Source organism: Crocodylus siamensis, chromosome 1, assembly GCF_052110815.1.
Source record: "Crocodylus siamensis isolate JL-2025a chromosome 1, ASM5211081v1, whole genome shotgun sequence".
Lineage (NCBI taxonomy): Eukaryota > Metazoa > Chordata > Crocodylia > Crocodylidae > Crocodylus > Crocodylus siamensis.
Window position 1 is genome coordinate 314,731,255 of NC_143395.1, and position 144,179 is coordinate 314,875,433.

Genomic DNA, 144,179 nt, shown 5'->3' on the forward strand with positions numbered 1-144,179 from the left:
TAGCCTCCCCATGCCCACTGTACTAAGTATAGGGGCTGGAATAAGGAACTGGTTTTGGGGCTGGGATTATGGCTGGAAATCCTTTTTAGGCCACCTCACACCATATCTCTGAGCCTCCAGGGGACTGTCCCAGAGAACTCTGACCAGAGCCTTGCCTGGCCCCAAATCCCAATTGGGCCTTGCCAGGCTGCCAGGTGATAGCCCCCTATGTCCACCGTACTAAGTATATTAAGGGCTCATTAAGGAATTAGTTTTGGGGTTGGGATTACAGCTGGAAATCCTGCTTCAGCCACCCCACAGCATGCCTCTGTGGCACCGGGGGACTTTCAGGGACATTTCTGATCAAAGTCTTGCCTGACCCAAAGCATAGGTTTGTTATGCCAGGCTGCAAACTGGTAGCCCTCCATGCCTGCGTACTCATAAACAGATGGGCCCAAATAAGGAACTGTCTTCTGGGCTTGGATTACAGGTGGAAATCCTTCTTGGGCCACCGCATACCATACCTCTGTGCCAGCAGGGGATTCTCATGGACATCACTGACCAGGGTATTGCCTGGCCCAAAGCACAGTTTGTTCATGCCAGGCTGCCACCTGATAGCCCCCCATGCCCACTGTACTAAGTAACTGGGCTCAAATAAGGAAATGGCTTTTGGGCAGGGATGATGGCTGGAAATCCTTGCTGGGTCACCCCACACCATGCCTTTATGGCACTGGGGGACTCTCCTGGACATCCCTGACCACAGTCTTGCCCACCCCGAAGCATGGTTTAGCCCTGCCAGGCTGCCAATTTACTCCACAGGCCCATTTGGTACTGACATTGCTACCAATAAGGATCTGCATTTAGGCTGGGATTATGGGGCAAAACCATCTTAGAATCATCCCACAACATGACCCTGTTGCCAAGGGATCCTTCCGAAGATATTTGGGCAGGTCCCTGCTTGACCCGAATCTCGTTTTTTGAGTGTGAGCCTGCCAGTTGACACCCAGCCTGTAAGACTTGTATGTTGCTGTTCCGTCAGGCACTGAACAGCAGAGGCAGGTCCTGTCAGACCAACCTGGTGGCCTTCTATGACTAGGTCACAAGATCCTTGGACGCAGGTGTCACGGTGGACGTGGTCTTTCTGGACTTTAGGAAGGCCTTCGACACTTGTCTCTCACCCTATTCTTGTTAAAAAAATTAGGAGATTGTGGTATTGATGTCTACACAGTCAGATGGGTCATCAGTTGGCTGGAGGGCTGCACCCAGAGAGTGGTGGTGGATGGGTCATTTTCAACCCAACCCATTTTTAGATAAATATTCTCTGCCAGCAAAATGGGGTCTGAAGCTGAAGTGCTCTGGGTCAAGATACAAGGGGGCCATGGGGAGAGCTATTTAACGGTGGGGGCTTACTACAGATCCCCCCCAACCAAGGGAAGGAGCTGGACCGGGAATTTTCGGGCCAGCTTGCAGAGGCCCTTAAGGCAAGGGATGTAGTTGTCATGGGTGACGTCAATTACCTGGACATGTGCTGGGAGGAACAGTCAGCCAGGTTGGACCGTTCCAGGAAGTTCCTAGCCGAGATACAGGACCTCCACTTAATTCAGGAGGTGCACAGTCCCACCAGAGGAAATGCCCTGTTGGACCTGGTCCTGGCCACAGGCGATGACCTGGTACGGGGCCTCCAGGTCCTTGACCACCTGGGTGATAGTGATCATCGCTTGCTGGAATTCACCATCCAGCGCAGGGTGTCAAGGGCCTGCAGCAAGGTGGTAGCCCTAGACTTCAAGAGGGCCAACTTCAACAAGTTGAAGAGATTAGTGGGAGAGGCACTGGGGTTCTCAAGGGCAGGGGAACTCAGTACCCAAGATGAGTGGTCATTCCTTAAGGAGATGATACTCAGGGTCCAAGGGGTGACCATCCCAACAAAAAGCAAGGGGAGCAGGAGTGCCCGAAAGCCCCCCTGGCTCACTAAGGGCGTCCGGGAATGCCTGATTGCCAAAAAGGCGGCGTACACCCGGTGGAAGGGGCGGTGCTATCTCCAAAGAGGAGTCTGCTCTGGCCTGTAGGGGGGCTGTCAGGAAAGCTAAGGTGGACATAGAGCTAGGACTTGCATCCAAAAATCAAAAATAAAAAGTCCTTTTTCAAATATATAGGGAGGATGAAGAAAGCACCGGGAAATGTGGGGCCCCTGCAAGATCCTCTGGGCAATCTGGTTGCGCCAGAGGAGAAAGCAGACCTCTTTAACCAATTCTTCACCTACGTTTTCTTGGGCAGGGACCAGGACTTCCCCACCGTGATGCATGACGGACTTGAGGGGAACACCTCCACACCTCAGGTTGGGGAGGACCGGGTTAGAGAGCTTCTGGAGGGGCTGGACGTGTTCAAATCAATGAGTTCAGATGCTCTCCACCCCAGGGTGTTGAGGGAGCTAGCAGGGCTTATTGCAGGGCCCTTGGCATGGCTTTACAAGTGCTCATGGTGCTTGGGCCAGGTGCCGGATGATTGGAAGGTAGCCAATGTGGTCCCCATCTTTAAAAAAGGGAGGAGGGCGGACCCAGGCAACTATAGGCCCATCAGTCTTACCTCAGTCCTAAGGAAACTCTTTGAAAAGATCATCATGGAGCACGTCTGTGATGCACTGGACTCAGAGATGATGCTCAAAGGCAACCAGCACGGTTTCATTAGGGGCAGGTCATGTCAGACCACCGTGATTGCCTTTTATGATCAGGTCACAAAAGCCTTGGATGCAGGTGTTGCTGTGGATGTAGTCTTTCTGGACTTCAGCAAGGCCTTTGACACCATCTCGCACCCCATCCTCATTAAAAAATTGGGCGACTGTGGCATTGATGTCTACACAGTCAGATGGATTGCAGATTGGCTGAAGGATCGCACTCAGAGGGTGGTGGTGGATGGGTCATATTCGACCTGGGGAGAAGTGGACAGTGGAGTCCCCCAGGGCTCGGTCCTTGGTCCACGCTGTTCAATTTCTTTATCAGCGATTTGAACGATGGGGTGAAAAGCACCCTGTTTAAATTTGCTGATGATACCAAAATTTGGGGTGAGGTGAGCACACTAGTAGGGAGGGAAAGAATACAGCAAGACCTGGATAGGTTACAGGGGTGGGCTAGCAAAAGAGGGATGCGCTTCAACACGGACAAGTGCAGGGTGCTGCACTTGGGCAGCAGTAACCAGCAGCACACTTATAAAATGGGAAACTCCCTTCTTGAGAGCAGGGCGGCAGAAAGGGATCTTAGAGTCATTATTGACTCCAAGAGAAACACGGGCCAACAATGCGAGGTCATGGTTGGCAGGGCTAACCGGACCTTGTCGTGCATCCATAGGTGCATCTCAAGTAGGGCCAAGGAGGTGATCCTCCTCTACGCAACACTGGTCAGGCCACAGCTGGAGTACTGTGTCCAGTTCTGTGTGCCCCACTTCAGGAGGGATGTGGACAACATTGAGAGGGTCCAGAGGAGGGCCACTTGCATGATCTGGGGACAACAGGGCAGACCCTAATGAGAGACTGCGGGACCTGAACCTGTTCAGCCTTCACAACAGAAGGCTGAGGGGGGACGTGGTGACAGTCTATAAACTCACTAGGGGGGACCAGAAGGGTTTGGGAGAGACCTTGTTTCCCCTAGCGCCCCCTGGCATAACAAGGAATAATGGCCACAAGTTGTTGGAGAGTAGGTTTAGATTAGACTTCCGTAAAAACTACTTCACAGTTAGGATGGCTAGGATCTGGAACCAACTTCCAAGGGAGGTGGTGCCGGCTCCTACCCTGGAGGTCTTTAAGAGGAGGCTTGATGCCTACCTAGCTGGGATCATTTGAGCCCAGTTTTTTCTCCTGCCCAGGCAGGGGGTTGGACTTGAAGATCTACAAGGTCCCTTCTGACCCTACTTCTATGATTCTATGAACCTGGATAGTGTCGGGGAACAGGGCCCCAAGGTCACGGTGAGCCAGGGTGGCCATCGGGACGAACAGGCGGGATTTCTGGCATGGAGTTTAGAGATGCAGACACGTAGTAGGTACAAACAAGGTGGGTTTATTTCACTTACACTTTTGTGGAGCATAGGTACGAGGATCTTCGTTTACAGTATGAACGATTACTGACAACAGAGGGGTCTGTTGGCCCACGAGGTTCGCAATGAGCCCTTGCTTTCTACCACTGGAACTAGTCCAGTGATAGGTGCGGCTACCCGTCGCTAGTCCCAGGGCTGGTCAACAGCTCATAAGTGGGAAACAAACAAACGATAACAAAACTGTAATTCGAGGTAACGCGTGACGCCAGTCCAATGATGATGGATGATGAAGAATGGTCAAGGAGATAAGCCGAAGTCGAAGCTGGAGGATGATGTAAGCCGAGATGTCAGGTTAGTGGAGTAGGCCAAGCCGTAGTCGATAAAGGAAACTGAAGTCAGTTCAAAGCCGGGTAGGTATTAGCCGAGTCGTAGTCAAAATCGCAGAGACATAATCAAAATCGGAACCGGAGACAAAGCCAAACAAGTCCGTAACCAGGAGATCAATTAAAGTAATTACGCAGGTAAGTTGCTGTGCAAATTTGGAAAGGGAACTGGGAAACTAGGTCCCAATCTCTCTCCTACTAGCAGTCCCTGCCTAGGCAGCCTCTGCGTTCGGATCAAGCAGCTCTCTCTCTCTCTCTTCGACACACACCAATAACACTCCTAATGCTCACACAACCCATACCAAAGGTGGGGGTCAGGAACCTTTAAAGCTATCCCCAGCCAATCAGGATGCTTGACCGCTAGAATCTTCTGGATGGTGACATCATGGTTTTGTGTGACAGCATGTGCGAGTTCGGCCTCCGTCTTGTTACTAGGCATGCGCAGGGTTGGAAAATAGGTCATGGATGACTGACATCCCTACAGGTCACCCAGGGGCACACGCTGGGCACACTGTGGAACTTTCCATAACTATGAGCTGTCTGCGCATGTCTGGGGACTTAACTCTGGTGTTGCCAGCACTCCTTAAGATTTTGCTCGGACAGATAGATGTGGGCTGTGGGGTCTCCCAGGACTCAGTCCTTGGGCCCGCACTGTTCAACATCTTCATCAGTAAAGCACCTTGTTCAAATTCACGGATGACGCTAAGATGTGGGGAGAAGTGGGCATACTAGAAGGGAGGGACAGGCTGCAAATTGGATCTGGACAGGTTACAGGGGTGGGAGGATAAGAACAAGATGGGATTCAATACTGACAAGTGCAAGGTACTGCACCTGGGGAGAAAGAATCAGCAGCTTACCTACAGGCTGGGGAACTCCCTTCTCGTCAGGACAGAGGCAGAAAAGGATCTTGAAGTCAGTATAGACTCCAAGATGAACATGGGCTGCCAATGTGGGGGATGCTGTCAGGAAGGCTAACCGCACCTTGTCGTGCATCCACAGATGCATCACGAGCAGGTCCAAGGAGGTGATCCTCCCCCTCTATGCGACACTGGTCAGGCCGCAGTTGGAGTACTGTGTCCAGTGCTGGGCACCACACTTCAGGAGGGATGTGGACAACATGGAGAGGGTCCAGAGGAGGGCCACTCGCATGATCCAGGGACAGCAGGGCAGGCCCTACGAGGAGAGGCTATGAGACCTGAACCTGTTCAGCCTCCACAAGAGAAGGCTGAGAGGGGATCTGGTGGCCATCTATAAACTGGCCAAGGGAGACCAGCAGGTAATGGGAGAGTCCCTGTTCCCCCGAGCACTACTGGGAGTAACAAGGAATAACGGCCATAAGTTGACGGAGAATAGATTCAGGCTGGATATCAGGAGGCACTACTTTACTGTCAGGGTGGCTAGGATCTGGAACCAACTTCCTGGCTCCTACTCTGGAGGTCTTCAAATGGAGGCTAGATAGGCACCTTGCTGGGGTCGTTTGACCCCAGCATTCTTTCTTGCCATGGCAGAGGGTTGGACTTAATGATCTGCTCAGGTCCCTTCCAACCATGAAACTATGGAAGAATGGCTGCATGTAAATATAGAGATTTTTTTTTTTTTACTAGCTTTTCAAATTTGCCTCCAGCAGACACCCAGAAACTTGGTAAAGGAACTTAGAAGTGGGTGTTGTAATTTAAAGAAACCTGCTCACTCACTAACAAATGTTAAATTAAAATAAGTTTATTACAGGTTAAAAGGGGAACAATGGTTCTCCCTAAGCAAAACCTTAACTATTAACCTTTAACTGTAGCTCTAAACTGATCACAGTCTTATTCAGTGGCAAACCAACCTGGAGGGCTACCTCTTAGCCCAGCGACTTAGGGAGTGTGACTCAACCACCTGCACTGGCTTAGTACTAAGTTCTGGGTAGGGAGAACCACCCCAGGGGCTCTGTTGCTTTCTGCTGTCGGGGGTCATAGAATTACAAAATCATAGAGAAGTAGAGCTGGAAGGGACCTCCACAGGTCACCTAGTCCAACCCCCCTGCCTGAAGCAGGATCCTCCCTATCCAAACCATCCCATCTAACCATACAACATAGACCTAACACCTGAACCTGCTACAAGTAAATCGGGGGAACTACAGCAGCCACTGTCCTGCTTTTATTAAATGTTATCAATATATGGTCCAAAGATTCCCGGGTACAGGGCCACGCCCTCACTACAAACAAAGGGACACGCCCCCCCCCCAGTCTATATGCCCATCTGACCATGGTAAAATTCCTTCCTGACCCCAAATATGGTGATCCATCTGACCCTGAACAAAAGGCAAGACCCTCCAGCCAGGACCCTCTGACTGTGCTCCTAGCAGAAGGATCAGCACACTCCAGTTCAAGTCCCCAGCCTTAGCTGTAGCAGCACTCAGTGCCTCTGAAGGCTTAAAAACACCCTGACACATGTAGGCATGTATACTTAAATCTTCCCTGACCAACAGCTGTCCAACCTCTTCTCCAGTGATAGAGAGTCCTTAACTTCCTTGGGCATCCATTCATTGCCTCACTACTGTCACAGTGAAGAAGTTTTTCTGCATATCCAATCTAAATTTACTTTGCTGCAACTTCATGCCATTGGTCTGTGTCCTCCTCTCTGCAAAGGTTGCTGCCCTTCCTTCTCCTGGGCTTCTACCATCTATGACAGCCAAAGTAGCAAGGGCCACACAGGCATTGCTTGGGTTCAATGCTAGAAAGTGCTGCTGTGGATGCCACCTCCAGGGATCTCCTAAGCTCCGCTAGGGGTGTCTGTCGCTCCACCAGGGTCTCCACTGCTCCAGTGGGGGTCTTTGCCACTCCGCCACACTGCTGGGGGCCGCCACTGCTCCGCATGGTGCCAGGGTATCTCTGCTGCTCCATGCTGCTGGAGGGTCTCTACCACTTGGCCAGGGAGGGGGGGGTGGTTTCTGCTGCACCTCCAGACCACCAGGGGTCTCTGTTGCTCTATGTCTAGGGTCTCTATGTCACTCCACCATGCCATTATGGGTATCCATCTCTTTTTCTGTCCTGCCAGGTGTTTCTGCTTGTCCTCTTTAGGTTGCCATGGAACCTTAGCTCTTATAGGTCCTACTCCGCATCAGTGGTAGGCTCTGGGATTTTTTCAGCTGTTTTTACTATTTACTCACTTCTCGGCCTCTTGAAGGCTTAGATCATAGTATCATGTAGACCTACTAGAGAGCACTTTATTCAAAAGCACTTTTAATCTGAAGAGTTCATTGAAAACATCCAGGGAGTGTCTGGAATCTTTTCCTTTTGCCCACACCTGTGTTTTTCATCAAACACCGACCTGGGTTTGACCTATGGCCACCCCGACCTGGGTTGAAGAGCCCAGTCAACCCTACCATGGAGTGGATTTTGGTGCCACAATTTTTTGGAAGCATTTACTGCATGAGGGATAAGTCTAATATCCCCCTCTAAGGTGCTCTTCTGCAAAAGGCCATTGGCACCCTATAGGTTGCCAGGTTATTTAACCACCATCCAGCACTTAGCATTAACAGTCACAGGTAGTACCTTCTACGGTAGGTTATGGTAGCAGGCAAACACAACCTGAGCTGCATTAGCACCAGAATAATGTTTTTAATTCCCTGGGAGTGAGACTTTGGTATGTATTTAAGTGTCCTTGTGTATCCTTGCAGATGTCCTATTGTTTCTAAGACATTCATACAGCAGCAATGTGGTTTGGTACACTTTCCTTCTGAAGAGCTTTGGAGAACTCTTCTTCAGTTGTTGGTGTATGTCCACATCCTACCTTATCTAATTCTGAAAGTCTATCATAGTAACACGAGCTCTCAGTCCCACAGTTTGTAGAAATATACAAAATGCTCACTAATAATGTGTTACCGCAACTACTCTGTACCTACAATGACAAAACCTTTGTTTTAGTGAACTCTGATAAATTTGCATGCCTCATGTTTTTTGTTGAACTAATTGGGATTGGTAACATGTTTTAACTAGCACCATACCATCTACTTAAATACATAAGACCTAAAGGCAAGATACTAGAAAGAGATTAAGGGGGCAAGGGAACAGGATACTACCATCTCTGAAAAGCCAGTGAGCGTCATTTGAGAAGGTATGGTTTGGTAATTTTATATATAGGTATGCATATAGTTTTATTTCAGTTTACTTAATATATTCACACCCTTCTTCAAGCATAGGAAGTCTCTGATGATCTGAGACTACAAAGAATAAGAGAAGCTAAAAGTGAGACAAGGATGTCAGTAAGAATGTAATTAGGTAGAAATAAGGAAAACAAAAGGTAAAACAGGGAAAAGAGGAGGAGGGGAAGCAAGGGGGAAAAATGCCAAAGTGAGTAAAGGAGAAAAAGGATGAGGGGGAAAAGAAAAGTGTAAAAAGTTTTACCTAACCTTTTACACTTTTCATTTTCTTCCCCCTCCCCTCCTTTTCTACCCTTTGTCTTCCTAATTTCCACTGTTTTCCTTCTTCACAGACAGCCTCTTTTCTACCTTGAATTACTACCACTGTAGAGTCTTCCCTTACTCACCTTTGGCTTTTTTTCCCCCCCAGCTTCTTTCCCCCTTCCCTGCTTTATCATTTGTTTTCCTAATTGCCAACCAAAAAATGCACCACACTACCCAGATATAATTGAAAGATGTTTTTATCAGGCAGGACACCACAGTTAGCGATGAATGATGTCCCCCAGGTTTACAGATTTGGAAAAATCTGGCCCTGGGAGAGACCCTGGTGGCACAGAGCAAGGTGACCCAACATGTATTTCTACCTGTCATCCCAGCCCAAAATCACGTTCCTTATTCTAGCCCATGTACTTAATACAGTGGGCATGGAGGTCTATCAGCCAGCAGCCTGTCACAACCAAATCTTGCATTGAGCTGGGCAAGGCTCTAGTCAGGCAATGGTGTGGGGTGGCCCAAAAAGGATTTCCAGCCATAAACCCAAGTCCAATATAATTATTCGAGCCAATATAATTAATACAGTGGGCATAGAGGGCTATCAGTTGGCAGCCTGGCATGTACAAATCACACTTTGGGCCAGGCAAAACCATGGCCAGAGATTTCCGGGAGACTCCCCACAGTGCCACAGAGGCATGGTGTGGGGTGGCCCAAGAAAGATTTCTAGCTGTAATTCCAGCCCAAAAGCCAGTTCCTTATTCAAACCCATTTACTCAGTAGTGTGCACGGAGGGCTGTTAGTTGGATGCCTGGCATGCACAAACTGTGCTTTGGGTCAGGCAAGACTCTGGTCAGGGATGTCCAGGAGAGTCCTGCGGTGGCACGGAGGCATGGTGTGGACTGGTCCATATAAACCCAAATCCACATTTTTCCATGATTTAAGTGAAATACCATTTTATATATATATATTAGTGGTCCATATATACAGGGTCTTCATGAAGTCCTTGTGCACTTTTAAACTTTAATAATTTAGCCTATACACAAGGACTTTACTTTTTTTAACCAAAATTGGGGATTTTTTTAAAAGCAGAGAAAACCAGGATCCCTGCTCATCAGACATGTCCAGGAGAGTCCCTCAGTGGCACAGTGGGCAGTTGTCAATTGGCAGTGTGACATACTCAAATCATGCTTTAGGCCAGGCAAGACCCTGGTCAGGGATGTCTGGGAGAGTCCCCTAGTGACAGAGTGTGGCAGGGGTGCCACTTTCGGAGCCTCTCCAGACACATGACTCCGCCCCCCTGTAATGGGCCGCCCACCCGCCTACTCTCGCCTGCCATGCCTTGATCTTATTTATAAATGATGGATAATTGGAATTAGTGGGAGGCTGCCCATTCGTGTGCGCCCCGATGACGGGGGGGCGCTATCTGCGGCTCCTTTTCCTCCCCTGCACCGCAGCCCAAGCCTCGCCGATGGTGCTGGTGTAATCTGCCCTGGGCCATGTTATTATGCCACGGCCCATTGTCTATCTTCGGGGCCCTTTGCCACCTCTTCTCCCTCTCGGAGCTCCTCATCACCCCTTCTCACCCTGAGCTCCTCACTACCCCCTTAACTCCGGGGCTCTTTGTCACCTCTGGGGCCTCTCGCCCCCTCTGGGCTTCCTGCCCTCTCTGGGCCTGTACTGCACTTCCCGCACTTCTTGCTCCCTCTGAGGCCTGTCATGCTTTTCGCGTTTGTGCTGCGCTTCCCACGTTCCCTCGCCCTCTCAGGGCCTATGCCGTGCTTCCCGCGCTGCGATGTGCCTCTTGCACTCGGGGCCCAGGTGGCCTGTAGCCATGCCCGGCCCTCTGACCCTTCCTCTGGGTTGTGCGCCCTACTGGGCAACCGCCCTTGTGGGCTGGGGTCCCAACCCCACACGCCGAGCGCTTCTCCGGTGCTCTCTCGCCGTGCCACCCTGACACCGCTCGCTGTGCTCCTAATGGGCACCAGGAACCCCCAGATTATTGGGGAGCTCCTGTGAGGCCTCCTCACACCCCTACAGCCTCACCCGGTCCTCCGGTATAACTATAACTAAACCATGAGCCAAACGGCTATAACACAAACACAAGAAGCCTCTTGGCTTGTAACCCAAAGTCCTCACTCACTCAGCTCTTCACCAGACCCCATCTCATCATGCGGCCAGTCAGGGCAGCCAGGTTGTAACCCTGGACTCTGTCTGATCAGCTCTCCCGCCGAGCTCCTGTGGCTGCCAGGGGGGAACTAGCTCTGGCCTTGGCCTTCTCTGTTTATAAAGGCCAGGCCCTGCCCCCGGTGGTCAGCTGACCCACTCTGTTACCATGGTAACTCTCACCTGCTGCCCTGCTGAGTGGCAGCTTAGTCCATTCACTACCATTCAGTAGCAGGCACCCTCGTGCCCTGCTATACAGAGGTATATGTGGGGGTGGCTCAAAAAGGATTTGTGTCTGTAATCCCAGCCTATATACTTAGTACAGTGGAAATGGGGGGCTATCAACTGGTAGCCTGGCACAACAAAGCCACACGTTGGGCCGGGCGTGACTCTGGTTAGGGAGCTCCAGCATGGTGGAGTATGGATGGCCCAAAAAGGATTTCCAGCCATAACCCCAGGCCAAAAGTGAGTTCCTTATTTGAGCCCTTTTACTTAATACAGTGGCCAGGGAAGTCTGTCAGCTGGCAGCCTGGCATACACAAATCATGCTTTGGCCCAGGCAGGGATGTTCAGAAGAGTGCCTCAGTGGCACAGAGGCATGGTGTGGGGTGGCCCAAAAAGGATTTGCAGCCATAATCCCAATCCAAAAGCCAGTTCCTTATTCAAGTCCATATAATTAGTACAGTGGGCATGGAGTGGGGAGGGGCTGTCAGTTAGCAGCCTGGCACAGCAAAACCACGCTTTGGGCTGGGTTGGACTGTGCTCAGGTTTCTTTGGGACAGTCCCCTGGTGGCATTGACATGAAGTCTGGGGTGGCCCACAAAGTGTTTTGCCCCATAATCCCCCATCCTTATCTAATCCTCATTTAGGGCTCTGTACTTGATTCAGGATATTATTTTACATGTTAATTAGCAGGGATCCTGGTTTTCTCTGAAAAATAAATCCTCAATTTTCATATTTAAAAAAAGTAATCCAAAATCCACATTTTCCCCATGATTAAAATGAAACACCACTATATACATACCTATATATTAGCGGCGTTTCATTTTAGTCATGGAAAAATATGGATTTTGGATTATTTTTTTTTAATCCGAAAATTGGGGATCTTTATCAGAGAAAACCTGGATCCCTGTTAATTAGTAAATATACATAGCTAATGAAGTTCTCTCTAAACTTAGACTGTGTAATTAATGAATAACAAAGTTTTTACTGGGTATCAATTAACTTTGAAAAAGCAACCGGGAGCTGGGAATAAGGAAACAACTTCAGCCTCATGCCACACTATACTGTTCAGCATTCAACAGCATGGGCTCTTTTTTGTAATTACAGCGCAACAAAGACATCTTGAAAAGCAATGTAAGGGGAGAAAATTGCCAAAAGAACAGTGCTTGGCTTATTTGGTTAGTGGCCAATCTAACTTCATTTTTACTGAGAAAGCCCATATAAAATGAAGTTAATGTAATGCTCTGAAAAGAGACTGGGAGTAAGGAGCCCACAAAGCAGACTGCTTGGGAGTAACGATACAATGCTAGTACAAGCCCATCTTACCTTTGTGTAAAACTAGGGTTATTTTAAGTGATGCTGATGCTGCACTGGGAACTAGACTGAGATCATTTCATAAGTCTGAAAAGCTTTATAGTTTTTTACTTGGGCAATGGCAACCTTAAAATAAAAATGTTAAACAAGATGGCAATGTTTACTTTTTACCCTTCAAGAATATATAGAATAATCATGTTGAAAAATCTTAAATAAAATCTCATGCTTTGAGTATTACATGTTCTTTTCAATGATGTCTCTTTACATAAACTGCTTTGCCCCAATTTGCTTTTGTTTTCATTGTCCCAAATATACAATTCTTGAAAAAAAATTACTGATTGATTTTGCTTATTACATTTACTTTGATTATAAAAGTACAATAATCTGTGCTTATCTTAGTTTACATCTGATCTCACCCAGCGCCACTGTAATACAAGCATATACATCAAATAATCATGAGACTGCCATTTGTACCATGATTTCTATACTTATGTATTCTAGGATTAATAAATCCCCTACTATGTCTAGATTAAAATTAACTTTAGAACAAGACATTTGATATACTAAAGTTAATTTTAATCATTCCCATCATAATCTGTATAGCTCTGATATCCACTGTTCCTCCTGTCACGAAGATTAGACTTCTTCCACATAGATTCCTGATGGAAACCAGCACTAAAAGATCTGCCCAGACGTCCGTGCTGTTTCTTGGAGATATTGTCTTCACTCTCAGATTTGGCAATTACTTGTCCTTGCCTATCTTGTCTAGCATTTCCAAACTGAAAGTTCCAAGGACCAAATCTTTGCCAGTTAAGTCTCTGAAACGCAATGATGCAATGAAGATTTCCTCCTACCTAATAAAAACAAACAAAAAAAGAGGTCTTCATAAAAAGGTGTGCAGAGAAGTTTTTCAACGGTTACTTGTGGTAGCATTACCTATGAAGAACTTTTGAATATCTGTCTAAGAAACCAAAACTACCTCTCTTACCCATTCCGCCCTATTTCAAGTCGCCACGTTTCAAAAGACTCTTCCTAAAAAGCAAATCTTCTCAGCGATGTGGTTCTCCCTTAGAAAACTACACAGACTTGGAACTTTCCATCATATCATATACTACCACCTCTTATATAATGATAGCCAGGCATATCATAGGTTGTGAAAACAGAACTAAACTCCTGTGTTTGGCAACATCTTTAACAGCAGTTATATCACTCAGATGTCTTCACCCGAGCAAGTTAAAGCCTCTCAAGCTATATATTTTTTCCCAGGAAATTTATCTACTGAGAAAACTTTCCTCATCTAACAAACTGACCATAACAAACTTGCCTTCTTTGTCTTTCGATGCTGAAGTCCCCTCTCCAGGTGCCGAATATCCAGGTAGTCTGGATTTTGAGTGTTTAGGTCAGTGACAATATCTGCCCACCTAAGGAAGAAGATTTATTATCAAAAATCTTCTACACCAGTAGAATTCAAGCTACAGATACATAATTTAATTCTATGCTTTTAAATGTGCTCTACAAATTTGCAATTTTAATTGTAATGGCACTATTCTTTTTTCCAAACTACATGTATACAACATTGTCTACATTTACATTACAGTACTTCCTGTATTATTCGTTCCTGTTCTTAGTTACAACCACTCCCTCTCTTAACCTAGCATTTATAGCTGGCTCCTCACAATCCTAAATACACCCTAGTTCTCTCATAGCTTCCACAGCCAATTGGCTTGAGTCCTTCTAGCAGTCAACTCTGCCAATCCAAGACATCCCTTGCCTGCTCAGAGCCTCTCCACAACTCTTAGTTTTTTTTCCCAGTCCAACCAAAAACATCCATTCCTTTAATCTGCAGGATAAAAGGACTAACTTCTTCACTATTAGAGAAGTGATACAATGAAAGACACTGCTCAAGAAAGTTGTGGATTGTCCATCACTAGAGATCACAAGAAGAGGTTGAACTGGCCTTGGTCAGGGATGATGTAGGCACAGCTATGACTGTGTTCTACCATGGGTATTTCCCATATTGCTGGGTTTTCTGGTTGCCACATGAGGCAAAAAGGGAACAGAACCCCAGGGCCACTGGTCGCCCTGCTTTATCCGTGGTAGGTTAGTGTTATGTCTTGTGTTATGTCGAGGTTGACTCTGTAAATAATGGATTTGTATAAAATGGTTTAGATAGGGATGATCCTGCTGGGGAGGAGGGGGCATGGGTAGAAAGGTTGGTCTACTCTAGATGACCTCTCAAGGCCCCTTCCAGCCCTGCTTCTCTAGGGCTCTAATCCCACATTGGAAACCCTCCGATTAATTATTGGTTGAACTGAAACTACAGAATCTTAAGCAATAGGGAGCACGCATATAAGCCAAAACAGTGTAACAGAAGCCATACCCTGGGACTCTTCCCTGTGCTATCTTAAGCCTCTGTCACAGGAGGCTTAAGGCAGAAGCTGAGGAAGCACATGGTTCAGCACATCAGTCACACTCGTGAAAGTGACCTTTTGTGGGGCTTAGTTTTATTAACCTTGAACGACCAGCATTCTTTACTGCTGATAGTCTTGTCACATTGGCCAAAATATTCTAAATATTAGATAGAAGGTCTGACAGATTATGAGTTTAGTTGTAACATTTCTAGTTTAAGTGTGTTCATGTTGTAAAAATGTTCCATGCCTCGGTTCCTTGAGGAAAATTGGGAGGGGCGAAACAGAAATAAGAGTTAAGGGACACTGAAGCTAAAGCTACCTGGCCTATGTGACGGAAGACCCCTCAGACACAGATTAACACTGTGACAAGGTGGTGACACCAAACAGGTCTCCAGGGAAGCTGAGAAAGATAAGTATCCCGATGGAAGGAAGGAACAGCCTAAAAATAGGATCTGGCCTAGAAAATTAAGTTTCTGAAGCAAGTCAGAAGTAGAGAAACAGCTGAGCGAACTGCAGGGTGCTCAGATCTGTGCAGAATGGACTGGAGACAGAGAAACTACTTCACTCTTTGGAGGGGGCAGGATTGTCTTATCGTGTTGGCTTTGTTGCTGCTTGGCACTTAGTGTGTATTCCAATCCCCTTTGAACAGGTAGGGCGCATCCAGATAAGCGTGCACGTGCCTCTTGCCCTGTCTCAAACCCCTTTGAGACGGGACAAAGAGGCACGTGTGGGAATGAGAAAATTAGACCCCTGGATATCCAGGGGTCTAAAAAACCCAAATTTTAAAAGAGGGGAGGAAACCAGAGGCTGGGTCCTCCAGCGAGATGCTCTGGCTGCCAGAGCGTCTCCATGGTTGGCCCCTCGCCCTGGTGCCAAAGCAGCATGCTTCAGCACCAGGACTCCAGAGCCAGTGAGTAAGGGGCTGGGGGGGCTGGAGGAGGGAATTATGGGAGGGACACCTGCCGGCCCCCTCAGCCCCTGCTCCCTGCCCCCCCACCCCAGCATGCTCACTTAAAAAAAACCCAACCAACCAACCAAAAACTCCTGGCACTTACGAGCAGCTCCAGCTGCAGTCAGGATCACTTGGGGCCCCGCCTGCACAACAGGGGGCAGAGGTACTGCCCCAGCAGCCCCAGCCCAGGCCCTCCTGCCCTGTGCTGCCTGGGAGGGCTCTGCCAGGAGGCCCTGGAGGGCCCCCCCTCTGCTCCTGGGATAAGTAGAGGCTTTTTTTTTGGGGGGGGGGGGGGGGGGAGGGAGGGTTAAAGTGCTGGTGCCTACGGTTGGGGAAGCAGCCATCAGGGTCTGGGGGTGCAAGTGCGGGATGGGGCCAGGCACGGCAGCCTTTGGGGGGTTTGGGAATGCGGAGTGTGGGGATGGGTGGGGCAGCCATTGTGGGGGCTGCAGGCAGCTGGCGGATGGGGCCTGGTGGGGCAGCAAACTGGGGGGCTGGGGTGTGGCATATTGGTCTTGTGGGTGGGGGGGGTGGAGGGTAGCCCCTGCGGGGGCCATTTGGCCCCTGTTGGGGAACCATAACTTCTGCGTGGCCATAGCCACCCAACAGCCAGTGCTTTAACACTGCAGATATATCAATAAAACATTGCCCAACTGATCACTGTCTCTCACTCTCTCTTTATAGTGATCTTTTTTTTTTTTTTTTTTAAATTGTGGAGGAACATGGATTTGGCGGTATTTTACACAGTGACTTTGGGGTTTGTTTTTTTTTAAATCAGGAATTTTTCAGTTTTCCGATAGGGAACACCAGAATTCGTGCTAGGGAGGCCAGTGGCAGGGGCCTGCCTGCTCAGAGCTGGCACCTTGGACCCAGCTGGCTGTGGCTGACCTTCTGACCAAATGGGGCCAGGAAGACATGCTTTGACAGTTCAAAGCAGGCCACCACACCCGGAACATCTTCTGGGCAATAGCTGCCCAGGTGGCCAGGCAGGGGGCACACATGGCAGTAGTGCCACACAGAGGCCAACCGTGCACCCATAACCCACTGGCAACTGGCCCAAAAAGGCAGATGCCTCATCCCAGTCTGGCAGGTGGCAGCAGGTCATAGACAGGCAGCAGTCCCCACTGCCAGACTGCTGAAGTGGGTAGAGAGTGCAGGGAACGCTCAGGGCTGCTTCAGCAGTCCAGCTGGCACAAGGGGTAGTGTCCCCAGGTACCAATTTACTGGGCCCCAGAATCTCCTGAGAGTGAGTAGCCCTGAGCTATTTGCCAGGGCAGCTTTTTGTACTGCTGGGGCCAGGACAGGGCAGCTTTTTAAATTGCTGGGGACAGCACAGGTGCTGGCCCCAGGCTCTAGCTCCCCCGGCTGCAGATCCGGGAGGAGCCAGGCAGGGTTATTTTGCCCCAAGTGGCACAATTTGCTCCTCAACAAAGTGCATGTCTGGGGCACACGTGATGGGGCAAAAAGCCCTGGCTCCAATTTGCACCACCTCTAGTTGACCTGCTGCAAGCACACATGCTTGCATGTGTGGCCATGAACATAAAGTCTCCCACTCGGGTGCTGAACCAGAAGGTAGCTCCGTGAAACAGACCCCAAAAGCCAGGATCTCAGTCTAAAGAAGCCAGGACTTCCACCTACTCTGGAAGCCATGCTTGGGCTGGCTTCAGGGGGTACTTGGAGACACCAGACAAGGTAAGTCTGACCCTCTCTCATTTAAAAAGGAAAAAATACACCCCTTCCCAGGAGCTGACCAGAGGAGCTCTGAGATAGGAATGGCACAGGTCGCCAGGAAAGAGAGAGGCAAAAAAGAGCAAAGGTCTGGGGCCAGAATATTGCCCATCAAAAAGCCATGCCAAGGCTAGCTTCTAGTGGTCCTACACGAGGGAGAGACCAGGGAAGGCGTCTTATGGAGAAGTTCTGATGCAGAGCTTTCACTTAAAAGTATCCTAATCTGTGACAATCCCATAAACAAGCAGGAGCGGGGAAATATTAAGGGAAAACTTTTTGTTGAAAGACATATTCTAAACAAGGATGTAGATTTTCAGGATTTCTGGTCTTTTAGATTAATGTTGTTCTCCCCTTCAGAAACTAAGTCCTGTAGGTCCCATGTCAAGTAAAGCTGAGCAAACTGTTCAATACTTTCCAGACTGTACATCTAACAGACTTCATATTTTCTAAACACAAATCTGTTAAAAGTTCCATACACAACTTGAGTCTTCAACAGTGTCCTTATTTGCCTATTTTATCTTACAATCACACACACACAAACCTCATTCATTAGAAACTCAGGGGACCAAAAAAAGAATGACTTCAAAATAAATGGGTACAAAATAAATGTACTCATAGTAGTTTGTATGTATATATGCAAATGACTGTGGTTTTTATAGACTTAGTTGTGCAGGTGCTAGTTTCAAATAGAATGTTAACAGAAAAACTTAGTTGTATAATCACTGTGTTAGTTTAATCTTTTTATAAGCTACTCTAAATCTCAACATACACATTTTTGAAAAATATTTCTAAGTAAGTTTGTACATAACGCAAGCTATGTAAGATATTAGCTCAAAGCCAAAAAGCCTTGTTATTTAGAATGCAGTTTATGGGGCTGGGGCCCAGCAAAGTCAACAGTGTTTCAAGCCATGGTGACCCCAGACCCCAGTACTGGTCAGTATGCGTGTGTACTCTAGATACTGCCCCCCCCCTCCAAGGATCCATGTGCTAAGCAGCCCTCCACTTGTGACTGTGTTCACAAGTCCTGGGTCCCTCCAAAAATGTATATGCGGACAAGGCATGTGGCTACCTGGTCCAGCTCTACCCTATGGAGGGCAGAGCCACACTGGTCACATGCAATGGGCCAAGAGAGGAAGCAACAGAGCCTCTCATCTACATAAATGGTTTGGTGATGTTTGTTGGACAGGCTGACAAAGAAATAGAAATAACTGGAAATAAGGAAAAAAGGAACTGCTCAGCTGTAGGAATGAAGAGGAAGTTGAAATGTAGTTGATGTATTGGTTCAGTGAGTGAAAGAATCAGCAGTGAGTGGGACAGAACACAGTGGGTACTATGTCTTCTTCAAGTGGGCTGTATTAACCTACCTTTATGGTGGGTTCTCACTGGCATATTTAGTAAGTACAGACCTTGACCTTGTGCTGGGTGCTCTTTATAGTTGGTTCTCATAACTGAGCATACGCTGCTTCTGGCAGCAGTTTAACAATAGATAAAGTATTTAATGAGATTTTCCTGGTTCCAGAAACTATAAAAGGATGTCAAATTTCAAAACAATGAGGCTTTCCTGTTCCAAGGGACCAGAAAAGTACCGTGAATTTCAAAGTACCCATATTTTGAATTGCCTGTATCCTAAAGCATACAAAAAGCTATCCTTTCAGTTGGGGAACAAAAATAGTTTCAAAATATCCAAGAATTCAAAATATCAGGTAGCAAAATTAACAAGGTTTTATTGTGTGCATGCACACACACATTTCTCAAAACATGGCCCTGTGTAAGGATATGTGAGATTTTTTCACTCTCTTTAAATCAAAACTTGTGACAAGTTACAGAGTTGATCACAGAATTGCTAATACAGATGTAATACTATACAAACTCATATCTATCACTAAAATCCCAATTTTTCCGAAGACTTTGAGAACTCTAAATATCAGAAACTCATCATTCTGTTGCCCCTGCCACTGAAAAGGAACAACAACTCTTAAAACATCCAGTTTCTTTTAAGTCAGAATTATCCAATTTCTGAGTGGCTGGAGGCTGCATGACTTCCTGGGCCATAGACCTGGGCCCCCTATTGCACTGTGCAGTCCTTACTGCTGTGCCCCACCACATGCCAGGCTGCACTGATTCGCTGCAGGGGGCCTTGCACACCTGGAGCCTCAGACTCCCTTGGCCCTGTAGGTCACCCAGCCCCCAACTTACTTTTTACAGTGAATGGTAGGGTGTTTTCTACTTGGTTCTCCAATTAAGATCCAATATTCCACTTCTTGCTGTGAAAGATGACCTCTGTTGGGCAGAAGATGTAATCCTAGTAAGACTCGCATGCATTGCAAAGAAAAAGAATATATTAACAATGCTACCGATTTTTAGGATATTCTAAATTTAAAACTGTAGTTTGTCTCTACCACATGAATGGCTGACTACTGAACTATTAAATATTACACTAGCATTAAAAGCAAGCTAAGAGAGATTACCCAAGTCATTTTTTATCACCGTAACAGAAACAAATATGGGGGCAGATTTCTGGTTCAGTCTCTTGCTGAAGTGGTCAACAGGGGTTGAAAATACTATGAAAATGATTACCCTTTTCCTCAGACAAAAAGGGCACCTTTCCCTCCGACTTTCCTTTCACTAAAAGTTGGGTCTGACTGGCTCAAAAAGGGGTTTGTAACGTGACCATAATATAGGGTCTGGTGTGCGATGAAGAGGTAAGATTCCAGAAACCGGAAAAAACCTTCTTCCCCAACACTGCCTTCTAAGTGACCCCAAACTACCTATTTTCCTGCTTGTAAGGCATACATTCCAGCAGAAAGTTATTACTTTCCAATGGCTGTTCAACTGCCGACATTAAACAAACTGGCGGCTTCAGTGAGTCTCTACTAGTCATATTTTTATAGATGTAAACATAAATAAAATGTATAATCAGACTAACATCAAATCAAAAATTCACCAGCAGCCTTCACAAAGAAACCAAATTCTACACTACCTTTTCAGAATCATTCTATCTGTGGCAAAGCTCCAGAAGACTGGTGGACTAGGGAAGCTTGTCCCATCACCTGCCTGTGCAGTATGCATTTTAAAGAGAAGATAAAGTACCTCAGTTTCCAAAATTACTACCCAAAGAACAGGTATTTGATGACATTTATTTGTCACAGCTATGAATGTATTTACTGACAAAATATCCCTCTAAAGTAGGGATATCCCTCTGTTTTCAATTTACAGGTTGGGAACTAAGGCACAGGGTAGATTGACTTACCTAACATCACACAAGAAGTCTGTGGTTGAGCTTGGAACTGAACCCAGGTCTCCCGAGTCCAAGTCCAGCAACCTAAGATCACACAGGAAGTCTGTGGTTTACCTGGAAACTGAACCCAGGCCACCCAAACCCAGTCTAGCAGCTCTTATACTAGTGATGGGATTTTTATAAAAAATTCCACCTCACAACTATAAGGCAAGAATAACTGGACATGAATTGTGGCAGACTACCAAGAGCAGTCCTTTTAAATAATTAGTTGTTCAGTTTCTACCACCTTTACAGATAAGGTCAGTAGAGAACAGAATGGTCTCCTAGTCTGACCTCTAGTCTAGTATGGAATTCAAGGGATTTCTTCAAATTAAATAGTGTTGTTTCGAGGAAAAAGCTGTCAATTTTAATTTAAAAAATGGCAGTGATTGAAAAGTCTACCTCACATCTTGTTATATTGTGCCAAAAGTTGATTTCCCCTTCCTTTTATATGCCTTACTTTTCATTTGGGTTTATCTTGCTTCCAGCCATTCAGTCATAGTATACTTTAGACTGAAGACCCAATAAGCAACATTTTTTTGCCCTTGCAAGATATGTATAGCTCATGTCTTTAACATTTCTTTGATCTAAGTGCAGTAGGCTGAGCTTCCTGAATTTAAATATATAAATATATAAAGCACTTTCTTCAAACCTTTAATCTTGGGTGGCAGTTCTACAAGTCCTCTCCAATTTATCAAGAAAGGCACTGACACCAAAAAGGAGACCATATTCCACTAGAAGTCACACTAACGACAGAAAATATTAACATATAATCTCCCTATGCCACATTCAATTGTTTATATAACCCAGGATTTCAACAGCAGTTTTGGTCGCATGAGAAAACTCATGTTCAATCAATTATCAACTATTACCCACACCACCACTCAAGTTCTTTTCCGAGTTCTCAATCCTCCAAGCATGGCATATATTTTTTGCCCTTAGATGCAGGACTTTGGATTTTAATACTACAAAATACATAGTTTGCTTGGCAGTTTACTAAGTAATCTGGACTGCTCTGCAGCAAGTGGCCTAGCCATCTTTATTTAATACAAAGTTAAGGGGGAAGCAACAGCTGCAAACTACATCAGCAATGGTTTTTCTTTCTTCCAGATCATTAATAAAAAAAGTTGTTAAATACCACTGAGCCAAGAACCAGCACCTGAAAAACCCAAGTAATAAAAAGCCACCCACCTGATATTGATCTTCAGTTACATTAAAGCCTGCCAACCAGCTTCATCCATTTAATGAATACCATGAACATAAGTTAACTAGTCCCAAATTAAAATACTGCACAATAAGAAGCCAAATCCCTTAGAGCACTGGTTATCAACTGGGACTCTATAAGCACCTGGCAGAGGTGCTACAGCACCAGCACCACCACAGAATGAAACTGCCCTGCCTGCTTCTGTTTTCAGGAAGTACACAGGAGACAAACTGTGGCTGCAGCAGAAAAGCATACCAGCCTATATTAAATTATATTGGCAGGCATACCCCATACCCCTTCTGCTTCAGCTATTCCCGGTTCAGCTCAAATGTGCCTCCTGGAGATGTGCAGGACAGTTCTACAAAGCGGCATCAGCAGCAGTCAACTCCAAGCTGGTACCACATACAGAGCCAAAGCAAGAAGGGCTGCAACAGAAACAGTGCACCTGCCTACATAATTTAATATTCGGTAGTGCATGCACCTTTCTACTGCAGCTGCTTCTCAGTTAGAATCCCACGTCACCTGGAAACAGAGGCACACAGGACATTTCCACCTGCCCCGCACATGTTTCCAGGAGACGCCATGAAGTGTCTGACCAGAAAGGGCTGTGGCAAAAATCTGTGCTCCTGCCACAGCTGCTTCCTGATCCAGCTATGCAGAAGGCTTGATGCAGTCCCACCTGGCCGCAGCAGCAGTCACTGCACTCCGGCACCCCATTGGCCAGCCCTCCTCCCATCTCCAAGGCCTCATGTATCATTTTGCCTACCAGGGCCCCTCCCACCCCTACAGCACTACCCATGTGTAAGTGTGCAGACCAGAACCTTGTCCCTGCTGGCCAGATGTCCCCAGCCTATCCCTTACAGCCCCACCACTCAATATTAATAACATATTCATTAATAATAGAATGTTAATGTTTATAATATATATAACAGATATAAAATCATTTCTTTAAATAGGGTGCCACTAAATTCTGAAAAGTCTTGGAGAGGTATATTAACTCTAAACAAGTTGAGAACAACTACCTTAGAGAAACTGAAACCACATGCCAGATTTGTCCAACTATGTCTTTTTGGAAGAGATTAGGAGGATAACATAATTAATGCCAAACTAGAAAACAGATCTTGTAATTAGCTGTATTGGCAGTTCCATTATGTTTTCCAATGTTTTGTTTATCCTTTTTAATAGTAGCACATTAGCTGTTTGAAATTTATGCAGTGTTCTAACAGTTACTAAAAAGCCTAAATTAACTACACATAAAAGCTCTTCAGGCAGCTCATTTAGGATTCCTAGGCGCAAGTTATTCAAACTTGCTGAACTAAAAAAGCCTAGCTTTAGCATCCATTTATATTGTTGAATTACTATTGGAAAAGACCCTCCTGCACTGCAGTTATATTATGCAGCTTTCTCTAAATTACAGAGCAAATATATTCAATACACCTATTATCAATAATTTCTTTAGTAATATCTTTAGTCCTTTTTGTAATGGACTGCTACCACTCTGTGCCTAGTATACTAAAACATTTCTTTATTTTTCTTCACTTCACTGGGAGTATATTTTTCTTCATGCCTATTCACTTCTCTTATCAATCAGAAAAATCGGTATTTATTACCAGGGTTTTCTCTGATAAAAAATCCCCAATTTTTGGATTAAAAAAAGTAACTCCAAATCCACATTTTTCCCCGATTAAAACAAAACCACTATATGGTTGAGTTGAAAGCTTGTAACACCACTATATGGCGTTTCATTTTAGTCAGTCACAGAAAAATATGGATTTTGGTTTACTTTTTTTAATCCAAGAAGTAAGGATTTTTTTTTATATCAGAGAAAACCAGGATCCTTGTTTATTACTATCAACTCCCGTCTTATGGTTGTTTTAAATCACTGCTCCCCACTACGATCACACTCCTCACCTCCACCTTTTTTCTAGATTTGGGGGGGTGGTTTGGGGAGATCTGTGCAAAACAATACTCGGCAAGGTACACATGGCTACAGCACATGTTGCCTGAAACTGGAGCCTGGTCAGCCAGAGCCATGCTCTGCGTGCCTGGCTCACCACCGCTGCAGCCCTGGGAGGCCCCCAGAACCCCAGGTAAAGTTGCTAGAGCCAATCCAGGTGCTGGCTCCAGCCTCCCCTATCCCACCACACACCAGATATGAGCTGAAGCTAGTTATCCACAGAGAAATGCACATTCCTGCTCAAGTGTTTCTACATAGTTTCAAAATATTCTTGCATGTTTCTGTTGAAATTCTCCCAAAGGATTTGTCTTATTTGTATTCACTTGAGCCAAAGTCTATGTAGAAATATGTACTAACATTTACTGGTTTGGGTACTTTTTTGCGTGAACATAAATGCAATCAAGGTATTAACACTTGTTAGCTTACCATTTCCAAAGCACACTGAAATGCAATTTAAGAAAGTGATATTACCTTACAATTAACATTTTGGTAGATGATTCTCAGCAAGCATAATTACCAAATTCTTACCTGTACGCTTTACTAGCTTTTACCGGGGTGGCTTCAAATCCAACAGGACAAAAATAATGATTTTGGCAATGATAGATGTAGGCCATCGATTCATCTTTCAATCCATGTGTTAACTTTGCCAAGGCCCCTGAAGCTACAAAGAAAAGTCTGATCATCCAAAGTGTTTTTGCTCTTGCATTCAGTGTTAAGCAAATGATAATTTACCTGCCAGCCTTTTTTAATTTTTATATCACATAAGCAGCAGCATATTGTATGGTAAAGGTTTGCAATCTGAACATGTAATTGCTGATTTGTGCCTTTCAGATTCTATCCCATACATCAGTGATAGCCTAAAACACTAAATCTGTATCTCTAGAAACAGTGCATAATTGAAACATGTATCATTTGAATGAGAAGTCAGATACAAATAATTCATCTTACAAATAACAACTGACAGAACTAATCAAAACATCTTTAAAAAAAATATCATAAGGTTGACACAATCCAGGAAATCATTCAGAACAGAACTGACAGTAAAACTACAGGCATATCATCTGGTCAGAATTCAGAAGATAAAGACAGTTCAAGCTTTCACCTCAACAATTTGAGGGTTAGCAAGTTCATAATTACTGAAGTATTAATTCACCAAGTTATTAAATAGGTATGATACATATACTGAAAGTATTTCAAGCACTATGATAGTGCTTAATTGATGTAGCTGTGATGGTCCAGAAATTATGCTTGAAGCAAGGATTTCTAAGGGCATCTTTTTATTGAATAGATGAATATTAACCCTACAGCACAGTAGGGATAGAGTTAGAAAAGCTTTCAAATGTAAGACCTCGTTCATGTAACAAGCACTTACTGATCAATTTCTAGCAAGAAAATTGCTTAATTTGATCTCAAGACTAAAAAAATATTTTAGGGGGGGACCAAATATCTAACAAATGCATTCATTTATTATTTTTAAGTTGTAATTTCAGAATTATAACTTTTGCAGAAAGAATACTGAAATGCTAAAATATACTAGAGCAGAACACAGTGTTACAATAAATGTACATATTAGGGATTAGCAAAATAAGATGGAAAGCCAAAGGTCTCTATGCACCTTTGGAACACTGCTTTTTCATAACCGTTACTTGAAATATGTTATTTTGGTAAAGAAGAGAAAGAGCATTAAGGCAGGCAGGAAAAAGAAAAATGTATGTAGTTCAGACTCATTTGGTAGTATTCCTGTACTCTAGGTTGAGAGTTTACTTAATTCTATAAGTTGTTCTTCTGCACTTCCTGTTCTACTGCATTTTACAGCTCTAAGTCTTCCTTATTTATAGATTGTAAAAAGTAGTGTTTTTAGGATTGCTTACTTACCCGTTTCTCCAGCTGTCTTGTTTTTCCCATGAGGTTTATATAGAACATAGGAATATCCTTTTATATGGAAGTGATCATTAATTTGTCTAAACCATCTGAAAAAAAAATTATTTTATGGATTTCAGTAACTAAAGAACTAATCTGCTTCAGTATTTACTGTTTCTTATCAATATTTATAGCATACCATCTTCCACCTTTTTCACTCTTGGCAATTTAGATGTAAGCTCTTTGGAACAAGAGCAGTTCTTTAAGGCTGCTTACAAACATAAAAAAAACCATAACAGTACTTTAGTTTAACTCATTCCCATGATGAGCCCCATGTGTGCCCAGAAGAGGCAGTAACTTAGTTGGACCTGGCTCCCACAACGTCTGTAAAGACTGGGTGCTTTAGTGGGGCTTTTATCTAAAAGCTGATTGAATAAGCTTTTAGATAAAAATGCCAAAAAGCCCCGCTGAAGCACCTGATCTATACAAATGATGAAGAGCTAGGTCAAAGCAACATGCTGCTTTTTTTGGTAAAGTGCATTTTTCTGGTTTCTTTTTTAACATCGCAAGCAGCCTAGGTGTTTATAACGTACCCAGTGTAAGGGTCATCGATCTCAGTTAGGGCTGCTGTGCTATCCAACTACAAATAAATAATAATTCCTCACATTGGAGCATTTTCACCTTAGTCTTGCTTATTCTGATCAACAACATAATGAACAAACAGCTAAATCCACAATGGGACACGGGCACTGCAACATTCAGCACCATTGCATCTAACTTTGGATGCCTGGCTTTTGTAGCAGCATCCACAAACCCAAGACATTTTAGAACAGCAATTCAGAACCCATAAATTAGGAAGCCACCTAAAACAGCAATACAAAATTCTGCAGACAGGATTTTGTCTCAATTCTAACCCCTTCCTCAGGCTCAAGTATCTTTCTCTGGGCTTCAAGGAAAATGCGTCTTGCCTCTGAATGCTGAAGTTCAGTGGTTGAAATTTTTCCATCAACAGCAGCCTACAAGTGATACAGCAGCCCAGTAGCAATGGCACTCAACCAAGATGTGGAAGGCCTAGATCTAACAAAGCCAAATGTCTCCCAGGACAGGGTCCTGACCACCAAGATTCAGGCTTTCTTTGCCCAGGTTGGCTCTTACCCTCCCCTGTATGCAAAATAAGACAGTTTCAAACAACAGGTAATGATTTGTTGGGCAAGAGAGACTCCAAGCATGAACATGACTCTTTAGTCTACAAGTTAGGCCATGTGACAAAAGCCCTGGGTTCCAATCTCTGTACCAAGAATAGTCATATCCTTTAAACTACTATTGGATAAAATACAGAAATAGTCCTTGGAAAAGGAGCCTATCACCAGGCAGTTATGCTATTCACAGAAGGTAGAAGATGTAGGCAAGTACCTTATATTGGGATGAGTACTCTAAACATGCCTACATTTCTGCTGCCTTAAACTGTTCATCTTAAACTGCAAAGACTGAGGTAGCTACAGAGTTAGAAAGTATCTGAGCAATGGTTTTAAAGATTACTGTTTTGGAGTAATGTGTCTAGCATGTGGGGAGGTGCCACTTTGGTGCTTGAGTTCCTTTGCGGCCCTATCTCAAAAAGTTCATGAATTTGCTATGTGTTAACCAGAAAACAGCCATGCAAGATCTCGTTCAATTCCTCAACAAGTCTGTACATAGACCTATCATAGCATCTGAGTCCTTTTATTACTTTTTTTAGTGAATGGACGTGGCAAACTAAAACGAAGGCTGATATGCCTCCTTCAAGAAAGGTGAACCTCTGATAATAAAAATGTTTCCCAGCAGGTTACTATTGCATACATTGGAAAAGTAACAAACTACTTCCTGTCCTTGGAGTGGAAGGACCCGGACAGTGTCAACCTCCTTTACCTGTGGCAAATTAGCTTGTTTAAATTTCTCAGGCATTGTGCCTAGCAGTTATGAGAGAGTTGTTTATCTAAACTTTTCTTAAAAATGAATGAACATGTGTAGACGATGATTTAGATAAGAATGATTCTGCCTTGACTGGGAGTTGGACTCAATGGTTTCCTGAAGCCCCTTCCAGCTCCACTCTTATATAATTCTGCAGGAAATCTTACCTGACTGTGAAGGAAAACAACTTTAATCCCCAATGACTAATGCTAGCAATTTGGTACTATACACAAATGTTAGAACAAAAATATATTTAAAAAAAGTTATTAAAAAAAAAACCCAACTCTGGGTACTATTGCTAAAACCCCTACAGCTTGATCATGAAGAACTCAGAAGCCACAGCTAGCTAAATCATTGCAAGGTTTATAGTCTATCTTATTTACGAGCACATTATTGCCATTTGAGAAATAAAATTCTAGATGTTTAGTTTTAGAAAGCTATTTTTCCATGCATCAGTGCTTCAAAAAATATAAAATGTTACCTCATTAAAGTTGTATTTCCAGTAAAGGGACCAAATCTAATCTCCTCAAATGGAGGTTGAAAGCCCAATATATGCAAAGCCTCTTCTTGAGTAATAGGTGGCAGGCTGAAAAAGGAAACAATAATGAATTATGCTTAAAAGTATTGAGATAATCATTTATATTCCTTGATACAGAAACAGAATAAAGGTGGCTTACTTTCCAGCTCCCAGTGTGCTGTATAAAAAATTCCAGCAAGATACTAAAGACGAAATTCCACAAGAAGTCTTGTACTGTGGTCGGCTAATACAGTACCTAAGGAGACAGTAAATCTTCTTTATTTAAAGATCTGCATCGGGCTGCACTTTCATTTGAGATCATTTATCCTAGTGTCAAGGGCTGTAGGACATGTTTCTCACTTTTTAAAAACAGCATCATCCTTGCATGAATTTTTAAAAAACCTGGCATAAACAAGTCCAGTCTTGCTTTCATTTAGATTTGCACCAGGACTACATCCTACCTTACAATGACTACACATCATCAAGCTGTAAGAAAGTCTGGGTAGATATATGTTAATGACCTGATAAGGATTTTTTTTTTGTCTTAGTATAACAAGGCCTTAAGACGGTCAGTCTGTGGATCAATACTTCCAATACTGCTATCCTTACTAAATTGCATTTTTGGTATTTTACCAATAAAGATGATTTCAGGTCAGTTTCTTTACATTAAGCATGCCACAGAACCAGTTAAGGTTTTATTAGTTCAGTGGTTTTATGTCAATTTAACTTCTTGTTCACAGAAAGTTCATTCACATTTTTATGCAAGTGATAATTTTTTTTCAAATGGCACCCAAAATAGCAAAGAAACATAGAAAGTAAGGATAAATGGTACTGGCATGCAGAAACAAGGCTAGTCAATGTCTGGGCACACTAGTGGTTTTATTTGTTTAATAGTACCCACATTCACCCACAAACTTATTTAAGTAGGAATATCTTAATATAGAGAAAGTTATCTTGAACACCACAAGGGAAATAACCAACATCTTCATGCAGAAAGTATTTTGGTTAGTTCATTGCCTTTGATATGTTAAATGTATCTCAATACATTTCCACCCAACATAAAAAGTATACAGTAAGATTTAAAAGAGGACCTTCAATATTTACAAAGAAATTGGGTACTAGATTAATGCTTTAAAAAAAAAAAAAAAAAAAAAAAAAAAATACTACCATCTCCTGAGGTCTAGCACTTTCCGCTGCTTTACGTCCTCAAACATGGAATAGTGAGAACACTCCTTGTTTTGCTTGCTCTTTTTGTCTGAGGATTTTTTTTTGGTTACTTGTTTCTTCATATTGCCTGAAAAAAAATATTAGAAGTAGCTAAACATTTAATATGCAAGGTACCACTGATCATACCCTTTTAAATTCCTTCTTGTTAGGGAATTCAATGTACTCTTAACGAAGACAATACTATGCACAGTAATGACAATCGCAGATGTTGTCAGGTGTTTATTTAAAGGCACACTGGGATCTAATCTCCAATCTAAACAACTACATCTCCTGCCATACCACACATGAATGACAGGCACACAGTTCTAAGATCTGGAATCAGATCTCAATCACTCCATACTTTTCAGTAAACCTGGGATGGTTTCACTCATGGGAGAATGGTTCCCATTCTGTGCACCCCTCTTGGTCTCCTTGGAGGGATGCATGGGGCAGGAGACAGAGGCAGTGGAGTTCAGGTCCTCAGTCTGGCAGGAAATAGGAGGCAAATACACCTTGAGTCTTTGTAGAGGAATGCTCCCAGCCTAGGGGGAATGTCCTTTCCTTGCAAAGACCTGAGGTAATCCAGATCTCTTCAGGGGAGAGATTCACAGCAGAGTCCCCACAGGGCTGACAGCTTGCCCCTGGGCAGACTACTAAAGCCAGTGCTCTCTCTTCTTCCCTCTTAGTGTGTGCACTGTGAGATACTGCTGGTCCTTACCACCCAAGAGAAGCATACAACAATCAATTAGTGTGTGAGAAGAGAGATGTTCTTGGTTGGGTGACTTAACGTTCTTGCAGAAGAGCCAGAAACCTGTATACACTCTCTTCTAGGAAAAATAGTAATGTCTAGATATGTCTACAGACCTAAGAAAGACAATTTCCCTAATCATTCAAAAACAGTTTCCCTAACCATTTAAGAAGATTAAAAACATATGCACAGTTTCTTCAGGGAAATTTTGACATCCTCGAAGTATAATTGCATTATAAAATTTCATTTTCTTCTTGCCCCTATTCCCACAGGAACTATTCAGCAGTTTTACCAGCGTAGATGCATCAAATTAAAAATGAAGACTAGCAATTTTCCCCTTTGAAAAATAAATCCATTTAGAGCTAACATAGGATTGAAATCTACATTTAAAAGCACCAAAAACGTAAAATCAATAAAGTATAAATAATAAAAACACATACATCGCCCTGATGCACAGAAACACAGTCTGGATTATGCAACTCTTGGCAATATTTACAAAGTTGTGGGAGACAGGTGAGGTACCAGGGGACTAAAAGAGAGCAAACACTGTGCCCCTCTTGAAAAATAGGGGAAAAAAATAGGACCCAGGGAACTATGACCAGTTAGCCTCAGCTCGATACCCAGGAAGTTACTGAAGTATATTATAAGCAAGTCTGTTTGCAAACATCTGAAAGAAGAAAGGCTGATCATAAGCAGTCAGAGTGGATTAATCAAGAACAAATCAAGCCAAACAAACCTAATCTTTCTTCAACAAACTGCTTGGCTTTATGAAAGAAAAGCAGTGGATATAGCATTTCTGGATTTCAAAAAGGCTTTTGACCAAGTCCCACATGATCTTCTCAAATGCAAACTGGAGAACTGTGGACTAGGCAAAACTACCGTAAAGGTGAATAGATAACTAGCTCAAAAGCCTTAAGCAAAGGGTAATTTATGCATTTTATAAATGGATCCAGACCAGAGTGACAGGAGGTTTCAAGTAGAAGCACACAGGGGTCCATCCTGGGCCCAGTGGTGTTCAGCATGTTTATTAATGATTTGGATGCCAGAATTGAGAGCTTCTCAAGCAAAATTTCAGATGACGTTAAACTGGCAAGGATTGTGAGCAGTTAGATGACAGGAATGCAATTCAGAGTGGTGACCAATTGGAAAGCTGGGCTGAAGTAACAGGATTAAGCTTAATAGTGAGAAATGCAAGATGTTCCACCTTGGAAAAAATAATCAAAACACAAAGACAAAAATGGTTGACACCTGGCTGGAAGGCAAAACTACAGAGAAGGGTCTAGGAGTCTTGGTGGATCACAGACTCAATACAACAGACTGCAGCTTTGGGCTGAATCACTGGGTGCATCTACACATGCAATTAGTACACAACAATAAACTCTGTCACAGTTTGTGACAGTCAGCTGCTCCTAGGTACAGCGTTTTTAGGTGTGCCCAGGACCGCAGCTGTTTGAGCCAAGGCAGAGCAGCCTTGAGTTGACAGGGGGGCTGGGGAGTCAGCCCCAGGCTCCAGTGGGCAGTGGAGGGGCAAGCTGGGGCAGAAGCACGCTACAGTGCAGGGTTAGTCAGCAGGCAGCCCCTGCACTGTAACACCCTCATGCCCCAGCCAGCCTTGGTCACTGTCTACACAAGTGTTTTGGCACATTAAATGACTCTGCTGTAAGTTAGTATCTGTCCTGGACAGTACTATCCTATAGCAGAGTTAATTCATTTACTATGCCCTAATATGGGTGTATGTGTAGACAGTGACTTTTTAATGCAGAGCTAATTAGTCAGCTCTGCAATAAAGTACACATGTAGATGCACCAATTAGGTGCAAGACAAGGTGATAGTGCCTCTCTACTCAACACTGGTCAGGTCTCCTTAGGAGTAGCATGCGCAGTTTGGGGCTCCACATCTTAGAAAGGACATGGAAAAAATTAGTGAGGCTCCAGAGGCATGAGACAGAAATGAAAGAGGCTTGGAAGGCAAATCATACAGGGAGGGCTTGAAGGAAACAAACAAACAAGTTCAGCTTGCAGAAGCAGACTTCAACTATGAAAAGGCTGCCATAAGGAGGGAAAACACCTGCTCTCTTGCTGCAGAGTAGGACACGGACCAATGGACAGAATCAACTGGCAGGCTCATAGAAGGCAGCTCCAGCTCTGGCCTTTGCTGCTATGGTGGGGAACAGCGGGTGGAAGCAGCTTCACCCACCCACCTGGCACTAAGGGGCGGCCTGGAATATGGAGTCCAACCCTGTGGTGCTGGGTGGGCATGCAGGGCTGCTTAGCAGAGGCAAGAGCCTTACCCACCTGCCTGGCAGATGGGCTCAGTTTTCCCCCCTCCCACTCTGGCCCCACCAGCTGGGGTCTACACAGTAGGCAGAGGGAAGGGAAGTCAAAAGGTGGGGACATCCCAGCTCTGTAGGGCTGTGAAGACCAGACCCTGGCTTTGGTGCATGGCTCTCAGCCCTATTCCTGCCTGCCAGCATCAGCCAAGACAGGCAGTGCAGAGGGACAGGGGGAGAAGCAGAGAAGATGCTACAGCCCCATACAGGTCCATGCTTCCACTCCCACTGCTGCTCTGGTGTCACCCTCGGTCCAGCTGGGAAGCTCATGTAGGAATGTGGGTACAGGTGAGTATGCAAGTGAGTAACTGTACAAGAGTGCATGTGCACATGCACAACCCTCATCAGGTCACCAAAACTTGTTAAGTGGCTCGCCAGCTCAAGTAATTGCCCACCTTTAGCCTATGCTCTACTAGGGGTATTTCCAGTACTTGTGGGCTTTGCTGGTTACCACACAGGGCCAGAAAGGACTCTCTGCCCCCCAAACCCATCTGCTGCTGAACATGTCAGAGTTTTGTTCTGCACTTTCCTCAGAAACACTAGGTATTGGCGGCAGCCAAGGCTGTGGAATTTAACAAGTGGGCCAAAGCATCTGCTAGAATGTCAACCCAGAGATTTGAGTCCAGAGAAGAGTCTTGCTCCTCCGCTCAGAGTCATACTGATCCCCATACCTGAGGTCAAGAATAGTCATACTGACATAGACTATAGGGGGTTTTGCCTTCGTCCGTTGTCTCTTCCCAAATCTATCATATTTTAACAGCACATAAGCCATTATCCCCCTGCTTTACCTGTGGCAGGTTAGGGTGTTATGTCTTGTGATTATATCAGGGTTGAAGGTGCAGTTTTACTAATAGCTTATACAGTGAATTCTTATAGGATATTTTGTATAAGAATATCCTGCCTCTGGCATGGGGTTGAACTAAATGACCTCTAAAGGTCCCTTACAGCCCTACTTTTCTATGCTGCTATGAGTAAGAAAGATTTTAAATCTTGGATTTTGTTCCCCAAAAGCTTGAAAATCTATACTTCAAGAATAAAATCACTTGTATATAAAGTTTGGATTCATGGGTTCTGCACAGAAGGATCAAGGAAAATAAAAATCATCTTCCATCTTGAAAACATCTGCAGAGACCTTCATGCCAGCATCTGTTCCCCCACACAGAGCCCTTCTACAGCATGCAAGTGGCACACAAGCTCATTATACACCTCACTGCAGGATGTAAATAGCAGAATTGGCTTTGGCCCCTCCATTCTTTAATTGAATTTCACCCAACAAGCATTTTTTTAAAAACATTTTGCAGTAATGTAATGTAATGTATTACCTTCTCTGTTTTTCAGACCTGGAGTCACTCCATTGAACTCTGATTTATCAATTTCCCAGGCCAGTGGAAGTTTTCCAAGACTACTAGACAAACTTTCCAAATTAGCATCTTCTTTGTAGATTATCTCTGAAGCACCAGTTTGAATTCCAATGAAATCAGGTGTACTATTTCCAACATTTAAGGCAGCGCTATCTGGTAGGCAGGCACTAACTGTAGCACTTGGGCTTTTACAAGCAGATGTTACTCGGTTTAAAAAAGCAAAGTCTGAGCAGATGGTATAAAATTTCTCTCGAGTGTGTGTCACAGGACATCCCCATGGATAAAGCCCATCTCCGCTAGGACCCAAGGATGTAGTGGAGGTATCTGAAGTGCAATATGGCTTCACAGCATCATGAAGAGTCATTTCTGGAGATTTTTCTCCAGGTCTGTTTTCATTATTTCCAGGACCATTCTCCCTTTCATCTTCTGCAATGTTAGGCATTGAATGCTACAAAAAGGTTTTATTTGGCTAAGAGGTGTTCAATTTTTAAAAATACAAAAGCAGCCTACATCATTGCCTGCAGATTGCAAGCTACAGATGAGGTGCCTGAAAGCAAGAAGAAAAAGAGTTAGCACTATATATTTCAGTTAGTAATTACATTGTATACAAACTTTAAGCAAAGCTTCTTAATAGTTACAAATTATTAGAACGGCAATACATGTCAAAGTATTTCAGAATGTACACTGATGTAGAACTATGTCCTAATACCTATTTTCAGAACACGATTTTAAGATGTTGTTAAAACTAGCAAATTGCATATTTTGTGCTGACAGAATGCTGAAATCAACTATTTTAAACCTAAAATAAAAAATAGGTTAATTCTCCGTAAAGAAAAAAAATAAACACAGCTAACCACTTCACTTAGCGCTAATTAGCCACCACTCATGATGAGAATCAGGTGTTTTTGTCCTGGGATGGTCCAGAAATTTATATGAAGATAAAGCACAGGGCAATCTGGTCTTGCTTCACCTAATGGAGGTCAGGGTCATACTAATCATGTGTGCCATGCTGAGAGAGGGGGCAACAGAGGGATTCTGGGTGAATTATTTGGGATCCCATTTCATGAAGTTTGCCAGGCATTTAAAGCTGGTGAAGAAACAGGACTCTTTAAGAGGGGAAAAGAAAGGTGCAGCTCAACTCTGGGAGTGAAGTAGTAGTAAAAATGTATGCAATAGAGTGGCTCACCATAAATTCAAGAGACAGCACTGAGGGGGACTGCACTTAATAAGCACTACCACATGTCTAATTCAAATGGGCTGCACTAACCTATCCTTGTGGTAGGCCTTTTGGCTAGGGGCAAGTGAAACTAGAGAGCATCTGAACTCCAAAGCCCTCAGGTCTGGAGCTTGCATGTAGGATGCCTGCTATGGCTTTGGGAGTATCTGAAACCTCAGAGTGATGAGTCTGGGACAGGGGCAGGCAAAATACAGCCCATTATCTGGCGCACTGGTCCCCTAAAAATTTAGAAAATTAATATTTATCTGCCCCTGCCTGTCAAAGATGACAGCAGACAGTGGCAGTAGGACCCAGGGGGAGCCAGTGGCAGGACTAAGCAGCCACAGTAGCAAGTCTGGCCTAGTCCTGCCCCCCTCCCCCAGCTCCAGCCAGAAGCCCATGCCTAGCAGCAGCTTCTGACCTGGGACCCTAGAGCTGTTCCTGACTCCCTGCACCAGATAAAAATTCAGATAAGGAAGTGGGGGGGACCGTGGTCAATTGCCCCAGTCCGCAGGATTGTGCTGGGCCAGCTGCTGCAGTCTTGGCTCTGCAGCCAGGAATCACGTGGTACCGGAATAGATAGTGAGCAGGGGGAGAGCATGGAAATGGCTGCAGAAGGCAGGGAGCCCACACCAGTCTGCCAGGGCCAGCACTGGTGGGACCCAGTGCAGAGTGACAGGAGTGCAGGGCTAGGCCTGCACTGGGCTGGCTCCCCCCTCTCCCTGCTGACACAGCCCTGCCCAGCTCCATAGAGCCCCTGCCAGCCTATGCCCCACCTGACACTGGTCACAGCACAGTGGCATGGGCCCCACACTCCTGCCCAGCTGTCACTGAGCTCCACACACCTGCTCACTGCCACTCTCCCGCCACCTGCCGCAGCCATTAACCTGCTTTCCTGCCTGCAGCTGCCGCCACTCCAGCACCACATGGTTCTCAGCTGCAGTGCCAAGCTGCAGGACACAGCAGGAACTGGCCTGGCCCCACGATTCTTGGCTGGCTCCGTGCAGTGCCAGCCAGGCCAGTCCGATTCCTGCTGCATCCTGTGGTCTCAGCCGTGCAGCTGGGACTTGGTGCCAGAGAGGCGAGCGGGGTGGAGCAGAGAGGAGGAACCCAGAAGCAGCATGAAAAGGGCAGCAGTGGCAGATGGGAGGGGGAAGTGGCTGCAAGTAGCAGCATGGGCCTGTGCTGGTGCCCCACAGCCAGGATTAACAGGAGGGCAGAGCCCAGGCTTGGAGGAGCATTGGCAGGAGCACTGCCCGCTGTGGGGGGGAGGCAGGGCCTGTGGGCAAACCCTCTCCCTCCACACATGCCACAACCCCCCCACAGCCACTCTCCCCCCACACACTCACAGCCCTGCAAAAACCCCATACCCACCCACACATCCGTACACACACCTTCATGCTCCTCTACCCTACTTACACACACCCATATCCCCATGCCTATCCACCCCCCACAAATCCCCGCCACACACACACCTTCCCCAACACACCCACAGCCCCCACAAACCTATACCTACCCCCCATCATATACAAGAGTAAGATTTCATTTTAAGCTATTATACAATCACCTCTACGCACACTACACAAACACATGTAATCAGAACAAAAATATTTTTTGAAATCTAATTAACGTTGTAGTAGATGTTTGATTTTTAGAATACAATTTGGTATTTTTCTGTTTCCGAGACAGCAAAACCCTTTGCTGAAAGCAGTACTTCTGGGGGACCAGGGGAGGGGCTTCTGGTGGCAAAGGTCAGAGGTTAGGAGGTGGGATTTCTGGTCCCAAGATGGCAACCAGAGGGGCAGGGCACCTTGCGGCCATTAATGGCTTGCCAAAACTCGGGAAGCGGCCCTCCACCCAAAATAAATTGTCTGCCCCTGATCTGGGGGTTAGTATGCTTGCAAATGGTAGTGCTACACAAACATGAACAACTGAGATTTGCTCAGTTGAAATTTGGAACTTAATTCAGAACTGATTTGGCCCTGGAAATGAAATTTTATTAAAAAGAAAAAAAGCCAAAAAACTATCACGTTTGCCCAATACAGACATTTAGTTTTCTAGTCATGGTGGGGAAAGTAGTAGGTATGCTGGAGGGTAGAGCTAGGATTCAGTGACCTAGACAAATTAGAGGATTGGGCCAAAAGAAATCTCATAAGTTTCAACAACGGCAAGTGCAAAATCCTACACTTAGGACAGAAAAATCCCATGCACTGCTACAGGACTGGGACCAACTGGCTAAGCAGCAGCTCTGTAGAAAAGGACCTCTTACAGCAGACAATAAGCTGGATACGAGTCAGCAGTGTGCCCATGTTGCCAAGAAGGCTAACAGCATACTAGGTTTCATTAGTAGGAGTGCTGCCAACAGATCAAGGAAATTATTCCCCTCTGTTCTGCACTGGTGAGGCCACATCTGGAATTCTGCGTCCAGTTTTGCGCCCCCCACTACAGAAAGGCTGTGGACAAGTTGGAGAGAGTCCAACGGAGAGCAACAAAAATGGTTAGGGGCCTGAGGCACATAACTTCTGAGGAGAGGCTGAGGGAACTGGATTATTTATTCTTCTGAAGAGAAGACTGAGGGGGATTTGATAGCAGCCTTTAACTAACTGGAGGGTGATTCCAAAGAGGATGGAGCTAAACTGTTCTCAGTGGTGGCAGATGACAGAACAAGAAGCAATGGATTCAAGTTGCAGCAAGGGAAGTTTAGGTTGGATATTAAGAAAAATTCTCACATTAAGAGGGTGGTGAAGCACTGGAACAGGTTACCTAGAAAGATGTGGAATCTCCATCCTTTGAGGTTTTTAAGGCCCAGCTCAACAAAGCCCGGGCCAGAATGATCTAGTATGGGATGGTCCTTCTTTGAGAAGGGGGTTGGATTAAATGACCCCCCTGAGGTCTTTCCCAAACCTAATTTTCTATGATCCTATGCTCAGTGTTGGCTGCATTTAATTAACTTCTTAGTCAGTTTCCACTGCAGAGCACTTGCTGCTTTTGCCAGCAGTTTAATGATATATAATTTACTGAGAATTTTAGTGAGAATCCCTTGTAAGTGAGTATAAAAAGGTACCAACTGAGGGGAGAAGACCTCAAGTATCTGAGTAAATATGGTATTATCATAACAGTAATAATACATTACACTTACACATCTCAAGGTATTTCCCAAATACTAAAGAACAGAAGGGTTATGACTTTAAAAAAGTCCATTTCATTCTTCAAATCATACCTCCTTTTCTAAAAATGAAGATCAATATTTTAGTAAACAGAAGAAAAGAAAAAATCCTGTTTGTATACTGACAGCACTTTATCATCTGCTTTGTTGCTTTCCCCAGTAAACATTAGCTCTCATTTATCATGGAAAGAAAGATCCTGGATATAGTCACTACAGAGTACCTAAGGAACTGGGATTCACAACACTTCATTTTCTTCATAAAAGAATAGAATAAAAGAGAAGACTCAGGGCCAAATGGTACGCTTAGTTGTTTCAAAACAACATAGGAAGGAAAAGTGGTCTTCATTTTGTTTTGCTTTAAGATGGGAAAATGTGCCTGAAAGCTACCAAGTACGGCACACAAAACTCAGGAAAAGATGCTGTAGCCAAGTTGCTTATCAACTAATGTTTTAACAGATCAGAGTTGATGGTTTCCACTGAATCATCTATCCATAGGCACCATGGGCAATGCGCTCTGTCTGGGAAAACAAACAAACCAAAGGGTGAAGCATTAGGCTTGACACTCAGAACAGAGCCCAGGTACACAGACTTCAGACTGAAAGACTTTTTGCAAGTCCTTTCATAGCATCTGATGAAGTCAGCTTCAGCTCAGGAAAGCTCCTTTTATATAGATATAGAGCTCTATACATACATAATTTAAGATACATATAAACTAACCAAAATAGATAGATTCTACAACTGTGTTTCTCAACCTGTGTGTTGCAACCCAAAAGTGGATCGCAAGAATATTTGAAAGGGTCACAAACAATCACAGCAAAACACGGGGAAGCACAGGTTTCTCCTTGCAGGCTGGCAGCCTTCCAGTCTGCAAAGAGCTGCTTGGAGTGATTGGAAGCAGGGGGTACCTGTATCCCAGGTATGTATGCACACACCCATGTGGCCAGCATACAGCCAGAGAAGCTGGTGTGGGAGCAGCCCTGCAGCTGGATGCAGGTAAGTCTATGGGGAATGGGGGGCCTTGGCATGGGGACTAGAGGAGCAGGGAAGGGAGCTCTTTCTGGGTAACGGAGCTGCATGGCCAAGCTGGCAGCATTGGGGCTAATGCACATCTTCACAGGGGCAAGGTGGCTGGAAGACACTGCCAGGGGCGGGGGGCCGTGGCCAGGCCACCTGGTGCGGTGTGGGAACCCTAGCCCAGGAAAAGGGGTGCCACAGGCCTCACCTCCTCCAGCCTGTGCTGGAGCTGGACTCGCTTCACTGCCACCTGTACAAACTGGAGCTACCACAGCCACCATGCTCTGGCCCAGGTGGGAAGGGGGCAGCTGGGGGCCCCCTCTGGCAGAGCAGGGGAGGAGACGGGCTGCAGGTCAGGAGCTAGGGGCACCAGCATGGCCTGGGGGAGGAGGGGTCAGGGGACTGTGGGTCAGGACTAAGGAGCACCAGCAGGGCCAGGAGTGAAGGCCAGTGGCAGAACTGGGGGGCTGCAAGTCAGGAATGAGGGGTGCCAGCAATTTGCACAAGGATGAATGTCACCTGGAAGTAATGAAGGGCCATATGTTGATATTGCTGTTAATATTTTCCTGTTGATGTTGATTTCTGTCTTAACTTTAAAGACCATTGAGCTGCTTTAGCCTGCAGTGCACAACAAGTATTTGGGGCCCAAAATACTTGTGTGTTTTCTACTTAAACTATTTACTGGGTCGGGATGGTCCACAGATGTTTATAATGGGACTTGATACAAATAGGTTGAGAACCACTGTCTTATAAGGAGCAAGTCTAACCTACCCCGCATGTACATCTACTTTGTTATAGTTATATAGAACTCTATATATTAAATAGACACACTTCAAGATGTACAAATCCATGTATAGAATATTTGTAGATGTAAAGATATCTCAAAGTGTGTGCGCATGTGTATGTATACACACAGAGAGGCAAATCTATATCCAACTACTCTGACTAGTTTATAAGGCACAAGTCTGCTCTACCCTGCATTTATATCTACTTTAATATACGTATGTCCAGTCAAGCCAGGCCTTTGGTCTGCTATCTGGTACCATGTAAAGCAGTACTGTCTGTTTCATGGTTGGGCAGTCAGTGCTGGCACCCCCACCTGGGCTAGCATGGTTAAGGGTGTGTGGACACTCGGCAAGACTCAAGACAAGACCTCTCAAAGAGCAGACGACTCTGTGTCAGCCAACAGCCATCCATCCCTGGAGAAGAGATGGGCACTACCAGCTCACTTTGCCTGAAGAATCACCAATGACACACAGCACCTAAGGTGCCCCAATGGTTGCAGAAGCCTTGGGACTGACATGACTAGGTATAAATGTAGGTAGGTAGTTAGCTCTCTAAAATACTTAGGGATATGTTTATATATCTTGCAGTGTACGTATCTACTACATATCTCTTGAAGTGTGTATACGCACCTAAGAGACCTCCCTATACCTGAAGAAGGAAGTTTGTGCCCAAAAGCTTGTAAAGAACAATTTTTCCAACTATTTAGCTGGTCTAATAAAAGAGATCACATTTACCCAAATAACCTTGTCTGTGAGAGACTTACATATATACCAAAGTACATTCTAATATTATAAAAGCTTAAGTCTGTCCATCGGTAACACTTTATTCATGCTCTAACTGGCTGACAGAAACAGCCAATCAGGGTGCTCCAAGTGTGGGGGAGTGCTGCTATGATTCCAAAGGGGGTGAGGGGGGAGGACCAGACAGAGGGTGGGGGAGCGGGGGCCAGCAGAGCTCCCCAGTCCATAGTTATAGAGATATACAAACACGTCAAGGTAGTAAACTGTTGTATCTATAGAGCTCCTGTGCTACACACACAGACTATATAGATATACATCCGTATATCTTGGGGCAGGGGAGGAAGAGATACACATTCTAAGTGCCCATGTACAGAGAGAGAGAGAGAGAGAGGTGGTCACCCCTATAGCTACCTCTATCTCTCTACACAGCTCAGTCTGTAAAGGTGCAACTCTCTCCTGGCTCCTACCCCATTCTGTTCAGCCCCTGAGCCCCGCTGCCTGCCCGGCCTGTGGCCTCTGCTGGCTTCGGCCCACGCGAAGAACCCACACGTGCGGACTCGCGGTGTGGGGGCCGCAGTGCTCCTGCTGCCCGCGCCGTCAGTCGGCCCCAGAGTAAACGCTCAGGGCCGGGCCCGCCAAAGCGTTGTACTGCGCCCCCCCACCGCCGGCGCCGGGCAAGGGGGCTCGCGCTCCGACGGGTCCGCAGAAGAGCCAATCCCCGGCGCGCGGCCGGCACCTACCTGGAGACTGCTGCTCGGCGCGCGCGGGGGACGTCGCGGCCGCGCCGGAAACAGAAAGAGGAGTGCGCCGGTCGCGCGGGGGGGCGTGCTCCGTGCGACTCACCTGCGCTCCCCTCCGCGCCCCCCCGCACGGCTGCCCAGAACGCGCCAACCCGCCCGGAGGGGGGGCAGAGGTGTCGGCAACAGAAGAGGCAGTCGTTACCCGCGCGCGGCAGCTGCGGAGACCTCGGCACCGCCTTCGCTAGTCACTAAGAGCGGCTCCACGATCTCCGGGGGGACCGCGCGGCCGCACCGCAGAGGGCATCGACCTCAGTGTCCGTTCCCCACCCCAACCTCACGCGTAGTTTCGCCCGGCGCTGCCACAAGCGCTTGGAGGCTGGGAAGGGAGGAGCAAGAGAAGTGCCCGCTCAGCCAATGAGCGTGCAGAGAGACGTGGGGGGCGGGATCTAGCAACTCCCAAGGGCTGGAGGCGGGGTTGTGTGGGGCATCGCCCGGGCGCCAGTGAGGAGGGGGAGCGGGCTGATCTCGCCGCATGGAGCCAGCCAGAGGGGCCCTGGCGGGGGGCCAGACTGGCTGTGCTCTGCCCTGTTTTTTCCACTGCAGTTACATCACTGTGTATGTGTGTGTAAGGGAGTGTACACACACACCCCTTCCCTGTGCCTGAAGAAGGGTGTTTGTGCTCCAAAGCTTGCAAAGAACAATTTTTCCAACCATCTAGTTAGCCTAATGAAAGAGATCACATCTACCCAAAAGAACCTGGTCTGCCCAGATAAGTACACAATGTATTTAGCGAGATTTCCTTGTAAGCGATTACAAAACTGTTTTTTTTGTTCTCCCCCTGTGCCAGTTGGGGAGAAAGCGTCATCATAATACCATATTTACTCGGCTATTAAATAACAGTAATAATAGTTTACACTTACAGATCTCAAAGTATTTCCTGAATACTAAGGAATGGAAAGGATATGACTTTAAAAAAACTCCACTTCATTCTTTAAATTGGACCTCCTTTCCTAAAAAAAAGCTACACTTCTATACTTTTTTGTTTACTAAAAACTTGATGCATGTGTATACACACACTCTGTATCTCTCTATATATATGCATATACATTTATATACACACATACAGACCTATATACACGTTTACATACACATACACAAATACATATGTTAGAAATGGAATATTATTAGAAATGCGCAGCTTGCATCTTGCACCTGATAAGAAAGAAATACTGCCAAAGACTCCTTTCTCCCCCTCACCCGCCTTAGCCTTTCTCAAGCTGATTGCAGGAGCTAAAATTCAATTATCTATGGCCTTGAAGTGTGAACTTTTGGCTAACTGTTGTAGTTTTTGAGCATGCTTAATGAGCTGATGCATATTTACCTCTCCGCCCTGCATACTTAAGTAGCTAATTATACTATACATGCGATGTATGTAATGATGTAACTACATGCATGCTTGTATGAAACGGAAGTAGCTGTAAGAGTTCCGGTGTCTGCACACGTGCTCAGGAGAGAGAAGATAAATTCCGCTTGCAAACACAATTAGTGGGTCAGAAGCTGATTTGGGCATCAATGCCCCACTCTGACCTTGTTTGCAAACAAATACATCCTTTTGTGCTGGCTGATGTTTGTGTGTCTGTGATCTTTGCGGGCCTCCAGAGAAACGAACCGCTTTTTGCAACATATCTACATATAATATATATATGTAAAACCCAGTAGTACCTAATGCACTACACCTGGCATCAAGTTTTCCTTAGTGTATAATAATAAAATAAAATTCAAATACATCTTTTTACTATAATAACAACCACAATAATGAACAACAAGCTAAAACTGAAAATTTCACAAGGAAAGAAAAACATTAAAATGGAACATATATACCCATAGACATGGTATTACTCATTGGTAGCAAATAAACTGCTAGCCAACTTCACTGTCCCTGATATTCCTGGTTCAGTAGAATTGGGTTCAAAACACTTGTTCCTTGTTGTGCTTCATGAAAAGATGCTGAAAACTTCCCCTTGTCTTTGTTTTTGAAACCTAGAAGAACTGATGATAGTAGAAGAGAAATGCCACATACCAGCAGCAAATCATAAGTGTGTTGCACAAAAGCAGTTCGTTTCTCTGGAGGCCCGCAAAAATCACAGACACACAAACATCAGCCAGCACAAAAGGATGTATTTGTTTGCAAACAAGGTCAGAGTGGGGCATTGATGCCCAAATCAGCTTCTGACAAACTAATTGTGTTTGCAAGCGGAATTTATCTTCTCTCTCCTGAGCACGTGTGCAGACACCGGAACTCTTACAGCTACTTTCGTTTCATACAAGCATACATGTAGTTACATCATTACATACATCGCATGTATAGTATAATTAGCTACTTAAGTATGCAGGGCGGAGAGGTAAATATGCATCAGCTTATTAAGCATGCTCAAAAACTACAACAGTTCGCCAAAAGTTCACACTTCAAGGCCATAGATAATTGAATTTTAGCTCCTGCAATCAGCTTGAGAAAGACTGAGGCGGGTGAGGGGGGAGAGAGTGTAATCAGCATGAGAAAGACTGAGGTGGGACTGGGGGAGAAAGGAGTCTTTGGCAGTATTTCTTTCTTATCAGGTGCAAGATGCAAGCTACACATTTCTAACAATATTCCATTTCTAACAATATTCCCCCCTCAAGATGCTTTTTGCTCCCCATTTTTATTTAGACAGATTAAGATAATTACGAGGAATTTTTCTGAGTACCATGACTTTTGCTACAGTCTGCCCTTTGAGGGGAACTGTTGCAACTTGCATTCCTTCAACTGTGGTGGTTATCAATCTTATGAAACAGGGAGTAAGGCAAGGAATAAAAATCAATCCAGTCAGAGCACACAGAAATACAAGCCTTACTTTTTTCCACCAAGCTCCTTCAAACAGATTAGACCACCAGTCTTCATCCCATATGTTTTTCCACGTTTGTATTGGTATATGAGCTATTTTCCTAATCTCTTTGGTAATTTCTAAGACTGCTTTTTCGTTATCATTTATTTGGAGGCAACAATTAGAAAGGTTGAACTTTCTACAGACTTTGCCATCCTCTGCGAGTAAATAGTTTAAGGCCATTCGATTTTGGTATATGGCTTTTCTTATCTGAGAACTCTGTCTGGCCAGTAACTCGAGAGCAATGGCAGTTTGGTTAGTAATTATTTCTAAGACTGCCTGCAACCTGATAATTCTATTTAACATGTATATTGGTGTCTGGTATTTTTAACTTTCATTATCAGTTTATGTAGCTGGTCTATAATACTCAATAATTTTTTGAGGGGGCCATTTATCTTTTTTTTCACTTTTGGGAGCCACTCTGTGTCAAACTTACATTAATACTTTTCTTGGTTCTTTTCCAATCATTATACAAAGAGATTTCCAACTTATTTTTAACCTTGGACGGTAGTAAAAAGAAAGCTGGTACAATCACTCCAATGTAGTAGGTTCCTACCCACCCTTGTGGTAGTATTGTATAGGCCCGTCGTCCGCAAATCCAATAATGTCCTTTTAAGGCCCTGTTCTCCCTTCCCAAGGCCAGGGGGTCACGGTTTCACCAGTAAAGAGGGGGATAGTATTTGTTGTTCCTATGCCTTAAAGGGCCAGTGTAATGGTCACTTGGTTTAAACCGACATCTCCATGCGCTATCTTTATCCCTATACTCGCACTCGGTTACCTCATTTGTGTCATTTGAGGTACTCCAAAATTTATTAAACCACGCTATCGTGTCATTCGGGTGCACCCATTGCCAATTATAGAAGTAAGGTATGAATTGCTCACTTCGGGTCTCATTATATGCCTGACATTTTGTAATGTTAGGATCGAAATGTGATAGTCTTGCCCTTTTGGCCTTTTGGAAGCAGGTGTCCTTATCATGCGGGGATGATTGTGGAGTGGATGGTTTACATTTCATCCACGTGGAGTTTGAAAGTTTGATAGCAGTAGAATTCCCTTGACCCACATACCTGCTGCAATTAAGGGCATAACAGGTAGTGCATGTTCGGACCCATTTCAATGTCCATGTACAATGGCTATGTCCCAAACTCTTCCCTGTGCCATTATTACTGATGCAATACTTTCCTAATGTCACTTGGGAAAGATCCCAGCTGTGGTTCTTATCCCATTCTTGACTAGTACTTTTAACATCCGCCTTACTACTCACAGCCACTTTGGGGCCAAAGGAAAAGCCCTCTAAGGCCACCGGCCTCCGGCCTCTTGGAGTCCTCCACAGGCCCAGCAGTTGGTGAGATTGAAGGTATCTGCAATTCTTTCCATCATGTCAACATACAAATTTGCTTCTGGGGGAGCAATTGGGGGAAACAGGGATATAGGGTGGCGGCTAGGGCTGCTTAATCTTGCCTTTTTTACTACATAGATAACAACAAGGTATATTAAGACTCCCGCCATATTCTCCCTCTCTTGAGATCAAATACAGCCTAAACTTTTTCTTTGTTACTTCCTTATTTGATTTTCTGGACTCTGATTAAGCCGTCTCAGGTGCACTTGGAGATCACCAGTAGGTTCACAGCTCCACCTGCTGGCTTCTTGTTAGGAGGATGGCTCAGCTTCCGGAGCGAGCTTGTCCTGGGAACTGATGTCCTCTGACACTCGTGGATGTTGTTTTACATGGGTATGGTGTATCCAACGGTCATGGCCAGCAATCTTTACAGCGGTATAGGTTGTTAGAAGTACCTGGAAAGGGCCACTCCACCTCTCAGTCAAAGGTTTCTTTTTCCACCGCTGCACCAAGACCTAGTCTCCCGGGCGGAAGTCATGTACCGGTACGTCTAAAGGCAGACGTTGAAAGGAGGCTGCATATCTGTGAAGAGAAGACAAGACAGACTGCAAAGCAATAACGTACATGTGAAGCTCACTATTACCTAATTCAAAAGTTACATTTTCTCGCATCCCAGGGGGTAAGACTCGAGGAGGCTTGCCAAACATAATTTCATACGGGGTTAATTTAATGCCCCGTTGGGGAGTGTTTCGAATGCAAGTAAGAGCTAGCGGCAATGCTTCAGGCCACTTAAGGTGTGCTTTAATACAAATCTTGGTGAGTAGAGTTTTTAAGGTCTTATTCATGCGTTCCACTTGTCCTGAACTCTGTGGTCTCCATGGTGTGTGTAGTTTCCAAGTGATCTTGAGAGCTTGTGCGACCTCTTGAACTACTTTTCCCACAAAGTATTGTCCTTGATCCGACTTGATGGATTTGGGCAGAGAATACTGGGGAATGATTTCCTGCAACAGATACTTCACTACTGTAGCTGCAGTGGCAGTCCTGGTGGGCCATGCCTCGACCAAACCGGAGAGCTGGTCTACCATGACAAGTAAAAACTTATGATGTCCGGACCGTGGGAGCTCGGCAAAATCAATCTGCCATGCTTGTCCAGGGTACGCTGCCCAGGGTCTACCTCCCATTGGCACAGGAGGTTTCATTCGAGGGTTTACTTTCTGACATGTGATGCACCTGGTAGCAATACGCTGAGCTTTTACATATAGCCCTGGGGCTACTGCTTGGCGGATCATTAGATCACCCATAGCCAAGCCTCCCATGTGGGTACTTGCATGGAGCTGATGCAGCACCTCCCAGAGCAATGGCCTAGGTATCATGACTTTCCCTCTTGGTACTATCTATCACCCATGGGAGTTCTTTTCTGCGCAAGCCCCCTGTGCAAATTTATTTTTTTCAGGGGAATACTGCAGGACTAGATCCCGGATGTATGGTCATACGGCATGGGACAAGGCCTGCCTGGATACTTCTTCCGCCTCTCCTCCAATAAATGTGGCTTCCTTTGCTGCCTCATCAGCCCTTGCGTTTCCAAGCTTATGCTTTTTCTCAGCAGCCTTCCCATGGGCCTGCACATGAATTACTGCTACCTCTTTAGGCTGGTGGAGTGCATCTAGCAGCTTGATAATCTGAGGGCCATTAGCAATTCTATTCCCAGAAGCTGTAATGAAACCCCTTTCTTTCCACAATAATCCGTGCGCATGAACCGTAGAAAAAGCATAGCGAGAATCAGTATATACATTAACCCGCCGGCCTGTCCCCAACTGTAATGCTCGGGTGAGCGCAGTGAGTTCCGCAGCCTGTGCCGACCATGAGCTCGGCAATGATTCCCTCCATACTACCTTATCCAAGGTTACCACTGCACATCCTGTTCGTCTTTTTCCATCGATGACAGAGCTGGAACCGTCTACGAAGTATTCAGCATCTGGGTCTTCAATTGGGTCCTCAGCAAGATCAGGTCGCACCTGTGTGGTTTGATTCAGGACCTCAAGGCAGTCATGCGTTGGTCTCCCTGGTTCCGGCAGCAAGGTTGCAGGGTTCAAGGCTGTAGTGTGTTTGAAAGTAAGTCCTAGATTAGAGAGCAAAAATATCTCATACCGTGATTGTCTGGAAGGGTTGAGAAACTTTCCTCCCTCAGTCCCTAGAATCTGGGGAACTTCATGTGGGGTGTGTACTTCCATGTCCGCACCCATGACTATCTTCTGGGCTTCTTCGACAACCACTGCTGTGGCTGCCACAGCCCGAAGACAGGCTGGCCACCCGAGCGCAACCGGATCTAGAACCTTTGAGTAATATCCCACGGGTCTCCAAGTTGGGCCTGATGGCTGCGTCAGCACCCCTGATGCAACCCCTCGATTCTCATGAACATACAGTCGATATGGCTTTTTATTATTTGGGATGGCCAGGGCAGGGGGCTGGGTTAATGCTGCTTTAAGCAGATCAAAGGCATGCTGCATTTCTTTAGTCCATTTCCATTCAGTGAGACTCTCCTTAGTCAAGGAGTCATACAGTGGTCTAGCCTTTTCACCATAATCTGGTATCCATAGTCGACAGAACCCAGTTAGCCCTAGGAATGCCCGCAGCTCCTTGGGTGACTTAGGTGAGGTTAGACCTTGGATTGCCTGTATGCGATCCGCACTCAGGGCTCTGACTCCTTTTGAGAGCTTATATCCCAAAAACGTAACTTGAGGCTGACATATTTGGGCTTTCTCTCTAGAGACCTTATATCCTTTTTCCCCTAGGGTGTTTATCAGTGATCTGGTGGCTTCCTCGCAGAGTTGCAAATTTGGGCTTGCAACTAGCAGGTCATCCACATACTGGAGGAGAGTCACTGCGGGGTGTGATCCCTTCCACTCCTCCAAGTCCTTCTGAAGGGCAAGTCCGAAAATACAGGGGGCTGCTATGAATCCTTGTGGGAGAACTGTCCACATGAGCTGGGCTTTATGGAAAGTATCTGGGTCCTCCCATTCAAAAGCAAACAATTTTTGACTCTCTCGGTGAAGGGGAATGGAGAAGAAAGCATCTTTCAAATCTAGCACTGAAAATATTTCAGCTTCTCCCGGTACTTGTGTCAAAATCATGTGTGGTTTCGGGACTACAGGGTGGTCTGAAAGGACCTTCTTATTTACTGCTCGCAGGTCTTGGAACAGTCTGTATGAGACCCCATCTGCCTTCGGCACTCCAAGAATAGGGGTATTATATGGTGAGGACCCTTCCACTAGCCATCTGCACTTCTTGTATTTCTGTATTAACGGCTTGAGTCCAACTCTGGCCGCTCAGCTGAGTGGATACTGCTTTACCCGAACGGGCCCCTCCCCATCCTTGAGTATGATCCTTACCGGGGAGAGCGACTTAGGTCGTGCAGGGGTTCCATCAGCCCATACCGAAGGGTCTACTCCAGTCATGTGATCTTCAGAACTTACTACAGGGCGTCGGTCCTCCAGGAGAGCCATCTGATAGTTCGAGTTCTGCTTGACAGGTAACTGGACCACCATCTAGTCATCTCTGAAAAATATCTCAGCTTGCAGTTTTGTGAGTAGGTCCCGCCCAAGTAGTGCAACCGGGCAACTTGGAGAATATACAAAGGAGTGCTCAAGCAAATGGTCCCCCACTTTGGTGAGGAGTGGCTTACAAATGGGGAATCCCTCAATCCCTTCCACAAGAACATGCTGGTCACTAGCTCTTGCACAGGGGTTTTTTTCTGGAATCATTGAAAATGTAGCCCCAGTATCCACCAAGGCTTCAAAGTTTTTGCCACCAACCCTAATGGTTACCATGGGATCTTCTCGGGCTCCAACCCGAAGGGTAGTGGTCTTAGATCCCTGTCCCCTTCATTCTGTGTCCTCACCCTTTTCCTCTGCCCGCATGAGGTGACCTCTTGGTTCACCCTCTCTCTTCTCCTTCAACTTTGGGCATTCCCTCTTCCAGTGTCCTTTCTCCCTGCAGTAAGCACAAACGTCTGCTCCCACTCTTTCTCCTTTCCATTTCTGTATCTCAGCCTTTCCAGGGTTACCTCCAGTTATAGCAGCTGCCAGCGCTGCCATCTGTCGCTGAGCCTTTTTATCTTCCTTGCGTTCCTGTGCCTGCTCACGATTCCCATATACCTTATATGCAATTTCCACCAGCTCTGAAATCGGTTTCCCAGGACCTCCCTCAGTTTTCTGTAGCTTCTTATGAATATCAGCAGCGGATTGACCAATAAACATAAGATTTACCATGCGTTGATTATCTGGGGCTTCTGGATCTAGGTCCGAAAACCTGCGGAACACCTTGTACAGCCTCCCGAGGAAAGCTGAGGGATCCTCTTCTTTTCCCTGTCTCACTTCATACAATTTAGACAGATTAGTAACCCGAGGCTCTGCCTTCCCCATTGCTTCCACTATAATCCCCTGATACCGTGCACTCAGCTCTCTTCCTTCTGCGGTATGATTATCCCATCTCGGTTCCTCAACAGGGTAGGTATCACGCAAGGTACGACCAGCAGCTCCCTCCGCTTCTACCCTGGCTGCTGCAATGCGCTCTGCTGTCCCCAACACTAATCTCCTCTCCTCCGGGGTCAGGAGGGTTTGGAGCATCATCTGAACATCAGCCCAAGTGGGTCGATGGGTTTGCCCAATGAATCGAAACAAGTTCCTCATCTTTTCAGGGTCTTCACAAAAAGAGGGGCTTTGATTCTTTCAGTTAAATAAATCTAAAGTACTAAATGGGGTGTAGACAAAAGTTGCATTGCCCCCCTCTCCAATAACCTCTCGCATCGGGCAGTTCAGCACCGGCCGTGATTCTACAGTCTTGCGCAAATAATAGCTCTTATTCCCTGATTCAGATGGGGCACTTGGCTGAGGCACAAGCTCTGAATCATTAGGTATGCTTTGGTACGCCGGTGGTGGTTTCCCTGAGGGAGAAAGTGGTGGTGCAGAGGGACTGGATCCTGAGGAGGTGTCTGATTCATCCTCGCTACTTGTTGGGATGACAGGAGAATGAGCCTGGTACTCGGCTAATTCAGGATCCCTCCCCCCCTTATCAGACTCAGGGAGTACAGGCGGTCCTCCTCGAGTCTTTCCTTTAACAACCATCACATGAGACTTTACTAAGCATTTCTTAATCCAAGGTGCCTGATTTTGAACCACTCCCAACCAACAATCTATATAAGGAAATTGATCCCAATGTCCATCCTGCATAACTATTTTATGGATAGCTATCACTTCTTTTACTACAAAGGATCCTTTTGGGGTCCAGTGGACCCCGAATGTTGGCCACTCGAGTTGACAAAACTTAATTAAATCATCTTTTTTCATCTTCACCTCATAATCTACCTGCTTTGTAAACTTGCTAAAGTTCCGTAAAACACAACCCAAAGGAGTACCTGAGTTTTCTACACGGGAGCTACCCGCACCCATATTAATGCCCACAAAAGTGCGCCCAACGCACACCAAATACCAAAAGATCCTAGTCACAGACCGTTCGCAAAAGTACCTCTTACGCACACCAAATACTGGGCCAAAAACCCCCAGTACAAAACCAAATCGAACAAATCTTTGCCCCCGGATCCAGAAACCAAATTGGGCAAGGGAATTCGTATACTCACTCAGGTATCCTAGAGATCTCGATCAGAATGCCGGAATGTGTGTCTGGCGTCCTCAGAAACCAAAAATTTTGCACAGGTAGCCTTTAATCTCCCGGGTACCCCGACTCACGTCTCAAGCCCCCTGGGCGAGCCCAAAAAGGCGGCTCGGTGCACACTCCCCGTGGCGGCACGGTCGATCTTGTCACTGGGTCTCGAGGTGATCCAAAGAACTCCTGGCTGGCTCACCAGATTGTTGCACAAAAGCGGTTCATTTCTCTGGAGGCCTGCAAAAATCACAGACACACAAACATCAGCCAGCACAAAAGGATGTATTTGTTTGCAAACAAGGTCAGAGTGGGGCATTGATGCCCAAATCAGCTTCTGACAAACTAATTGTGTTTGCAAGCGGAATTTATCTTCTCTCTCCTGAGCACGTGTGCAGACACCGGAACTCTTACAGCTACTTCCGTTTCATACAAGCATACATGTAGTTACATCATTACATACATCGCATGTATAGTATAATTAGCTACTTAAGTGTGCAGGGCGGAGAGGTAAATATGCATCAGCTTATTAAGCATGCTCAAAAACTACAACAGTTCGCCAAAAGTTCACACTTCAAGGCCATAGATAATTGAATTTTAGCTCCTGCAATCAGCATGAGAAAGACTGAGGCGGGTGAGGGGGGAGAGAGTGTAATCAGCATGAGAAAGACTGAGGCGGGACTGGGGGAGAAAGGAGTCTTTGGCAGTATTTCTTTCTTATCAGGTGCAAGATGCAAGCTGCACATTTCTAACAATGTTCCATTTCTAACAAGTGGGTCCTTTGGGCTACTATGGTGTTCATGTATTATGATTTATGACAATAAATAAAAAAGGTTCATCTACTATTCTGGGTCTTTGGTACTAGGTAAATAATATGGGAAAAATTGAAGTGTTATGGCTTAAGGTTACAAGGTTTATCACTGAAAATTATGGCAAGTAATTAATATTTATAGCCCCTAGTCTAAAAATCCTTAGCCTGGCAAGCATCAAAACAGCAGAAAAGGGTTCTGCAGTCATAGAACAAATCTTCAAACTTTAGAGGTTTTGGTAGTCCTCTGTAGTAAACTGAGTCCTGTAATGCCAGAAGGCCTAGTCAGGTTTGTAGTTCTGTAGTTGCAAATGGAACCAATTCAACACCAAATACCAGAATTTGCTTTGCCTGCATCCTGGGGAAACATACAGCTTAGACTGGACAGCATCCTCTGAGGCATAATCATATAAAAAGTTTGTGGAGCCTTAGTTGGCTAACAGCCTTGGAAGCAATTAAACAACAATATTTTGCTTCCAAAGCATTTTTCTTTGAGCCAAATTACAAGCATTAGGATAGCTCTAGTTTTGGTTTTGCCAGCCAGAACTAAAATTAGAGTAAATGATTTAAGCTTATTTTAGAAATCTGTCTGGGCACAGATACATGCACAGATAACTGTGCTTGTTTCTGTGGGGAATGAGGGTGCAAGGCTTAATCAGCTCTACCATATCATTGTAACCCTTCCAACAGTTGATGTTTCTTCATGTAAGAGAGAATATTTTATTTGGAATCTATAGACGTAATATAGCCTTTCTAAATAATGTTCTTGCAGTTGAAAGAATTAAGCTTGTGTAGTCTATCAAAATGAAGGCTGGGGGGGATAATAGCATCCTATAAATATATTGAGGGGGCATCACAAAAAAGGAAGAATTACATTATATTGTTGGTACAAGAACAAAGGTTTATAAATTGATGATGTAAACACTTAGGCCGAAAATTAGAAGGTTTCTAATGATCCAGAACAGACTCTCAGTAAAAGCAGTGGGCTTAACTTAACTGTTTTAAGATAGAGCTAAATTTATGAAAGGGATGCAATGTTATAGTCCAGGAGACAACTAACTCAGTGACCCAGGAGGTCCTTTCCAGCCTTATAAAATACTTTTCAAAATTACTTATTGTTTGGCTTTGTACAGACCTATTCACAACAGATCAAACAGAAATACTGTACTTCTCCTATTAATATAAGGACCTCCTTTTTGCTTTTGGGAGCTAATTTAATGTATTATTTTTCTTTTTGATATGAAATTGATAAGCTAAAGACTGAAGATGTAACTATATTTTAGGTATGTATGTCTTTCATAAAGCAACTCCGACTTCAATGGAGTTTCTATAAATACAGGGTGTGTCTACACCAGCTGATAAATGTGCAGTAGACTAATTCTACTGTGTGTCACAGCAAAAGTCATGCTAATGTGCTAATGTGCAATAGAATTAGTCTTCTGCACATTAGTGTCACAAAAAATGTGCATTGGCATTACTGTACAGTAGCACCAGTTACTGCAGATTCAGTTGGTACCAGTTATTATTACAGGTACTAAACTGAAAGCATAGTAATCGTGGTGCATTAATGAACATGTAGACATGCCACAGTTTTTTAAAAACAGAAAAAATGCACAACTGTGCTGTAAAGGTTTCCTTTCAAGCTCTAGGTAATGCACATAGTATAACCCTCTACAGGCATGCTAGGGGCCAATGGCAATAATTGGGGCCAGTTTCAATAAGATGCTTGAAAGACCCTTTCAAAAATAAATAATATACCTGCCTCAAACCCCATCTAAAATCTCATTCTCCCCATCACAAGTTTTAGGAACCTAAATGCAAAATATTTTTTCCAGTTGGTTATTTCTCACTTGTAAGAACACAAGCATTCCCCAGCATATGAAAAAGAATAGCTTTCCTAACAAAAGTGTTGAAGCCAGATAGTTAGAGGAGCATAACAAACCTCTCAGCCTAAATCCTTCCAATGCTATGCATCTCCAGATTCTGGTTAACACACAATCTGCAAACATGTAATGCCCACAAATCCAAATAGGCCTAATGGCAGTTCAATAGACACCAGAATTTCCTCTATTTCAATCAAGTCCCATCTGTAGCTGTGCATTAATTATTAATTAAAGAAGTAACACCAGACTACAAAAAATTCAGAATTTCAGAGCAGAAGATTTGAAAAGAATTCCGTAAATCCACATTTTATTTGGATTCCTCACCTGGTTCCTCTATTTATCAGGTCACTTTCCCCAGACTATATCTTTCACAATTTTCCTTTCCTTTCATTAATCTATTTACATGTGTATTACCAAAAATAGAGCAGAAACCCTAATAGAAAATAATAATATAGATAAATGCTGTAAGGCATGAAAGTTTACGCAAGTTAAACCTATCAGATATACCTTCATTTCCAACTGAGGTGTATATACTTTGAAGTCTGCAGGATGGGTACTGAAAATATGATGGCCTTGGGTAATATGTTGGTTGTTTTGTTAGTCTTAATCTGATCAGGAACGTATTTTATTTGTGATTTTGTTACCAAAAACCAGGTACCACATGGTCTTTTGAGAGACAAGACTTTGGCCTATGATTGGGACTTCTTTGCAAGTGTAGACTCAGAATTCAGAGACAGTTACAATTCCCTTACTGATTACCCCTTTTGTAAATCAAGTCAAGTCAAGATACAGTCACATTTGTCAGTGATCCTCCATTCCCTCTTAGCACGTAAAGAATTACTACCACTCAAGTCAGACAGAGAAGCAAGAGACAGGTCTCCCAGTCTTTTGATTACAACCCAATGCATTAAATAAAGCACTTGTCTCTAAGCCTACCTAGCTACTTAGCAACAGCAGCACAATACAGATTCTCACATATACCAGGGGGAGATAGTAAGGTGGGGGAAGTTGGCATGCAAGCTGGCAGCAGTGTGTCTTGACTTTGTAAAGGTCTTCAGGAAGATTCCCCATTTACACTCAATATTTATATATAGGCTATTTAAATAAATATCCTGATTGGTGTTACTCACATTTCTTTGTTTTACTGAAACTTTCGGAACTGGACTTAACCAGCTTTCCTTTGGACTTGGAAGATGTCAGTTAGCTAGGGTCCGTGTCCCTGAGCAAGTCCAGTTCTGGGAGGGATGACTTCTCGCTTTCCCTCACCATCTAGGAATGCTACTTGCCATGTTTTGTTTCTTTTACTCTGTTGAATAGACCAATCATAATGTACAACTGGTTAACAAAACCAAACATCAGTTACAACAGCTAGAAATTGCTAGAAGTAGCAACACACTTTTCCAAAAAGCAGTTATTCATTCTAGGTCTAATCTAATGTTAAAGGCTTGATAAACAGATTCTCATTCTACATTCCCAGGCTATTGCTTGCGATTTAAATGCAAGCAATAGCCTGATTGTTGGTTAGATACCAGCTTAAGCCCATGTCAGTCATAACTCAGGCTTTTGCTAGGTCCGTAGTCTGCACTAGCCAGTGTGGTCTGTCTTGTCAGTCGCTGACCAGGTTTACAGCCTACAATTGAACAAATCACAAATAAAATACAATATATTTTATGTTACTGTGTCTTAATAGTTGAATCCCTTACGGGTTCAGAACTGAACCAAACAAAGCTGCTATAAAAGACAGGGGGCACATCTACCCTAAACATACATTGGGGAGCTGCCTAATTAACTCTTCAGAAAATATCTCAGTGGCTACACACCCCTCCTATTAGGCTACAGTAAACTAATAGATTCTGCTGCAAATTAGTACTTGTAAATACAAGTACTATCCTGTAACAGAGTTTTTTTAAAGCACAGCGATGCATATGCAGACACTGGTGAAGCTAGCTGAGGCATGAGGGTGCTTCAGTGCTAGCCCCGCACTGGAACACACTTGTGCCCCAGCCAGCCCCTTCACAGCATGCTGGGTTGGGTCGGAGCAGCCCTATGCTGGCAGGCTCTTCCCACTGAACCCCCTGCCAACCGAGGCTGCGCTGACCCAGCTCAACATGCTGTGGTCTTGGGCATACATTCAAACAGGGCACCTGGGAGCAATAAACTCTGATCCAATATGGGCTGGAGGTTATTGCTTTAAATTAATTGCATGTACAAGAGTGCCCAGGTTGCATTAAGGAGTTAAAGGGCTAATACAGAACTCTTTTATTATATCAGTCAGTGTCAGCAAATGTAGAGGGACTCTTTTCAAGACCCAATTAATTATGCATTATTCAGTCACCATGATTTGCTCAAAATGAAGCATCTTCCAGGAAAAATATATCTGTGATAATTAAATTATCATCAGGCTGAAGATCAGTGCATTTAAGGGAGAGTTAAATTAGTTCGAGTTAAATGACTGTATTTAAGAGGGCAGGCAAGGTTCTTTAAGTAGATGTGATATGTTTTCTCAGACCGAGTAGTTAGAAAAAAGTTCTTAGTAAGCTGTTGGGTGCAATCACCCTTCTTCAGGCATAAGTTTAAGAACCTGTATTTAATGTAAGAAATGTATTTAAATCAGGCTGATTAAGGGTTTTTAAACCTGAAAGCTAGCTTAATTTTTTTTCCCAACTATTTAAGTCGGTCTAATAAAATATATTAGATTCTCCCAAAGAACCCTGTCTGCCTATGAATTTAAGAGAGAATTTGGGCACTATGCTTACTTTTGGATTTTTGTAGGCATACTTTGCTATTTTTAAAATGCTTATTCCTGTCATCCGTACTGCCTGAAAGACTCAGAGACTCAGAACAGAAAAGCAGGGAAGCTGGCTATGTACAACATGACAAAAAAAGTTGTGTGTGAGCAAACTTGATGTTACTCATAGGAATTAATGGGTCAAACCTTTTTTAAGGCGGACACGGCCTTCTTAAGCTGCCAGTCAAGCTTTTAGCTGCAATACACAGCAAGTCTCTGCTTCTGGCTCCAGCACTTCGCCCGTGGCCACCCCCTCAACGCTTGTTGAGCTGGGGAGGAGCCGATTGCGGTGATTTCATGTCCCCGGACTACATTTCCCAGCATGACCGCTCGGCCTGGGAAGTGAGACATCATTATTCATTCGGAAGAAGTTTTGTTGGACCAATGAGCCAATCCCCTTCCTTTTCAAACCCGGCTGAAGCTGCACATAGGGTTAACAAGAAGATGCTCCTCCAGCTTCAGGGGTAAAGGCAAAGGAGGCGAGACGGCCACAGAGACAAAGAAATCGGGAGGCGGCAGCAGTGAACTAAGGGAAGTGGCTGCTCCCTTGTGACCTGGTGAAGGGGAAAGTGGAAATATTCAGGCCAGCTGTGGAGCAAACAAGGCAGCGCTCAGCCCGGCCAGATGTGGATCTGACCAGATGTTACCGCAGCCGTAACTGAAGCGCCCCTTGGTTGTTCTTTCTTACAGCTTTCCTCCTCCTCGGCTGCATCCTTTTTCTTTCTTCTCGTTTGGGTTTTTCCTTCCGAAGAAGTCTTGTCAATGTTCAGCATTTGGCTGCTTCGTGGCTTACTTCTTGGAGCAATTCCGGTGCGGAGTGTCTGGGGTGGAGGAAGCCAGCTGAGCCCGGAGAGCAGCTTGATCTGGGGGCCCGGGCTGAGAGCAGATGTTGTCCTCCCCGCTCGGTATTTTTATATTCAGGCTGTGGACACTGCAGGGCGGAGGTAAGCATTGCAGCTTCTCCTCAGAGACTCTGCGTTGTGGGTGTGGGCAGAGACCTGATCAGGGAAAAGGGCACACAGTCTTTACTGCCCAGAGCTGAACACGGATACGGTGCCAATTGCTACAACATCTTAAAGTCTCCTAAGCAATTCGAATGACTGTGCCTGGGTATTCCCCAGGCACCACTCACAAACAGTTAAGCAGATGTGCCACTTTACTCCCAAGGTATGTGCTCTCCAGCGCAGACACAAGTTACAGAAGATGCTCTGCTTTGAAACATCTTCATCTGCCCCCTGTGCAGTGAGTGTTCAGATTTTCCCTTGATCGGCCACTTCTGAAGTGGTCGTTTTTGAAGTGATATGCAATGCCATAGCAAGGTGAGTGGGTGACCACCCCAGGTGCCAAAGCGAAGGGGCACCGATAGGTGCTGCTCAGCCGGGGTGGGGCATAGGAGGGAGCCAGGAGTGGCTTGCTTAGGGGTGGTGCGGGGCTGGGAGAAGGGTGGATCTGTGCGTGGAGCAAGGGCGGGCTCCCGCTGCAGGCTTTGCCCTGGGTGCCAAACTTCATTGCTATGGCACTGCAGCTGCACCCTTGTATTTGGTCATGACTAAAGGCCGTTTTCTGTAGCCAGACTGGGTGCAAATTGTCACTTCTGTCTGCACCCTAAATGTTTGGAAGATCTGAGTCACATCTACTGGATTCCTGTGACAGAAATAAGTTTTCCTACTTTTTCCCTGTTAGCACACACATCTATGCTAAATGCCATTGGTAGTTTGCGTTGCCAGAAGAATTAGCCCTACCCTTTGCTCATACCCATGCCTGCAGATCTTGTATTCCTTGCCATTTAGTTAAGAAAACTGCTTAATTTGTATTTCTTGTAGAAAAGGAAATTACTGGTGTCAGGGCTCCAAATCAAACCTTTTTATTTCATGCATCTCTTTGTTCAGTCAATGTCATTGTTATATGTGTGTCAAATATTCTCATCATTAATTGCAGCAGTCCAGGATACCTGACCATAACAAAGAATCAGTGTTTATGCATGATACAGGAAAGCAAAATATCTTGTAAAAATACAGGAGAGAATTTATTGCAGCAATAAGGGGGTGTACCAATTAACTTCCATGAAGCTGTACTCCTTCCACTGTCATTCAAATAGGTCCATAGATTTTATTTTTTGTTAATGTTCCTTTCTTCCACTGTAAGAGAAACTTACATTAAAAAAAACTACAGTTGGCTTTTCAAAATCTCTGTCCTTCTATCCATTGCTCTAATATGAATTTTATCAGTATGTTAATTTTCACAAGCTTCATAAGGGATACCAAACGGGGAAAGGCAATGGGATACAGAAAAAAATAGAAGCATCTTGGCCCAACCACCTAGTAACCACTTAGCCTGCCTTGTCAAGCTTTTATACAAAGGTAGTTGGTCAGTTTAATTTGTGATCTGACTTATTGCTTTACCTGCTTCTTTCATTGCCATACAAGCCAGCATTCCCCCATACAGCTGAACGCATGCAATCTGGGAAATCATTTGCAAAAAAAAAAAAACGTACAAGAGATTAAATGTATAAAAGAGAAGGGGTGAAGCACTGGAACAGGTTACCTAGGGAGGTGGTGGAATCTCCATCCTTGGAGGTTTTTAAGGCCCATGTCGACAAAGCCCTGGCTGGTCCTGATTTGAGCAGGGGGTTGGACTACGTGACCTCCTGAGGTCCCTTCTAACCCTAACTTTCTATGATTCTGTGATTATGTAAAATGTTAAATAACCCTAATTTGTTCATAAAATCTAAAGCTTAATTCTGAGTTCAAATCAATTAACTGGATCATGACAGGAAAACCCAGTAGAGAAGTCCACTATTTTCCATTCGTGGAGTTTTCACCACTATATTCCATCAAGATACAGGGCGGTTCATTGCCTTTTCCCTCAGGGTAAGATTTTCAGAGACAACAATGAAAGCTGTGCTTAATTCTTGCATATTGGTGGAAGGTAGAAGTTAGATTTCTGTATGCCACTTATTCATTTGAAAAAATCTCCCTCAGTCTTTTAAACCTATCAGTTCTTCAGGACCTGAGGAGATCAGTGTCATTTGTAGAGACTGTGTGCCTAGGTTTTCTATTAATTTCCATGGCAGCACAGTTTCTCAAAGATTTATGCTATTACTTTGTATCATTGTTTCCCTTTCTTATGTAAGAAGGTCTGTAGAATCTTATTCAAGCCAAATAAATGAGGAACCCAAATAAAGTAATTCTACCGGGTTCAATGTTTTCTTATATAGGGATTCCCACAGGGTCACAGGGGTTGTGTCTACACATTCATTAATGTGCATTGAATTTAATACCTCCATTGTGAAGTACTAGTAAAAGGCTCTTTAACCTATTTTAATGTGTACGGGTTTCCCTCGCTTTATGCTGTACATGTTTCTAGAAAATGGCACATAACTCGAATTTGCATAAAGGGAATCCACTTTACAATGTAACAAATAGGGATACGTTCCAAGACTTGAACTGTACTGACCCCCAGACCCACTTCTACAAGACAACAGCACTTGCCAACAGCAGACAGTATACACAAGCACAGAGTGGTGATGAATTTTACCATAATGGGGATGGAAACTACAGAAACATATCACAGATAACAAGTGAGGAGCACAGATCGACACAGGAAATGATATTTTGGTGTGTGTCACTCCCAAAATGCACCACACAAAGCAGCTGACTGTAGGCTTCCACCATATTGATTGCATGAGTGAATTTACCTTGTATATAACAAACTTTTGGTATAAAAAGGGTCATCGCATAAGAGCGAGTTCGCACATACAGAACCCACGTAAAGCAAGGGTAACCTGTATTAGTGAAAGTGCACAGTTTTTTGTGATGCTTTAATGTGCATTAAAATAGGCTAATGTGCATTAAAGCACATGTGTAGACACACCCAGAGTGAATAGTGTCACCTTGTCATGGACAGCAGGTGCCTCCTAGCCAGCTCCACATACTGTGAAGCTCTTCATTCCTTAGAGCAGCTATGGGAAAGGTGATACAACTACAGAACTGTCTTATAGACTCCCAACATAGTATAATTCTGCTATTATCTGGAATTCTATCCAAACAAATGGAGTAGATGTTTATTACCTGGTAGTGCTTACTGATGTGGTAAAACAGTTCCTTGTATTACTAATTCTCCAAATCATTCAAGTTTAGGCTGAATTTTTCCATGCTTAGTATCTGCCCACGGAAAATTTCTTTTTAAGGTCTGAGAAAAATCCTTTAAGGAGTTTTAGATTGCAATTCTACTCAGAAATTTGCACTTAAGATTTTTGTTTTTTCTATATGAACAGATTATCTTCAAAGAACCGTGAGATGGAACCATAAAACCAAGAATCAGACCATATGTTGTTCTCTCAATAAGATCTAGAAAATAAAGCACATGTGAACCAAGTTGTAAGATAAGAAAGTGTTAAGGGGTGCATGTGAAAGGTGTCTATAAATTTTGAGTGCCACTTATCTGGAGCTGTCAGTATCACTATTACTGGTATCAACTGAAGTGTCACTGGCAGAGTAAGTCTGGAAGCAGTGAGAAGCATTGTCTTATTTAATTTTTAGAGGCTACTCTCTGAGCAAATGAGCTGGAAGCTAAAGCTTCCTGCTCTTGAGTCCTTTATTACTTATGTGCTCCTCAGTGTAAGTTATTGGGACAAGAACTGGGGAGGAATAAGTGGCCAGTACTGTGGTTTCCTTGCCTTAATCAACAGCACAGTCCACACCCCCCTGGTTAGGGCCAGAGTGAAAGGTAGAAATAGTCCAAGATAGCAATAAAAAGATTAAAGGAGGGTGAAGACTGAGGAGATTGGACCATTGCAGGAAGAGGGCCAATGCAGAAATAGGATATGGGAAAGAAGGAACCAGGAGATAGGAAGAGAGAGAAGGGTAACGAAAAGAGAAACAGGAGAGAAATTACAAAGTTCACAATAGACACACCTGTATCTGGAAAAATTTGAATGAACAGCTTATCACCAGTTAGGCTGTACAGTACTTTAGCTTTGAAACAGTTGATACGTAGGGCAGGGTATCTCAATAATTTCCTTCTCAGTGGTCTGTTAAAGACAGTATTGTCAGAATTTGCAGTGGCGCTGATACGTCACAGTCAGAGTCAGACTTTCCAAATTGCTTGCTCCTATTTAGGCACCAGATTTTCAGCAGAGTTCAGCACTGAGAGCTGGGTTCTCTTGGAATTCTGTCCATTGTTGTCACAGTGGACCTTGTTGGTTGCTGAGCAGTTATGAAAATCTGGTACTTATTTAAGTGCCTAAATTGAGGATGAAGTTTTCAGAAAACACAGCATTTGGAAATCTGTCCCCATGGGCCCAATCTGACTCTCAGTGAAGTCACTGGGTAACTTTCTATTGACTTCAAATAGAATCGGATCAGATCCAGAAAAAAACTGCTATGTGTTTGCTTTGTAACACTGTTTGTATTTGTTCTCTGGGTAGGTTCACTTCGTCTCCAGGTGAAAATGCATTCCAGGTGAAGATCACTGCTCCTGATGAACAGTTCACTCGAGTAGGAGTGCAGGTATTAGACAGAAAAGATGGTTCCTTCATCGTGAGGTACAGAATGTATGCAAGCTACAAAAACATGAGGATAGAAGTTAAAACCAAAGATAACCATGTTGCAAAGTCCCCATATATTTTAAAAGGTAAGGAGAAAGATTAACCTGATGATTCCTAACCTCATTATGTTAAGGAAAGCTACGCATCCCTGCAAGCTGCTGTTGGTGACCAGGGTGGACGACTGAACACAGCACTGGAGGACAGTATGGCTAAGTTCAGTGTTGCCACCAAGTGGCAAAAGGATTGGGTGGGCCTGGACCACAATGGTGGTTGATTATCAGAGTAGTAGCATCTCATACTTGGGACTTAACTTGTGGCATGCTTGCAAAAATGGTTGGCTACCACTGCAATAGAGAATTCAGCTTTACCACACTGGGGAGGTGAAGAAGTACTAGCCAGGAAACAGAGGCACAGACAGATTAAATAACTTACTCAAAATCACAAGCCTGTGGTAGAACCAGGACTAAAGCCCAGATTTCCCAAGTTCTAGTGGAATTCCTTAATCACAAGAGCATCTCCTTCACCTGGGAAAAAGGTGATAAGCCGAAGAGAGAATTAAGGTGATGTATAGTATTTGCATCTTATTTTAGGTCCTTAACATACATTACAGTATGATGACATTATAGTTTCATAGTAGCTAGGGTCAGGAGGGACCTGAGCAGATCATCTAGCCTGACCCCCTGCCACAGGCAGGAATGATGGGTTCACAAGACCCCAGACAGGTGATCATAGAATCTCCTCTTGAATTTACCCAAGGTAGGGCGAGGACCACCTTCTTAGGAAGTTGGTTCCAGATCTTGGCCATCCTAACTGTAAAATATTGCCTCCTGATCTCTATTCTCCATCAGCTTATTACCATTGTTCCTCGTCACCCCAGGTGGTGCTGGGGAGAATAGGGCTCTTCCTGTTTGCTGATGATCTCCCCTGATGAGTTTGAAGGCAGCCACCAGGTCCCCCCTCAGCCTCCTCTTGCCAAGGCTGAACACGTTCAGGTCCCTCAGTCTCTTCTCGTAGGGCCTGTCCTGCTGCCCGCTCACCAAGTGGGTGGCCCTCCTCTGAACGCTTTCCAGGCTGGCCACATCCCTTTATAAAGTGCAGCACCCTGTACTGGACGCAGTACTCCAACTGTGGCCTGACTAATGTCGCTTAGAGTGGGAGTATCACCTCTCTGGACCGGCTTCAGATGAATCTTTGGATGCATGACAAGGTGTGGCTGGCTTTGCTGGCTGCAGTCTGGCATTGGCGGCTCATGTTCATCTTGGAGTAATTAGATCCTGTTCCGCCTCTGTGCTTTCAAGAGGGGAACTCCCCAGCCTGTATGTATGCTGTGAATTCCTCCTCCCAAAGTGCAGTACCCTGCATTTATCTGTTGAACCCCATCCTATTCTTATCTGCCCACTTTTGTAGTCTGTCTAAATCTAGTTGCAGCCTCTCTCTCCCTTCAAGTGTGCCCACCTCGCCCCACATCTTAGTGTCATCAGCAAATTTGGACAATGTGCTTTCAACCCCCTCGTCCAAGTCGCTGATGAAGATGTTAAACAGTGCAGGCCCAAGGACTGAGCCCTGGGGGACCCCACTGCTCACATCTCGCCAGGTTGAGTATGACCTGTCCACCACTACTCTCTGGGTGTGTCAGAAAGTCTAATTGAATTTGCTGTTTTGGCTGCACAAAGAAATTAATTGGCATAGCTCTTCTGGAATAACTATTTTGTTGTAGCTATCCCAGAAAAAAAAACCTATTTGTGTGGACAGTCGATTCAAAATTAGAAAACATACTCTGATATTATTTGGAGTAATATACTATTATTCCAATATCAAAGTGGGATTCAGAAGCAAGTCCCCCGATTGCTAGTTCAGCTTCCTGTTGTTGTTGCTGTTCCAGTCAATTTTTCCTATGTAGACAAGGCCTAAGAGAATCTAAATTGATACATTAAGAGGGAGCCAAGTATCCTTTATTCCACAATTAACTGATTCCTGTCTAACTTTGAATTACAATATTCAGGGTAAGTAACTTCTAAATTCAATGTCATGCTTGTACTAATAATTTATTGTATATATAACAGGACCTGTTTACCATGAGAACTGTGACTGCCCTCAGGAAGATAGCAAAGTATGGGTGGAAGAGATGAGCTGCTCTCATACTATTCCACAGATACAGAAGGACCTAGCAAATTTTCCCACTGTTGATCCAGATAAGATTGCAAAGGAAATTCCAGAAAGGTTTGGACAAAGACAGAGTTTGTGTCATTATACTATAAAAGATAATAAGGTACAGTATGTGATTTAGCTGAAATACCATTGGGGAATCTGCTAGTGTGTCAAACATTTAAGTGACTTACCACTTTAGAAAAGATTCTTGTCACCTATTCTTTAAGGAGGTATCACTCTTCTGCTGTTTGCTTCATTGGTTCTAAAATAATAGTTGTCTATTTAGTGATCTTTTTCATTTATAGAGCTCAAAAATGCTAAGCTATTCTTTGTGAAGTGTTGTCCCTCCATGGTATGAATGTAGCAGTTGAAGCACAGTGGAAAAAAATCATTTTCCCACAGTATTGCAGCAAATCAGTATGAGAGTGGGATGCTTAACCAAGTCTCCTGATTCCAAGTTCAGTTTCTTGCTTCTTGAAGAGTCGCAGAGGTTTGACTCATTCGTAGTTCTCACTAACAAAAGTCTACTGACTGTTGTAGTTTAATTTGGGAAGGTAATGCAGTAGAACCGTATTTGAAAGCAGTGAGTTTCTGTTTACATGAGACTGTTTTAAAAAGTGACTTGCAAAGGGTAGAAAACTATGTACTTTTTATTTTCCCATAGTGAATAATGGAGCTAGAGGTAAGACATTCTAAAGCTTGCTGAATAGATTTAAAATGAAACTATAAAATCTGCCTGATTGTTATTTTACAAAAAAATATAAATTTTAAAGGTAATTTTTAAATAAAACACTAATGTAGTAAACTGTAAATTATTTTTAGGTCTATATAAAGACATATGGAGAGCATGTAGGCTTCAGGATTTTCATGGATGCCATACTACTATCTTTGACTAGAAAAGTGAGTATACATTAATATGTTTTAGATTAAATAAGATAGAAGTTTCCATGGTAAATTTTATTTAAAGACTATCTATTTGTTGACTTTTTCCCCTTAAAAAGATGATTGTTATTATATTTGTTAATAAGTGATAAAGAGAAGAATTATTTCTGGCTGAAGCTGGGATATTTTGATGTGCTCTTTGATTAGTTTTAGGGTCTAAATTAACAAACATTAATTTCATAGTGTATAGTTATGGGAAATTCCCTTATGGGAATTTATTTAAAAAAAAAATTCTATGCGCCTTCCAAACCATCCAATAGAATTTAATTATAATCATACTTGCAGATTTTCTAGACTAGCTTAAAAATAGGGAATGTATAGAATTCTTTTATTACATTCTCTACACTGAGCAAAGTGGCCAGAGTGGAGGAGAGAAGTGAAAGAGTCAGGAAAGAAGTAACCCTGATGTGACATGCCCCAGCCCCAGACAAAACCAGGGCGTACCCTTGAGACCATTCCTGGGGTGCCCTTTCCCCTACAAGCCCCTCTCTGCTTTCTGCTGCTTGACAGAATCAGCTGAGGTGTGCCAGGAGCCAACTCCTTGGTCTGTAGTGCCTCAGCCATACCCATCTCACTTAGCTTTGCCAGACCTTAGTGGATTTTGCCAGGTAGAAGGATCGTACACTTGTCCAGTCATGCATTCAATAAAAATGGATTCCCCTTTCCATCGAATGGGATAGCCTGTATGGTCAGATACTCTGAAAACAAGCAGTAGGACCATTGCCAGCAAATGAAGGGAAGTAATTACTCCCCTTTATTCTGCATTGATGAGGCCACACTTGGAATACTGTGTCCAGTTTTGTGCCCCCACCCTACTATAGAAAGGGTGGAGAGAGTCTAGCAAAGAACAACAAAAATAGTTCAGGGGCTGAGGCATACGGCTCATGAGGAAAGGCTGAGGGAACTGGGTTTGGAGAAGAGAAGACTGAGGGGGGGTATGATAGCAGCCTTTATCTACCTGAAGGTGGGTTCCATAAAGGGTGGAGCTAGACTGTTCTTAGTGGTGGCAGATGACAGAACAAGGAGCAATGGTCTCAAGTTGTAGCAGGGGAAATTTAGGTTGGATATTAGGAAAAACTTTCTCTCTAGGAGGCTGGTGAAGCACTGGAATGGGTTACCTAGAGTGGTGGTGGAATCTCCATCCTTAGAGGTTTTTAAGACTGATCTTGACAAATCCCTGGCTGGGATGATCTAGTTGGGGATGGTCCTGCTTTGAGCAGGGGGTTGGACTGGATGACCTCTTGAGGTTCCTTCCAACCCTAACTTTCTATGATTCTATGATCACTGACATGAAATGGTTTGTAAATAGGTAACAAAAAGGATTTATTATAAAGAACAAAAACAAGCATAAGGAATCAATATCCATATATTGAGACAAACGCAGAGATATAAGGATAACCAAACAAAAGAAAATATCAGAACAATAACCTGCTCTTACCCTGCACCTTAAATCCACAGATAGAGTCCCTAGCCAACTTCAAGAGGTTAAAAAGCAGCCCCTGCTTCTGACACCTCTCTCAGGGCTTAATGCAAGTTCTCCCACTAGCTTGTTTTTCTCAGCCTTCTCCTATCAGGTTGAGAGATTTCAGTTTCCTCTGTACCTGGAAACACTAAAGATAAAGCCATGCTCAGAGCCAGGCTTAAGTACAGTTCCCCCTCTGACTATTCACAACATACGCCACCAATTCTGAGTGGGTTCATACTATGCTGGTTACTTCCTCCTCCTCAAAAGTGCGCATTTTGCCAGATACGTGGTATTAATAAGAACTTACTAAAATCAAGAGGATATGGAGATTTGCTAATCCAATATACTGTCTCTTTTCCCAATAGTCGGACAAGACAACTATCAAACTTATTTTAAAATGTAACTTTAAGGGAGCCAGTAAACAACTGAAATCAAATGCTAATTCTCAGTGGGCAACGTGAGACATTTACTATGGAGCTACCCAATTAGCTTTGCAGTAAAGTCTCAGCATCTGCTAGGCTGCAGGAAATTAATTAATTCTGCTGTAGGTTAGTACTTGTAAATACAAGTACTATCCTACATCAGGGTTCTTTAATGCTCAGAAATGCACATGTAGACACTGACGGGATTAGCTGGGGCACAGGGGAGCACCCTCATGCTCCAGACAGCCCCTCTGCAGCATGCTGAGCTAAGTCAGAGCAGCCCTGGGCTGGCAGGCTGAGCCCCCCAGGCTCTCTGCCAGACAGGGCTGCTCTGATCCGGCTCAACATGTTGCAATCCTGGGCACACATGTAAACATGGCTCCCAGGAGCAATAAACTCCAGCACGATGTGCGCCAGAGTTCATCGCGTCATATTAATTTCATGTGTACACATGTCCAATGATTACGTCTCTAAGTGTGAATAGGTGAGGGCCACTTAAGTTAATCACGGCCTTGCTAAAAAAGCCTTGGGTGTAATATATGTATATATCAAAATTATGTTTTTATCAAATACTACAATACAATACATACAGATATGAAAATGACAAAACTGAACCCAACTTCACTCCAGCTACAAATAGGGACTAAACACCACAGGAATAAGTCTTATTTAGGAAACTATCCATGCATGCCACACAGTGAACTCCAAAGGCAACTCTGTTTTGGGATGACTGCTTGACAAATAAGGAAATTATAGAATTCTCTTATTAAATTCTCTGTACTAAACAAAGTGGGTAGAATGGAGTAGAGAAGTAAAAGGGGAGAAGTCCCCTCAATCCAAAAATGAAAGAGCACCACCACAGGCTGTCCTCTAAGGACTCTGTGAAAAGTCCTGGCACATAGGCTATGACTGAGGGTAGGAGGGATGTGCCAGGAACAGGCCTGCAGCACAAAGAAAGGTGAATATTTTAAGCACCACTGTTGCTACAAACCAGAAGAGCACAAACGTGGCTGTGAGTTCCTTGCTATATTCCTTTGAGGTACACTACACTCTTGCATCATGGATTTTTTTGTTTCGCTTACTTCCTGTGGAAACAAATTAAAATTCCAGAGAATACCATTTGTTTTATCCTTATTCAGTTCTGTAGGACTTAAAATTAACTGTTTGGTAAGATGATTAAAGAACAAGGAATCTATTGTGTTAGAGAAAGGGATCATAGCTCCCTGAACAGCTTCCTGATCTGAAAATGTAACCACTGTTTAAAAAGTGGTATATTGTGGCTTGCTTATTACAGTTACAACCAGTAGATGGCACTGTGTTCTTAAAGATTTATTTCTGAAGATAAGGACCCTGCCCAGCTCCTTTGAAGAGAGAGGGCATTAGAAGAGGGCATTTTTATGAATATAAACTGAAAAGAAGAACTTGTGTTCTGTATGCATCTCTAGCCAGAACTTCTGTGCCTTTTTAACCTGTTCTAGTTGAGGAATATGCTGACAAAGGTTTTCTTGTGTCATTAGTTTAGAAAAACAGATTTTACTCTCCTCCTTCACTGTATAAAAGGGTGTAGAGACGCTGCTTGGTATTTGGCAAAGGATTAGTTTCTGTCTCTGTCTATGAACATAAGCTAAGTTAGAAACCTTGTGTAAATTGCTTGAACTATGTAGGAAGCTAGCTGTGCTGGAATGTTGTTAAGCAACACTGAAATTAATTGCCTTGTTGCTCTGGACAAACAAAGAAAGCCGGAGAAGTTTTCATAAATATCCTCTATGGAGAGGCAGGCAGTGCACTTAAAACTTAATTATTGCATTTATATACAGAATTGAATTAAAAGTAGTTTGGTGTGGTTTATTAAGTGCAGAGATAATGTTTATAATTTTTCTCAGAAGGTTGGTTTTGTTTTGTGATACTGAAGAAAAACTAATGCTTAACTTTGGTCAAAATGAACACCCTGGTACAGAAATGGAATACACAGAACCTTATATTTAATGGCAATAATACACTTGCTTATTATGAGGGAAGCAGAAGATTAATAGTGTCTTTAACTAAGTGATAAGATTTTGTAAAAAGGATGTTAAATAATGACACTTGTTCGTATGCAAATTTGAATGTTTTTTGTAAGGAAGTTGATTGGATTAGGGAAAGATTTAAAATTATGAACAAGGAAATAAGTTACTTTGTTAAATCTAAAAAAAGGATAAGTATTTTGTGATTCCTTTAAAACTTTTTTCGTGTTGCTAGTTTATTTTCTAACATGAGAACAATTCAGAGATTTAAAACACGTTTTTATACAGTATTTCTAAACTGTAACAATCTATTGCTGTTGCTTCTGAATATAAATATGGGCAGTCCTTGACGTAAAACTTTTCGAGTTACGTTTCGCACTTACAACATTTATAAATTGACACCCTGTTTCAACTTTATGATATCAGTTTCGACTTTACAACACTTGGTCTGATGTCACACCACGTCAGCGAACAAGTTCGCTGCATTGCTCATCTCCCTGGAGAACATCTGTCCAAACTTCCTTGGACACTTTCTTTAAGAAAGCACACAAGACTCCAGAAAAACCTGCAGCCAAGACTCCTGAGAAGACTCCAGCCAAGTACCCTTCAAAAAGTCCAACCAAGAGCCCTTCAAAAAGTCCAGCAAAGCCACCTCAAAGAAGTCCTTCCAAATCAATATGATTGCTATTTACGATATAAGTACATTAATGTAGCTATATTACTCAACTATAATTGATCGAGTACAAAATTCTGGGGTATTTTTGGTGAAAATAGGGTATCGGGCCTTGGTTCAGGAACCAATCCCCCATTTAGAACATTGTTTCTTATGAGAAAATTGGTTCCAAGTTGCAACATTTTGACTTAAGATTCAGTTTTCAGGAACCAATTGTGTCGTAAGTCCGAGGACTGCCTGTATGACAGCCCAAAACTTAATATATTCCCTGATATCTCTTAGTGTGGCTGACTTTTAAATCTCAGATACCATATTGAGCAAGCCAAAGAATATTTCTGTGTATTAACAGACAAGATAATATTAACACTCTATTTGTCTTTGCTTAGGTGACTATGCCAGATGTAGAGTTTTTTGTCAATTTAGGGGATTGGCCTTTGGAGAAGAAAAAAACTACACAGAACCTTCATCCTATCTTCTCATGGTGTGGATCTACTGAATCAAAAGATATTGTGATGCCAACCTATGATCTGACAGACTCTGTTTTAGAAACTATGGGCAGGTAAAAAATCTTTTGTAGCTTTTCCAAAAGTGTGGGTAAATAATCTTCCAAATTTATATAGTGTCAACATTTTAATAACTGTACCTTGTGTTTATTCAGATTAATTGTTGTGATAACTGACACACCTTTTTCAGACCTGACAAAATATACATAATGTATGAGTTTATCTGTTTTATATTACATAATTGTCACATTCCTTTAATTTCTCTTTCTGTTTGAGAAACCAAAAGGAAACTAAATATAGTCAAATAAATAAAACCACTACCCTTCCTACCACCCAGGCTCATAAGCAGGAGGATAACTTTCAACTCCTTTTTTCTCTGTTACTTCTTGTTTCTTCACATTTTAATTTTGGCCAAGTGTTATTACTTTTTCTTCTTCTGTAACTTATCTAAGATATGTTCAATTATTTTAAAATCCATATAACCAAAACTCACATGGTGGTCCTCATCAACTACCACCTTAGTTTCTGTAACATTCTTTCCTAGGGCCTCACAAATAGCTAGGGATGGATCCAGGGAGGTGTGGTGGTACAGTCACACCTCCCCCCACCTTCAATTCCTGCTTCAGGTGTAGGGAAGAATGTCCAGCTCTTCATCAGGAGGAAGGGAAGCACTCTGAGGAAGTTGAAGGCTGTCTTCAACTTGGTTCTGGTCAGACCTATTAGGTAGTGGCCAGTAGACTTGGGGGGTCAGAACACAGGCATCAAATGCCCTGGGCAGAGCAGGTGGGCCTGGGAAAAAACATTGTGCCAGCTGTCAGAGAGCAGCACCAGCAATGGTGACATTACCTGCCACATTTCAGCTGCTGCTGCTGCACCACAGGTGTTAGCTCCAGCTGGGGGATGAGCTTCCTCTGCCCTGGTTGAGGTAGCTGCCAGGACATGAACTCTTCAAGAGCTGTCAGTTTTGGGACAAGGGCTCATGCCCCACTTGTGTCCACCCCAGGATTCGCTACTGCTTATTCTCTAAATGGAGCAGCCAGAGCCCGCAACCATGCTGCAGCAGCAGCAGCTGGAGTGGAGAGCCCAAGGCATGGTCTGTAACACTGCTGCTGCTGATCTCTGGCCATCAGAATAATATTCCCCCTCGTGCCCTGCCTGCTGTGCCCAAGGTATGGAAGGAAGCCTGCAAGATCCAGGTGGAGAAGGGTGAAGCAAGGTCACACAGGGCTAGGGACATGCAGGGCCTCACTAATTTCCCACTTTAGGGTAGAGAAGGGTCTGCTCCCACCCCACTGCCCCCACTCCTGGGGGGTACCCTGGAGCTGTAACGACCAACACCCCTCCCCCCCTTGCAGGACCTCCCCCAACTCTGTCAGCAAAAAATTCTAGATCTGCCCATGCTAATAGCTGTATTGCTGCCTCCAATGATGCAAAAACAGATTATTGTATCATTTTCCGTGTCCGTTACTTTGAATCCATTTGCATCATTCACCTGCTCAGTACTTCACTGCATTCAGTTTGAGCTTCTTGTACTTACCATTAAAACTCTGCACAGCACAATTTCCTTTTTATATTCTCCAGTCTCTTACCACAGTGCCACTCCCACCCCACTTCCTTTTCACTCTTCAAGGATACCTGCTTCTCCATCATTACCCACCTTCATCCACAACCACCTCCATGTCCTCTTCCATCCTCTCCTTGCCACCTAGGTTATCAGATCTGCGTGGTGACCTTTCCTCCTCCAAATTTTTCCTCAAGACTCAGCCCTGCCACAATCCTGGGAGCTATCAACCTATCGGCACTGGTTAGGCCTTATGTATAGTATTGTGCATAGTTTGGGGCTCCCCAGTTTAAGAAGCATGTGGAGAACTTGTAGAGGGTCCAGACACAAGTGATAAAAGCACTGGAAGGCAAGATATATACAGAAAGGTTGAGAGAACTAGGTATGTTTAGCTTAGAGAAAAGAAAATTAAGGGGATACATTATAGTAAAATCAAATATGTAAAAGATTGCCCTTAAAAAGAGGAAGTAGAATTGTATTCCCTCATTGTAGATGGCAGGACACAAAACACTAGCTTTGCATTGCAGCAAAGCAGATTAGGTGATATCTCAGGAAAAATTCTCTTACTGTCAGAACAGTATGCCAGGGAACAGATGGCCCTGGGAAGTTATGGTATCACCTTCACTGGAGGTCTTCAAGAGAGGACTCATCAGAAATTATTTAGGAATAGGATTTCTATATGCTTTCAGGGGGTTGGGACCTCCAGGTTCCCTTCCAGTTCTATTCTTTCCAGTCTGTTTAAGCTATTTTGAATAACTTTACTGAAACAGGTAAAAACACTGTGGGTGCATCTACATGAGCTATTAATATGACTCAGAAAACTTTGGCATATTTCGCACTGGAGTCAAATGCTCCTGGGCACAGCATCTTCACAGGCACCCAGGACCACAGCAGTTTGAGCCAAAGCAGTTTGAGTTGGCAGTAGGCTTGGGGGTTATCTCCAGGCTCTGGGTGGTGGTGTTGGGCAGTGGAGCGGCTGGCTGGGGCATGAGAGTGCCAAAACTTGGGAGCCGTGTGGCTGACTCCCTGGGCCTTCAGCCATCCTGGGGATGCTCTGCCCCGGCTCAAACTACTACTGTCCACCCATGCGGTTCTGCACAGTAAATGTCTCCACTGTAAGATAGTACTGCCCCCGACATTACTCTTACGGCAGTTAATTAATTTACTGCGTCCTAATACCAGCACGTGTAGACTGTGAGGCTTTATTGTGGAGCTAATTAGTCAACTCCACAGTAAAGCACATGTGTAGATGGACCCTACATGTAGCAACTGTGAGGTAGAAGCAGCCCCAGAATTGTTTTTTAAAGACTGATGCATAAAAACTACAAAATACTTCTTTTTGAAACGTTCATCTTCTCCAGAGTTAGCTTGGATATGATGTCTGTCCAGGCCAACACTGGGCCACCTTGGGAAGAGAAGAACAGCACAGCATTTTGGAGAGGACGTGACAGCCGAAAAGAGAGGCTTGAACTTGTAAAGCTCAGTAGAAGACACCCAGATGTCATAGATGCTGCTCTTACAAATTTTTTCTTTTTTAAGCATGATGAAAGTCTCTATGGTCCCATTGTGAAGCACATTTCATTTTTTGATTTTTTTAAGGTAAGATGTCAACTATTATTTATAATTTTTTGTGGATTTAATGTCCCAGCTTGAAGGTTTTTCCTCAAAATATCTCTGCATATATAACATATGCATTAAAGCATATTAATTTTCAAACACAAACCAAACTTGCTGATAAATAATTATACGTTTATTGATTCCTGTACAGTCCTTTTAGGTTTAGGATGATTATACTTGGCTTATTAAATTTGGTGTTTTTTTAGTAACATCCTGACCAATCTAATCTTCCTAAATTCCTTTTTATTATTTATCTATCTTGTCTAGTGAGATACGTCCATGTACCATTTGCAATGTAATGAATTTCACACTAAATTCTAATATTATAAAAGCCTGAGTCTGTCTGTCTGTCTGTAATACTTTATTCAAACTGATTGTTTGTCTGAAACAACCAATCAGTGCTCCAAGTGTTCCAGACAGGAGGTGTCCCCTCATCCCTGCTTCCTGGAGGCTGCAGCAGCACAGGGTGCTGGCCAAGGGGGACAGAGGAGATGGCAGGGCAAGCTTCCCCTCTGCCCCCCTGCTCCTGAGAGGTGGCAGTGCAAGGTGCTGGCAGGGCAGCACTGTCCTTGCCCTCCTGCTCTGGCCTTGCTGCCATTGCTGGGCCCTGACAGAAGCCAGAGGAGGAGGGAAGTAGGAGGGGAGGGGGGACACACTGGCAGTGCCCCGCTACCGCCGGGTCCTGAAAACAGCTGGGAGGGAGGGAGGGAGGGAGCAGAGCAGGGATGGGGGAAGGGCGTTGCACACAGCCAGACATGCACTGGCGGCAGCACTAGGTGGCAGCTGCAGCCACTGTGTGCAAGCTTTCCACATCTCCCCACCCCACACCTGGCGGTGGCAGCGCCATGGGGTGAAGCAGTGGGGGGACGCATGGAGACAAATTGGTGGGGAGACGCAAAGGGTCGGTGGTAAGCAGCAGCAGCATGGGCCAATGGGTGACGACACTCCATCCCTTCCTGCTCCCCCTCCCCCATCATTCTTGACGGGCAGTTGGCTAGTAATAAAAATAAAATTTTACAATACAATGCTTATCCAACACATTCTGCTTATTTCAGTCAGCTAGCTAGTATCACTTAATGTAACAGTAACAATAATCACCTATTCAAACTATCTAGGTCATATGTTTATTAATAGTGTATTACTTACTTTTTCAGTATAAATACCAAATTAATATTGATGGCACAGTGGCTGCATACAGATTGCCTTACCTACTAGCAGGAAACAGTGTGGTGCTGAAACAAGACTCCACCTACTACGAACATTTCTATAACGAGCTGCAGCCTTGGAAACACTACATTCCATTCAAAAGTGACCTGAGTGATCTATTGGAGAAACTACATTGGGCAAAGGATCATGATGAGGAGGTATGTTCATATTTAAATATTTAACAATGTTTCATGATATAAGTAAATAACCTAATTACATCTGTAGGTCTTCAGTGTCGCATACTGTGTAGATGGACAAGCTAGATATATTTAGATTGTATGTTCCACTTCAGTCCTTGCTTTGAAAACTGATTTGATCTTATGAGAAATAGTTTTATTCACAGCATAAAAAATTAAAGTTATTCCGGAGAAGTCAAATTTCTTTCTCCTTGCCATGTTATCAGTAATAAGTGTTTGTTATACTATAAGCAATTCATCACAGTGGTACCTAGACACTTATTAACAAAATTGGAAGATTAATTATATAAACCTATCTCCACTGTAAATTGCATTTCAGAATTATTGTTGTCCTCTCCAGAAATATTCTTATCTCAGGATTTTTTTCTTTGATAGGCAAAGAATATTGCAGAATCTGGACAAGAATTTGCAAGAAATAATCTCATGGGAGATCACATATTCTGCTATTATTTCAAACTTTTCCAGGTTAGTTTATCTTTAAACTACAAAAACAAAATTATGAATGTGACAGGGCACAGATACTGGAATTGGCCACTCTAGTGAAGATGCAAAGCAAACCAGAGCAATCAAGAATCTTAAGTAAATTACAGACAGAGTATGCAAGTTATGGCCTATAAAATCCCTTAAAACTAGATTGGCAGTTTAACAGAGGCATTCCAGTTCCCATAAATCTCAGTCTAATCTGAAATCTCAGCCCATATTCTCCACTGCAGTACTCAGCAGTGATCAAAGAGTTCAGAATCACACATGCCCCCTCCAAACCACAGCTGAAAATGTCTGTGTATTAGCACTGAGATATTGACACTCCAGTGAGGCACCAAATGGTGTTCTTGTTTGTAGCTAAGTATCTCTATCATCTGTGACATGGTAGGAGGTTTTGAGAAATTGTTTGGCCATAGATATCCAACATGACTGTTAATTTGAGGTGTGTATGCATCACAGCTGAATTCATAAGATAAGAATCCCTTTTCTTGAATTAGGAATATGCTAATCTACAAGTGAGTGAGCCAAAAATCAGAGATGGCATGGAGAAGGTGCAGCAGCCTGATGATGACCTCTTTCCATGTTCTTGTCACAGAAGGAAGGTACAGTATGTGCACATCAAAGATCTGATCCTGCAGGGTGCTGAATGTTTTCAATATTGCAGCTTTGCTACCATGTATCTAAGAGTGGAACATGTATTGGGACAGAGCAAGGAGTATGACACCACCCTAGATTCTAGTCCATCTTCCTAACACCAATTACTTTTTCAGATTACCATTTCATGTAAAAAACTAAAAGGGAATGTCCAGATCTGCAGATCCATCTGAAGATCCTGCTGCACATGCAGGCATTCCCCACACTGCTAATTTGCAGTGCGTGGGGTTGGGAAGAGTTTGACACTGGGAAATCCAAGTGACAGAAAAACCTGCAATGGAAAAAACCTGGTTTGTGCACATGGCAGTAGCATGTACCATCTGAATCAGGATCCTGACCAGCTGGAGCCACACTGACCCCAGCTTCCCCTACCCCAGCCTCCCTTACCCCACCTTTATTACTTCAGTCAGGGCAGCCAGAATCTGGAACCAGCTTCAAAGGGAAGTGGTGCTGGCTCCTACCTTAGGGGTCTTAAAAAGGAGGCTTGATAACTACCTAGCTGGGGTCATATGAGCTTAAACTTACCAGGGGTTATATGAGCCCAGTATTCATTCCTGTCGAGGGCAGGGGGTCAGACTTGATGATCTGCTCAAGTCCCTTCTGACCCTACATCTCTGAACCTATGAACCTGGGGCAACATGCTGTGTGCCAGAGCACATGTGCATGGGCATTCCTTAGGGACAATTAGCAGCAGTATATATTGTATCACTGCTGTTTGTCCCCAGGGAAATGCCTGTGCCTGCACATCTGGATCTGGCCAAACTGTCCTTTAAGTAGGGACCAGAACTCATTCCTCCCACCCTCTCTGACCTAGTGAATCTTGCTTTATTGTGTGCACAATGGCACAACTTCACCTGAAAGGATAGAAAAGGCTCCCATCCATGCTGGTCTACAGCTGTATCTAGGGTACTCTCCCAGGAGGTGGGCTTGTACCCTTTCAGGATGAGAATACAGTTGAACCCAGGTCTCTCATTTTCTGTATTGATGCTTTAAACACTGTTCTGTTGTATAAAAGGTGGGCACAATTTCACTCTCTTCTCTTCTTACTGCATCTATAAAGGAAAGAGGCCATGATTGCTGCATTTTGTGACAAACCTGAATCTGTTGGTGTGTCAAGCAGGCTCTGAATATGCTTATTCTACATCACGCACCTCAGGGAAGATGGTGTGGTGAGGGAGGGCACCTAGTTTGAGTACCCTGAATGGGCTTAAGAATGAGAGAACTACTAAGCTACTCAGTCTGGCAGGAACATTAAGCAGCACAACATGAGAACTTTATTGGCAAAATTGTGGTATCTATAGATATTCAGTTAGGCAATGAGGGTCACACTATTGGACCTAAGTATCTAAAGGGTAAGGCTTTAGTCTTATGTAGAACTGGGTGCAAGGTACCTGCGCTTATCAACATACATTGGCCCATTAAAAACATAAAGAAGCTGCAATGATTATTCTAATTGCTAGGTTGACACTGACCAGGGAGGGCCTTGTTTTTTTTTTCAGTCTCTGTACAGAGAAAGGATTAACGAATTGGAGCAAGAGATAAAAGAATCTCAAACACTGAAACTGCAGTCATTAATATTTTTCCTTCTTAATTACAGGCCAAAGATGAGCTCTAACACGAAGAAATAATATTATTTGTGGAACATTAATCTACCCTCAGAACTCCTTAAAAAAAAAAGAAGGAAAATGTTAATTACTATTTCTGAGGACAATACAAAACTTATTGTGCAATAGTCCAAATTAGAAATACCTGTTTTCTTTTGTATCAAGCGATGTTAATAGAATTTGGGATTTAAACATTTTTACAATGTTTTTAATAAAATCACTTTCATTTCAAAACACCTTGTTTTCATTGTCCTAATATCTGATCTTGAACAGTGGTTGGAAGGAGACACCAATCAAGCTGCTTTAACGTGTGAATTTAAAAGTCGAATGCCAAATTCTTCTTGAAGTTTGTATTTAGTAAGAAATGACCAGATACAAGTTAATTTCAAACCACCCTTCCAACACGGTTATAGGGGACTCTCTTTCAAACATACACAGCTCACATCTTCTTTCCTTAGAAAACCAGTTTTCTAAAAATTAATATCCTTTCTATGTATCTTCAAAGAGTCCCATAGAATGTAATCCATACAAAGATAATGGATGGTTAAAATACTATAGAAAAATTATCATTTTCTTTTACTTGATAAGGTTTATCCTTAGATGATGCTTGACAGGTGTAAGAGACCATACCATTTTCTGACATAATGATAGTTTTAAATCAGTCAGTTTTCTGATTTAATACCTCCATGTACTTTATTCTCAATGGAAGTACTGTATACAAAGCATCATGAGATCAGTCTTGATTATGATAGATTTAAAATTCTTCAGGTTCTAAAAATGTGTCTGTATGGTCCTCAGCCAAAATTAAGGTTTGTATTAGTTTCAGTTCAGGTTCTGTACTGCTAAGAATGACAGTTGTATTTTATGTGAAATATTATGAATGCTGTTAGCCTAGCACTCATGAACAATCCTACAACCACAAAGAGTAAAGAAAAATATGGTCCAGTTGAAAATACTTGACTTTCAATAAATATATCTAACTGGTATTTAAAATAAAGTAAAAATAACTTGTTGATACTAGAAGCCTTTTAAACCACTACTAATGCTGTTTGGCTGCAGTGTAGTTTTATAATGCCAACTCTTACCAAGTATACTGCTTAGCTGGCTTAATATCGTAAACATAGTTAAATCATTGTTCTCTTTCCACACCAAATTTACTGTAGTGGTTTAGAAACCCCCCCTCAAAATTAAACTATTTCACATGGATGACAATACCATTTGTGCTGGATTCCCAGCAGCCGTAAAGCCTTATTGGACTTTAACACTTCTGCAGAAGCATGCAAACACTGGAAAATATTCAGCTTTTGCTTTTTTAAGCCTTGGCACTGTAAGTGACTAGGAAATGTTACTATTTCTGATAATAAACCTGTCAGGGACTGGGTTGGTATGTTCCTTATTATCACTTTATCATGGTTAAATAAATAGCGCATGTCTGGTCTAGTCTAAGACTAAATGTATCCTAGAGATTTTGCCAATATAAAGTAAATTCAAGAGGAAGGCAAGGGAGGGGGATTTGTTGTGATATTTGCATAGCATCTAAAATCTTACAGTAGGTGCACAAAACTATCTGAAAGGTCTAACCAGCCAATAAAAATATAGCAGAAGTGAACAGAATTCAGCAGGAATGAACTGAGTCAAAAGAGTCCAAAGCCATGCTCTAACTCCAGTGCATTTAAAACTACTTTCCTTTTTATTTTTTTTAAATGTACTATGTACTGCAAAAAATTAAGAACTATATAGTACCAGCTCTAGAAATCCATAAAACCAGTATCATGTATTCCTCTGAAAAAAATCAGTGCTAAATACACACTGTAGAGCAAATTTTAACATCCAAAGGATTTATGATTTCTAATCTCTGTCCCTCAAATTTTAAAGAGGTCCTATACTTAATTAGAAGCAAGGTCTGAATCTTAATTCAGTGGTTTGAGCTATTTTAGCAGAAACAAGCATTATTTTTAGTGGAAAAAATGTTTTTCCTGACCAAAGTAGGTGGTTAATCACTACTTTTGTAAAATCACTTTCTCATGGAAATTAAACACGTCACCCAATTCTGTACTAGTTTCCGTACTGTGTTAGTAGGTTCATACTAAAAGGGTGCAAAATACTATGAAACCAAAATGGTAGTATTTTATATCAGTTTTGCACAAGTATAAATGCCTGCATGAGGCAGAAGTCAAGGGAGAAACAGACCTGTAAGATCAGCCAAACTGGAAATTATTTTTTGCTAAGTTATAAATTAGAAATAAGAAATGAGATTTAATACTCAAATTAACTGCTATCTGAAATACACCCAGGAATTAATTAAATTAAAGATTTGGTTCCAACAGAAATTCAGTTAATTTTTCAGCAAACTTAAGCTATACAATACAAAAAAAGTTTATTAGCTTGGTCAAACAGATCAGCAAATAGAAACAAAAAACCCCAGTTTTATTATTGAGCATTTTGCATGTGAAACCTTTAAAAAATGTCTTCCTTGGTAACCTTTCACTGATTTTTTTTTTAATCCATTCTTAAAAAAATACTGAGCATGACAGTTACTGAATCAAACAGGACTCATTAAGAAATCATTTGTATTTGTCTGTTAGCCAGTTAAACAAGTCTTTACTAATCAATTATATTTTAGGGAAGGCTAATATAACAGATGTTATTTAACTGCTGGAAATTATTTTCATTCCTGCTCAATGATTTCTTGAATCCAAGAAAAAATCTCCACGTTTATTTCCATCATGACATCATCTGCTGTTCGTCCTTTCACAGACATGCCATGGTTTGCTTTGTCAACCCAATGGATTTTTTTAGGTACTTTTATTTTGCTTGCCACACCTTCCAACAAGTTCTACAAGTCAAGAGGAAAAAAGATACAATTATAAGCTTGAAATTGGACCATATTAGTTATTGTTTTGTCTCTCCTGCACATAACAGGCAGCAGTGCAAAAATCAAATGAATTTATTCATATATTAAATAGGATTAACAAACAAGAAAATACTGTATTCAACAGTGAAACCTCCTCAGAGTAATGCACGCAATTTTAGTTATTCTCCTGAAATGAAGTATAGTTGAGATTAAGAAGACAGCTCTCTGAAACACCCTCTCAAATACTTAACGAAAAAGAATTTATTCTTACTGTCAATAAAGGTAATTACCTGCAACAAACTGGAGCAACATGAAATATAAGAATATTTCTTTTGAGACTAGCTCCTTCTCTGTTGGACTTGCTCCATAAACAGATTTCTCTAATAAAGGATAGGTGGATTTCTCAAATTAAGAGCAAACTCCAAGTAACTCCTTGCTAATATAATAGCCATTATGTTAGCTGTAACCTCTATTTAAAATGTTAAGATCTCTCAGAAACAATTGCCTGAGCTGGACTGTTATATGCACATAGTTTTAAGTCCTAGCAAATTTTGTAAGGAGAGTACCCAACAACATATACCCAAAACTGATTTGTTTGCATCTACTCTGGGAAAATAGAAAGAAGATAGTTCCAGACACTGTTAGCAGATAAACTGTACTTGGAACAGTATTAACACTTGGATATTTTGTTGATTTGGGATGCAAAATTTTTCCTCATCAAAAGACAGTAAAGTTACTATTTTGCAAAGGTACTTTGGTAATAGTTGTATTTGTTCTGAAAACATAGATATGTATATATCCATTATAGCATATTGTTCACTTTGCATAATCTCAAACAGCAAGGGAGTTTTGGAATAATCAGATATATCCTCTGGTCTTTTTCCCCCATGTATAATAGTTTTCTGATACAATCTGGCCCACTCCTAAAAGAGCAAAAACGTATTTAAAAGCACTTTTATAAAAGACTCAAGGATGAGCTACCAATATCCAATTTCCTATTATCCAGTATCCTACCAATATCCAATTTCCTGGATTGGACCAGGCATAGTGGGAGAATGGTTAAGCTCTTTGCTATATATCCTGAAGCAAACATTCAAGCCTCATTCTGGACCTGTGCCTTTCCCCCAGTCAACTCTGCTACAAAAAGGAAGAAAAGGCAGCTGGATGTGGATGCTAGCTAGATATATTACACTCTAGCTTGCTAGTGAGTACAAAAATTGGCATGCCCTAATCTTGCAAGTCTAATAGCCCTATGCAAAAGCAAGTATGACTGACTGACTTACATTTTCTGCCCAGAGCCTTCTCTGGTACAGCAGTGCGGGAAAACTTATTAACAAGTCACAAGTTTAGATGAAGAATTATCATCTCCCTCTCCCCTTTTCTGTCCCCTTATGGAATATGTACTGGAACTCACTCTTTCACACATCTCATCTTCTGATCCTGAGACAAACAGCACAGGGCATCTGATAAAAAATAAATCTTCATCCCGAAGTTTGGACTGAAGCTTTGGCCGATGCAGTGGATATGACAAACATATTAAACCTTGAATGAATTCATCATTGCTGTCATCCTGGCTAATCTGACGTACGACAGAGGCAGCAGCTCGTGAACCCATGGAACGACCTTCCTCCCATTTAGAAATAAAGAAAAACAATCATCTCACTTTTATGTTCACTCTGGAAATAAACTGTCCACTAAATTATCTAATTAATTGCAATGTACGTAATATACTAGCATTATGCACATTTTGCAAAATGCCAGAAAGAGGTTACTATGATACTTAAGTACTGTTTTAGACAACTTAACTGTGCCCATGTAACGTTAAAGAAACCATTAAAACTAAAGTAGTACTAATTGGAACATATGAAAATCATAACTGTATATCTGATTTCATTTCCCCCTTTCATATCCATCCCTCCATTATGTATTGTATCAAACTACGGATCAAAACACAATTACAAAATTCTTAGGGTCTGTAGATTCATAGCCTTTTGCATCAATCCAGATGACTCCTAAATTCTTCCTATCCCTCAGGAACAGAATAATTATACAAATTATATCTTTAAGCCATTGCTGTGGCTTTTTACCTCCAAGGAAGACACCAGAAAGTGTATATTCTCCACATGACTTTAAATACTCCTAAAGAAATAAGACAACATTTAGTATTTGTTAAAAAAACACCATTTTAAGATACAAAAAGGGCTGTATATGGAGAGTCTGACTGAAGTGCCTTGAAGCACTGAAAACTAGCAGCATTCTTTAAATTAACTTTCAATGTATTATCAATATTTTTATTTCCCTTACAAGAAAATTGGGTAAGATAGATAGTGTTCTTATAAAGTACTTAAACGCAAAGTTCCATAGAACAAACTCACATTAACATTGGCAAGATCTAACTTCAGTAAAATGGTGCATACATCATAAGATATATAATTAATAGTGGTATCAGTGTATGAAATCTCTGGTGGCTGGATTGTGCTTTTTACTCAGTTAAGTAAATCTCCCTTTCTAGGCATACCTGAATCCTGAATTTGCAGATCTGATGAAGAATATGGACTGATGCAGAAAATGACCACCTCCCATCTACTGGTTAGAGTGGATGTCTAGGCCAGGAGGCAGGAATGGGAAATAAGCTGTGCATTTTCAAGAGCTGCGTTCCCTCCGATATATCCCAGAGCAAGGGAAGAATTGCAGCTCTTTAAAAGTGTCTTCCTTAAGACTCAATCTAGTCCTTAAGTTACTATTGAAGGATGTTGATTTTAACATAAACTGATAACACAAGAATACCTTAATAAAGGGGTGGTCAAAATACAGTCTGTGGGCTGGATTTGGCCGGCCAAGTGATTGTATCCAACCCGTGGGTGGGCGGCCACCAACTTATGAGATCTGGCTCATAGGTGGCTGGTGGCTCTGGCTGCCACGTGGTGCTGAGTAGGCACCTGGGACCGCTTCTGCTGCATGCACCATGTGGGTGGGACTGCTTTTGTCCAGTGCTAATAAGGCAGCATCAGCTGTGGACCTGGGCAGATGCCTCAGTCCTCATCTGGAACCTGCTGGGCATATCTAGTTGATGCTGGCACCTACCTAGGACTGTATCCACAGCATTGTGCTGGTAGTGACATAAGCTGCAGATGGAGCTGGCAAGTTCTGAGTGGGGACTGAGATCTGCTACAGCTCTGGGCAGTGGTTGGGAGTGGGGAGGGAGGGAGAGAGATGGAGGATCAGGTTGTGCTACAGTTCTGGGGAGGGAGAGGAAAACGGAAAAGACTGGGACACGCTACAACTCTGCAGGGGAGGAGTGAAGGGGGAGAGAGAGAGGGAGGATCAGGGCATGCTACATATAGGGAGGAGAAGAAAGAGGACTGGGGTATGCTACAGCTCCAGGGAGGGAGGGAGGGAGGGAGGGAGAGAGACGTGGCCCTTGACAGGACACCAAAACTCATGTGGTCTAGAGGACACCAAAACTGATTAAGTGGCCCTCCAGCCAAAATAATTGCGTACTACGCCTTAATACTTGGCAGTAACACAAAAAATTATATACAAAGAGTATATTGTGGTATATACTTCAAAATAAAATTGAAGTAGTTTCTAAGATATGGTTGTCTGAGTTTTCCAGATTTTAAAACAGAATCTAGTAATTTCTTACCACAACTCTTTTATATGCTTTAGTCCGATAGGTAATGTTAAGCCCTTTACAGGTAAATCGCAGACACAAGACTCCATGAGAAGCAAGGTAAGTTGCCAAAGAAACTAAATGAGGGAAATTCATGTCTCCTCCAGCTCCATGGGTAAGAACAACACCATGTGCTAATATCCTCTCTGGGACAGAAAATATGGCATCTAAGTATTTATTTCCAAAAGGTATTTTCACTTTAACCTAGAAATAAAAATAGTAAAAATAAATACAGAAATATTTCCAATCTGTACATTCTGAATGTCAATGCTATAGATAGACTAATTCATTTATCACACCACTTTTTACTCTGACAAGAAGGAATGGAAGTAGTCTTGTGATTAACAGACTAGTGATCTGGTTTCTTCTATTTCTGTCTCAAAGACTTTCTTAGGCAAGTCACCTAATCACTCTGTGCCCAAATTGCCCCATGTGTAACTGAAGATAATTAAGCATCCCTAACTTCGACGGTATTTTGAGGTTTACAGAATTTGAAATATAAATTATATAAAAATACTAAGTTCCACTGTTTTCAGACAGTGATAGCTGCCTTGATTCCCTCAACAGTTTTTGTAATTTTTTTATAATCACTGTTTTCTATTCCTAGAAAATATAAAGCATTTCACTCCCCTCTTGCTGCTTTAGACAACATACCTAAATGACAAAGGAAACTGAAGAGGACCCTGGTCTTCTGACAGATTTGCAAAGGCATCACCTTAGTTTGCACGGAGCCCTAAACAAGTCAATACGGCTCTATGCAGATTACAAAGGTCCATCCATGCTCATCCAGCTGCACAATCAATATTCCCTTTTATTCCGGGGGGAAAAAGTATAACTGAGTATGTGCAGTGCGGTCATGCAAACAGAAAATAATCAACCTAAATCCATCCATTAAAATAGCTTTTTCTGCACTTCATAAAAGTAAAAATTTTCAAAAATTTCCAGGCTGCTTGTAGACGTAAAAAAAAAAAAGCAAAAAAAAGTGTGCTTACTTTAAACTTGGTGCATCCCTACCCCAAGCCCAGTGCAAGGCCAGAAGACACAGTGTGCAGGGCACTTTAGTAGAGCTCTTTTGATGCTTTTATCTAACAGCTGATTGCCTTATCTATAGAGACGCTGCAGAACTGGGTTGAAGTAATGCATCACTTCTTCCAGGAAAGCATGTGCATGCATTTGTTTAAGCCATGTATCTTATATTCTGGTGTCTTTAGCAAATTTTTAATATGAAGAAAGAAAAAACTCCCCACCGACTTTCAAATTACACAGTAGTAACTGACTATAGGGGGGAAAAAAAGGCAAATGTCATCCCACAAATATCTCCTTTCTCGAAAGCCCAGGTATAAATTTAATTCTTGCAGCTTCCCCTGAAAATTTAAGCTATTTTGATCCAGGGACACAAAGGAAGAAGTTAGGGAATTCCAAAGCTGACCTTGCTCTGTCTTTTCATAAGACTAAGTTTTATGATGCGCTATGTATAAAATATTATGCAAACAATTTGCATAACACTGTAGACTTACAAGCTTCTATGTAATGTATTACTCTACTCCATGATCATCAGTGCTCGGAGGAAGGTACAGAGCTGAACAATACTTGGCAGCTCAAGCTGATAGATATTCATTCATGGGTGTTAAGATAAACTAAATGGGAAAGTGGATGTTGGGACTGCAGGATGTACAAGGTATTGGGAATTAGGGCTGTGCAAAATTTCACTGGCTGTTTTGTTTTGACAGCTTTTTGACTTGTTTTGAGGTTGAAACAGCAAAATCAAAGCGAAACAGAGCTTTGAAACAGCCTCAAAACAAAACCAGGCAAGTCAAAACGTTTCAAATGTTTCAAAAGGTTTTGAGTTTTGAAGCTCAAGCTGGGCTTGCCTGCAGGGAAAGAGAAACTAAAGAAAGGAGTGAGAGAAGGAAGAGGGGGGAAGGAGCACTCTTATTATTGACTGTGTAGCTGGCCAGTCTGAGGTCCCTTCCAATCCCAGTTCTCTGGGGGAGGGATGGAAAAACTACGTAACAACCAGCATTGTTTGAATTTTCCTGCTTTCTGCCTTGGTGTCAGTTGAGTGAGGGTTCACCTTAACACACACACACAGTATCACCCACCCATGTCATGAATTTGGCCTGTCAGTAGCTAGAGGTGCAGGACCCCAGAACCCAGACTCCCCCTGCACCTATCTACTTGACAGCTGGCAGGCTTTGTGGTTGCAGCAGGCCCTAGCAGGCCTGCAGTTTTCACCTCACTGTGCCCCAAAATCGACAGTCTCACAAGCACCCATGTCACAAGTTTTGCCTGTCAGCAGCCAGAGGTGCACGACCCAAGAACCCAGAAGCCCCTGCGCCTATCTCCTTGAAAACTGGCAGGCTTCATGGCCTCAGGCTAGCAAGCCTGCAAGTTTCATTCAAATCAGGCCAGAAATGACAATTATAGGCTGTTTTGAGCTTCCCCATTATAGCCTATGGGTGAAATGTTGAAACAGCATGGAAACAGCAAAACTGTTTCGATGAAACGAAACGGAACAGCAGTTTCGAATTGAAATGAAATTTGAAACAAAACGCTGTTCAATCAAAATGCAAGGTGAAACAGAATGGTGCCGTTTCGCTGAGCCCTACTGGGAATTAGAGGTGCATTGCAGGTGTTATGGCTGGTCAAACTGAATGTTTCCTGATGGAAGCCTGGCCACTACTAGACCCCTCACCCTATGCTATTCCTCTTACAGATGCCAGTTATTCTCAACCACTCATTCACAGCTGTTATCAAACAGTTAAGAAAAAACAGGCCTGTCTTTCTATTCATCAAGCGTTAGTGATGGTTCCAGTGACCAAAACACACACTTGAGGACTAATGCCTATAGTCCATAGCGCAGCTGGTAGGTTGGAATATATAATTTGGCAACTAAATGCATGAAAGCAACATCAGATTCATGACACCTGGCAGCCCTATTTTCTCACGTTAAGGAAACTTCACTTCCACTGCTTTCACAGACTCCAACTGTGGCTTGACGTAGGTCTATCAAGTAGGAAGGTACCAAGACATTCATGGGAAGAACAAGGTGCAGGCAGGGAAAGTGCAGCGGTCCAGTTTCTTTCCCTCTACTACTGCTTCCTCTGTCACAGCAGTGGTGGAGGGTTAGGGGGAAGGGTGACAAATTTAAGACAGCCTTTGACTAATTAGGTTCCATACACGGAAAATTATGACATTTATAATTTTCCACACACCAAATTTAATTCTGAGTGAGGGTGTCTTAAATTCAAAGTCAACTTGAATTCCGGCATATACAGCAGTCTGTCCACATGCCAGTTCTCGGGGGGGGGGAGGGGAGGAACGACTTTGCCGCTTCACAGGAAGAACCTAAACACCTTCCCAAGGCTGTGAGCGGCATTGGCGCCATGATCCTTCTACCAATTTCATTAGCCCTGGGGTGTCAAACACATGGTCCAGCTGCCTACCAACAAGATGTTGCAACCTGTGGGCACACAGTAGCAGGGGGGGCAGGCAGAAGAGTGCTCGGTGCCAGTGGTGGGACACCTGGCGATGACAGTGACTTGTGGGCATACAGCAGCAGTGGGGGGGAAGCAGAAGAGCCCTCAGTGGCACTGATGGGACACCTGGCAGTGACAGCTCCTCCACTCAGCTGTGCCAGGGAGGACGAGAAGCAGTGTTGCCTACCACCATCCCTGCCTCCTTGTGCCTTGGGATGGATCCAGCCTGGCAAGGAGCCCCCTGACCAGAGACACAAGGAAAGCTCGACACTCCTCAATCAGTCCACGAGGTGCACCTCCCCCCTACCATCCGCCTGCCAAGGATCCGAAGGGGCCTCAACTGCCGCAAGGTGCACCCCTCCCCCTAGGCTCCTCAGCACCACCCCCAGCAGGCGGGGCCGGCCCTAAATCCATCACGTGACCAGCGGGCGGTAGAGCGTTGGAGAGCCGCCACCCCTCCCCCCCGCACGCTGAGGAGCCCCGTGGGCCAGGGCTGACGGCACCCACCTCCCTGTAACTGCCCATCACCAGCGGACACTCAGGCGAGGTGGAGCCTGCGCTCACCCCGGGCGAGAAGGAAGGGCTGGGGCCCCTCGCTCACGCGGCCAGAACCAGGCCAGAGAGCCTTCGCGGGCTCCACAGCAGCGGGTCCCTATCGCCCCAGAGCGCATGCGCAGGGGCAGCCCGCGCACCCGATCGACCGCCCCTGGGTGATTGTTGGCTCCGCCTCTTCCCTAGGCTTCGCGCGGGCGTCTGTGCCGATGGTTCTCGCACGGCGAGCTTGGCACGGTGGGAAGTGGGCTGAAGGTTGGGGGTGCGGCTGCGCGAGGGGACGGAGAGCTGGGGAGACTGTCGGAAGGCATCGTCGTTATCCGGGGAGCTCGAGGCTGCACTCGCTCCAGGCCGGCCGCTTCCCCACCCCGCCCGCCACGCAGGCAAAAGAACGGAGGAAGGCGCTAGCTGAGGGGCAGGGATGGGGTGGGGAAGACATGAGAATTACACCCTTCGCATTGTAGCGAATACCCTTCACAACCTGAGGAAGAAGGTTGTCTTGAGTTCATCCTGAGTACCTAGTGGGTCCAGTGGCAGAGAGGGTTCTTTGGGTGAATCTGCTCTCTTGTATTAGACCCACGGGAATAGTTGGGAAAATTCTGCTTAGCAACTGATTGGGTATAAATCCCCTGCATTAGGTTGAGGAAGCATCTGCAGTTGATGTGTGCCCTTCCTGGATGGATACAAACTATCTCCCTCAGAAATCCTGGCCTGTTACCTTAAATGCATTGAGCAGTGGTCTGGATGGCTGCAGTAATTGCCCTGTATAATGGCCTGTGCAATGACCTAAAAATGATGCTTTATCCACTTGTTATCCCAGGCTCATGAACAGCAATTCAAAATGGATTTGCTATGAAGGCTTTATCGTCAGGGCTTTTGGGATAGAATGAAACTTAGGAAATGGCTTGCACAACTCATGCAGTCAAAATGGCCCCACGTCATCTAGATAATTATTCTTCGTGATGCTGAGTTAGGTGACTTGCACTTGGATGCAGATGCAGATGTGCATGAATTGGGTACTCTGTGGTGTCCAAATAGAGAAATATTTGTAGGCTTAGTTAAGAGTTATGCTCAAAGGGGGGTGTAAAGGTTGTATTACACAAATTAGCATCAGGCAACAAACTGGATCAAGATAGTTCATCTGCTCTGTTTGCAAACACTATGTGGTGAGACTTACTAATGCGCAGTGCTGTCATTACAGCACTTTTTGGTTTGTGTATTAATAGGACATCCATCTTATAAAATAATGTTTTTAAACTACTGGTATGTTTGTGACACACGCCCAGTATAAAATTCTTGACACAGAAAAATACAAAAATCTTATTAAAATAGTTCTCAAGAGTGGATTTGATTGAGAAACTCTTGAATTGTGCACCTCTGGATAAATGAGCTGTGAGAAATAAATGTCATGCCAGGAACACGGACCGGAGCTCTACCAGGAAGGCTGAAATGGGATTATTGGGGGTTACAAGGTACAAACTGCCTGTACACTAGCCAAGAAGGTATTTCTTGCCACACTACTGCCTTATTAACTAACCTCTTCCAAGGAAATCAGTGAAAGGAAAAATTGCTTTAACAAGAAATGGAGTTTATAATCAGCCTGGTTGGCAGTTGCTTGCAGCACTGTGAAAGGGTCAGGCAGGCAGCTTTCAGGAGTTGTTTTCTGTAGTTTTAAATACTTGTCCTATCAGCAAGGTTCTTAATAATGTTTGTTATAAAATGGGAGAGTTTTATATTTTCACTTCTAATACAGCTGCTGCTGATGTCAAAACTGGCTAAAATATGCAGGTGACAAAATATAAAATATGGTAACAGTATTAAACTAAAAGGATTCTGTTAATCTGTCAATAAAATCTGCATGAGTACTTAAATGACAAGTCAGCATGTAATTGACTTTAAATGAAGCAATGAGTCATAATTGCAGATCCTTGAGAATGAGGATATAGTAGTTCATCGTGATGCATTCTAGAAATTCTGCAGAATAGTATAACAGAATGCCTTCATATTTCCATATCTGCTTTTTCTTGTGGTATTTTAATAGGTACTCCCTCAAAGACTTTTCAGAAGCATCGAGGATATTTATCTACTGATTATTCTTAGTACTTGTTATTTATAGACTATTTTGTTTAGATACAATATAAATTAAGTTGCTTCTCTCTGCTTGCTTGCTTTGTTCTGGTTACTACTTAACAGTGCTATGGTATACCTCACCCTTCTGCTCTTTTATCAGTATTTTCTATTTTTATTTTGGTCCCTGCTTAGTCCTTCTTATATATTTCTCTAGTCCTTTCTTATTTATCCACTGTCATGTTCCAGTCTTTACCCAAACAGCTGCTACTGTTAAACCTTTGCGTATATCCACCTCTTGGACATTAGATAACTAAGACTTCCTTATGTTTTCTTTGTTTAATCAGCTGGTACCAAGCTGTAGTCCTTTTTATCTGTTTTCTTTAAACTGTAACTTCCTAGATTTCTTTTGAAGTATTAAACCACTTTTCTATATAAACAGCTCACAAGGTACAGGACACTTAATACGTGCTATTGACTGGGGTGGTGAAAATGTACTGAATGTTTTCAATGAAATCAGGTTTTGGGCATACCTATTTTGTTTTTTGTCTGTGTGCTGGTGTGCACATGTGCAAGCTAATCTAATTCCCCACTGTTTCTGCAGATGCTGCTGCCCTATTTTTATTAATCTTTCCATTCCTATCACCGTGACATAGACTGCCATTTGCAAACCTGAGAACCTAAAGTTAGGCTCCTGAATTTATATTTAGGCACTGTTGAATCCATGTTTGGGGAGGGCTTGGAACCTAATATCAGGTCTAGAAAGGGGTGGTCAGTGGGTTAACAGTGTTAGTAGAAGAGACCAGTACTGGGCATCTAGCAGTGCCAGAGTACGTGTCTGCCTCAGTTTTATGTGTGGAATAGGATTAGTTTCATAATGGATGTAAACATTTTTCAAAGTGGCAATTGTATTGCACAAAATGTAAATTCCCCGGCAGATCCATAAAATAGTTTTGTATTGGCCTACTATAATTCACAATGTCATTGTGCAAAAAGATATAAACATTGTACATAAATTGTTGTTTGGCACCAGTGATAGGTGTGGGAATTTTTCCACCTTAAAATGTGACAAATTTGGGTCTACCATGGAGCAGCAGTGGGAATATAAGATGCTATATATATCTCTTGTTGCCCAAATGTATGCAGTCTGTTCCAACACACAGAGATACCATGGTCAGTAGCAGCAAAGGATAGTCCACAATAAGACTGACTAGTGAAATCTCTGTGGCACAAAGTTGAGCAGGTGTCATTGTTATAAGAAATTCAGAAATAAAGGTTCATACCATCTAAATTGTACATATTGTTAGCACAACATTCAATAGTGATGTTATTCCTATGTTAATATTCTCTCCTGGAATTTTTTTTAAATTCCAACATTGATACCGTAGGTAGAAAGCAACAGCCTTGGTTCTACTCCCCATATTGCACAGCCAATTCCATTGGATGCACTGTCATGTCACCTCAAGTGATTGACTCTCTGGTGCCCAGATGGATGGTGTGAAGCAAATAATAATCTCCCAATTGCATCAGAGGGATGTTTGATAACAGAAGGAGTATGGTTATCACTGGCACCAGGATTGCTGGTCCCTTTAAGTCAGCGTTTCCCAACTGGTGTGCTGTCAGGCATGTCCACGTGTGCCGCAGTATTTTGGGCTGGAGCTATGCCCCCCTCCTGCTGTTGCTGCTGTGGACACAGACAGATGGGGAATGTGGCTCCAGTCAGGCAGGAGGCGTGGCTCCAGCTCAAAATGCCATCCGGCAGGCCATGCACCACTCCTCCCCATTGGCGTCTGGCTGGCCATGTGCCACCTCCTCACCAACCCCCCGCTCCTTGTCTGGTGTGCCAACAAACCTCTTTTTTGTGATGCTAGTGGGCAGTAGCCTAATGAGGATTTTGCCATGTGATGCTACTGTGCAGTAGTATCAGGCTACTGCGAAGGCAGCATCTCGTGTAGACGTGGCCAATGTTAATGATGTGATTTCTGATGCAGACAACATAATAATCACCACAGTCTCAAGAAAAATATTCAGACTAAACCAAGAGCTTGGTACTAGCTGATTAAACAAAGAAAACATAAGGAAATCTTAGTTATCTAATGTACAAGAGTTTGATATATGCAAAAGTTTAACAGTAGCAGCTGTTTGGGTAAAGACTGGAACATGACAGTGGATAAATAAGAAAGGACTAGAGAAATATATAAGAAGGACTAAGCAGGGACCAAAATAAAAATAGAAAATACTGGAACAACAAGAAGATCAGAGAACGTGTGGGTCCCTTACTGAATGGGGAAGGCAACCTAAAGACAGACGATGCAGAAAAAGCTGAAGTGCTCAATGCCTTTTTCACCTTAGTCTTCACAGGCTCCTAGACTACTGAACCTTGCGCAAGGTGGCAAAGGCCTGCAGCAAGGCAGCAGCCCTAGATTTCAGGAGGGCAAATTTCAATGAGCTAAGGAGAATAGTCAGGGAAGCACTGAGGTCCCAGAGAGGAGGGGAGCCAGGTGTCCAAGGAGAGTGGTCGCCCTTTAAGATGATCCTCCAAGCCCAAAGGGAGGTAATCCCAACGAGGATCAAAGGGAGCAGGAGGGCACACAAGCCCCCATGGCTCACCAAAAGCATCCAGGAATGTCTCCTTGCTAAAAGGGAGGCGTACACCCAATGGAAGGGAGGGGACATCACCAGCGATAACTATACTGCAGTTGCTCGGGGATGTAGCAGGGCAGTCAGGAAGGCCAAGGCAGAGATGGAACTGGCTTCCCAGATTAAGGACAATAAGAAGTCCTTCTTTAAATAAATAGTGGGTAAAAAGAAGGTTCTGGGTAATGTGGGGCCCCTGCAGGACATGTTAGGAAATTTGGTCGTCACACCAGACGACAAAGCCAACATGTTTAATGATATCTTTGCCTCCATTTTCCTAAGCAGGGACTGGAACAGTTACCGCCCCCCACCCCGCTGGGCCCCCTTCAGGCCCCAGGGGAGGCACACCTAGGCCAAGGGTTAGTGAGGAACTAGTTAGGGAGCTTCTGGAGGGACTGGACGTATTCAAGTCAGCCGGTCCGGATGATTTCCACCCTAGAGTACTGAAGGAATTAGCTGAGGTCATTGCAAGATGGGTCATTTTCAACCTGGAGTGATGTGGGCAGTAGGGTTCCACAGGGCTTGGTCCTCGGGCCCGTACTGTTCAACGTCTTCATCAGTGACTTGGACGAGGGGGTAAAAAGCACCCTGTTCAAATTTGCTGATGACACTAAGATGTGGGGGGATGTGGGCATGCTAGAAGGGAGCAATAGGCTACAATCAGACCTAGACAGGTTACAAGGGTGGGTGGATGAGAATAGGATGGGATTCAACACCAACAAGCATGAAGTGATGCACCCGGGGAGGAAGAACTGGCACCATACCTACAGGCTGGGGAACTCCCTTCTTGTCAGTAGAGGCGGAAAAGGATCTTGGAGTCATCACTGACTCCAAGATGAACATGGGCCGGCAGTGTGGGGATGCAGTCAGGAAGGCCAACCACACCTTGTCATGCATCCACAGATGCATCTCAAGCAGGTCCAAGGAAGTGATCCTCCCCCTCTATGTGGCACTGGTCAGGCCGCAGCTGAAGTACTGCGTCCAGTTCTGGGCGTCGTACTTCAAGAGGGATGTGGACAACATGGAGAGGGTCCAGAGGAGGGCCACCCACATGGTCAGGGGGCAGCAGGGCAGGCCCTACGAAGACAGGCTATGGGACCTGAACCTGTTCAGCCTCCAAAAGAAGGCTGAGGGGGGATCTAGTGGCCTGTTACAAAATAGTCAGGGGGGATCAGCAGGCATTGGGGAAGTCCCTGTTCCCCTGAGCACTGCCAGGAGTGACCAGGAATAACGGTCATAAGCTGGCAGAGGGTAGGTTTAGGCTAGATATCAGGAGGCGCTACTTCACGGTCAGGGCGGCTAGGATCTGGAACCGACTTCCAAGAGAAGTGGTGCAGGCTCCTATCCTGGGGGTCTTTAAGAGGAGGTTAGATGAATACCTTGCTGGGGTCGTTTGACCCCAGTAATCTTTCCTGCCATGGCGGGGGGTTGGACTAGATGATCTACTCAGGTCCCTTCTGACCCTAGAAACTATGAAACCTGACAGCACAGTCTGGGGAGGAGGTAAGCAGCCAACAGTGGTGAAAGAACAGGTTAGGCACAGCAGTTCCCAATCTGTGGTATGCAGACAACCTGTCAGTGGTACACATTAACAGATTTATTATAATTACTTTATATGACAAAAAATTGCTGGTGATACAGTTGTATCATTTTAAATTGGTGGTGCGTAATGTGTCAGTTTGGGAACCAGTGGGTTAGGGATTATCTAGAAAAGCTGGGCATATACAGGTCCATAGGGATGAACAGGATGTACCTGAGGGTGCTGAGGGAATTGGTTGATGTGATTGCAGAGCTGCTGGCCATCATCTTTGAAAACTCATGGCAATTGGGAAGGGTCCCAGATGATTGGAAAAGGGCAAACATAGTGCCCATCTTTAAGAAAGGGAAAAAAAGAGGATCCAGGGAACTATAGACTGGTCAGCCTTACCTCAGTCCCTAGAAAAGTCATGGAGCAGATCTTCAAGGTATCCATTTCTAAGCACTTGGAGAATAAGAAGGTGATTAGGAATAGTCAGCGTGGATTCACCAGAAGCAAGAAATACTTCACCAACCTGATATGCCTTTAATGAAGATATGACTGGCTCTGTGGATGTGGGGAGACCAGTAGATGTGGTATACCTTGGTTTTAGGACGGCTTTTGATATGGCCTCCCGCAACATTCTCACAGGCAAGTTAAGGAAGTACAGGCTGTATGAATGGACTGTAAAGTGGATAGAAAACTGGCTGAAGCATTGGGCTCAGGGAGTAGTAATCAACGGCTTGATGTCTAGTTGGCAGCTGGTATCAAGTGGAGTGCTCCAGGGGTTGGTCCTTTGGCCGGTTTTGTTCAATATCTTCATCAACGACCTGGAAGATGGCATAGAGTGCACCTTCAGCAAGTTTGTAGATGACACTAAGTTGAGGGGAGTAGTAGATACACTGGAGAGTAGGGCTAGGATTCAGTGTGACCTAGACAAATTGGAGGATTGGGCCAAAAGAAATCTTATGCAGTTCAAGAAGGACAAGTGCAAGGTCCTGCACTTAGGACAGAACAATCCCAGGCACCAGTACAGGCTGGAGCATGACTGGCTGGGCAGCAGCCCTGTAGAAAAGGACCTAGGAGTTACAGTGGAAAATGAGCTGAATATGAGCTGGCAGTGTGCCCTTGTTGCCAAAAAGACAACAAAAAGACTAAAAGCATACTGGGCTACATTGGTAGGTGTGTTGCCAGCAGGTCAAGGGAAGGGATTATTCCCCATTATTCAGTACTGCTGAGGCCGCATCTGGAGTACTGTGTTCAGTGTTGGGCCTCCCACTACAGAAAGGATGTGGACAAATTGGAGAGTCCAGCAGATGGCAACAAAAATGGTTCTGGGGCTGGGGGACAAGATTTGAGGGAAGGTTGAGGGAACTGGGCTTATTTAGGCTAGAGAAGAGAAGACTGGAAAGGGATTTAATAGCAGCCTTCAACTACCTGAAGCGGGGCGTGTTGAAGAGGATGCCTGGGCAATTATTTTGGGCAGAGGGCTGCTTACCCAGCTTTGGCAAGCTGTCGAGGGCTGTATGGGTAGCCCTGCCCATTGACAGGTGCCCCACCCCCTGGACACCATCTTGGGACCACTGTCCCAGGGCCTGCACTGGTGGGGCCCAAAGCGGGGCTCAGGCTGGCAGGGGTCTGTAGAGCCAGGCTGGAGCACAGGCAGCCTCACATGGGCTGTGAGCAGCTGCAGCACGGGGCACCAGCGGGACCACTTTTTCCCATGTTCAGCACCAGCTTGTAACCCGCCGCTGCTGCCAGCCTGGGCCCTGCACCGGCTCTGGGCTTGCCTGTCAGAGGTGCACTGTGGCAGCAGCAGCTGCTCGGTGTGGAGGAAAGCGTGCCCCCCACCTCACTTGCCATGCCGGGTAGTGTTTGCTGCCCCTGCCCACCCGGAGCTTACACACTGGGCAGCACAAAGGCAGTGGTGGCACCCACACCACAGCCTACTGTGGCGCGGGCAGCAGCAGCAGCAAACACCTCCCAGCGCAGCAAGCTGGGGGGGGGGTGCTTTTTCCTCCACACGGAGCAGCTGCTGCCACTGCGGCACGGACCCAGTGGGTGAGCCCGGAGCTGGCACGGGCCCCAGGCTGGCAGCGGCAGCAGGTTAATCTTAAGTTAATAATAATGAAACAGGATAATAATTAAATTATTAATTAGACAACTTTACTCAACTTTACACATGCAATACATGTTACAATTATGGAATTTATAATAATTATAATATTTAATGATGTAAAGTACTTCAAAATGTATCACATAAAGTAGATTACACATTTGACATGTCACAAGTGCCCCCTGCTCTAATTTAGTAGTAAGAAGTCAGAAGGGTAGAATTGTTATGTCCCTCTAGCGTCTGTTATTTGTAATAGCACATTGAACAATTGTGAGTTTTAGACACGTAACACGGAAAATAGTTATGGGAATGATTGTGTTACATTGCAGGAAGCAAAATGAAACAAAGAATAGATTGATCTAAAGAAACCCACAAATGTGTACAAGCGCCCTCAGTGGCTCCTTATTATGACATATCTCCAATCTAAATTTGGGAACTTCCTGTATATATACAATCCCTGATCCTCTATTATGATTTATAAACATGGTTTTCCATTCCAGATACATATGTTGAAATATAGCAGCAGAAATAGAGTTTTCTAGTTTCAGTATTAAGAAATTTGTGTCTCAGAATTATGTTTTTCTTGACTTTAGTGGGGAAAGAATTAAAGGTTAAAGAGTGGAAAGAAGGAAGAATTAATTTTCCTCTTAGAGTCCTTTATTTTCTTCTCAGGTTAGTAAGTATCTGGCAAACTACCATTATTCTCATTTAAATTAAAAGATTGAGATAGATCAAAATAGATTATTTAAATCAACATGTATTGCTCCCTGTTACCAATAGGATTTCTTTTTGTGAAAGCACCCGAAGGACTGACATGGCAACTCATCCGATTTGGTATCAAGTGAACTTTAATAGTAACCCCTAAGCAATATTACAGGTTTCCTCCTTGAAATATGACCTGGCAAGTGGCTCCTTAGACATTTTAGTGGTGACCTTTTGGGGTACCAGGCCTTGGGTCCTCTACTGAGTGTGTGTGATGTTTGTTTCTGGCTTCTTTGCTGTTTGAGCAGAGAAACCACAGCTATGTCTTGTTCTTCCAGATTCACACCATTCTAACATCCTCCTTCCGTTGTGTTAATTACTTTTGTAACTTTCCCATACTAAATTGTTCTATCCCTGGGTCCCATGCCAGATTTTCCTGATATGATAACACCAATCCTACTTAATTTTTGGTCTAGTTTCCTTACAGGGAAGCTGTTGTACCTGGTTCACCCAGCATACCAATCACAGCGCTCACTTTTCCCACTGCCTTATTGTGATGCTTATCCGCCAGCGATTTCTCCCTTTCCAAGTACCACAAGTGAGTAGGCTCTATCGGCTTCTCCTATTCCTCCCTGAGGATCTGCATAAGGCTCCTGGGGTTATGGCCATACACCAGTTGGAACAGGAAGAATTGTGTTAACTCTTGTAGGGTGTCCCATAATGCGAAAAGTAACAATGTCAAGACCTGCTCTTATTTACGGGGGGGGGCATTCAATGTACATCTCTAAATAAGTCATTTTAAAGTCCCATTCAGGCGCTCAACTAACTCATTAGTTTGCAGGTGGTATATGGAAGTTTTAAGGTGGGTGATCACCAATGTATTGCACAACGCCCTCATGACCATGGACATAAAATTGGTCCCTTGATTGGTCAAAATTTCCTGTGGGATGCCCACTCATGCAATCCATTTCAGTAACTCCTCTGCAACCCTTGGGGCCGTAATTGACCAAAGCAGAATAGCCTCAGGGAAGTGTGTGGCATAATCAATATGTACCAAAATATATTGATACCCTGAGCTGGTTTTAGGTAGCAGTCCTACAATATCTAGGGCCACCTGGGAAAAAGGGGTCTCTATTATGGGCGTAGGTTGCAGAAGGGCTCTCAGAGGCTTGTGGTCCTGGGTCTTTTGACAGTCAGGACATGTGGACCCCCATTGCTCCACATCCTCCTGCAGACAGGGCCAAAACAAGTTTTGGGTAATCTTCGTCTTAGTCATACCCCTCCCCATGTGTCCCCCCAGTGGGGTTGCATGGGCTAGTTGCCAAACCACCCTCCGAAATATTTTGAGTACCACCAACTGTACTGTTCTGTCTTCTGACCCTCAACTCTCCCGGATATGATAAAGGAGTCCTTTTCTTACCTCATACTGGGTATCCTTACTAGACGGACCTTCCCTAGGATCTTCCTCTGCAAGGTGTTATAGTTCCAGGTCCTGATGTTGCGTCTGCTGGAACTGAGCAGGACTGGCTACTCACTCTACGCCAATGCTCTCGTTGGTCTTTGCCAGGTCTTCCAATGGCACATCTCTGAGCCATCCCTCACCCTGACACCATTTCCTCCACTTTTCCTCAGCGGACCTAACTCTATCCAGGACGGTATAGATTGGTGCCCACTCCCTCCCAATGATCATCTTACAAAAGAGTGTTGGCGCCAAGGCTACCTTCCACTCTTGGTATTCCATAACTGAGAGGGGTACATAGCAGCCTTTGAAATGCATTTCTCCCCCAGCACACATGTCATCGTGATTGGTTCTGCCCAATGGACCCTGCCCATTTTGGCCAGGTCAGCTCTCAATAGCAACCGCGAACACCCCGTGTCTAGGGTGGCCTTCACTGGCCTCTCCCCAATCCAGGCTGTGATGACCGGGTGTTCCCACCCTTTGGCTGGGGTCTTGTCCATGAAACTACAATCCATTGGTTCCCTGTGGTCATCCTCCCAGGGTTTCTCTCTAAATGAGGGTGCTGTGGTGGACGACTTAAGGTATTCATGTATTGTGGGCATTCCTTGACCATATGGGTATTATCCTTGGAGGACCCTGTTTCTGGTCTTCCTCCCATGGGCCACTCTGAGTGGGGGGCATAAAGCCTTGACCGTGGCCTCCGTCCCCTTCTGACACTGCAAAGGCCTCCATAATCTGAAGTGCTTCTTTACAACTGTGGGGCTGATGTTGGTGTACCCATCACTGTGTGCCCTCCTCTAAGTCCCACACGAATTGTTCTAACAATATCTGATCCAAGACTCAGTCACAGTCGTAATGATTAAGCAGGAGCCACTTTTTAAGCCTGTCTTTTAATCAGAATATCAAAATCAGAATACATCTTCCTGTGTCTTCTGGGCTCTGAACACCAATTTATGGTTTTCTGGCTTTATCTTGAGGCGGCATAATATTGCTGCTTTGACAGTCTTGTGATTACATGCATCCTCTCTAGACAGCAACTGGTAGGCATCCTGAGTTTTATCACTAGCAGTGCTCCCAATTGGTGAGCCCAATGGGAGTGGTCAAGGCCCACCTGTAAGGCCGTTTGCTCAAAAGACTCAATGTACACCTCCAAATCATCCTCTTTCATCATTCATGGTATTTTGAACAGCCATTCCTGCTGAAGGGTTCCTGTTGCAGGTCTAAAACCTGCCTGATCCCTGCTTATAAGACACTCTGTTCAATTTTACTGCTTAGTCCTGGGAAGGTCTAGACTCTTGCCAAGAGCCCTAGCACAACTCAGTTTGCCCACTGCACTCCTATCTTGCAGACATTTTCTGAACTTTCAGTGGTAGGGCATTGACAATGTTTTTGTCTCTCTACTTTACCTGCAGCAAAGTAAGGTATTCTTGGTGTTTGAGGCAGTGTACTTGGTAGTTATATGACAGGGTTGTGTCTGTAGTTTTAAGACATAGTTAGACAAACCCTCCTGTAGGTTATGTAGGGATAATCCTACCTTGAGCAGGGGTGTGGACTAAATGACCTCCTGAGGCCCTTTCCAGCCTTACTTTTCTATCATTCTGTTAATCCTACCACCACATTTGGGAATAGCTCAGTCAATGAAAAGTTATTTAAATTAGTATTAGAGGTTTACCTAAGACTTGAAGCAACATACAAAAGATCCTTGCCTTGAGGTTCTTAAATTTTGGGGGTTTGAGCCTTCCAGGTGCTAAGTGAGCTTTATTCTCATTGAAGATTATAAGAATGCCACATGCACAGCATTTCAGTGAGTGGATATAGCAGCTGCTGCATTCTAATTGTTGTGTGTGAAGAAGCTGTATGCATATGTAGAACCCAGGGCCTGCTCCCGTCCAGAACAGCATCCATCTTTATAAGCCACCCATTCTCTATCTTGCTCTCTTTCCTGAGCCCCACAGATCTTCATTTCTAGGCTGCCTAGAGCACCAGCTGCAGAAAGAGAACTAACCCTGATAGTCCTCAGTGGGCATGTCTACACAAGACGTTTACTGAGCAGTTGACTAATTAACTGCACAGTAAACATCTCAGCATCTACACATGCACCCCCTATTAGGGTGCACAAAACTAATAAACTCAGCAGCCAGGTACTTATAAATACAAGTACTACCCTGCTGCAGAGTTGTTGGCTACAAAGGACCTACTCACGGGATCATAATAAATTCTAGTTGATTGAACGGGGTGTGAAGTTATCAATAAAATCATAAATGCAAACTTTGATTTATGGGTGGTACTGGTTACCTTAGCACATACACGCAGACATGCACACATTCATTCAAACCCATGTAGTATAGTGTGTAGTGGCTGCTGTAGTGGTAGTGACAACACTGGTGTCAGTATTTCTACCTGTCCAAGGCCCTGGAGTCTGCTGTTGATGGTCAGCTTCCTTCAAGGTGACCATCTCTAGAAGGGGGTCACCTGCTTGTCCTTCTGACTCAGTAGGTCAGGTGCTGGATGAGAGGGCACCACTGAGGGTCACACTTCACTGCCTTTTATCCATTTCTGGCAGACTTGTGAGATCCCCCAGCATCATCTTGGTTACCCAATCCAGAGGTTGCTGTCTCACGTGGGTCTTAAGTAGTACCTGACAGCTGTTAATCACAGGGGTCTCTGCCTGCTGGTACCTGGAGTTTCGGGAGTCCACCCTTGACTTATTGACTTAATGGCTGTATTGTCATGGTTGCAGGAATAGTCCATAGGGTGAGTGCTCAGTTCCAGGAGTCAGTTCTTTGGCTTGATTAGTTTAAAATGGAGTCCCTTTGGCTAGGCTATTGTCTACTGATGATCATCATTCACTCAACAGATTTTATCACTTTACAGTTACAATTTAAATGCAGTTTTAACAATGGTCCAGGGTGTAACTTCATTCTACAGGGAGTACATTCCTTAAGAGTTTAAAAGTATAACTTCTAAAATACAAAATGCCATGGTAAAGACGAGACAGATGAAATATAAAAATGCACTGTGAGAAATATATAAAAATGCAATGTGAGGTAGTGAAGATCAAAAGCTACTGGGAACAGTAAGTAAATTAGGTTAGCACAGGATATATTTACAGACTTTGCAGTGGATATTTTAGTTCTTTTGTTTTCTTTAGTGATACTGAGCTTAATTGATATATAGATGTAGTTTATAGGTTTCTCCTACAGAAAGCCACTTCAGCTTTCTGGCTTGCTCTGAGTCTTGTCACACCCATACAATGAGTGTGCTAGGTCTCTGCCAATACTGAGAAGGAAAAGAAATGACCCAAATGTGGGGAGGGGAGGTTGCAGACAAGAAAGGGCTTCTGTTATATCTATGTCCAAAAGGGAAATGTGCAAAGGGGGCTTTCTGCTACAGAGCTTTTCATGCACAGCAACACATGTGCTTCAGTGCAAAACTAGCTGGCAGGCAGTCCCCAGGCTGAAGCACTCTAAGACTTTAGAAGCCGCTCTGCAACACATGGAGCCCGGTCTGAGTTGCCTGGGCTGCTCTGACCAGCCTCCGCATGCCGCACATAAATAAAGTCCAGAGCAAAACGCTTCAGAGATTTTTGCTCCCAGTGCATGTTTAAACAACATGCCCACCAGCTCCGGAGTTTATTTGTACACATTAATCACACATGCAGATGCGCCCAGTTAATGCTTAGTAGCTGTGTCTATACCTACATGTCTACATGAGACGTTTACTGAGCAGTTGACTAACTAACTGCATGGTAAACGTCTCGGCATCTACACACACACTCCTATTGTGATGCACAAAACTAATTAACTCAACACAGGTAAATGAGTCTATGGACCTATGAGTCACGCACTGTGTGCAAGTGCCAGAAATGCAGTGGAAAAAACTGTCATTTGGACATATAGGCCACATCCAGACAAGCCTGAATGTGTGGTATGTGGCTCTGCAGACCAATCTGTGGTGCCACACACCACACATGTAGGCATTCCCTGTGCTGCTAAGAAACACGGAAAATAGTGGAGTGGCTCACTTGGCGGCAGCAGGCACCACCCAAAACAAGCCTGGCCGGCCAGAGCCACACCTTGGCTCCTGGGTAGGTTCTGAGCTGCAGGAGCGCTGTGGCTGCAGCACCTGCAGGACTGCAGGACCCCAGGTAAGGCTGCTGGGGCCAGCACAGTTGCTGGCCCCAGCCTCCCTTATCCCACCCAGGGTAACCCGATGCATGCCAGAGGTTGTGTGGCATGGATGTTCCCTGGGGACAACTAGTGGTAGTGCAGGGTGTGCTGCTGCTACTTGTCACTGAGGAAACAAATGTCCATGCTCATGTGAACGTGGCCATAAAGTGAAACAGAATTCTGCTCTGAGTGGCAGTGTTTATCAACTACATGTATGTGAAGTTTTTTTTAATTTCTTGGATTATAGAGCTGTATTTTTAATTAGGTCAGGTGACAGATGTGCTATCATAATATTTGATGTCAGATAGTGATTTCTGGATGCTTTAAATTCTTTGGTCCCTTAATTGGGAATGTTGTATTCCCTCTGTGATATTTTATAAGATACCCCTAATTTGTTTTAAAGTAGCAGCTGCTTTAGTTTATTAGTAGATTGCACTGGGGGACTATTGGCAGCATACAACTTCATAGCTATTCTCTCTTGGGCGTCCAGTGAACTAGTCAGGATAAGAGCCAATGGATAACGTTCTCTACGCTTTGTGCTGTAAAACAAGAACTGTTTATTCATGTCCACTAAATCATCATAATACAACAGTCATGGGTGACTGGTGCTTCTTAAGTCAGGGGTGGCGGTGTTTCCCTGGCAGCCAATCACGGTGACCGGGGGGGGGGTCCCCCCATGGCCAATCTCCCTTGCCAAAAAGGAGCCATTCCACTTCTGGAAGTCCCGCAGCCACTTCCGGAAGTCTCATGGCTGCTTTTGCTGGAGGCCCCACTCCCTGGCCAGTGCTTGCAGAGGGGGCACCAGCACTCCCGCCTGCCCATCACCTGAGCAAGGAGCGTGGCTTGACAGGGTGCTCTGGCACTCAGGTGGTGAATGTCATATACTGGTATATTTCTAATGCTGAAATATCACCAGATGTGTACAGATTGTATAGTATTTGCCTTCAAAAGATTAGGAAACAGCATTGCCACTGATTAGGAGAGTAAAGAACAACATTAAATAGTTGGTACAAAAAAAAAAAAAATAATAATGTGCTAAGAAGATACGAGAATCTTTAACATTTAACTCTGGGTCCAAAAACGTGATACCATCCAGTCTTATGGTTATACATACAAGTAGTAGTAACTTATCTGAAATGATTATTACTTGTGTTTCTGATTGGAAAATGCTAACTAATCTTTACTTAAGTCAAGTATTAGTTTAATTGATTACAAAATACAAGAAAATGCCTTACTTGTGCTCTTAAATTTAATTTAGTATTCATGAAAATCAAAAAATGAAATATTTTATCCATAAAACAGGTACAGGATGGACAATTATGATGTCATCCTCACCACACTCTCCAGACTGCTTTAGTATTCATCTACAGGTGACTAAGGGATATTAATTTCAATTTTATCTTTGTTCTGTCTCATCTACACCTGTTGGGCCTGGACTTAATTAGTGCCTACTCTCTCAATCAACAGCTGTCTTATTAGTCCAGTCTCCAGTGGGGTTGGTTTTTGGCCCCAGTCCTGACTAACGAGTTAACCACGTCATATCTAATCACTGCCCAATTAAAGTGGTGATTAATTTCACTTTAATAAGGACACTCACCCAGGTCTATAAATTCCATGATTTATTCAATAGTAAACAATTAAATAAACAATAAACCCCAATCACTAAGTTCAATTAACAAATACTAACAACTCTTTTTTCCTGTCTATCTAAATCTATATACCTATTCTTATAACTTACTTCTTATCTAACAACAAACTCTACATGTAGGATGACCTTTATTGTAGAGAAGGGAGGACTTTATTAAACTCGGTCACTTGGATGTCGTCTGCACCTCAGGCAGCCGCTTTGAATCTTCACTGGTCATGCCGGGAAGGAAACACCTAGGACTGAAGAAAGGAGGGGGAAATGAATGAATGATACTGACCAGCCAGTGTAGAGGGCTGCTACCTTATGTGCTATGTACGTACACCAGAAGGGAAAAGACCTGGGGAGCCTTTCTACTCACGTGGAAGACAGAGCATCTCTCAGGGTGAAGACCACTGGAATCCCATAGCAAGTAGGACTGATGCAGTGAACCTCCATGATCCACACCGTCAGCTGGTCACTCAGTCTCCCTCTCTCTCTCACACAGCCTTCCTACCAGCAAGCACCCACACTTTCATCCTGCACCAAACGCTCCTCCCTCATTCTCCTTCAGATAGCCACACACCAAGCAACCGCAGACACACACACACACATGCTGTCAATCAAAGATCCTTTTATAGAGGTTGTGTGCCCCATCTTCAAGGACTCTGTACACGACCCATAAAATTTCACAGGGCATCTCATTCTAAGGCCTCTGCAGGTGAATTACCTCATCTTTACCACGGGTGGGTGTCAGACAGAGGTCACTTTGTTCTCTTCCAGGTTGGCTGATCTCTGGTGGGCTTTAAACTAGGCACGCTGGGGGAGGGGGAAGAAGAGGACCAAGGGAGCCACAGAACACCAAGCCAAGAGACTCCCATAAGAACAGCCCAGCCAAGTCAGGCAATAAGCACAAGAAATATCCAGGTAAGAGGGGCCTGGACAGTCTGGGGATTGGGGGGGAGGTGCATACACCCTCAGGAGACCTTAAATGCCTGTACACTAATGCCCACAGTATGGGGAACAAGCAGGAGGAATTTGCCCTCCTGCTAGCTAACACAAACCCAGACATAGTGGGGCTCACTGAAACTTGGTGGGATCCAACACACGACTGGGTAGTAAACATCAAGGGCTATAGGCTGTATAGGCAGGATAGAAGAGGGGGGAAAGATGGGGGTGTGGCACTCTACATCAAAGAGCAATACACATCCTCTGCAAACAGCACTGGGTCTGAGGTAGGGCAGACTGAGGTGCTCTGGGTCAGAATACAAGGGGGTCGGGGGAAAGGGGCCTAACTGTTGGTGTCTACTACAGGCCACCTAACCAGGGAGAAGAGCTGGAACTACCCAGCCAGGTCTGACTGGTCATGTAGGTTCCTAGCCGAGTTACAGGACCTCCACCTAACCCAGGAGGTGCACAACCCCACCAAGGGAAATGCCTTGCTGGACCTGGTTCTGACCACAGGTGATGACCTGGTGAGGGGATTGCTGGTGCTTAACCACCTGGGCAATACCAACCATCGCCTACTGGAATTTACCATCCAGCGCAGGGTGTCAAAGGCCTGCAGCAAGGTAGCAGTCCTGGACTTCAGGAGGGCAGATTTCAGTGAGGTAAGGAGACTAGTTGGGGAGGCACTGAGGAATAACAGTCATAAGTTGACTGGGAGTAGATTCAGGCTAGATATCAGGAGGCAGTACTTCACAGTCAGGGTGGGTAGGAGCTGGAACCAACTTCCAAAAGAAGTGGTGCTTGCCCCTACCCTGGAGGTCTTCAAAAGGAGGCTAGACAGCCACCTAGCTGGGGACATTTGAAATTGGTTGACCTACTGATAGCCATCCATAAAATTATACATCCTTGGCATTACCTCAGACCCCGTTTTCTCTCTCAACACACCAAAACCTATTATTAGTATTGTTGTTATTGTTACTAATGAAAAGAACAGTTATTATTGTTATATGCATGGCACAAAACTCTCAGCTTTGTGCAAAATCCCAAATGAAGGAAGTCCCCATGTAAAAGTATTAAGTAGCTAGAAAAATATTAAATATTTAAGGTATGACATGAATATATATCTATGCGTAGAACCCGAAAATCACCAGTTAGTTGCACATATGTCAGTCTTTGCAATGTAAGAAGTTCTGGTCACTAAGGATCTGAGCCAGAGTCAAATTAGAGACCTCAAGGTGAAAAGCACTTTTTCTATTTACAGTCCATTTCCTTCCATCTCACTCTCCACCCTTTTAAAATGCCATGAATTTCAAGTGGTTTAATTGATTCTAAACAATAAAGCTTCAACAAGCTTATATCTGGCTCTGTTCTCTGCCTCTTTTCATTCATGAACAATGGATTCTCACTGATACAGATCTTTACATTTAATGTTTTGCCAGGCAGCTCTAGATATGATCCTTTCTTATAAAGTTGTTTGGATAGGTTGTGGTCAGTCATCCTTATGGTGTCATCTGCTTCACCTCAGACCAAATGGGCCAACTTCTCATACGATATACATTAGCATTGCAGGAAGTTAAGCTATGTTAGCGGACCAATATTTGATTTTTTTCCTCTGACACTAAATTACCTTGGTTGCTCAGAATTACGCAGTTTTAAAGAGTCCTGAACTAGGCACTGGATTGCTATCCATCATGTTATGGTTCAACTGCGTGGATCCATCTCTAATATTCCACTTACTGACTATCCTAATTCATTTTTCTCAGAAGATACACAACTTAAAAAAATAACTTGTATGCTATAAAACTTATTAGAAATTCACTTAAACTACTTGGGGAGAAAAATAAGGAAAAAAAAGACATCATTTAGTGATATTTGGAAACTCATGCAACTGTCTTAATCCACATATAGTGAATTACTTTACATATGTATCATTAACCAAATTAGAACCTCTACTAACTTTCCTTTATATTTACAGTATTTCCAATAGGTGAAATTTAAATAGGCTGTTCCTTTAACTCTTAGAAAAACATTCTATCACAGCAACCAGGAAGGCGATCCCTTTCTTGTCATGTGTGTGTGAATGCATCTTAAATGAAATACAAAAATAACATAAACATGTCTCCTTTCAAACTGAGGCTGCAAGTTGGACTCAACATTTTTTCCCTTTCTAGCCACACAGTGAAGATATTACTCCCATCTCTCTCCTAAATATTAGGGAATTAATTTTATTCTCAGGCTGTTTCATTTTGTTAACTGAAGCAAATGATTTTATAATCCACACTTGCTCTTTTTGTTTTGCTGTTTCTAGTCTCATTCTCAGCAAGGTTCCTTAGAGATCTGTTAGTGTGCAAGAGCTTTCACCCGGGCAGAGAAAGAAAAAAGCCATGGCAAAATTCTATCCATGGCATGTTGCTCTTCTGAACTGTGAACAGGATAAAATTCACCTCAGATGGTGTAACATTGGGATAATCCTTGAATAGTGGCAGTGCTGCTTTCTTTCTCTTAGATAACAAAAGTCATCATTCTATTCCTAGTACATAAACCTAGGGAATGATTATATGCGACAATGGAATGAGTATGAGATAGAGATAATATCGCCTCAAGTAGAATATAAAATTAGCTATCTATACTTACCTACATAGTTTCTTAATTATCTGCTGTATAGTGTGTTTGTTGAAGACATATTTATTAGACCCATCCTCACAAGTACTTTATCTCTGTTACTAAAATATTCAGTGACACAATAAGCATCTATCGAATAGGTAACCAATAGGTAAGATACTACGCACTGTCAAAACTCTGTGAAACCAAAGTGTGCTTAATATCTAGCAAGGTAAAGGTATTAATTATCTTAGCCAAACTTAAACTGTAAGTATTAAGAGTTAGTTAAAAAAATGTAGTAAAGTTTAAATCTGGTTTATTTTGTTAGTGTGTAGTATACTCAGAAAGCCAGCATTAGGGAAATGTTTACAAAGGCTAGCATTGTTTTGGGCAATCATTAAGCTAAAATTCAGGGTCTTGCACATGGCTCAAGCTAAGAAGAGATTCACAGAAGTTTACAGCTGAAGGGGACCTTATGAGATCATTGAGTCTAGCCACTCCATTTGGGGGAGGAAGACTAAGTTGTCACCAAATCCCCCTGAAGTCTTCTCTTTTCTAGGCTGAGCAGTCCCATATCTGTTAACATAGGTGGCGTGTAGGGGGGCACGTGCCCCCCTAAAATTGGTTGACACTGCTGCCAGCATCTGCAGGCAGTCATCGCTTACTGCCCCCCACCTCGCTGCCAACACTTCCGTGGCCCCCTGTAAGCAGTCCCCACTCAGCCTGCCTTTACCCCTGATGTCACCGCAGCCACCTGTGGGCAGTCCGTGCTTGGCCCTCCTTTGCCACCAACGTCACCATGGCTGCCTGCAGGTGGTCCCCGCTCGCCGTCGCCACCTCCCTGCTGCTGACATTCCCGCCACCACCTGCAGACAATCGCAGCCTCAGGAGGCAAAAGTCATTCATGTCTGTTAATAATAGAGTCAGGTATCTTTGATGATATTTTTATAAAAGTGTACGAAGACCGGCTTTCTTAAATACAGGAAGAGTAAAATCACCATGAGACAATTTCTTTGTTTACATCCTTCAGTGTTTCAACAGGCACCCTGACTCTGAAAAAAACCCCTCTCTTTAGGTTTTTCTTTGTGTCATACACCAGTGTTCAATCAAACCGAGCTGAGGTTTCTACCTCTGTTTCAGTAGGTTGTCCCTTCTCCACCTGGGTGTTTTTTCATTCATCCACATACTTTCTTCTTCTTAAACAATACCTAGCCAAAGTGCTTCCAACCCAGAACATTTAAAGTGTCTGAAATGCTTTGCATTTGTACTTAACTGTCTGTTTCAGCTTTCTTAAATGAAGGATGATTAAAGGTACTAACCAGCAGCAACAAAATTTGACTCAACCGACAACTGTACATTGGTTACAGAATTTAAAAAGTGTGAAATAAAAGTGATTAGCATGATAAAGAAACTTGAATAAGAAATGTTCTTTATTTTCCTTAATTAAGAAATCTAATTTAATACGTTTGAAGAGCTGGTCTGAACATGCCAGCCCCATTTCTGTTTTCATGCTAGGGTAAACCAAGAGCAATTTTATTGAAATTAAGGGCTTCACTGTAAAAGTACAGTGATGGAGGGGCACGGGAGAGCAGCCATTTCCAAAATTCTTTGTGGGTTGGGATTTTGGAAGGAACAGACTAAGCAGATGAGCTTAGAGGTAAAGAGCAGGTGTAGCACAGGTGCTTCATCATTTCTAACTGGGATGGAAGCTGAGAACTTCAGCCATTAAGATTTTATGCTCTGATATTCAGCATGTATATATATTTTTATTTCATAACATTCTTCTTATTTGTACCCCCCATGCCATATAATTGCTCCCTCCTTTTGGTGTTTGCATCTTTGAGACAGTTGTAAACTGCACTTACAACTTACCATAATAATTTGGCCAAGATATTTAGGAGATTCTTCTTTTTTTAAAAAAAAAAAAGATAATAAATTAGCTTTCCATTCTGCTTTAAATAGTAAGGCAAGTGTAGGGTCTCTTGTTTTTTACCCATATTTCTAATCTCTTATTGCCATTCCCCCCACTCCCCCTTTCTTGTTTTCACAACATTTATCAATTTAATATCATCTGCAGATAAGAACACTGTCATTCATCCCATCTCTCAGGTTAGTGAGGATGTTAAATAAAAACTGCCTGACAGCAGCTCATGTACTATCCCATTAAACACCGATCATGTCATTTCTTTTCTGACCTGATTGCTATGTGAATTAAACTAGCAGCAGGTATTCTGATTTCCATTTAAAGTTCTGGTGTATGCATGGGTCACAAAATCTGCCTTCATTTACAAGCGTAAGTTTAGTGCCAAGTGGAAAATCTTCCATGAGATGCTGCATAAACAGCAAATTATCAGAATCCACATGACAGCCAATAGCCCCAGACGTGCCTGGCACTCTTTTCCATCAGTATTTATAAATCAATAGATTATGACAAGTTCAAGTTAATCATAAAAATGAAGCACAGGACCTTGCAAGCACTTCAAAACTGCTTCAAATAAATTTTTTATTATTATTATTATTTATAAAGGGACCAAACAATCCCGTTTTTAAGCTGTGACTTTTCTTGCCTATGCAGTTTTTTTCCCCCTTAGATCAGCTGATTAATCTTATGAGCAACCCCCAAGGACTTACTTTGTGTTTCAGAATATAGTCATATGTCCACAGGCCTGTGGAGTCATTTAGTTATCTAAAAAAGGGATAAAACATTGCTCTTCACTGTTCTCGGCAAATGCTAAGGATAGTAACATTACGCTCATACACAGAAATTGAGAGAGGCACTCTCTCTTTGCCAACAGCAGCAAATTAGACTAAGAATTTCTGGGCAATGACATCAGGCATAAGCCCCGGGAAGAGTTAAAAGTCAAGTTAGTGATAAATTCAGAGGGAGAAGGGACCTGGCAAACTGTGTCACATGTATGCAGTTGGCATTGGCTTCACGCTGTGAGCTTTTGATCTAATATTTTAAGAATGATGGACAAGGACAACACTGAAGGAAAGGCTGAGAAGAGGAGCCTTTCCCAAGGAGTGAAGAAGAGTTCTTCTATATTAAGTCATTTTTACTGTTTGTTTGCTGCACTTGCACCTTTACTTTTTATGAATTTCAAAAGGGATTATCTCATTATGAATCTTCATTTTAAAAGCCACTCAACTGAAAGGATCCTGGATTGCAAATTCAAAGGGCGTGTCCACACATACAAGCATGTGTACTTGCAGCAGCTCAAATCGAAGTGGTACAAATATGAGTCAGTGCTTTTTGCCTCAGCACACATGCCCAGATATGCACTTTGCTGTGGATCGAGTTGTGCCACTTGGGGCAAAATAACCTGCCTGGCTCCTCCTGGATCTGCAGCCAGGGGGAGTTAGAGCCTGAGGCAAGCACCTGTGCTGGCCCCAGCAGTATAAATGCCTGCCCTGGCCAGCAGCTCAGGGCTACTTGCCCTCAGGATCTTCTGAGGTCCAGCCACTTGGTATATGGGGACACTAGCCCCTTGTGTCAGCTAGGGCTTGGTGGAAGGAGTGGGAAGGGGGGTGGGAGGATGTGAGTCAGTGTGTGGGTAGGTGTGGAGGGACTGTGGGTGTGGGGGCTGCTTAGGAGGGGTGGGTCCCCTGCATGAATGTCACATGCTCCTGGTGGCGGGGGAGGAGGGGCACAGTGGTGCTGGAGTTGGTATGCAAGGAATTCCTGCAGACGCCGCTGGCAGGGTGGGGTGGCAAACACCAATCGGGGACCATCAGCCACTTGCAGATGCCGCTGGCAGCATCAGGGCAATCGCTGACTACCTGCAAACACCAGCGGAGGGAGTGAGGGGAGTAGCAAGCAGCAGAGATTAAGCAGGAGAACAAGCAGGAAGCTGGAAAGAATAGGAGCAAGAGACTCATTCCCTCTGCCTCCCCATGCATTTCCCCCCCATGTCCCACTCATTTCCCCAGCTCCCTGCATGCTCTTCCAGCCCCCCCATCCACTCACCGGCAGTAGCAGAGAATGAGCAGGAGGCTGGTGAGAGCAGGGAAAGTCAGGAGGCTGGAGACGAGCAGGAGAACTAGCGGGAGGCTGGAGACAGCCCCTAGAGACATTTGCCTGTTGTCTCCAGCCTCCTGCTTGTTCTCCTACTCTCTCCAGCCTCCTGCTCCTTCTCTGCTACTGCTGATAAGTGTGGGCAGGCTAGGAGAGCAAGCGGGGAGCCGGGAAAACAACTGGGGCCTGTCCCACATGGGCAGGCAGCGTGCTTCAGCATCGGGGAAAGGGCCAGTCACAGAGATGCTCTGGCACGCTACCAGAGTGTCTCTGTGGAGGACCAAGCCTCCGGTTGCCTCAGGGCATGGTCAAAGGGGTTTGAGATGCTGCAAGAGGCACGTGCACTCGTCTGGACTCACCCAAATTGTTCTACCCATACAGGAAGAAATCAAAACTATAGATAAAGATGGGTACAGCAGCACTTGTTTCTATGACAGAACCAAACAGCCTAGAGTTCTGGTTTAAATAATATAGGCAAAAATCAGATGCAGGGTAAAAAGAGTGACAGAATCTTCTAAGCTGTATTTACGAGTTTTCATTGTCTTAGGCCAAAAATCTCTTGGGCAATATCCAAAATGGTCTTTGCAACAGGTTCCCGGTGTTACTTAAAATTACCAATAGCTCAAATTAAGAGCTAAACCTTAAAAGGGGGATACGGTGAAATGCCAGGTTTATTGGTTACATGAAAGATACATAAGCTTGGACACACCAGTCATACACAAGCGTACACACAAACAGAAAACCACTCCAGTAAGATGTTATAGTTACCAGCAGAAGTTACTCAAGATTAGCACTGGATGGCCAGGTCCCGACTTATTGAGGATGACAGGAGCGGGAGAAGAACAGACACGCATGCCTGTGCTCCATGAGGTTGCAGAGATTGGATTTCCCATGTTGGCCTGTCTGCATCCCACTTTTATAGGTAATTCCAGTCTTTGTTCAGCATTGCGGTTTTTACATGCTCAGTCTTTAATTAGAGGTCATTCCAGTAAAGTTGGTTATCTCTGCTGAAGCATTGTGTCCTTGATCTTGAAGCATTGTGTAGTTCAAGTGACAGGATATGCAAAATTCCTTCTTTGCACCTGATCACAGATGAGTTCTTGAGCCATCCAGTAAGGGAAGTAATCCCAACACGGATCAAAGAGGGCAGGAGGGCGCAAAAGCCCCCATGGCTCACCAAAAGCAAGCTAAAGGGGAGGCACACACCCAATGGAAGGGAGGGGCCATCACCAGGGAGGACTATACTGAGGTTGCTCAGGGATGCAGGGGGGCAGTCAGGAAGGCCAAGGTGGAGATGAAACTGGAACTATCTTCCTGGATCAATGACAACAGGAAGTCCTTTTTTAAATACATAGGGGGTAAAAAGAAGGTTCTGGGTAACCTGGGGCCCCTGCAAGACACACTAGGAAATTTGGTTGTCACACCAGATGACAAAGTTAACCTATTTAACAACTTCTTTGCCTCCATTTTCCTGAGCAGGGACCAGAACAGCGCCCCCCACCCCCTCCCTGGGCCCTCCTTAGACCCCAGGGGAGGCGCACCTAGGCCAAGGGTTAGTGAGGAACTAGTTAGGGAACTTCTGAAGGGACTGGATGTATTCAAGTCAGCCAGTCCAGACGATCTCCACCCTAGAGTACTGAGGGAATTAGCTGAGGTCATTGTGGGACCCCTGGCACAACTTTACAAGCACCATGGTGCTCTGGTGTGGTGCCAGAGGACTGGAAGAGGGACAACGTGGTTCCCATCTTCAAAGAGGGGAGGAAGGAGGACCCAGGAAACTATAGGCCAGTCAGTCTTACCTTGATCCTGGGTAAGCTTTTTGAGAGAATTATTCTGGCACATGTCCATGAGGGGCCAGCAGGGGAGATCATGCTTAGGGGGAACCAACACAGGTTCATTAGAGGCAGGTCCTGTCAGACCAACCTGGTGGCCTTCTACGACCAGGTCACCAAATCCTTAGATGCAGGGGTAGCAGTGGACATAGTCTTCCTGGACTTTTAGAAAGCCTTTGACACCATCTCTCACCCTGTTCTCATTAAAAAACTGGGGGACTGTGGTGTCAACACCTACGCAGTCAAATGGGTCGCCAACTGGCTGGAGGGCCGCACCTAGAGAGTGGTGGTGGACGGGTCATTTTCGACCTGGAGGGATGTGGGCGGTAGGGTTCCGCAGGACTCAGTCCTCGGGCCCACACTATTCAACATCTTCATCAGTGACTTGGATGAGGGGGTAAAAAGCACCCTGTTCAAATCTGCTGATGACACTAAGATGTGGGGGGATGTGGGCCGCTAGAAGGGAGCAATAGGCTACAGTCGGACCTAGACAGGTTACAGGGGTGGGCGGATGAGAACAGGATGAGATTCAACACTGACAAGTACAAGGTGATGCACCTGGGGAGGAAGAACCAGCACCATACTACAGGCTGGGGAACTCCCTTCTTGTCAGTGCAGAGGAAGAAAAGGATCTTGGAGTCATCATTGACTCCAAGATGAACATGGGCCGGCAGTGTGGGGTGGAGTCAGGAAGGCCAACAGCACCGTGTCATTCATTCACAGATGCATCTCAAGCAGGTCCAAGGAAGTGATCCTCCCCCTCTATGTGGCACTGGTCAGGCCGCAGCTGGAGTACTGCATCCAGTTCTGGGCGCCCCACTTCAAGAGGGATGTGGACAGCATGGAGAGGGTCCAGAGGAGGGCCACTCACATGAACAGGGGCAGCAGGGCAGGTCCTATGAGGAGAGGCTATGGGACCTGAACCTGTTCAGCCTCCACAAGAGAAGGCTGAGGGGGGATCTAGTGGCCTGTTAGAAACTAGTCAGGGGGGATCAGCAGGCATTGGGGGAGTCCCTGTTCCCCCGAGCACTGCCAGGAGTGACCAGGAATACCGGTCACAAGCTGGCAGAGGGTAGGTTTAGGCTAGATATCAGGAGGCACTACTTCATGGTCAGGGCGGCTAGGATCTGGAACCAAGTTCGAAGCGAAGTGGTGCTGGCTCCTACCCTGGGGGTCTTTAAGAGGAGGCTAGATGAACACCTGGCCAGGGTCATTTGACCCCAGTACTCTTTCCTGCCATTGCAGGTGTCAGACTCGATGATCTGCTCAGGTCTTTTCCGACCCTACTAACTTTGAAACTATAATTAGCTTAATTAGTTTACCATCTGGTAACTTTTACATTGGCGCCTTGTTGCTTACACAATCAATTAAGTCTTCTGCTTTCATGCAAATAGTTGCCATTCTTTCACCATTCACCTTCTCACACAGACATTCATGTTCACAGAGTATATGAAGTTTACCTACTCATATCAAGGAAGGAAAAGCACAAAAATGGAGTTTTAGTTCATACTATCATAGAGGCTGATCAATTCAATACTATTATCATTTAAACATAAAAACAAATATGCAAAAATTCATACTACACCAGTCTAATTTGAACTGTATTTGACACCCAAAACCTACCTTACCATCCCCTCCTTATTTCAAGTACTCCTTCAAATTTCAAGTATCTCTTGAAGCTGACACACTTAAAAACACAAGTGTTTTTTATGATTCATAATAAAGACTTTATGATGTGTCCAGTGAAAGGTAAGAATGAATAGGGTGGTTGATTAGTATATCAAGACCTGGCAAAAACTAGTGGTTTCACATTAATTCAAATGGGTCTATAATACTGCAATATTTTGAGTACTTTTTATCAGTTCTTATTAGTGTTTATCAGTAGATGTTGTGAAACAGTCTCTCAAAAGCCTGCCTAATGTCTCTACTATTTCAGCTGCCTCTGGACAATTTGCTGCTAGGATTATATTGATAGAATCACAGAAATTAGGAACTGAGGAGCCAGTAAGGTCATCTAGTCCACTCCTCTGCAAGTAAAGCTTTGTTGAATATATACTCCAGGTCTTTGCCCAGTTCACTTCTCTAGAATTTAGGCTCCAGGGTTTCTTTCATTTACTTATAATCAGAATGCAACTACTTTCTCAAAGTCTCACTATTAGGATATTTCTCCAGGTTTTTAGCCTGATAGTCATTCAAATCCTGCAGTCCTTAGGAAAAACCTCCATTAAATTTATGTTTGCTTAAGTATGAACCACAACAGTTGAGCCCTAAGGCTAAGTAAAGACAGTCAAAAAGCCAGAGGCTGAATCAGTTCAATCTTCATAGGTTAGTCTAAGCTGCATAAATTGAACAAATAAGCAAGTGAACAGGCATTCACTGTTGACTCTGGAAATGCAGCCACATACCTGCAGTGACTCAGGCTGGAAGGTGTGGGGGTACCACAGCATGCCTCATTGCTTGGCTGAAGCAGTTTGGGCTAAGGCTAATCTGCCCACCCCACAAGTTGGAGTTTGTGAGTGAAGTACAAAGCACCCTGAGATGCTGGGGTACTGGGAGTTGAATCTGGAAGGAATCTGGAGCAGGAGTTCAATAAACCAATTTAACCTTAAATCAGTGAAGTCTGATACTACATCCATTTAGGTTAATCTTAAAGTGATTTTGGCCATTTTCAAGGCAGTTTATGTGCATTGAACTGCTGTTGGGTTACAGATTTAAACCCGTTTCTGATCACTTATATAGGTCTGTGTGTAATTTCTGTCCCTAGTCTAAGTGTTTCTATGAAACTAGAGAAAAAACCCAGCTCACTCTTTTAAAAGCAGTTGTCTTGTAGTTTCCTTTTCCACAATACTCTCTGAATCCTTCTACCTGATTTCCTCAACCAGGGATAGCAGATGCTTCTACAGATTTTCTTTCTGGGTTAGGGACAGACATTCAAAAAGCCTGAGCCTGAATTGATTCAGTCTTTGCAGGCTAGTCTAACCTGTCTAGGTTGAACTAGTTTGCAATCATACAGACATTCCCTCTGGACTGAAGAAATGCAGGCACATACCTGCTGTGGCTCAGACTAGAAGCTGGGAGGAGCTAAAGCAACCTTTACTTCCCTTTCACAGTGCTGAGCTGAGGGGGGTCATGGCCAGGCCCTGGCAGGATGCTGTGATTAGGGAAGAGTATAAGCCCCTACCCTGCCTACAGGGCCAGGCTTTTCCCCACTCACTGCTCAAGGGGTGGGAGTATTGCCAGCCCCCAGTTACCACTCTGAGACAAAGGTGGGGTGCAGTGCATGCATCTGTTGATTATACTGAGCTTTTCAATCTCCCTCTTCCTGCTTCTTCATACTATAATCTGACAGGGCTGCAAAAAAGCAGGGGGCTGATAAAACCACAGTGTTTATCAGCCCATCAACAAAACAAAATCCTCTCATTAGTTCAAGTTCATCTTAAACAGCTTTGTCCAAGGAAGGAACAGAGGAACATTACCAGCTGACCTGTTGATTAGCTCCGAAAAGCCCCAAACACATACTGTTTCGTCTGCCTGTCCCAGTGAAATTGGAAATACACATACAGATAACCTTTCAGTATTACCTAGCATATCTGTGGCAATGTGGGGTTCCCTGACTAGCCACAGTGCTAGTTTGGCTTTGGGCACACCACTTGCCAGATTCTCCTGCCTTGCCTTGTTGTTAATTAATTAGGATATTAATTAAGGTGGGAGGCTGCCCATTTTTGCCCCAATGCCAGGGGGCACTATTTGTGGCTCTGTTCTTCTCCTACACTGCAGATAGAATCACAGAATCCAAGCCTTGCAGATGGCATCCAGATGAGACAGTTCTCACAGCCTACAGCCAGACCAAGCTTAGGCCTCGTTGTCAGGCCTCAGTCACACATGCATTCATACCTCCCTCCTCTCACTAGGGCCTCATGCACTCCACCCCCTCTCACAGGGTCTCTCACATACTGACAACTCATACTGCTTTGCTCCATCTCGGAGCAGGCTCCTTAGACCATAGGCTTTACCGAGTTCATACCTTGGGTGGCCAATATACTGTCTTTTGGGCCTCTCCCGCAACCCTCACCAGGGTAGTGGCCAGCCAATTACCTGACCGGGTCTAAGTTTGCCCTGGCTCCTTCCAGGGGCAAATCTATACATTCCAACACACTGGGCTCCCAGCCCTCTGGTTTTTCCCCCCTTCACTGGAGCCACTCATCTCTACTCCCCCTTCTTTGGGGCCATTCATCTCTACCCAGTGGGCTCAGGTGGCCATAGCCATGCCTGATCCCAACTACCTTTCCTTGGGGTCCTCCACCACACAGGAGTCAGGTGGTCACAGCCATGCCTGGCCCCCACTTTTCCTCCTCAGGGTCTTGCACCCCCTAGGGCTCAGGTGGCTGCAGCCATGCCTGGCCCCACTACCTCCAATGTTACATAACCCACCTAAAGATGAGGGCTAGGGTTAAGGTGCCTCCTTTCACCAGGGTGATAATTGACTTGGCATTCCTTGGAGGCTTCTGCACCACTGAAACCCCCACCAGGCCACCTGTTCCAGGCAGAGTACAGTTTTAGGTCATGCCCAGAACCAGGAGCCTCCTAGCCATCCCCTACAGCTCTTGCCCTTACCACCAAGATGTTGCATGAAGCCTTGCAGCCAGGCAACATTACTGTCTGGCCTGCCAGCAGTGAACTGCCCTGTTTATATAGGTGGCCAAAGATCTAAAATGGCCGCCACAATCAAGCACCTGCTGGCTGCTTGGCTCTGTTCTTAAAGTGGCAGGCACCAACAGTGCTCTGCCACAATACCACAAAGCAAGGGTCTATGGGGCTGGGGTCAATGATGTGGGAGATGGGAGGCAGGGAGGGGAGAATCCTTGCTTGAGCAGTAAGGAAAGCCAGGCAGACCTTGCTGTGCCTGCAGTCTTCTCTGGAGCTCTGGCTAGGGAGGAGAGGGGCGGGACTAACCTGTTCTCTGGAGCAGAGAGTCCAAAACAGGGCTGCAAAGCATCTGGAATGCTGGGGGACTCTGGTTTAACTTAAACCAGGAAGGGGTCTGGGAAAGACATTGCATAAACTGGTTTGACCCAAATCAGTTAAGTCTGGTGCTACATTCAACCACATTTATCTTAAACCAGTTTTAGCCATTTTGAAACTGGTTTATGTGCACTGGACTTATGTTCTGTTACAGGTTTAAATGAGTTTCTGATCACTTAAACTGGTTTATGTGTAATGTCTGGCCCTAGCCCTACAGTACAATAAGCCTGATCTGTACTTTTGTACACGTTAACATTATAGATTTCATAGACATTTGGGCTGGAAGGGACCCTGGAGGATCATCGAGTCCAGCCCCCTGCCCCAGGGGCAGGAAGTCATCAGGGATCATAGGATCCCAGGAAGATAAACATCCAAATGTGTCTTGAGGGCGTTCAAAGTGGGTGCTTGAACCGCCTCCAGCGGAAGGCTGTTCCAAATCTTAGGGGCTCGGACAGTGAAGAAGTTCTTTCTTATGTCCAGGCTGAATCAGTCACAGTAGAGTTTGTGACCATTCGATCTTGTCATCCCTTGCGGGGCTCTGGTGAACAGTCATTCCCTCAGATTCTGGTGAGCACCCCTGATAAACTTACAGATGGCCATCAGATCACACCTGAGCCTGTGCTTTTCCAGGCTGAAGAGTCCCATTGCTCTCAGCCTCTCATCATAAGGTCTGTTTTCCGGATCTCTGATCATGCACGTGGCTGTCCTTTGCACCCTCTCAAGCTTCTCCACTTCCTTTTTGAATTGTGGAGCCCAAAACTGGATGCAGTACTCCAGTTGCAGCCTCACCAAGGCTGAGTACAGCGGGAGAATGACGTCCTGGGATCTGCTTGAGAAGCATCTATGGATGCAAGCCAGCGTTTTGCTCACTTTACTAGCCATAGCATCACACTGAAGGCTCATGTTCATCTTGTGGTCAACCATGACCCCCAAGTCCCTTTCATCTGTAGTGCTAACCAGTGTAGCACTACCAAGCCTATAAGCATGGGGCAGGTTTTTCTTCCCAAGGTGCAGAACCTTGCATTTTTTGGTGTTGAACATCATCAGGTTCTCGTCTGCCCATTTCATGAGTCTTCTTAGATCCACCTGGATCACCCTCCTATCCTCAGGTATGGATGCTTGTCCCCAGAGTTTGGTGTTGTTGGCAAACTTGGCTAGTCCGCTTCTGACACCAATGTCCACATCATTGATGAAGATGTTAAACAATATAGGCCCTAGGACAGAGCCTTGTGGGACCCCACTGGTCACAGTGCACCAAGACGATTGGCTCCCGTCGACCACCACCCTCTGGGTCCTACCGCGGAGCCAGTTCCCCAGCCAGTGGATCGTGGTGATGTCAAGGCCGCAATTAGCCAGTTTAGCTAAGAAGTGATCATAGATTCATCGATTCATAGATGTTAGGGTTGGAAGGGACCTCAATAGATCATTGAGTCCGACCCCCTGCATAGACAGGATCTTGTGGGATGCCAGATTGTGGGATTATAGTATTAACCCCTAGGATGCTAAGTGTCTACATACCTAAATAATGCTTGTCTTTGCTTCAGTTAGAATTAGATCATAATATTACAGCACTGATGTTGTAAACTAGCTCACTCATTACAGTTAATCTTTGCATGACTAACTCACACTGCATCACACACAACTTCCACAATTATTTTGCACTCCCTGTTTCTCTTCAAAAGTTTTCACAAGCTACTGTGTTTTAGCAGAAACTATGAGATATGTTTCTGGGGAACAAGGCACTGGCACTGCTTTTCTGTGCTGCTGCACGTGGCTGCAAGGATAAGTGCAAGTGAAGTAGAACCAGTAACACACCTTTTACATAAAGGTCAATGCTTTAAATTACACATGGTGTAAAGGGCCAGTGTCAACATGACATGAGTCAACTGCTCATTTCCTCCTTAGACACAAGCATATGACTTGTATTAAATACTGTACCTTATTAGAGTTTGGGTCTTTCTCTGTTGAAAGCAAGATTTATTGCTATTAAAGTATACATTTTAACAATGAGAAAGTTTTTCTTTGAGTTTGATTCAGCATAAATTGAACATGCTGTGGTAGGCAACTTAGAAGCGTCATGGAAGGCATTCCTTGCAATCAAGACTTGTTATTTCCATAGAAAATATTGAGACATAAGGAAGATATCTTCCCAGCTAACAGTGCTTCATTATCTGATGAGACATCAAAGGTTTATTTTTAATTAACATCCCTTCTAGTATAAAACAGTCAAAATTGCCTTTAGACACTGCAAGCCTCAGTCAACTATTACAACTATGTATAGTTAAAACCACATGATTCTTTCCTCAACTCTAGAGCAGTTGCAAAAAATTAAGACAATCATTCCAAATACTAATTCACAGGTTCCTACCTTTTGTGAGAGGGCTGGGTGAATCACCCAAGACAAAACTGGTAGCAGTATAACTGGGGCAGGGTGAACAGGGACCAACCCCAGGCACTGATTTTGGGGGATTTTGCCCCTCAAAATGGTGACTCCCAAGAAGCCTGCATGGCAGCTGCTGCTGCCACTACCACCAAGGTTCAGGGAGCCTGGGCCATGACAGCATAGCAGCTTGGGACCCACCCCACCCTTTGGCATCTGTGCCCAGGGCATAGAAATAATTAGTTACCCCTCAGAAAACTGACCCAGCTCATCAGCTGCATCAACAGCTTCCTGGCAACAAGTGTGTTGCTTCTGAAGTGCCTCTGGTTCTTATGAGAATGTACAATTAAAGGAGCTATGGTTAATACCACATTGACAGTCTTTATAATCAGGAATACACCCAATAGGGCAATAGTAAGAAGTCAAATGCCATTCCATACAAACATTCTATATACGAGTGGCTATAGCATAGGCCTCTTGGCTATTATTTCTCTTCTGTATAGGTTCTTATATTATTCTCATCACTGTAGCATCTGAGTGCCTTCTGGAGAATGTCAGCATTGTGATGAACATTATGTGTTTGTCCTCTCCTGTCTCCAAAGGGGACATGAGTGTTGTGGAGTGATTTGTTTTGGAATTGGTAAAATTGTACACATTTGTATGTGCACACACACACACACATATATATATATAGTGTTGGAAGTTTATTTTACTATTTAGGTGAAATCATGTTAATATATTAAGCCCCAGTCCCAGGGCTTGTCTTTGATTTCAGCTAAGTAAAAGTAAATACTGTTGGAGGCCTAAGCCTTGAGACACTCAAAGTACAGCTAAAGAAACCTGCATTCTCTCTTGCAGTTCTGGCCAAGTTTCCATAACTTGGATCAGGTTACTAACACTAGATGCAGCTTGATCTGAGTGCGAACAGGAAAGAAAGATAAATCCCTTATCTTATCTGTATCTTTTTGAGAGGTGTGTACTGATTGAAGATTTCATAAGATAGGCCTCATGTTAGCTCACCTGGTTCAAAGAAAATGCTGGAGGGGTCATGCCCTGTTTGGGAGGTCTCTCCCTTTTGAGATAGTCCCCTTCATTATATGTAGATTGCTTTCTGGTCTTCCAATTCCATGTGGGTGGAGGCTTGTGAAAATGCTTTTTTCTGCAGCCCAGGCCATGTTTACTAGGGCTGTGCAAAACAGCACTGTTTTGTTTCGACTTCTGTTTCACCGTTTCAAAGGAAGTGCTGGGGAAGCGCTGGGAAAGCGATTAGAGACTTGGGGAATCGAACAGCAAGCTAGATGTCAATAGCAGAGCAGTCCTTCCCTCTCCTTCTCCTTAGTTTCTGTTTAGCTACAAGCAATCCCAGGTTCGAAACTCGAAACATTTTGATACTTTCGAAACCGTTCTAGTGCCGTTGTTTCATTTCAAAGTTGCTTCAAAGCCTTTTGTTTTATTTTAATTTTCCTGTTTCAAACTCGAAACATGTCAAAACAGCTTCGAAATGAACCATCCCTCAAAATTTTGCATGGCCCTAATGTTTACAGAGCTTCCATTGTGCATTTTGCAACCCATTTCCAAAGCAGGTGGGGCTGTGCCTTTAAAAGGGCAGGCATGCTCCCTCAGAAATGTGCTGAAGGGACAGAGAGACTGGAGTTATGCTGACAGGGTAGCTCTCAGAAACTGCTGCTATTGTAGTTGAGGAACAATAGATAGAGCTGCAGCCACATGGGTACATGTGGCATCTAAACCTCCACCTCCATCTTCATAGTCTGTACCTACCTTTGGCTCTGTTTATTAGGCTAAAATATTCTCAGAGATGTCCCTATCCTGACAGGAGCTGGAACACTGGTTTCTCAAAGACGTATTAGAGATCAGGAAATTCTGACACACAAAGAAATAATTATGAATTTTATTTTTCAATTTTCCAACTAGCTGTTTCCAGCACCAAGGCATCTCTAAAATCAAATACACATTTTAGGAAAATGTATATATTCATATAGGCAAGGATTCAGTACTTAATAATATCATGATCCTCCTCAAAGCCCTCCAGTGCTAAATACATAATGTGCTAAACCACTATCTAAAGTGTCATGTTTCCACATGTGGGGTTTGTTCCAACTCATTCTCTGTAGACTGAATACAGAGAGGATTTTAAACTCATCTATGGGCAACATTTATATCCTTAGAACTCATCATTCTGAAATGCTTATTTACAGTACTTACTGTTACTATGGTCATCAAAAAGCAGAAGTTTTAATATCCAATTTTCTTCAAATTCAAATACAGGGCATGTCTATATAAGATGCTATGTTGCTGTAGCAGTGAGCTATAGCAACGTAGCTCATCGCTATGGCAACAGAGTTGGTAAGCACTGTGATGCCACAGCTAGTGTGCAGTAGGGTCAGAGATGACCTGTGTACCACTGGGACTGCTCAGTACCACCTGCTTAGTGGGGCACACGTGTGGACACACCCACAAAGAACTATTAAAGGTAAAGCTAACAGCAGCCTTTCTTGCATAAGTAGGTGCATCACAAACAGGTCTAGGGGGGTGATACTTCCCCTCTCTATGGCATTGCTCAGGCCGCAGCTGGAGTACTGCATCCAGTTTTGGGCACCACACTTCAGGAGCGATTTTGATGGCTTGGAGAGGGTTCAGAGGAGGGTCACTCATCTGGTTAAAGGCTTACAGAAAAAACCTATGTGGATTAATTAGGAGACTTGAACCTCTTCAGCCTCCGCAAGAGGAGGCTGAGAGGTGATCATGTGGCCACCTACAAACTCATGGGGGGGTAAGGGGAAGGGCAGCAAGAAATAGGGGATACAATGTTTACTAGAGCGCTTGACAGGGTAACTAGAAATAATGGCCACAAACTGGAAGAGAGCAAATTCAGATTCTTTGTATTCAGGCCTGAACTGTTCAACATCTTCATCAGCGACTTGGATGAGGGGGTAAAAGGCACCCTGTTCAAATTTGCAGATGACACAGATGTGGGGAGAAGTGGGCACGCCCTTCAGGGTCTCCACCTGCTGTTATCAAATTAGCTCCATGAGCCTGGCTTGTCAATCCCAACTCCACCTAAAAACATTTTTCCGGTAACAACTAGAAGTCCTGTTACTCATCTGCTTTGCCATCTAGCCATCAAGGGAGGTCTAATCTGCAATCGGATCTAGACAGGTTACGGGGTGGGCGGATGGGAACAGGATGGGGTTCCCTCTTGTTTAGGGAACTCCCCTCTTGTCAGCACGGAGGCGGAAAAGGATCTGGGGGTCATCACTGACTCCAAGATGAACATGGGCCGGCAGTGTGGAGAGGCAGTTAGGAAGGCCACAGATGCATCTCAAGGAGGTCCAAGGAAGTGATCCTCCCCCTCTATGCGGCACTGGTCAGGCCGCAGCTGGAGTACTGCATCCAGTTCTGGGCGCCCCACTTCAAGAGGGATGTGGACAGCATGGAGAGGGTCCAGAGGAGGGCCACTCGCATGATCAGGGGACAACAGGGCAGGCCCTATGAGGAGAGGCTACGGGACCTGAACCTGTTCAGCCTCCAAAAGAGAAGGCTGAGGGGGGATCTAGTGGCCTGTTAGAAACTAGTCAGGGGGGATCAGCAGGCATTGGGGGAGTCACTGTTCCCCCGAGCACCACCAGGATTGACCAGAAATAACGGTCACAAGCTGGCAGAGGGTAGGTTTAGGTTAGATATCAGGAGGCGCTACTTCACAGTCAGGGTGGCTAGGGTCTGGAACCAACTTCCAAGAGAAGTGGTGCAGGCTCCTACCCTGGGGGTGTTTAAGAGGAGGTTACATGAACACCTTGCTGGGGTCATTTGACCCCAGTATTCTTTCCTGCCATGGCAGGGGTTCTGACTAGATGATCTGCTCAGGTCCCTTCCGACCGTAGAAACTATGAAACACTGACAAGTGCAAGGTGACGCACCTGGGGAGGAAGAACCAGCACCATACCTATAGGCTGGGGAGCTCCCTTCTCGTCAGTGCAGAGGCAGAAAAGGACCTAGGAGTCATCATTGATGCCACAGTGAACATGGGCCAACAATGTGGGGACACAGTCAGGAAGGCCAACCATACCTTGTCGTGCATCCACAGATGCATCTCAAGCAGGTCCAAGGAAGTGATCCTCTCCCTCTATGTGACACTGGTCAGGCCGCAGTTGGAGTACTGCATCCAGTTCTGTCACCACACTTCAGGAAGGATGTGAACAAGATGGAGAGGGTCCAAAGGAGGGCCACCCACATGATCAGGGGGCAGCAGGGCTGGTCCTACGAAGACAGGCTATGGAACCTGAACTTGAACCTATTCGGCCTCCACAAGAGAAGGCTGAGGGGGGATCTAGTGGCAGTTTACAAACTAGTGAGAGGGAACCAGCAGGCACTGGGGGAGTCCCCATTCCCCTGAGCACTGCCAGGAGTGACCAGGAATAATGGTCACAAGCTGGCAGAGGGTAGATTCAGGCTAGATATCAGGAGGCGCTACTTCACAGTCAGGGCGGCTAGGATCTGGAACCAAGTTTGAAGCGAAGTAGTGCTGGCTTCTACCCTGGGGGTCTTTAAGAGGAGGCTAGATGAACACCTGGCCAGGGTCATTTGACCCAGTACCCTTTCCTGCCATGGCAGGAGGTCAGACTTGATGATCTGCTCATGTCCCTTTTGACTCTACCAACTATGAAACTAGATTGGATATCAGGAAAAAAATTCTTTACAGTGAGGGTTGCCAAAATATGGAATAAGCTTCCAAGGGAGGTGGTGCTGTCCCCTTCCTCGGAGGTGTTTAAAAGGAGATTGGACAGACACCTAGCTGGGTTCATCTGATCCCAGCACTCATTCCTGCCCAGGGCAGGGGGTCGGACTTGATGATCTAATAGTTCCCTTCGGACCCTAACATCTATGAAACTATGAAACTATTTCTGCTGGAAACTGGATTGAACCTCATTTTCAGAAGCCAACACAAGGAATACCTCTGCAAAAATGTCCATTTTTGTGTTGTTCATGTGAAACACCTTACACATCAGTTAAATTTGCATTGTAGACCCACAGGATGAAATTAACTCATATGCAGAGGATCCAGTACAAACTCTGTGCAGCACGTAAATGTCATTTAAGCTATATTTTGAGAGGTCAAGCGAGAAGTAAGTGCTATATAAACCTTGTAGCATCCCTCTGCAAGGAGGGGCTGGGGGTGAAGTCTGTGAAGTAATGTTTATGTTATTAGTTACAGGTAGGGTGACAGGAATCCATGCACTGGAAAATCTGTGATCTGGTTGATTTCGCTGCCCTCTGTGGAATCTTGTGAGGAATCTCACATGACAGTTGTAACTCCCAGTAGATCTATCACCGGACAGCTGTTCTGTCTAGAAAATTCTAGTGTGAATCTCACGTGAATATTCCCCTGATGACTGAATTTTTCCGGACATACTGATAAAAGCACAAGTTAGAAAGAAAACAGACTGTAGGTACTGAATATGAAGCTAAAGTTATGTTTATACCTAGTGACTGTGGACACATTTAAGATGGCTGTAAATTAGCTAACTTGGGTAGCAGTACTAGTTTAGCTGTGACAGACCAGAAAGCAGCTAATTTATTTGGCTTCTAAGGTGAGTTTTGCAGCCTATAGTGAAATCTGTGCTGTGGGTTTTTCACATTGCTGAAGTCACTGCAGATATACCCTAACAGCGATCTAATTAAGAAAAGAACTGAAAGGAACACTTTGCTTCTGGGGTCGATTTTTAAACACACACAGACATACACCCTTTTGGGGGTTTACAATTAAACCCAGATTTACAGAAGGCCTGAGGCACCTACAGTGGCCTTCACTGGAATTTAGGCATCTAAACTAAGGAGCAAGATCCAGATACCACTTGTGATTCAAGAAATGCAGCTACATGGCTGCACTGGCTCAAGCCAGAAGTTGGGGAGTGCTAGAGCAGAGCTCTCTGGCATGTAGTCAGCATAGGCTGCGTGTTTGCTTCCTCTTCCTGCTGCCCCACAGGTCTCTGGGACTTACACCCAAGGAGCAGTATGGGCAGCTGTGGGGAAAAGGTGGTTCTGGTGACAGTAAGAGGGGAGATCCTGCAGATGCTGCTGGCAGGGAGTGGGGGAGAGTGGTGAGCAGCCCAGACTCACAGTAGCAGGACTCTGCAGGGTTGCTCAATACTTCCTCTTGCTTCCAGATGCCTCTGGGATTTGTAGTCCACAATCACAGCTAGCAGTAAGTAAGCAGGGCAGGGCAGGGTAAGACAGCTCTGTATTCAAGGGAAGGGAAGTTTAACCTCCCTCCGTAGCCCCAGACCCCAGCAGGGGTTTTCCCAGGGGGTCAGTGAGCCATCTCTCACTGCTCCAGCTAGGGAGCAGAGGGGCAAGGCCTGCCCTGCTATGGTCTCTGGAGCAGAGAGCACAGCCCAGACCAGGGCTGCAAAATGCTGGGATGCTGGGGGACTCTCATTTAATTTGAAGCAGGAAGGGGTCTGGGACAGAAGTTCCATAAACCAGTTTGACCTAAATCAGTTAAGCCTGATACTACATTCAACCAGGTTTATCTTAAAACCATTTCAGCCATGTTGAAAGTAGTTCATGTGCACTGAACTACTATTCTTTTACAGGTTTAAACCAATTTCTGATATTTTTTTCTGATAAAAAATCCCCAATTTTCAGATTAAAAAAGCAACCCAAAATCCACATTTTTCCATGATCAAAATGAAATATCACTAATATCTATTTATCTACCTACCTACCTACCTACCTACATGTCTGCATATATGCATGGAAAATGTGGATTTTGGGTTCCATTTTTTAATCTGAAAATTGGAGATTTTTTTAAAACAGAGAAAACCAGAATCCCTGCTGATCACTTAAACTGGTTTATGTGTAACTTCTGTCCCTAGCATTTTGTGATGCAGAAATCTGCCCTTTGTTAGATGCTTGACTCTCATCCAGAATCATAGCATCATGTAAAGGGATTTTTTCAAGAAGCTGCTCAGAACTCAGGTGGCTTCTCTAATTTCCCTCCTATCAATTTTCTCTGTCACCTCCTTCCATTTCTTGCTGTGTCTCTTAGATGAGGTTGCTTTAAAGGTGATTGTGTAGAAAGCTTACTGAATTGATTTTTGGTCTGGAAACTTGCTTGGGATCTGAAAGTCAAGCTGGGGATTTTTTCTTCCTGATCCGTTATTGCTACAAACCTGACTCAGTGGACATGCATTACAGCTGTAATTTACTTGAGGTATATACTTCTGTGCACCTTGGTTTAAAAGGTTTGAAACTGAAACTTAAGTCTGTTGATTGATTCAAAAGACAGGAAAGAACCCATTTCACTCTTGTATATTTCAGTCAGTTCCATGGTCCTAACAGAACAAAAAGATTCAAACTCTTATATTAATAAAGTAAATGCCTATGCCCACACTTGTACGCAGAGTAGCAATGGAGAAAGAGGGGATGCTTGCTCCACACCTTTTTGTCTTAACTATGCAGAGGATCCAGTACAACTTGCACCACCTTCATGTAATTTGGATGAAATTTGCCTTTAGTCAAAAGTGTATGCTCTATTTAAAATAAGGTGAAGCATATAAACCTCGTGCTTTATTCCTGCATAGGGACAGAACTTATTTTAGCATCCATTCACATTCTGCTTGCACAGTCTACACTGAACTGAGCATTTGTGTTCAACAAAGAGTTGTTCAATGAGAAAGTGAGGGAAACTAAGGACATTTTAAGTATAATGCAGTTGGATGTTGCTCTTATAGCAACAAATCGGGTTTGCCTGATATTTTTTCCTCTAGCCCAGTGAAGACAGACAAGTTAGTATCCTTCCTCTCCTTAACAATGGATCAGGAAGGTTTTCTACAATATTCCACTGCCTGGAAAGTTTGTCTTCCTGGGAGTGGAAGTTTTGGTGTGCAAAGAATACACCGTTTGATGACATTCTGTCAGTGTTGCTACTAATTTAAAAAGACAATTGAAAAGGAAGCCTTTTTAAAGGGAAAAAACCTCACCTTTGTTACTAACTTACCAGAGAATTAAACACTGAAAAAATAAGTCATATTTTAAATAAGTCAATGATGACTCCTAGGTCCTTCTCTGCCTCTGCACTGACGAGAAGGGAGCTCCCCAGCCTGTAGGTATGGTGCTGGTTCTTCCTCCGCAAGTGCGTCACCTTGCACTTGTCAGCATTATTGCTGTTTCTTTTTGGCATTTAGTGATTCTGAAACAAGGAAAGTAATCTGCATAGTCATAAAATTTATACTTTAGAGAAGCTCCTTAACAGGAGACTGAGGAAGTTTGGAACTGAGAGATGGTCCCTGAGTTAAGCAGCAGTTAGAAACAAAGGGGGCGCATCCACACATGCAGTGGACTGCGCAGTTGTTACTGCTTGGTCATTTAGTACTTGCTTAACCAGCATTACTGCGCAGTCCCGATGCCACATGGCTATTTTTAGCAGCTACTACACAGAAGCAACCAGCTACTGCGCAGTAGGTCATTGTTACTGCTCTGTAGTGTCTGTGTCACAGTTCGTGCCCGATGATGTTATGTTGCCGTAGCAATGAGCTATGATGACATAGCATCTTGTGTAGATGTGCCCAGGGTCTGCAAATATTGCCTACTGCTCCACAATTAAAGTTTATTGTTTAGTTTTTCTCATTTTTATATGTTTATAATTTTTAAACCCATTGAACACTCCAATCTATATAATATCACTATGTCACTCCAGTCACTTTTACTTTCCAGTTCTCATGTACTAGAATTAGCACAAGCCTTTTGTGCAACTGTAAGAGAACATTTACACTTAAAAAAACCTCTCATATTTTAATTTCATGAAAGAGCTGTTGTTAAATTTATCACTATTTTTATTTATTATAAAAAAGAAGCACCAACTACTTACAGCCAAGGTAATTCTTTTATGCACTCTACTACCGATGTTGGTATAAGAATTACACAAGGAGCAGGAGAGGCAGCACTGACTTGAATAGCTCATTTGCTCCTTTCATTGAGGCATTTAATTAACACTCAATTTCACCTATGACAGACATTGCAAACTGAGGCCTGGCATGATCCCTACTAATCCATAGTGCAGGCTATAGCAGTGCTGAAATTTACCCTACTTATTCCTGGTTTCAGTTTCTATAAGAAGAAACAAGCCAGAGTATTTCCTCTTTTCTTGGCTGAGTGGAGAATCAAAATTTTGTTGTTCAATATTATATGGCTGTGAGCCTTGTCTAGAAACCTGGGTGTCAGGAATCTAAATTTAGCATATTTCCAAATGCCGTAGGTATCCACCTATACAGTTAAAGATGAATGACACTTTTTTAGACCTAAAATATGTTAAATTAGCAATAAATACATGTATACCAAAAGTTCCCTGCTGTTTTTTAAATATTTGAATTTCTAAAGCTTTTAAAATTAACCCCCCCCTCCCCCCCGGAGTCCCAGTCATGTGACTTTGCATATGACTGGGACCCACTTGGACCCAAACTTTGTTTCCATTAGACATGTGCATGCCTATCCATTGAAATACAAGGGCTGCAAAATATGGCCTCCTGCAAAATACGTTGTGACAGAGAAATTGATTAATTTCCTACTCCATCAGCATCACTTTCAGATGAAACCTGAGAGGAAGTTTAAGTCAGGGAAAGAAAGAGAAACTCCATGTTATAAAAATAGTTTCCAAGTATAGATTTTCAGTGAGTAGACTTTTATTAACTATTAGCAGTAATATCAGTAATGATCATCAGTAATAATCATACATAAGAATAGCCAAAATTAGGAGTGTCCTGGACCATGGAGCTTCTTATGGGCTGGAGCTTCTTATGGGTTGGCAATAGGGTGGCAGCTTGTTGGTGCAGGTCCAGGACCCAAGGGTGAATGCTGCCACCACTCACTTCCCCTTATCCTCTGCTATCATTTGACATCACCAGTGATGTCTGAACCCCTTGAATTCAGTGGCAGGCAAGAGAGTGTGGGGATGAATGCCAGCAGTATTTAGCCCTGGGTTCCACGTGTAGTGCAATACAGTTGCCCTGGAAGCTGTACCAAAAAGCCCCAGGGGCCACCAGTTGAACAGCCCTGATCTAAATCTCTACACCAAGGAAGTCATAGCTGTACATGCCAGGGTTGCCAACTGTCTGTAAATTTATAGACAGTCAGTAAAAATTCAGGCTAAAAATGGCTGTCCATAAAGTCCATAAAGAAATGTGACTCCATAAAAACACAAAGCAGACAGTCTGCTTAACTGAAGCTCCCTCTAGGAAAGAAGCTAGAAAGTCATGCTTGATTAAAGGAAAGACAGCAGTGCATCACCACCTGGCATCTCAGTGGAAATGCAGCACCCAGTCAAAAGTCTTTTCTCAGGGCTTTGTAAACCCTCCCCTCCCAGTCATGTACTGCTGCTTCTGCTGCTGCATCCCTTCCTCTAGTACTACTGGGTTGCAGTTAGATTTACTTGGGGGTCCATCAGATGGCAAGAGGCTGCTGCTGCCACCTGGGACCAGCACTGGGTGCACCCCGCACCCAGCACCAGGAAGACAGATGATGCCGCTGGCTCTAGGCAGCAGCAGTAGCCTCCTGTCATGCAGGCACAGATCCAGGGGCCCGCACCCCCAGAAAGGCTGCGGGGTTGTGCCAGACTCCTCCCAGGGGTGAAGGCCTCTGGATCTGCACTATATGACAGGAGGCTGCCACTGCTGCTTAGGACCAGCACTGGGCACAACCCACACCCAGCACCAGGCTCCATGGAGCTCAGCCCAGCAGTAGGAGGCAGAGCACAGCCCTGGATCTCCCTGCCTCCCACCACTGGGCTATGCTCTGAGTTTCTCCACAGCCCCATGGAGTTCATATATTAGATTAATATATATTAGATTAATATATAGATTTATATACTAGTCGTGTTTCATTTTAATCATGGACAAATGTGGAATTTGGGTTACTTTTTTTTTATCTGAAAATTGGTGATTTTTTTTTAACAGCAAAAACCAGGATCCCTGGTAATTATCCACAGCAGTTTTCCTTTCAATGGCCCCTTTAACCCAAAAATAAAACAGCAGCAGGAGAGAGCATGCTCAGACCAAACTGTTAATTACTACCAAACTATAAACCATCCCCATTCCCTCCTCACAAATGATGATAGTTTCTAAAGCCTGTGTGTCTCTGAAATTCCCTGTTACAGCTTTGGGGATTTTTTTCAACTCACAAGAAAACATTGCTTTCAGCATAGCTTTACTTTACAGGAGAGGGTCCTACCTGGCAAAATCTACCCTAGACTAATATATTAGACTAATAAATAGATCTATATATTAGTGGCATTTCATTTTAATCACGGGAAAAGGTAGATTTTGGGTTACTTTTTTAAATCTGAAAATTGGGGATTTTTTTTTAATCAGAGAAAAGCAGGATCTCAGATAATCATTTATGTAATGGCAGGAATGAAGTATCACTGATTTGATTTTTAAACTAAAAAATAAAAGGATGTGTTCAAAGAGTGATAACAAGCAGGAAAGCCTTGCAAAACAAAGAATTTTCACTTATATTTGAATGCTTAGTAATGCAGGTGATTATGTGCATAAAAATCCATTCTTTCCAATAGCAGAAATTGCTCCTTTTAAAACTTACTGATTTGAAAGTTCATTTAGCCCTTCCTGCATTTTTACAAGACCATCTTCAAAAAGAGCCGCTGATGATTTATGGGATTTTTTTAAAAACAATTTTATGTAGTAGCTTATAATAGCACCTATAATTACCTACCAACTGTAGGATTCCACAAGCTTCCATCATTCTCTAGTTACCAAGGAAAGCTCTTGAAATTGGAGACTTCATGCTTAAATATGCAAGAGAGAGGAATGTCTAATTCATAATCAAGCAGCTGCAGAGAAATGGAAGGGGGAGGGGAAGGATGAAAAGGAGGAAGATTTTCTGTTAGCTTATGGTATAGCTTCTGTTTCTATGAGCCCAAATGATCTGTTGAGCTTTCATGAGCTGAAAAGCTGGAGAGCTGAATTTCCATGGAACTGGGCCAATGTTGCCTTGGTGATTTATTGGAAAATAATTGTATATTCTTGTTTGCAAAGCTGGTGGTCATTTGCAATATAATGTAGATTTGCTGGTTTTGGCTAGGGATAGAAGTTACACATAAAGCAGTTTAAGTGATCAGAAACTGGTATAAACCTGTAACAGAACAGAAGGTCAGTACACATAAATGACTTTCAAAATGGCTGAAACTGGTTTCAGATAAACCTGGTTGAATGTAGTATCAGATTTAACTGATTTAAGTCAAACCAGTTTATGAAACTTCTGTCCCAAACCCCTTCCTGGTTCAAATTAAATCAGAGTCCCCCAGCATGCTTTTTAGTCCTGTGCTGTCTGCTCCAGAGAGCAGGGCAGGTCTTGCCCCTCTGCTCCCTAGCTGGACTGGGGGGGCTGTCTCACTGTCCCTCCTCCCCCTCCCCAGGAAAACCCCTGCTGGGATCTGGGGCCAGGGAAGGGGTTAAACTTCCCTTCCCCTGAATACGGAGCTGTCCTGCCCTGCCCTGCTTACTTAGCACTAGCTGTGACTGTGGACTACAAATCCCAGAGGCATCTGGAAGAAGGAAGAAGAAGTGATGAGCAACCCTGCAGATTCCTGCTTCTGTGAGTCTGGACTGCAAGTCCCAGAGACCTCTGGGGCAGCAGGAGGTGGAAGGATCAGAACCTAATTGTAAATCTGAGATAACTGAAAGCAATGCCAATGGTGAAAAATGGAGAGAAGGGAGAATGACTCAGAATAATAGCAAAGCCATGAACACTTCTTGGTCTAGCTATTACAGCTGCCCCCCACACACGTTACATGATTTTTTTTCCCTTCCCAAGTTTATTGCAGTCCTACCCAACCCTCTAATACACAATCCTTTATACTGAATTCCAGTATTTCTTTATAACTAGTTTTCTTTCTTCCCTCATCTTCTGCCAGTATCTTTAATTTCACATTCTAAGCAGCTGTCAATGAGTAACATGTCTCATTGAGCAACATGTCATGTCTGCATTACTACCATTTTAATTTTCTGTAGCACAAAGAAAAGAACCAAGCATGGGCCTATAACTTAGATGGTCTTTCTGATATGACACAAACTATAAAAATATGATAAATATGTTCACATATATTGTAGGCTAGATTAGACAAATTTCTGGATGACAGACCCAGATGATCTTCCTGAAACAAGTTTCTTACTGAATTTGTATTCTAAGATAAAAAGGGTGTGACATTTACGTGGACCTCTTGTCAAACAATCTCAAGTCTCATGTTATAATATGAATTAGATCATTATTTTCTAGTTGTGTTTGATCAGCAGGGATCCTGATTTTCTCCAATAAAAAAATCCCTAATTTTCAGATTTAAAAAAGTAACCAAAAATCACATTTTTCCATGATTAAAATGAAACACCACTAATATATCTAGATATATCTATATATTAGTATATTAGTGGTGTTTCATTTTAATCGTGGAAAAATGTGGATTTTGGGTTACCTTTTTTAATCCAAAAATTGAGGAGTATTTTTTATCAGAGAAAATCAGGATCCCTGTTAATCAGTAGTTTCCTATTTTCCTCTTTCTTGCTTAGGTAGACTGTAATCCTCCTACTCCTATTTGATGCCATTGTGCTATCTTTGCAATTTCTGACTTGGCTTCTGCACTGAAATAAAAAACCAGTCCTCACTTTGTAAACATGTGCTCATACTTTTTATATGAAGCAGCATCGTGATGTGGAATATCAAGGCTGTAATTCAAGTTGCTGATCGTAAACGGCCTAAATCATTTTTCTTTCAGAGTATTAATTTACACTGAGCCTATAGATTGACTTGCAGTCTGTTGTGCAGTGAGAGAGATCTGACTTAGGAAGAGTTATTAGTAAATTTTGGCAAGTTATCTTTCTCTTTTAAAAGAATGATACTCTATCTTACTCTATCTTGTGATAAAAAGGTACACACCTAGTTGTTTTAAATAAAAAGCAGACATTTACAAACATTGAGTTGATCTAGTAGGACTATTTTTTCTGCCAAAGTTTTTAAAAGAAACATGTGATTACCTTTGATTGCTAATAGGGCTTTAAAGTTTCATTTTAAGTTGCAACTAGTAAAGCAACACTAATCTATGGCCCCTATTCAAGAAAGTAGTTAAAGATGTTATTAAATCCATCTCAAGAGAGTACTGGCACATGCATACTTAAGTGATTTAAGTTAACATTAATTGAGCCTATGTCCATATCTAACTTTAATATATGTTTAAGTGGTGCTCTGAATTGGTGTGCTTCTCCAGAACTGGAGCAGTTTTCCTGAATAACTGTGCACTAGTAAAAGTAGAAAACAGTAAGTGTATCTCTAAGGACATCTTAAACTCTCAGAGACTTCCTACTCAAGCTGTCTGCTGCTATTAGAAAAAGCATGGGTATGGAGTGGTCATTCACTTCCCGATCACACACAGCAGTAGTGTGAGAAGAGTGAGGAAGTTTTCTGTTTGGTAGTATGATCCAGAGATAAAGTGGCCAGACAGTGAGTGATGTCAGTGTCACTCTTTAGAGATGAATTTCATCATCACCACGAGCTAATGCAACAACCGTCTCAGCTCATAGTTCTGCAGACAATTCAAATAAACAGACATAAATATATATATTTTAAGGAGGCATCATTTGAATAAAATTAAATACTTAGGCTCAGGAAAATAAATTCTGAAAACTAGAATTCCTGGTTAATAGGTATACTATAGCTTTTTTTGGCAACAGGATTTTTGACTATTTAAGAATAGCAAAAATATGAGGAAAATAGAATGCAGTCTTCCGGTATGGTACCCTTCACTCAAACTCTTTGCTAAAGTGAAATGAAGTTTAAAAAAAATAAAGCGGTTGTTTGTTTTCTTGCTTAAGCAATAGAGAGAGAAGTTAAATGAAGAAGAAAAGGGACAATTTTTTTTCTGTTGAGAGCTGGAATGAAAGATAAACTGATGTTGTACCTTGGATGCATCTATGAGACATTTACCGTGAAGTTGCCTAATTAGCTCTGCAGTAAACATCTCAAAATCTACACATGCAGCCCTATTAAGCCACAGAAAACTAATAAACTCTGCAGCAAGTTAGTATTGTAGATGCACCCTTTATATAGATAATAGAAGGTGTTTTAGATCATTGGCAGGCATGCCACAAATTAGCGCCACACTCTCCCCAAGTGCCATTCTGATCCCTTTCCCCACCTCAATCTGCTGTTCTACACTATTTGTCCCTCTGCTGCATGCTATTTCCTCCCTGCACTGCTGCGTGCTATACACCGAGGTTAGCTGTCTCACCTGTGGCACAATGTGCTTCAAGTTGGCCACCCCTGTTTTAGATGTAATGGTCTATAGAGGATACTGTTGCATGAACAGTGGTGAAACCGTGTGGAGGTTATAAGCTCAACTGTTGGCCAGGTTGATAGTCAGGTGGACTTCAATGGGACTACCTGGATGCTCAAAGTTAAACATGTGCTTATGAGCTCTGAATCATGGCCTAGAAGAAGGGGAGAGGCAGGCAGGGTAGTACAGAAAAAATGTTGAGGAAGTCTGGGACAAGTCCAAAGAACAATTTTTTTTTTTAAATCAAGAGCAATGTGTTTTTGAGAGCAATGTGTCATACAAAGATATCTGTAACCTAAGAAGTCATTATGCATAAACTAGCAACTGTTTTGCATTTTGTCTTTAGAAAGACTTGCAGCATATGCAACATGTTATGTAGTGTCTTTTAAAAAGGTTTTGGCAAGTTGAAGAACAAGGATTGAAATGACAGAATAGCCTGGATGTGAGTGGGAAGCTGACAGGATGGGGGAGGGAACCTTACTCCTTATTAGCAACATTTTAAACCACAGAGAGAGAATGTCCTCTCTCAAGTTTCCTGTCCATATGCTTGAAATAATTTTGACACTATTAAACTTTGCTGGATATAGCACTGTTTGCTACGTCCTATTCCAAGTTAAGAGCAAGTACATTCTTGTTCAGTCTTCATTAAACACAGTGGACGCATCTACACAAGACACTGTACTGTGCAGTAGCATAGTTTACTACGCAGTACGTGCATGCATCTACACATGTGCATGCTGACTGTGCAATAAATGACACTACTCACAAGTAAATTTGCTACCTACAAATACAAGTAGCAAATTTACTCACGAGCAGACTGCTCAGTAATGCATGTGTAGACAACAACTAGAAGCAAATCTACTCCCAGTCAGTCCTGCCACTAGAGGGCCAGCCTGAGGCTAGCCCCAGGACTCTGGGCTGGGAGCCTCTCCTGCCCCAGGGCTGGATCAGCTCTATGTCTGCCTCAGACTCAAGCCCTTAAAATTCTTCAGGCATTTTGAGCACTGGGGCACACGGTCTCTTGGTTTGCCATTGTTGATTTGACACGTGCCAGATCTATACTCGGGATCCCAATATTGTGCTGTTAGACAGGAGGGTGTGATACACAATTATATACACACACACAAATTACACAAACACCACTATGAGTTAACATACACATGTACACATACACAAACACACACTTTCATGGCAGTATGTTAACACTAGGGAGTGTTGGCGTAACTTGGTGCTCGGGGTTACTCAGGGTCACCTGGTGCTGAGGTGGAAATGAGGGAAAAAGCCGGGGTTTTGGAGGTGGCAGAGAGGAAGCCGAAATGGCAGACAGACAGACAGACTGAACGAAGGTCAGAGGGGCAGAGAGCAGACATTGGAGCAGGGCCAGGAGGTCAGTAAGACAAAAACCCAACTCAGGGTTCCAAAATACAGTTTTATTAAACAGGCAGCACACTACAGAGCCCAGGAAGTTATTGGTTCCCACACAAACACTCATACACACAATGGTAGCAGAAGAGGAAAGGCTTAATGGAGGGATTTGAGGTCCAGGTGTATAGAGACAGAGTTCAGGTCCCTTGCTTGAGGGAAGAAGGTGGGTGATAACTACCTATCCCAGGCTGAGAGTTGATCCTCGATGGCCAGTCAGGGTCTTCTCTAGCAAGGTGCTGTCCAGGAGGGGGGTCGTCAGCAGGGCCTCTGGGTGGATAAGTGGCATGGCATAGTGCTCGTCTAGATGGAGAGGGTGTCCCAAGGAGGTCACACTCTTACCACCCCTTTTATAGGGTAGGCTATCTGTGTCTCCTATGGGAGGGACATGTCCAGGGAAGGACAGTCCTGCTCAGATGCCTACATGCAGATCCAGGTGTCCTCATTGTCTGGTAGGACACAATGATGGGGTTGCTGGTTTCTGTAGGGTCTTTATCTTTCAAATGCTGGGTTTCTGTTCTGTTCTTGGGTGAGTCAATGTAAGGCAATGGTCCAGTCACTGAGTTGATGGTCCAGTCATTGAGCTGATCATTCAGTAGAGGCCTGCTACCATTGTACCTCAAACACCCTCATTCATTCCCATTCATTCAGTAACCAATTTACATGAGACTGGTTAGACATGAGTCACAGGTACAACATATGTTATACCTGGACAGAGGACACAAGATGGAGGCTTGCCATACAAAATGGAAGATTGACATTACATAGGCCTAAATCATATAAATTAAATATAAAACAGTAAAAATGAATACAAACAAAATAGGGACATAATACAATACAATATACAACAGTAAAAAAGTCAATACAAATATAATAGAACACTATTTGCAATATAAAAGGGGCTTGTTACTATAAGGGAGAATAAGAACTTAGCTTAGCTTACCTAATACTACTTGTAATTACTTATAAGGGATAGAGAGGGCGGAGAGAAAATCAGAAATGGTTGGGGAAGGGGAGGGAATGTATTTTTAAATAATAAAAAAAGGAAAAACTGAGGGTTTCGCTACACCAGGTTTGGGAAGTATTTTTTCAGATGTGGCCTGATCTTGCAAAGCTCCAAGGAGCTTGCATGGTGCTAACAGCTACAATTCCCACTGAGGCCCTATGGCAGGAGACCATCCATATTCAGCATAGTACTCAAGACAGCCAAGGTCAAAATTTAGATTTCAGATCCTCCAGCAAGCTTCTGTCTAACTCTAGAGGCATCTAAATTTCTTAGATGCCTAAGTTTTCACTGGCAAAATGCTCTAAAGTACCTATGTTTTCCTACTGGACAAACTTGCAACCATTAAAGTCCAGGCTATGCTGTTTGGTGCCTATCTTTCAGTGGAATTCAGGAAGTATCTGTCTATTGCACCTGCACTGACCTTGGTTGTGGAATACCCAGCTTCAAATTTGATAAAATGATTTCAACTCACATCTCTGGTCTCACAGGGACTGCCTTAACCCCTCCAAAGGCTCCAGGGCTCAATCATTTGGCAAATCCACTTCTGGTCCAAGCTTAACTGCAATAACTCATTTCTCTGAGGCTTGTGATCTCACTCATTCAATTGAGTCATCCACTGTAAGGAGGGCCACATAGTTCAGGATGCTCTGGGGGTCCGTCTTCAGCCTGTCCTAGGGAAACACATCTACTTTGTGTAAAAGATTTTGTCATTGGAACAAGGACTGGGACCTGGGTTGCCAACATGTGATAGTCATTCTCACTTGCTTTCTGGCCTAATGAAGACTTTATTTTATACCAAATGGAACAGCTCCAAGAGGGGAGCTTGAGAGATACTCACCTCAGAATGCCCAATAGCCTAGTGGTCCTGGAAGTGAAGGAAATGTTGGGCAGTGATAGATACAGCCATATACTGCATTCATAAATCTAATTAAAGACCACAAGAAACGTTCATGTACTATTGTCAGTGGACTGTGCACTCCATTACTGAAGTGGATCTACCTATAAGAGAAAGGTTTGCTTCTACTAGTGGTTTTAGTCAGTTACCTGAAGGGTGTGCTGTTTCTTCTGTCAGTACTTGAGCAATGTCTGTAGCATTCTAGATGTCTCCTAAAAAAAGAGAGTCTTTCTAAATTGGCTTTGTTTAGATGTTTTGTTATCCCTTCTTTAGGATTGACCCTGAGGTGTAGATGTGACCTATAATTTCAGTATGGTCAGCTGTTACCTTGGATGCCACTGTCAACTTTGTACTAGGGTTGGAATGTTGTTGTCCAGGAAATATGCATAAAACAACGGCTTTGTGTAGTATCTTTTATTAGACAAAATGTATAGTTGGTAGAGATGTTGGACAAACTTTTGAGCAAAGTGCCCTTCCTCAGCTTGAAATTCAAATTTTTTTTGACTGACTTGAGGGCCTAATGTTCCTGTTTTCAATAGAGATCATGGTATCTGTGCCAACTTCCACCTGAACAGTTTTCTGACTCAAGGAGCTGGTGCAAAATTTTCTGTCACCCTGCCCATTCTCTGATCTGGTTATCCTAATAAAACGATGAGAGGAGTACTTTGTTATTCCCTTGGATGGAATCAAGAGACTTGTATTGATTTTTTCCCTAACCCACTTGAATGTATGGTGTGCTTGAAATGGCATGTTGAAGACGACTGCCAAAATGAATCACTCCCAAACTTTGAACCACTATCGGTAACTTACTTGCAATCCTGTATTGAGTCAATGGAGGCTTATAGCATTATTACCCTATTACACTGAGTGTTGTGCAACAGATATGGCTACATCTCAGTTGTAACTTACCAACAATACCTGGACCTCAAGTGGTAAGAGACAAGACCGCAACTATGTAGAGGCAAGACCGCTGCTGGTTAGTACTGCCCAAGACTGTACTTGGGCAGTAGTAAACAACAGCACACTTATAAGATGGGAAACTCCATTCTTGAGAGCACGGAGGCAGAAAGGGATCTTGGAGTCATTATTGACTCCAAGATGAACATGGGCCGACAATGCGAGGTCATGGTTGGCAGGGCTAACTGGACCTTGGCATACATCTACAGGTGCATCTCAAGGAGGGCCAAGGAGGTGATCCTCCCCCTTTATGCACACTGGTCACGCCACACAGCTGGAGCACTGTGTCCAGTTCTGTGCGCCCCACTTCAGGAGGGATGTGGACAACATTGAGAGGGTCCAGAGGAGGGCCATCCGCATGATCCGGGGACAACAGGACAGACCCTACAATGAGAGACTGTGGGACATGAACCTGTTCAGCCTTCACGAGAGAAGGCTGAGGGGGGACCTGGTGACTGTCTATAAACTCACTAGGGGGGACCAGAAGTGTTTGGGAGAGACCTTGTTTCCCCTAGCGCCCTCTGGCATAACAAGGAATAATGGCCCCAAGTTGTTGGAGAGTAGGTTTAGATTAGACTTCCGTAAGAACTACTTCACAGTCAGGGTGGCTAGGATCTGGAACCAACTTCCAAGGGAAGTGGTGCTGGCTCCTACTCTGGGGGTCTTTAAGAAGAGGCTTGATGCCTACCTAGCTGGAGTCATTTGAGCCCAGTTTTTTTCTCCTGTCCAGGTGGGGGGTTGGACTTGAAGATCTACAAGGTCCCTTCTGACCCTACTTCTATGATTCTATGAACAATTTTCCCTCTTTTAATTCATATATCTGTGCTAATCTTTCATGCCAAGGAGTCTAACATCTCATGTGGTGTCAGAGGTTCTTTTCCATTCTGTTTCTTGCCTTTATTGGCAATATATTATGTCAGTATAATATGGAGTCCTGAGAACAGCATTCCAGCCTAGTCCAAGTAGGACCTCTGGGGCTTTTTTCTTAGATTGCTAGAAAAGCACCAGAAATTGTACTTAACATTTTCAATGCCATTCTATCTTTAAGGGAATCTTGACTTCCCTGATTTCCCATAGGGAAAACGGAACTGGAGCCTAAAGAGAAAACTGGGGAAAGAGCCATGGGATTCTACCACAGTTGCCAAGCTTCCCAAAAGGAGTGGGGAAAAAAACCCAGAAATTTATTATAATTAACTATTGCTAACAGTAATCACTCCAGATTTCATACTTTCTATTTCAAAGACATTCATTCATAGTGACAGTACAGTGAAGTCTTTAGCACAGTGCAACTGATAAGCATGTCTTTTCATTTTGAGGCTGTAATTGAATTACTTCTGATCTCTCATTTTATCCATCTAGCAGCTGTAAGGATGACTAGCTCACTTTCCATAAACTTTTAATGCCATGTCGTCATTCCATATCAGATGAGGAAGACCATGGATAAAAAGAAATCTCACCACTGAAGTGCTGAATGCTTTTCATTGTTAGTTCCAATGTCAACCATGCAAGCAATATCGGAGAGTAGAAAGGACAAATGAAACCCAGACTGGTGGGGGGTAGACCTGTTATTTGAGAGCCCAAACCCTTTCCCAGCTGCTTCTGCCTTGGAAGTTTTAAATTAACAACTTGCATGGTCAGAGACAGGAAACATTTCAAGTATTTTTATATTCACAGATAAATTAAATCCTAACTTCTGACTTACTAAAATATAATTATATCACAAAAAGGGCCAAATGCCACTGACAAAGTACTATGGAGAGCAAAATGTGGCTCCATGGTAGAAGTGATTTCAGAGCATAATTTACAAGAAAGAAATAAACAACAGATCACAGTGCAAGGCGTTTGGGAACAAATATGATTATAATTTAGGGACTCAATGATTCACCTTCACACAAGTTTCAGAAACTGAAATAGGCCTTTCCCTTGTACTATTTAATTTAAACTAAGTCTCTATAGTTATTACCGTTTAGGGAAGAGAGCAGAGAATTTCATTAATTCTGCTTCAAATTCATAGAAGCACTAAGTACAGGGAAAAAAACCCTTTACATATTCAACTTCTGGTTTAAAAAGTCTATTTTTAACTGTAAAAATGTAAATATGCCCTTTTTTGCCTTCTAATTAGGGAACAAAGGGTTTGTGCGAAGACTGCACAGAGATGAACATTTTAAAAGCCCTTGACTCAGAGTCTACCCCATTTTCATCCCCAGGCTCTAGTTAATTTCTGTACAAGACTGACTGACCCAACCAATGTTTGGAGCAATGTTGATGGAACAGGGTGATTGTGAACAGAGTGCTAATATTGAATTTCTTTGCTTTTGTCAGCTGGTGTCAACTGAGTAATGGCAGCTCTGTGTATGAATTACAGTCAGCCCCAGAGGGTATTCCACTGAGGAACATAGGATTCTCCCTATCGGTTTGAGTTACTGATCACATGTCTAAATAAGGAATTGTTTCTGATGGGTATGAGTAATCCATTCATGCCTCCAAACTACAAAATTGGCATAGAATCAGGAAACTTTCGGGCATTGCTCATAGGATTTTAATATAAGCTCTAGCAGAATGACTCGTGCTTTTTCCTTCATCCTCAGTGTTTGACATTGTCTGTCTGACTAAAGATTAAAAAAATATTGGAAAAATCTTTGCAGTTGCTTTCAGAAATGTGCTGCAGGAGTGCTTTGCGGTCTTGCCTCTACATAGTTAATCTCCAACTAGAATTAGATTATGCACTAATACATAGATATTACTGTTTATTACCCAAATACACTGGGAACAAAACAAGCAGATTCCATTTATAGGAGAGCTTTGCTGATGGAGCTGGGCAGAGCCAAACACCAGTCAT

The 144,179-nt window shown here is 43.8% G+C and overlaps 3 protein-coding genes across 8 annotated transcripts; 1 reads left to right on the plus strand and 2 right to left on the minus strand.

Annotated features, from left to right (window-relative positions):
- Positions 1-12,700: 12,700 nt before the first annotated feature.
- On the minus strand, positions 12,701-42,007 carry BIVM (basic, immunoglobulin-like variable motif containing). Of its 5 annotated transcripts, none has more exons than XM_090022481.1 (11): positions 41,743-42,007; positions 33,939-34,524; positions 29,501-29,627; positions 28,494-28,589; positions 28,298-28,402; positions 25,885-25,979; positions 24,538-24,670; positions 20,821-20,893; positions 19,768-19,886; positions 13,805-13,901; positions 12,701-13,334 (listed from the first exon to the last, which is right to left on the minus strand). In XM_090022481.1, the coding sequence occupies exons 2-11, from the start codon at positions 34,417-34,419 to the stop codon at positions 13,056-13,058; spliced, it is 1,605 nt and encodes a 534-aa protein (XP_089878607.1). In that variant the 5' UTR covers positions 34,420-34,524; positions 41,743-42,007; the 3' UTR covers positions 12,701-13,055. The 5 variants fall into 5 exon arrangements, with proteins under 5 accessions (XP_089878607.1, XP_089878623.1, XP_089878598.1 ...); XM_090022497.1 differs by having other exon boundaries at positions 19,768-19,851; positions 20,822-20,893; positions 41,640-42,007; XM_090022472.1 differs by having other exon boundaries at positions 41,640-42,007.
- A 15,412-nt stretch (positions 42,008-57,419) lies between these two features.
- On the plus strand, positions 57,420-78,298 carry POGLUT2 (protein O-glucosyltransferase 2). Its single transcript, XM_090022524.1, has 10 exons — positions 57,420-57,980; positions 62,465-62,670; positions 64,648-64,853; positions 65,555-65,632; positions 70,624-70,796; positions 73,663-73,900; positions 75,073-75,282; positions 75,697-75,786; positions 76,302-76,406; positions 78,056-78,298. The coding sequence occupies exons 1-10, from the start codon at positions 57,799-57,801 to the stop codon at positions 78,071-78,073; spliced, it is 1,506 nt and encodes a 501-aa protein (XP_089878650.1). The 5' UTR covers positions 57,420-57,798; the 3' UTR covers positions 78,074-78,298.
- Positions 78,299-78,436: 138 nt separating this feature from the next.
- Positions 78,437-88,756, minus strand: TEX30 (testis expressed 30). Of its 2 annotated transcripts, none has more exons than XM_090022546.1 (5): positions 88,633-88,756; positions 84,563-84,793; positions 83,004-83,055; positions 82,331-82,539; positions 78,437-80,898 (listed from the first exon to the last, which is right to left on the minus strand). In XM_090022546.1, the coding sequence occupies exons 2-5, from the start codon at positions 84,683-84,685 to the stop codon at positions 80,731-80,733; spliced, it is 552 nt and encodes a 183-aa protein (XP_089878672.1). In that variant the 5' UTR covers positions 84,686-84,793; positions 88,633-88,756; the 3' UTR covers positions 78,437-80,730. The 2 variants fall into 2 exon arrangements, with proteins under 2 accessions (XP_089878672.1, XP_089878663.1); XM_090022537.1 differs by having other exon boundaries at positions 88,576-88,743.
- Between the last annotated feature and the right edge of the window lie 55,423 nt (positions 88,757-144,179).

Bases quoted from the DNA above. Each gene is read 5' to 3' on its own strand.
- BIVM (XM_090022481.1), bottom strand. From the start codon at position 34,419: ATGCCTAACATTGCAGAAGATGAAAGGGAGAATGGTCCTGGAAATAAT. The intron at 20,894-24,537 runs GTAAGAATTTGG...GTGTGATCTTAG, and splicing joins AAAGCTAGTAAAGCGTACAG to GTTGCTGGACTTGGACTCGG. The intron at 13,902-19,767 runs GTAAGTTGGGGG...CTTCTTCCTTAG, and splicing joins CCTACCATTCACTGTAAAAA to GTGGGCAGATATTGTCACTG.
- TEX30 (XM_090022537.1), bottom strand. The intron at 82,540-83,003 runs GTAAAAAGCCAC...AATGGGAGGAAG, and splicing joins TTCTGGTGTCTTCCTTGGAG to GTCGTTCCATGGGTTCACGA. The intron at 80,899-82,330 runs GTGAGTTCCAGT...CTTGACTTGTAG, and splicing joins AAGATGAGATGTGTGAAAGA to AACTTGTTGGAAGGTGTGGC.
- POGLUT2 (XM_090022524.1), top strand. From the start codon at position 57,799: ATGTTCAGCATTTGGCTGCTTCGTGGCTTACTTCTTGGAGCAATTCCG. The intron at 64,854-65,554 runs GTACAGTATGTG...AATTATTTTTAG, and splicing joins ATACTATAAAAGATAATAAG to GTCTATATAAAGACATATGG. The intron at 73,901-75,072 runs GTAAGATGTCAA...TTACTTTTTCAG, and splicing joins CATTTTTTGATTTTTTTAAG to TATAAATACCAAATTAATAT.